A 141921-nucleotide genomic window follows, 5' to 3' on the forward strand; every position below is an offset into this window, starting at 1 on the left:
AAATAAAAAATAAAATAAAATATTAAAAAAATCTTAAAAAAACACAAATCAGAAATCAAACAAACAAAAAAACAACAAAGTGGTTATAACATTTTACACTTTCATTAGTACCATATGGAAAAACATCTAAAGAACACTTAGATGTGGGCATGTTCCTATGCCATGAATTCTGTAAATATCCTTAGGACCCTTCTTTCACTGAGACACTTCTGAAAAAAAAAAAAAAGTATCCACAATGACTCTTTACCACACTTTAACTCTCATTCTCTCTGTCCAATTTATCAGATTTTTATTTTATTGAAGCTATGTTCATAAATTCAGTAATATTCTCAGAATGTCTAGCTATGATGGACATTTCTAAATCCTTCTGTACTAAGCTCTGGGCGGGTTGTTGTCCATTAGATGAAATTTTTCTCTATCCCTCCCTTTATACCTTCCTCTTCTTTGCCTCCCCCCTTCTCTCAAAATGCAGGTGTTTAATTCCTCAAAGACGTAGAGGAATCATGTCATCTACTCTTGAGGCAAGTAAAGAGGAAGATAAACATGCTTTCAAATTTTTAGAAATATAGGGGAAAAAATTCATAGATCTTTTATCATTAGAATAAATGATTAATTCTAAGATATACTTATGCACATGACATTCTCCTTGACATCATGCACCTGGTTTCTAGACTTTCTCGTATGCTTTTAACTTAAGAGGTACTTGAGGTAACAGAGATGCTGGTAAATTTAGGAGGAATCCTTTCAGTAGGATGGAGGAGGCATTCAAAATGGATTTTGGGGAGAAGAGCTAAAGATAAAAAGAGGACCTTAGATGCTCTTTCTCGAATTTCATCTATGAAGGAGACAGATACAATGATACTGATTCATGTTGAATAGAATTGATTCAGAGGTCAGACTAGCACATGTTAGCTAATCATTAGCTCAGTGTTTTCTGGGAGGAGGGGAATGATTTTTTTACATTAACATATAATGTATTATTTGTTTCAGGGGTACGGGTCTGTGATTCATCAGTCTTACACAATTCACAACACTCACCATAGCACAGACCCTCCCCAATGTCCATCCCCCAGCCACCCCATCCCTCCCACCCCCTTCCTCTCCAGCAACCCTCAGTTTGTTTCCTGAAATTAAGAATCTTATGGTTCATCTCCCTCTCTAGTTTCATATTGTTTCATTTTTTCTTCCCTTCCCTTATGATCTTCTGTCTTGTTTCTCAAATTCCTCCTATCAGTGAAATCATGTAATAATTGTCTTTCTCTGATTGACTTATTTCACTTAGCATAATACCCTCTAGTTCCATCCACATTGTTGCGAATGCAAGGTGTCAGTTTTTTAATGTCTGCATAGTATTCCACTGTATTTATATACCACATCTTCTTTATCCATTCATCTGCTGATGGACATCTAGGCTTCTTCCATAGTTTAGCTTTTGTGGACATTTCATTTGTTCATTCTTGAGAATGAGCACTGAAGAACTATTTAGACTAGCTTGTCTTTTGTTTCTCTCCTCTTCTTCTATTCTACTGATTTTATTTAAATTTTGGTGCTGCTTCCCCAATATCCCATCTTGGTTCCTTTTCACTCTCAAACTATACAATATTGCTGGTAATTGAATCTCTCAAAATAACTGGGGTATCAATTTTATTATGCCAACTCTTATAACAATATTTTCAGCACATATCCTGATTCTGTTCCTGAGTTGGCATGTCATATCCAAATTTCAGTTCATGTTAAACATACTTTGAAAGACTATCTTGACCTTTTCTTTTGTCTGTAGAAAGGAAAACTTTTTCCCACTTTATTGTAATATCAGGAAATAGTTTCACAAATAGATCAATATCTATTAATTTTCACTTTTCTCTCAATTTTGTGGGTTTTTTCAGAGGGTAGGCAAATGAATCATCTTTAAAAGATCATCATTCAAAATTTTTTCTCAAAAATATTGTTATGTGTTCATTATGAAGCATATATTGATATTGCAATCAGGTTGTTTAGCAGAGAAAAATCAATTACATTTATTTCCTGTCCATCTTTTTTTTGAGTAATCTAGTCATTAAGTGATTCATATTATCAAAATCACTGATAAATCATATGGAATTGAGTCAAGAAATTAATGTCTATGTATGGGGTCAATTGATTCTCAAAAACAATATCAAGGTTGTCCAATAGAGAAAATCTAGTCTTCTCTACAAATAATGCTGAAACAACTTGATATTCATAACCAAAAATATCAACCATTTTCTATATAACAATTAACTTAAAGTGTATTATAAGCCTAAACAAAATATCTAAAATTATAAAATTGCTAGAAGATACCAGAACATTTTTGTGACCTCATAATTAGGCAAACATTTCTTAGAAAGGATAAAAAAGCATAAAATAAGAGAAATAACTGATAAATTGGACTTTATTACCATTTAAAAATACATTATTCTTTCAAAGATGCTATTAAGAAGATTAAAACAAGCCACGAACTGAAGAAAATACTTGTAAAACACATATCTAATCAATTATTTGTACCTAAGACAGGTAAAAACATTTTCAATAAAAAAGACAATTTTTTTTCTCTAAATTCTCTCTTTAGTAACTCTTTAAAGCTATTTTCTCATTATCCCATGATATTGGTAGCACAGCTGAGAGCATATTGCTAAGACAGGCTTATCATCTCAAAATGAAACATGTAGAGACAAACTAACTTAAATTTTATTTATGAAGCCAGAAATATTCAGTCTATTTAAATATATTTAGGTGGGGCCCCTGGGTGGCTCAGTGGGTTAAAGCCTCTGCCTTCAGCTCAGGTCATGGTCTCAGGGTCCTGGGATGGAGTCCCGGCATCAGGCCCTCTGCTCAGCAGGGAGCCTGCTTCATTCCTATCTCTCTGCCTGCCTCTCTGCCTACTTGTGATCTCTGTCTGTCAAATAAATAAATAAAATCTTCATATATATATATATATATATATATTTATATATATATATTTATATATATATATATTTAGGAATATTAAGCTATGTCCAAAAGATTCGAAGTCACTGCACATACCCACACAGAAAGATAACGAATGGGCAATAAGCTCATGAAAATGGTCTCAGCATGTTCAGTCATTAGAGGATGCTTACGAAAATCACAAGGAGGTGGGGCACCTGGGTGGCTCAGTCAGTTAAGGGTCTGCCTTTTGTTCAGGTCATGATCTTGGGGTCCTGGGATTGAGCCCCACATCTTTAGGGCTCCCTGCTCAACAGGGTGTCTACTTCTCCCTCTGCCCCTTCTCACTGCTTGTGCTCTCTCTCTGAAATAGGTAATAAAATCTTTTTAAAAATCACAGTGAGGGACGCCCGGGTGGCTCAGTTGGTTAAGCGGCTGCCTTCGGCTCAGGTCGTGATCCCAGCGTCCTGGGATCGAGTCCCACATCGGGCTCCTTGCTCGGCAGGGAGCCTGCTTCTCCCTCTGCCTCTAGCCTGCCACTCTGTCTGCCTGTGCTTGCGCTCTGTATCTCTCTCTCTCTCTATAACAAATAAATAAAAAAATTTAAAAAAAAATCACAGTGAGATATATCTACACACCAGCTACAACAGACGAAATTAAAGACTGATTTTGCTGAATACTGTGGAGCATCTGGAATTCTCACATACTGCTGATGGTAATGTAAAATTGTGGAGCTACTTAGAAAGTGGTTTGGAATTTGTTTTAAAAGTTATCCTTACATATAGCCTAAGACCCAGCATTCCCACTCCTGGTACTTACCCAAGAGCCATAAAAATATTAGCTTGTACAGGATTTCCACCCTAATCATCATAACAATATTGTTCACAGCAGCATAAAATAAAAAAAAAATAAAATAAACTTTTAAAAAATGAGTTAACATTGGACTTTTATTCCTAAAAGATAAAAGTTGTCTGGAACTGAATGGTATCTGCCTTCTTCATAAGGGGAAATATCTCTTCATTCTACTTCTGTCCTCACTAGTCTCTATTGTTTTATATCTCATCTGTTTCATTTTTGTGATGTTTCTGGGCCTGTTAGTATTTTAGGTGTTTTTGTTTTGTTTTGTTTTGTTTGTTTTTATCCTGGCTTTTCAGATTGGGGTGATAACATAATTTTGGCATCCTGTTTTCTCTGTGCCACTGAGAGTATCTTATGCTCAAACAAGTTCAGTAAATTTGTGATATAATTATTTCCTTTTTCCTGTCAGACCTTGATGGTATATTCACAATCACACACTCATGCTGTTTACCAATATTTCTTGGTTTCCTTCTCTTCTCCTCTTTACATCTGTAATTTTGTGGCTTTTCAACATCCTCTGCATAAGTGAATATGAGCACAATTGATGTGTCACTTATAGATGAAAGCATTAACATTCTGGTGCTTAATTACCTTCTTTTTGTTTACATGCAACATCTATTCTAAGAGCTTCATATTGAAATGTTAAGAGGCTCTACCAAATTCTCTTACTGATACTTAAATGGTGCATAAATTCACCCTCCACCCTCTATCTACACTGTAAATGTAGCTGAGAGAGGAAAATTTTATGTTTAGTCCCTTGAGATTTGGGTGCTATTTTTTACTGTAGCATGAATTAGCCTAAACTGATTTGTACAACAATGAGATGAGGCAGATTCTTGGTGTGATCCTCAGAGTGAATTAAGTCTGTCACCTGCAAGGACTAAAGTCACAAGGAATGACATGTAATAAAACATTACAAATAAAATTGAGTTGCTGTTTTCAACAATTCTTTATCATCAGTGTAAGAATGAAAGTTTGACCCATAGTATCATGGGTGATGTTTCTGGTGGTTGTGGGGAATAAAGAAGAAGAGAATTCCTTGGAAGCCAGACTGTTTTAAGTGGAGCCCCATTGTATAAATATTCCCTTGAAGAAATATTTAGGTGTCATCATTACAGACTATAATTAGTTAATTATAATTAATTATATTTGAATTTTAAGATATGGAAACACTCATAATACTATTCGTTGAAAATTTAGTTTTTTGTGTTGTCTAGTTTAGAATCCAGATTCTGCCACAGGGAACTGTGATTTGGAGAATTACACTTGACTTCTCTATGTTTTCATTTCCATATCTGCATGATGTAGAAAATACTGAAAATAGCTTCATATACCTGTTCTATGAATTAAATGATCTTCATCTATGTAAATCACTTAGTATGGTACACCATATATAGCTTCTGTCAAATAAATGTGGAACTCCATAATCTGGCACTCTGGTTGTAGTGTCCATCTGTATAACCTGCTGCTCTAGATATAACACTGCTTCACAACATACATTCAATGAATACTTAATCTTAAGATTCATTTCTACACAGTACATTTTTAAATTTTTATTACAAAAGCTTTTACTTATTACAAAATGAGCATAATAAAGAAACTCCATCCACCCATCATCCAGCTTCTATAATTGTTTTTCTATGTTGTTTTTCTATCTCCCACACTCTATATACTCCCATACTATACACACTCTTTTGTGTCCTCACAAAATGTATGACAAATATGTATCACTAAATTGTATGTACTTGGAAATACATACCTCCCTAGGACCATTCTACCTATTTCCAAGGGGCAAAAACAAATGAATCATGTATTTAAGGACTGAATAGTTGAGCAAGGTCTTTACCAGGTTAAAGCCTGGGGACTGTGCCTCCTTCTAGAAGCTTACATCAAAGTAATCACATTCTGTATTTTCAGAGAGAAAGGGTGAGACTATTTTTCATTTCTCCATCTGCTAAAGCCCACAGCTTTCTCCTAAGCAATAATAAATTATGGAATTTTTCCTATTTGCTGAAGTAACATCCAGGCAATAAGGTCTGATCCAAATTTCTACATTCTTAAGATATTACCTGTCTGGATTAGACCCCATGCCTCTTTCTAGTCAGTGTGCGAACAATGCTATTGCGAATTTTCTTAGTTTTTATACTATAGACGATGGGGTTGACCATGGGTGGGAAGAAGAGGTAGGCATTGGCCATGACAGTCTGGAGGAGTGGAGGTAAGTGTCGCCCAAAGCGATTCAGCAAGGAGAGGCTGATCATGGGCACATAGTACATAAGAACAGCACAGATGTGTGACACACATGTGTTAAGTGCCCTCCACCTCCCAGTTCCAGAAGCTATTCCTAGTACAGTGTGAAGAATCAACACATAAGAAACCACAATGAGCAATGAGTCCAGCCCAAATGTGGAGGTAATGACAAACAGACCCAGGATGCTATTGGGGCGGGTGTCTCCACAGGGTAATTTGATGAGATCTGAATGGAGACAGTAAGAGTGTGTGAGGTTATTGTGGCCACAGAAAGGAGGAAGAGCAGTGGAAACATGAGCACCACACTTCGAAAGGCAGTGGTGACACCCATCCCAATGATGCGGGGGATTGTCAGGATGGTTGTATAGTGTAGAGGGCTGTAGATGGCCACAAAACAGTCTACAGACATAGCCAGAAGGACACCTGACTCCATGATGGTAAAAGAGTGCATTGAAAACATCTGGAGCAGACAACCACCAAACTGACATCATTAATTCCACAGAGGAAAATTCCTAACACAGTGGGCATGGTGGAAGCAGAGACCCCAAGTTCAACAAACGCTAGCATGGCCAAAAAGAAGTACATGGGTTGGTGCAAAGCAGGATCAATCCAGATAATATGAAGAATGATGCCATTTCCTAGGAAGATGATGATGTATAAAAGGCAGAAAGGGATGGATACCCAGATGTGCTCTGCCTCTAGTCCTGGAATGCCAACAAGAGTGAATGTCGCAGGTGTCAATGCAAGGGACCCATTGAAAACGTCATGGTGAGACTTCTTTGGAAGACACAGGGAAGCACATGGGGTCTGGAGAATATAAATCTCTGGTAAGTTATTATACATCAAATTTCATTCTCTTGATAGTCTTATTTAAAACATTTTCTTGCCAAAGAGATGGGAAACTTATTTCTGAAACATCCCGTGTGGAAGAGAAATCTGTTTAGACATGTAGAAGAGTGTATCTCCATGGGCTACACGCCAAACACAAAAGGCACGAACAGAAATCTCCACTGGGCCATATATGGCAGTGAAAGCCAGTGATAATAAGTATGGAAATGACAGCTTTCCATGGAAATTGAAGACTGAAGAAAGATCTGGTAATTTTCTGCCGTTTGTAGAGGAGTGAATATAAGTAGCAAAAGGAATATAACACAGTAATAAAGAAAATTCATGATTCTAAAACTTAATAGAATTGTGATCTTGGGATATCTGAGATCCAGATATTTGATACAAACACAATAATAGTTACATAGGATAATGTATGTAAATTGTTTGTCATATTTGGAACAGTAAACACTCAACACAGGAAATAAAAGGAACAGTTAAGTATTAGAAAACAGGGCTAGTTTCTCCCAGTTTTTAGTATTTTCTTTTTTTTTTAATATTTCATTTATTTATTTGACAGAGATCACAAGTAGGCAGACAAGCAGGCATAGAGGGAGGGGGAAGCAGGCTCCCTGCCGAGCAGAGAGCCCGATGTGGGACTCGATCCCAAGACCCTGGGATCATGACCTGAGCCAAAGGGCAGAGGTTTTTACTCACTGAGTCACCCAGAAGCCCCAGTTTTTAGTATTTTCTAATGTCCTTTTTTTAACTTACCAGTTCACTCTTTCTCCATCTACTACCCATGGATGATGGGGAAAGTTGCTCTGTATTTTGTAGAAGGGTAAGTGTCTCCTGCTGGAACCTGGGGTCCACAACCTTCAGGATCTCACAAGCTGAATATGATGGCAAGGATGGAGGTTAGGGCTAGAGTTCATTATTTGGGAATAAGTTCATTAACACTTAACTCTACAACCTGTAGCAGAGCCTTGGGTGTAAACGTGAGGAACCAGATGTGGAATTCAGGATGAAGCTTGAGATAGAGACAGTGCATGAAGGTGAAGTCTTCTTCTCATAGTGGGTTGGTGCTCTTGGTTAGGTATAACCAGTGGAATGCTAATAAATGTTTAAAAAACAACTCTCTGTGTAAAATGGCCTGATCTGTATCAGTTGCCAATTTCTTGAGTTTAAATACTGACACTATGAGCAAATTTCAAGATACAAATGTAATGCCTCTGAAAGCAGAGCTGAGTTGTTAATAAGCAGCTTTTCCAACCTGGTGCAAGGCAGTTACCAGGAGAGCATTAAAAGTAACTCAACTGATCCTATTTATCAGATACTTTCTTACCAGGTGAACTGGAGGCAGACACATCAATCCATGCCTCCCCTTCCTTGCTGTTTCCTTCTAAACAGGCCATAAGCATTGTTAGTACTTTCTTTTATATGATTTTTAACTGATCATCATGGGAGGCAGGGTGAGACAGAATATTTCAGGGAGCAATTAACTAAGAATAATTATCCTTGGAAACTTCATCAGAATTCCAGAGGAAGAGAGAACACAAGTCCTGCTGACAAGCTTGGCCAGAAATATATGTAAGGGTATAAAGATACAAAAGAAGAAAAAGAAGAACAAACAATTTTATTATTAATTATTATTTAAATATAGAAAATTTGTTTACTTTTTTTCATTTTTTTTAAATAAATACATAATGTATTATTTGTTTCAGGGGTACAAGTCTGTGATTCACCAGTCTTACATTTTTTTTAATTTTTTATTTTTTATAAACATATATTTTTATCCCCAGGGGTACAGGTCTGTGAATCACCAGGTTTACACACTTCACAGCACTCACCAAAGCACATACCCTCCCCAATGTCCATAATCCCACCCCCTTCTCCCAAACCCCCTCCCCCCAGTAACCCTCAGTTTGTTTTGTGAGATTAAGAGTCACTTATGGTTTGTCTCCCTCCCAATCCCATCTTGTTTCATTTATTCTTCTCCTACACACTTAAGCCCCCATGTTGCATCACCACTTCCTCATATCAGGGAGATCATATGATAGTTGTCTTTCTCTGCTTGACTTATTTCGCTAAGCATGATACGCTCTAGTTCCATCCATGTTGTCGCAAATGGCAAGATTTCATTTCTTTTGATGGCTGCATAGTATTCCATTGTGTATATATACCACATCTTCGTGATCCATTCATCTGTTGATGGACATCTAGGTTCTTTCCATAGTTTGGCTATTGTGGACATTGCTGCTATAAACATTCGGGTGCACGTGCCCTTTTGGATCACTACGTTTGTATCTTTAGGGTAAATACCCGATAGTACAATTGCTGGGTCATAGGGCAGTTCTATTTTCAACATTTTGAGGAACCTCCATGCTGTTTTCCAGAGTGGTTGCACCAGCTTGCATTCCCACCAACAGTGTAGGAGGGTTCCCCTTTCTCCACATCCTCGCCAGCATCTGTCATTTCCTGACTTGTTGATTTTAGACATTCTGACTGGTGTGAGGTGATATCTCATTGTGGTTTTGATTTGTATTTCCCTGAATGCCGAGTGATATAGACCACTTTTTCATGTGTCTGTTGGCCATCTGGATGTCTTCTTTGCAGAAATGTCTGTTCATGTCCTCTGCCCATTTCTTGATTGGATTATTTGTTCGTTGGGTGTTGAGTTTGCTAAGTTCTTTATAGATTCTGGACACTAGTCCTTTATCTGATATGTCGTTTGCAAATATCTTCTCCCATTCTGTCAGTTGTCTTTTGATTTTGTTAACTGTTTCCTTTGCTGTGCAAAAGCTTTTGATCTTGATGAAATCCCAATAGTTCATTTTTGCCCTTGCTTCCCTTGCCTTTGGCGTTGTTCCTAGGAAGATGTTGCTGCGGCTGAGGTTGAAGAGGTTGCTGCCTGTGTTCTCCTCAAGGATTTTGATGGATTCCTTTCGCACATTGAGGTCCTTCATCCATTTTGAGTCTATTTTTGTGTGTGGTGTAAGGAAATGGTCCAATTTCATTTTTCTGCATGTGGCTGTCCAATTTTCCCAGCACCATTTATTGAAGAGGCTGTCTTTTTTCCATTGGACATTCTTTCCTGCTTTGTCGAAGATTAGTTGACTGTAGAGTTGAGGGCCTATTTCTGGGCTCTCTATTCTGTTCCATTGATCTATGTGTCTGTTTTTGTGCCAGTACCATGCTGTCTTGATGATGACAGCTTTGTAATAGAGCTTGAAGTCCGGAATTGTGATGCCACCAATGTTGGCTTTCTTTTTCAATATCCCTTTGGCTATTCGAGGTCTTTTCTGGTTCCATATAAATTTTAGAATTATTTGTTCCATTTCTTTGAAAAAGATGGATGGTACTTTGATAGGAATTGCATTAAATGTGTAGATTGCTTTAGGTAGCATAGACATTTTCACAATATTTATTCTTCCAATCCAGGAGCATGGAACATTTTTCCATTTCTTTGTGTCTTCCTCAATTTCTTTCATGAGTACTTTATAGTTTTCTGAGTATAGATTCTGTGCCTCTTTGGTTAGGTTTATTCCTAGGTATCTTATGGTTTTGGGTGCAATTGTGAATGGGATTGACTCCTTAATTTCTCTTTCTTCTGTCTTGCTGTTGGTGTAGAGAAATGCAACTGATTTCTGTGCATTGATTTGATATCCTGACTCTTTACTGAATTCCTGTTTAGGTTCTAGCATTTTTGGAGTGGAGTCTTTTGGGTTTTCCACATATAGTATCATATCATCTGCGAAGAGTGATAATTTGACTTCTTCTTTGCCGATTTGGATGCCTTTAATTTCCTTTTGTTGTCTGATTGCTGAGGCTAGGACCTCTAGTACTATGTTGAATAGCAGTGGTGATAATGGACATCCCTGCCGTGTTCCTGACCTTAGTGGAAAAGCTTTCAGTTTTTCTCCATTGAGAATGATATTTGCGGTGGGTTTTTCATAGATGGCTTTGATGATATTGAGGTATGTGCCCTCCATCCCTACACTTAGAAGAGTTTTGATCAGGAAGGGATGCTGTACTTTGTCAAATGCTTTTTCAGCATCTCTTGAGAGTATCATATGGTTCTTGTTCTTTCTTTTATTGATGTGTTGTATCACATTGACTGATTTGCGGATGTTGACCCAACCTTGCAGCCCTGGAATAAATCCCACTTGGTCGTGGTGAATAATCCTTTTAATGTACTGAGGAATCCTATTGGCTAGTATTTTGTTGAGTATTTTCGCATCTGAGTTCATCAAGGATATTGGTCTATAGCTCTCTTTTCTGATGGGATCCTTGTATGGTCTTGGGATCAAGGTGATCCTGGCCTCATAAAATGAGTTTGGAAGTTTTCCTTCCATTCCTATTTTTTGGAACAGTTTCAGGAGAATAGGAATTAGTTCTTCTTTAAATGTTTGGTAGAATTCCCCTGGGAAGCCGTCTGGCCCTGGGCTTTTGTTTGTTTGGAGATTTTTAATGACTGTTTCAATCTCCTTACTGGTTATGGGTCTGTTCAGGCTTTCTATTTCTTCCTGGTTCAGTTGTGGTAGTTTATATGTTTCTAGGAATGCATCCATTTCTTCCAGATTGTCAAATTTATTGGCGTAGAGTTGATCATAGTATGTTCTTATAATAGTTGTATTTCTTTGGTGTTAGTTGTGATCTCTCCTCTTTCATTCATGATTTTATTTATTTGGGTCCTTTCTCTTTTCTTTTTGATAAGTCTGGCCAGGGGTTTATCAATTTTATTAATTCTTTTAAAGAACCAGCTCCTAGTTTGGTTGATTTGCTCTATTGGTTTTTTTTTTTTTTTTTTTTGGTTTCTATTTCATTGATTTCTGCTCTGATCTTTATGATTTCTCTTCTCCTGCTGGGCTTAGGGTTTCTTTCTTGTTCTTTCTCCAGCTCCTTTAGGTGGAGGGTTAGGTTGTGTACCTGAGACCTTTCTTGTTTCTTGAGAGAGGCTTGTACCGCTATATATTTTCCTCTCAGGACTGCCTATGTTGTATCCCACAGATTTAGAACCGTTGTATTTTCATTATCATTTGTTTCCATGATTTTTTCAATTCTTCTTTAATTTCCCGGTTGACCCATTCATTCTTTAGAAGGATGCTGTTTAGGCTCCATGTATTTGGGTTCTTTCCAAACTTCCTTTTGTGGTTTAGTTCTAGCTTTAGAGCATTGTGGTCTGAAAATATGCAGGGAATGATCCCAATCTTTTGATACTAGTTGAGTCCTGATTTAGGACCGAGGATGTGATCTATTCTGGAGAATGTTCCATGTGCACTAGAGAAGAAAGTGTATTCTGTTGCTTTGGGATGAAATGTTCTGAATATATCTGTGATGTCCATCTGGGCCAGTGTGTCGTTTAAGGCCTTTATTTCCTTGCTGATCTTTTGCTTGGATGATCTGTCCATTTCAGTGAGGGGAGTGTTAAAATCCCCTACTATTATTGTATTATTGTTGATGTGTTTCTTTGATTTTGTTATTAATTGGTTTATATAGTTGGCTGCTCCCACATTGGGGGCATAGATATTTAAAATTGTTAAATCTTCTTGTTGGACAGACCCTTTGAGTATGATATAGTGTCCTTCCTCATCTCTTATTATAGTCTTTGGCTTAAAATCTAATTGATCTGATATAAGGATTGCCACTCCTGCTTTCTTCTGAGGTAAATTCTTTTCCACCCCCTCACTTTAAATCTGGAGGTGTCTTCGGGCTTAAAGTGAGTTTCTTGGAGGCAACATATAGATGGGTTTTGTTTTTTTATCCATTCTGATACCCTGTGTCTTTTGACAGGGGCATTTAGCCCATTAACATTCAGAGTAACTATTGAGAGATATGAATTTAGTGCCATTGTATTGCCTGTAAGGTGACTGTTACAGTATATGGTCTCTGTTCCTTTCTGATCTACCACTTGTAGGCTCTCTCTTTGCTTAGAGGACCCCTTTCAATATTTCCTGTAGAGCTGGTTTGGTGTTTGCAAATTCTTTCAGTTTTTGTTTGTCCTGGAAGCTTTTAATCTCTCCTTCTATTTTCAATGATAGCCTAGCTGGATATAGTATTCTTGGCTGCATGTTTTTCTCGTTTAGTGCTCTGAAAATATCATGCCAGGTCTTTCTGGCCCTCCAGGTCTCTGTGGATAAGTCAGCTGCCAATCTAATATTTTTACCATTGTATGTTACAGACTTCTTTTCCCGGGCTGCTTTCAGGATTTTCTCTTTGTCACTGAGACTTGTAAATTTTACTATTAGGTGACGGGGTGTGGGCCTATTCTTATTGATTTTGAGGGGCGTTCTCTGAACCTCCTGAATTTTGATGCTCGTTCCCTTTGCCATATTGGGGAAATTCTCCCCAATAATTCTCTCCAGTATACCTTCTGCTCCCCTCTATCTTTCTTCTTCTTCTGGAATCCCAATTATTCTAATGTTGTGTCATCTTATGGTGTCACTTATCTCTCGAATTCTCCCCTCGTGGTCCAGTAGCTGTTTGTCCCTCTTTTGCTCAGCTTCTTTATTCTCTGTCATTTGGTCTTCTATATCACTAATTCTTTCTTCTGCCTCATTTATCCTAGCAGTGAGAGCCTCCATTTTTTATTGCACCTCATTAATAGCTTTTTTGATTTCAACTTGGTTAGATTTTAGTTCTTTTATTTCTCCAGAAAGGGCTTTTATATCTCTCGAGAGGGTTTCTCTAATATCTTTCATGCCTTTTTCGAGCCTGGCTAGAACCTTGAGAATTGTCATTCTGAACTCTAGATCTGACATATTACCAATGTCTGTATTGATTAGGTCCCTAGCCTTCGGTACTGCCTCTTGTTCTTTTTTTGTGTGTTGAATTTTCCCGTCTTGTCATTTTGTCCAGATAAGAGTATATGAAGGAACAAGGAAAATACTAAACGGGTGGCAACAACCCCAGGAAAATATGCTTTAACCAAATTAGAAGAGATCCCAAATCGTGAGGGGGGAGAAAGGGGATAAAAAGAGGTTCAAAAAGGAAGAAAGAAAAAAAAAAGAAAAAAGAAAACAAATAAGAAAAATATAAAAAAGAAAAAATATATATATTAGATAAACTAGTTAAAAAACGTTAAAAAAGAAAAAGGTAAAAGTTAAAAAAAATTTTTACCAGAAGGAGAGAAAAAAAAAACAAAAAAATGAAAAAGAAAAAAATTAAATTAACTGCAAGACTAAAAAAAATCACAGGGAAAAAGCCATGAGTTCCGTGCTTTGCTTTCTCCTACTCTGGAATTCTGCTGCTCTCCTTGGTATTGAAACCGCACTCCTTGGTAGTTGAACTTGGTCTAGGCTGGATTTCTTGATCTTCTGGGGGAGGGGCCTGGTGTAGTGATTCTCAAGTGTCTTTGCCCCAGGCGGAATTGCACCGCCCTTACCCAGGGCTGGGGTGAGTAATCCGCTCGGGTTTGCTTTCAGGAGCTTTTGTTCCCTGAGCGCTTTCTGTAGAGTTCTGGAGGACGGGAATACAAATGGCGGCCTCCTGGTCTCCGGCCCCGAGGAGCCGAGAGCCCAGGGCCCCACTCCTCAGTGCGCCCTCAGAGAACAGCGCCCAGTTACTCCCATCTGCCTGACCTCTGGCCACGCTCCGAGCTCACCGAACCTGCAACCGGTTCAAGGTAACACCAAGCTGCGAGCTTACTGTCGGCTCTGTCTCTGTATCTGGCTTTCCCGTTCCAACACCCGCAAGCTCTGCGACACTCAGACACCCCCTATCCTTCTGTGACCCTGCGGGACCTGAGGCCACGCTGACCCCGCGTGGGCTTCGCCCCGGTTTAGCCTCTGGAGCGATGTCCCTCAGCGGAACAGACTTTTAAAAGTCCTGATTTTGTGCTCCGTTGCTCCGCCACTTGCCGGGAGCCGGCCCCTCCGCCCGGGGTCTATCTTCCCGTCGCTTTGGATTCACTTCTCCGCCGGTACTATCTTTCAGAAAGTGGTTGTTTTTCTGTTTCCAGAATTGCTGTTCTTCTTCTCTTCGATCTGCCGATGGATTTGCAGGTGTTTTCAATCTTTAGATAAGCTATCTAGCTGATCTCCGGCTAGCTGAAGTAGTCTCAGCCTGCTACTTCTCCGCCATCTTGACTCCTCCTCCACCAGTCTTCTATTTTTAATATGTTTTTTCTTTCCACTATCTTTTGATTTTATTTTTGTCCTATAAAATGTATGTGGCATACATAATTTTTATGTAGTAAACATTTTTTCTTTATGACAAATATTTTTCTTCTTAAACAGCTATTCCATACACAAATTCAAAAATAGATACACTTATAGAGATATAGATATAGAACTGCAGATGGAGATGAGAAGTGATCTAGACAGTGATAGAGAGACAATAATAGTGATGGAGACTTTAAAAGAATTGAGAGAAAGTGAGGAGAGAGGAGAGAACTTTACTCAATCTAGAATTTGTTTTGGGGACATGGGTAACTAAGGGTTTCATCTAATTATTCACAAATGTAGAAACCATTTTTTCCAATACATGTATTGATAGATAATCTGTTGCTTCCTCAACCATTTTGAAGGAATATATGTTTTAGTTTAAATTTGTATATAAATATGGATCTATATCTAGACTCTGTATTCTGCCTTTGGTTCTAAATGTCTATTATGTCATATTCATGGTGCTACAATTACTGTTTTTATAATATGTAAGTTCATATCTATCTGGTCAAGTAATTTTTAAAAATTTTCTTACGAATGTCTGTGTTTCTTCTTTTAAATAAGCAGTACAACCCAGGATGTATAAAAATAGAGAAATGATACATATATAAACATTAAAACCATAAAATAAGCCAGACACAAAACATAAATATATATTATTCCACTTATACAAGTAAGGAAATTTATAAAAAGATAAAGTAGATCAGAGGTTACCAGGGGGAGGAAGAATTATTGGTTAAGAGGTATAGTTTCCCATAGCAATCTGATCTGTCAATCAAAGAAAGACAAATAGCATATATTTTCACCCATATGTGGAATTTAGGAAACAAAGCAAATGAACGTGTGGGTAGGAAAAGAAGAAGGAGGAGGAGGAAGAGGAGAAGAAGAAAGAGGAGAAAGGAGAGAGGAGGAGACAAACTATAAGAGACTCAATGATAGAGAACAAACTAAGGATTGATGGAAGGAGGTATGTGGGGGATGGGCTGGATGGGTGATGGGTATTGAGGAGGGCACTTGTAATGATGAGCGCGGGTATTATATGTAAGTGATGAATTACTGAATTCTACTTCTGAAACCAATTTGCAGTGTATGTTAACTAGCATTTAAGTAAAAATTTGGGGGAAAAATAAAAGAAAAAAAATTTGAGTGTTCCTCTGTTTTAATAAAAATGTATTTCTTCTCTCCAAACCCCCCCAAAAGAAAAAGAAGTATAGAGTTTCTATTTTGGGTGATGAAAAATTTTGGAATTGGTGGTGATAATTATATAACAATTATAAATATTATTAATTTCACTGAATTGTATACTTAAAATTATCATTATAACAAATGTTATGGCACATATATTTCACCACAATAAAAAAAGAAAAAAAAATCAGTATACAAGTAATCAAATAGATTAGCATTTAATTGGGATTATGTTGAATTTGCAGATTATTTTAGGGTCAATATCATTACAATGAACAATATGCAATGAGCATTTCCTACATTTATTTTAGGCACACTTGTTTACCAGATCATTTTATTTAATTTATTTTTTATTTTTTAAAGATTTTATTTATTTATTTGAGAGAGAAAGAGTGGGCAAGAAAGAGAACATGAGCAGGGGGTGGGGCAAAGGGAGAGGGAGAAGCAGGGTCCCCTGACACAGGGCTTCATCCCAGGACCCTGAGTTCATGTACTGACCTGGAGGCAGACACTTAACCAACTGAGCCACCCAGGTACCCCTTGTTTACCATTTTAATTAACATAATTTTCTATTTAATTTTTCCATTCATTATAGTTGCTATACAACAGTATTGACTTTCCTCCAGCTTTATTGAGGTATAACTGACGATCAAAAATCACTTATATTGGATGTGTGTTACTGATGGCCCTATATAGGTGTATATTATGAAATATTCACCAAAACCAAGCCAATTAACCTATCCATCACTTCATACCTGAACCATTTTCCTAATTTTTTCTCTTTTGCCATGAGAATACCCAAGATCTATCCTCTCAGCAAATTTCAAGTACACAATACAGTATAAAAATTTATGTATTTTTTTGCTGCATTTATGGAATTCCATTAACTTTCCTATGCTTTATAAAGCCTAAGAAAATAAGTAAATAAATAAACAAATAAAAATCAATTGATAAAATCTAGAATTTGTCTTTTTTCTTTCACCAATTCTTATACTTCTTTAATTTGTATTAACTAAAACCCCAATTATAATATGATATTTTCTAACAGTCTTTACACTGGGTATACTAGTCTATTTAGCCTCTTCATGCTTTGGGATACATTTTCTTGATGCCATATTCTTCATGTCACAGAGTTTCACCATGGCTGAAACCATTTAGGGCAGAGCAAAAACCATAAGAAGGAAGATTTATTCTTCTGACTCTGTAGTCTCCAAATCTACGTCTAGAGAAAAGTATTGCTCAGCTACCTAAATGACATATTCTTTAGTTCTCTAGGTCTCAGAGTCTGATATTAAATTACCCAGCCTCTTCCTGTTATGAAAGACTGTTCTCAACTAACAACCTTTTAGAGTCCTGTTTGTTTAATTGCATCTGCAAGAGTATGTCCGTTTTCTCTAAGCTCCTCCAGAGCTCTCCATCTCTACCTTGTGTGCTATTCCATCTTTTTTAGTCATTGTTACCCAGCTGATGATTTAGTGGTCAGGAGACAGTAGGATATGGAGCATCACCTTCAAAATTTCCAGGGCAATGGCTCAGGAAGCATGCCTCCAGCAGGTAAGCACAGACAGAGGTCTCCTAGCTCCTTCAATATCTACACATCCCTGAGCCCTCAGCCTGAAAGTTTCTTAAAATTAAGGCTGTCGGGGCACCTGGGTGGCTCAGTGGGTTAAGCCTCTGACTTCAGCTCAGGTCATGATCTCAGAGTCCTGGGATTGAGCCCTGCCTTGGCTCTCTGCTCGGCAGAGAGCCTGCTTCCCCACCTCCCCTCTGCCTGCCTGCTTGTGATCTATCTCTCTGTCAAATAAATAAATAAAATCTTTGAAATTAAAAAAAAAATCAACTCCATCATTATTTATCTTATCGTATTTCATAATTCTGGGAGGGAAATTGGCATATTCTTAGTTTCCTACTGCCGAAATCACACATTAAAAATTCTTCTTCTTTAAAGCTCACTTAAACCACTCATTTAAGAAAATATTTTGTCAGCATATTGTCATCTATTTACTCTCCACCTCCCCATCATTCCTTGGAGAACCTGCACTTGAACCAAAATCCTATTGGCTGCAACTTTTTGTCAACCTTTTCTGTGACTTCCATATCTAGGATAATGACCTGTTCCAACCATTTTCTACAAATTATTATTAGCAGGGTTAGGTTCAGTTTGGTGGATTGGGTTAGTGTCTTTGTTCATAGAAATTACCATCATCATCAAAATAAAATCTATATTTATTAAATGCCAAGTACATCATCTGTCATATTTCATTTAATTATGAATCCAATAAAGAAGGTACTAAAATAATTCCATTTTACCACTCAAAAACCAATAGTTACATATCAGGGCAATTTTATAAAGTTAGTGTGGGGTTGGCAAACAAGGATTTCTAATATAAAAGTATTCTTTTTAATTCCTAAAATAGACTTCCTTGCTGAAATTCAGGAAGTGAATATAACATATATTTCAATCCAATTTAATTATTCAGGATTCCAAAGGTCAAGGAAACAGCCTTTCATTTCTCACATTGACACTATACATACATAAATGTGTGTATATGAACATATACTATATATGCATAATGGAAAAACAAAGAAAAAGACTAACTCAGAGAAGTTTGTAAATGTTCAAGAAAATGTTTCCAAGTTCATTTTTTGTTTTCTTCAATTGTAAATAAGATCAGATTTCACATGTCTGTCCAGATTTTTCCCCCCAGTATATTCTGTGTAGGATCATGATGGGCCTTGAGGAATGAGAGATTGTAAAAATACTTACTTTTTTCAGATAAAAATATCTTCTTGAATGGAGAAATGAAGATAGTCTGGAGACAAATTATAGAATATTATGTTTGGTGGGATAAAAGCCTTTTTATGTAAGATTACCTGTAAACATCCTATTTAATCTTTTACTGCCTTTTAATTTTGGCCTGGGTATGGAATTTTTAATCTTTTATTTCCGCCCTCAGTGAAGTCTTTATTGATACCAAGATGTTTTGTTGATGATTTGGGTCCGAAGCCCCTGAAATACAGGGAAGGAAGTGTTAAGCTTTAAGGTGTCTACATTGTCTCAGATGGGCTCATTTAATTTATTACTTGTTTTAATTCAATATTATCTGTTCATACAATAAAGCTATATTCTGTCTATTCCATCGAGTAGACTCTCTATAAATAAATCATAAAATAACATTAAAGAATTCACATTTTAATTTAAGAAAAAAAGTTGCAGATAATTTATTTTAGTGGCTTTGTGTTACTGGCCCAAGTGTTTCCTGAATGCAGGAGTGTTTCATATTTCAGCAAAATTTCAACAGTCTCCACAAAAGCAAGGCAGCTCACCATTTTCACTCCCCAGCTCTACCCAAGAAAGCTCCATTTAGGTTGAACCCTAAAATATATTCCTCTTTACTCAGAGTTCTTTTATGTTTGCTTAAGAAGAAGCTACAATGCAAGATAATAGCATGTCTAGGAGAATTCAGAATATCTTTTTTTTTTTTTCAAAGTCTTTAAGTGCTTTAGGGAAATGCATTGGTAACTTTGGCATTTACTGTCCTTTTTTTTATGTGTGTTGAGGATTATTTATGGACTTTCTTTATTCCCATTAGTCATTCAAATTGTATGTGTGTATGTGGGTGAGTGTGTGTGTTTTATTGAGAAATATCCAGCATTAGGCATTAATCTTCATTTTAACAACATGTGGTGATGCGGGAGTAAAGGAGAATTACTCGGTCTTGAATCTGTTTGGTCTTGACCCCATAAATGATGGGGTTTAGCATAGGGGGCACCACCACATAGAGGTTGGCTACTAGGATGTGGACATGATGAGGGATGGTTTCCCCCCCAAAACGATGGGCAAAAAATGAAAAGAATGCTGGGGCATAGAACATAAGGATAACACAGATGTGGGAAGCACATGTGTTGAGGGCCTTGAATCTGGCAGCCCAGGAAGGTATCTGAAACACTGTGCAAAGGATCATGGTATAGGACATAATGATGAACACAATGTCCAGTCCTGTAGACAGCAGGGCGACAGTCAGCCCATAGATGATGTTCACCCTGATATTGTCACATGCCAATCTGGCAATGCCCATGTGCTCACAGTAGGAATGGGGAATGATGTTTCTCCCACAGTACCTAAGTCTGTGTACCAGGAAGGTGAATGGAAGGCAGATGATGAAGCTCCTGACCATAGCTGCTATGCCAATCTTCCCAATGACTGAAGAGGTTAAGATTGTGGTATATCTCAGGGGGTGACAGATGGCCACATAGCGGTCAAATGCCATGGCCAGGAGAATAGCAGATTCTATCGCAAAGATGAAATGTATGAAGAACATCTGGGACACACAGCAACCAAAGGATATATCCATGGACTGGAACCAGAAGATAGCCAGCATCTTTGGGGCTGTGGCTGTGGAGAGCAGCACATCTGCTGAGGCCAGCATGGAAAGGAAGATATACATGGGCTCATGGAGACTGCGCTCAGTCACAATCACGAAGATCAAGAGCACGTTGCCTACGACAGCCAAAACGTACATGGAACAGATGGGGATGGAGATCCAGGTGTGAAAATCTTCCAGTCCTGGGATTCCAATCAGGACATACCACATATCCTGGGGACTGCTGTGATTATAAGAGGAGGGAGGCATCTGTGGCAGCATATTCCAGACCTTGTACCTTTAATAAAAGCCACAGGGCTGAGTCATGATTGAGGAACACCTCATTAGGTAGAATGATGGCTGACCAGATTTTTCCCCCAATATATTCTTCTCTGTGGGAGGACAGCAAGATATATTAACTAGCCTACAATTGAAATCTGACTCTTTCCGTGGAAGAATTAAAATATATCTTGAGAAAAATAGTTAGCATTTAATAAGTGCTTACTATGTCTAATGGAACATTCCAAATACAGCTCTTTAAATCTTCACAAAAGACTGTTGAAAAGACCTTTATAATAATCCTTGATATGGATACTATAATTATTCTGATAGACTAAAAAAAGTCCCACAGACTTTCAGCTTCTTGACCTAAGTCCCATGGAATCAAAACCAGGCAACAAATTTTAAAGCTTTGATCTCAGTCACCATCCAATACTGTCTATAGAAATAACACTAGATACAAAAACATGTCATCAAAATTTTCACTGATGATATCTCTGAGTAAAATAGATACATGTGAAGTTGATCTCACTTCTTAAGAGAGAAGGAGGAACTAAGGTTTTACCAAAATAAATTCCCAGCATTATAACCCATAGGCCTTCATCTTCATTGATTGACCACTGAACTGATTCTAATGGCCAGGCATTGAGGATTTACAGGTAATTCACTGATTCTGGTCTTCAAATCAACATGTTTCTTAAAATTAAAGGATGAACAGTAAAATCCTAAACTACATACAAATATTAATGTTTCATATTATGAGATGGGAAGGAGGGTAAATTACTGATTATTCTTTTTTTTTGTCATTCCAAAAGTTGTGGATAAAAGCAGGAGAAATCTTGAGTGAAAAGCAGTCTCAGAGATGTAACATTGGAGTGGGATGTGTCTATGAGGGTTGTACACACATAAGCAGGCACATATAATCAGGGATAGAGACATGGATGCAAACAAGTGGACGACAAGTAGCTTCCATCCTCCCCTAATCCCCATTCTCAAGTAAAAGCTAGATGACAGCATTTGCTGAATAGGGATATGGACTTAAGGGATGTTTGCTTTTGTCCCTTGGTCTCACTGGGGTCAGATCATTGCACACTATCATTTTATCATTTTACCTTTTATTTTTCATTAAGTGGTCAATATTCTGGCACTTCATGTCATAGGATTGAAATGTGTGGAGAACATTTCCTTTTTTTTCTTTGTTTTTATTGAAGTATAATTTATATACAATATTCCATTAGTTTCACTCTACCACATACCATGATTGGACAAGTCTATGTGCTTTGTTTTACTCCCCATAAAGATACTTCTCGTAGGTCACCATGCAATGTCTTTGCAATACCACTACTATATTCCCTATGTTTGCCTTTTATTTCTGTGACTTATTAATTCCACAACTGGAAGCTTCTATCTCCCCCTACTCTTTACCCATTGTACCCATCTCTGCCCCCTGCCCCTCTGGCAGCCACTAGTTTGTTCTCAGTAGTCCATTGGACCTTGTGTTTCGATAGAGTTTAGAATATATAATGCATAAATGGTGAGCCCGTTAGCCCTTTCCTTAAGGTGATATGGGATTCTTTGAAAATGCTGTAAGAAAATGTTGAGATGCTTAAGTGTCTCTATCTCTTTTGATTACATATACCAATTATTTAACCATTTCATATAGAGCTAAAATTAATCCTTGAAAACTTATTTTAAATGGGGTTGTGGGGTTTAGAGGGTGAGAGAAAAGATTAATGTGGGAGTGTGCCTAGCCCAGACCTATGCCAGAGCCATGTATGTGAGTCAAGTGCAGTTATGGGGACCGGATATGCAGTGAGCAGGCTTTCATAATGACATCAGAAATGGGAGAGAGGAGAGTCTAAGTGTTGGAAGAAACACAGAAATAGAGGTCAAAGAGAAACAAAACAAAACAAATTTTGCAGATGTTCTTCTGATCTTTTGGGACACCAGTGATCTGGTTTATCTTATTTGGTTTTGTTTGGGCAAAGCATTATCACCAGTAGCTTCCTAACTTATAGCTTTGGGGCACCCTGAAACATTTCTTCCCATTATTCCTATTGGCCTATTCTAACTGAATCATAAATGCATGCATGGAGGCAGTGTGTGTTGAGTAGGGACAGTGTAACTCTGGGCTCATAGATTAGATTTAATACTGGGTGAGACTAATTCTCACTGCATTATCATTAATGGAGAGGAAAAGGGAGCTGAGGGAAATTGGAAGGGGAGGTGAACCATGAGAGACTATGGGCCCTGAAAAACAATCTGAGGGTTTTTCAGGGGCAGGGGGTGGTAGGTTGGGGGAACCAGGTGGTGGGTATTGGGGAGGGCACGTATTGAATGCAGCACTGGGTGTGGTGCAAAAACAATGAATACTGTTACGCTGAAAAGAAATTTTTAAAAAATTCAATTAAAAAATATCTTAATTCAAAGCTTAGTCTTCATATATAAAATACCCCAAATAAACATCAATTAAAAAGTGAGCAAATTCTGAACATAGTATTTAAAGATGGTTGTGACATAAATCAGACCTATTTTTATCCTAACCACAGATGAAATTAGGGGACTTCCAAAATGGCCATCATTAAGATCAAAATCATTTTTACTATGAACTAAGTTCACGTTTTTGGACAACAGGCTTATGCTCCACTGGACAAGGATGGGACTGGTTTAGAGCAACCACATAGGTCAAGACATACCATCTCACACTAGACACACGACATTCACTGTAATTTTCACCTCTAACCCATCATGTTAGTTTTATAAGATGTAGGCAGTTCAGCACAGGGAATGTAATGGGCTTAGAAACAGAGTTTTAATCTTGCTCCAGTGCTAGTGTAACATCATTGTTATATAAGGAGCCTCAGCTTCTTTCTTTGTGCTAAGCTCAACGCCTGCTATATGGTGAATATCCAGTGAACTCTTTGGAAAAAAGGCATGCATGGGTTTGTGTATAGACACATATACATGGTCTTTAACTATTAGGCTTGTTTATCTCCTCAGCCCAATCCTATTACTGGACATTGCTACAAATTTGGTGCACATATGCCCAACATTCAGGGCCATATATCAAAGATAGACAATCAGTGCATAAACATATTCAAATTATATATATATATATATATATATATATATATATATATATATATACTTGTGCTCTTTGTAGACAATTCATTTAGGAAGATAGCCCAAGAGTCACTACTACAATTGCCCAGGCAGTCCAGTCACAGCCACACAGTACCTCAAAGATCAGGCATGAGAGAAACGCAAGATGATCAAGTTCTAGGAATCCTGAGCAGCTTCTGTGTTTTCCTAAGATTTCTTCCCCTTCCTTTCCCTTCCCTGTCTTTCCCTTCCCTTCCCTTTCCTTTCTTTTTTTTCTGATGTCTTTTTTTAAATGTCCTAGCTAAGCAAAAATCAGCTTCTTACCTGTACTTTCTAGGATCCTAAAGATATTTAACTAGTAGAGTTAAAAAAAAAAAAAAAGAAAGAAAGAAAGAAAGAAAGAAAGAAAGAAAGAAAGAAAGAAAGAAAAGCCAGACAATGTTTACAACATGGTGAGGAAATGGGGAGCTGGGTATTTATACCTCCTCTGGGCATCTCTCGGGCTCAAGATTGTCAAACCCAGAGGACTGAACTCCTCTCACTCCTGGAAGGAGAGGGCCACGCTGGCCTCAGGGAGAACCACCCCAACCCCATCCTTTCCACGTACCCCATGTGCAGGTTGTCCTCTGCACAGCACTCTTGCACACCCAGGTTAACACACACTTGCCATTAAATGTGCACTTCTCATTTGTGTGGCAAAGACTCCTGCTAGTGCCTTCACAGCCTGTTTCCACAGAGCCGTCTGCAAATGGAGATGGTCAAGGCCACATGTGGAAGCATTGTATGCTTTTTAGAAGGCGGCTAATACTGAATTCTGGCCTCTTATCTACCTGAAATTTTAAGGCTCCTTGGCTTTCTGTCTCTTCCATGGGTCACATGGTAGTATTAGCATCAGAGGGTTCAAGAAATGTCTTTAGCTACTATAGATTTTTATTTGGATTTTTTAATTTAAATTCAATTTAGACAATATAGTACATCAGTAGTTTCAAAGCTACTGTTCCTTAATGTCCATCACCAATTTATTCAGATTTTTATGTAGCTTTTTATGTTCTCTGACGGAATTTTTTTCTTTTTTTCTATTTCTTTTTCTTTTTAAACTTTCTCAGTTTTTATGACTCTTCTCTAAATGCATTGGGATTGTTTTATTGTTGGGTTTTGCTCTTATTACTTTTCAGAGAATGCTTTCATACATGTATGCATAAAACCTTTTTGTCTTTTCTCTATCACTGACCTTTACACTATTCTTTTCTGTCTTGGTTATTAGATTTCTGAATTCCTACTCCAATATTTGGACACAACACTTCTGAGAAGCTGACTGTAATCATATCCTTTTCCATGGGTGCAGGCCTCTGCTATCATTTGAAGGCAAGCCCATGTCTTGGGATGACAGTTGTTTTGACCAATTAAGTAGCAAGAATGATGGTGGTGTTTTCAGGTTACTGAGCCAAAGTTAATAAGTCTGGGAACTTCGACCTTATTTTTTGTTCAAAGCCTGTCACCTGTGTTAGGAGTAGGACCACAATGGGGTTAAACCAATAACATGAAGAAGCTATCCCCATGGGGAGAGTATGACTATGTACATGAGCACAAAGGCACCAGGCATGGGAAAGCAATCTGTGGACCTTGCAACTCAGTGGAGTTCCAAGCCAAATGCTGCCCCGCTGAGTGACCACAGCCTTCTCCTTGAGGAAACAACCATACAGTCAAACTCAAACTGGATTGTTGACCCACAAAATTGTGAGAAAGGATAAATCAATGTTATTTGAGGCAATGTGTTTTGAGGTGATTTGTTACACAGCAGAAAATAATAAAAATGTAGTATATTTCTGAAATGATTTTGTATTTTTCTTTCTATCCTGACTTCAAAGAGTTCTTAAATCATATGATCTATTTCTTGTCTATTTCTTTTCTGTCTTTATTTTCTTATTTTATGCCAATATCTACAAATTATTCCTAAAGATAGATTGGAGAGAGATACTTTCTCTATGACACATGTGTGTGTGATTGTGTTTATGTGTTTTCAGGTAAGGGAGTGGAAGGTTTATCAGCAGAAATATTTTTATTTTAATTATATATCTTCTATAAATATTCTTTATTGGAAAAGTCTCACGGTTTCCTGGAATGTTAAACACAGGTCATTATAAAAGAGTCAGGGATTCTAGTAGAGTAAGGTGGTTTACAAGTTTATTGTCTACATTAACTGACATCCATTTCTTTAAAAAAAAAAAGAATTATATGTTTATTTATTTATTTCAGAAACAACGGGGAGAATACATGAGCGGGAGAGGGGCTAAAGAAGGAGGGAGAATCTTCAAGAATACTCCTTGTTTGGGATCGGGAGGGAGACAAACCATAAGTGACTCTTAATCTCACAAAACAAACTGAGGGTTGCTGGGGGGAGGGGAGTTGGGAGAAGGGGGGTGGGGTTATGGACATTGGGGAGGGTATGTGCTATGGTGAGTGAAGTGTGTAAACCTGGCGATTCACAGACCTGTACCCCTGGGGATAAAAATATATGTTTATTTTAAAAAAAAAAAAAAGAATTCTCCTTGTTGAGTACAGAACCTAGCTCAGGGCTCCATCTCATCCCTGAGTTCAGGACCTCAGCCAAAATAAAGATTCACATGCTTAAAGGACCATACCACCCAGGCACTCCTGACACCCACTTCTGTCATCGTTTATCCTGCCACAAAATCAACAATTTCTTAAGACTGTTTTCAAGGCTGTTTCCCTGGACCACAATTCTTCCTTTAATTTCCCCTCTTGAGGAATGTCTGACTCAAAATGAATGTTCTCACTCTTTTACACCATGGGGTAGACTCTCTTTTTTGGCATGTGTGTTGGGGGCCTAGTATTTTCAGTGTTTCACTAACAGTAAGCTACTGCACCCCAACCTTCTTCCCCTAAGCAGTCTTTTTCTAGTGGGGCTTCTAGAGCTGTTTGATTTTGCTTATTTCCTTACACATGAAAACATGGCTAAGTTTGAACAAACGTACAAGAACAAACACATGGTACGTTTGTTCTTCTTGCTCCTCATGAGTTGAGAGAAGGAAAGAAGTCTGTGGCCATATTTACATGAAAATGACTACCATTACCATCAGGAACTCAGTGGTTTCCCTCAATATTGTGAAGGGACTTTATGCTATCTTCCAGATTCCCACATTGCTGTGATAATCAGTGCCATTCTGTTTCTAGACATTCAGGTATTGGCTGTTTGTGACTGCCTTGTTTTTTTTTTTTTTTTAAGATTATTTATTTATTTATTTATTTGAGAGAGAGAGTGAAAACAGAGGGAAAGGGAGAAGCAAATTCCCTGAGCAGAGAACCAGAAGTAGGGCTTGATCCCAGGTCCCCAAGATCACAACCTGAGCCAAAGGTCAATCCTTAAATGACTGAACCACCCAACTGCCCCTGTTTTTTACTGCCTTATTCATTTTCCTTTCAAAGCTACCTAGTGTGTTTTCTTGGCTCACTATAATTTGTTATATTAAAATTCAAAAAAAAATTCAATAAGTGACTGTCAGATTTTGTTAAACAACTGAACCAGTATTGGTGTGTTATTATTAACCAAAGTCCACAGTTTACATTAGGGATCACTCTTGCTGTCTTCAGTTCTATGCTTCTGACAAGTACATATTTCCTCCCCACTATCCAAAAGTAGAGCATTCTTATGAAACCTTTCCTGAGCCATAATGGCACCAAACAAGAAACATGCACCATGAATTCACATGGAAAATTGGTTGAGCATTTCTAGACCCCAAAATAACTGCTTTTAGAGTTTTCTGGTATTTAGGACATATCTTGCTAACAGATGCTCAAAATCAATCAGGATAAATCACAGATGCTCACTGACACTGTGTGAAACAACAGGGTTTTGATACAATGATGTGGAGTGTTCTTCCTGGGAGAGGAGGTTGGTGGGGCTGCTCTCGCTGCCTCTGCAATGGATCAATGCAAAACACACACTGAAAGCTAGTTTTGATTTTCATCTCTTTTATAAAAGTGGAAATACTCTTCAGATTTCTTTCAGGTGCTGAAAACAGGTACTAATGTAGGTCTTTCATGAGAGCTAAATGGCATAACATGAACTTTCAAAAACCAGGAGTTACCCGTATACAATGTCATGTATCCACCATTACAGTATCACACAAAAGAATTTTGTTAGCTTAAAAATTCAGTGTTCTCCCTCCATTCATGTCTCCCTTTCTCTTCTGAACCATTGACCTAATGATATTTATGCTATTTCTGTAGTTTTGTCTTTTCTGGAATGTTATGCTCTTGTAGTCATATAACTATTGAACCTTTTCAGGATGGCTCCTTTCATGTAGAAATATACATTGAAGGTTTTTCCATGTCTTTTCATAGCTTGATAGTTTTCTTTTTTTGTCTTTTTTTTTTAATCAAGGAATAAATAACATTACATTTTACAGCAATACCAGAGTTTCTTTATCCATTCATCTTACATTCTTCCAATTATGGCAATTAGAAAGAAACCTGATATAAAGATTCATGTTTATGTCTTGATGTGGACATATGCCTTCAACTCATTGGGTCAAATATCTGGGAGTGCAAGACCACATGGTAAGAGTACGTTTAGTCCTATGAGAAACTCCGAGACTCTTCCAGAAAGGCTGTAATTTGCATTTTCACCCACAATGACTGTGAGTCCCTGTGACTCTTGTCCTCACCAGCATTTAGTGTTGTCAGTGTTTTTAGGTTTTAGCCATTCTCATTGGTGTTAGTGGTATCTCAATGTTGTTTTACTTAGAAATCTTCATGGCAAATTATATTGAGCACCTTTTCATGTGCGTAATGTTACTTGCATGTCGTTTTGGTGGAAATATCTTTCAGATCTTTTGCCCAAGTTTTAACTGACTTTGTTATTTCTTTGTGGTTAAGTTTTAAAAATTCTTTGTATATTTGGTGAAATATGTCTGTTACAAATATTTTCGGCCTGTCCATGTCTTACTTTTCATTTTCTTAACTTACTATGCAATTATATTTTTTTCTCTCTTCTTTGTGATTATGCTCAATTTGGAAATTTTGTCATTTTTTTCCTTGAAAAAATCTTGAATAATTTTCTAATAAACTCCTAATCTTAATACATCCCACTTATCATTTTAAATTCCCCGATTTTCTAGAACACCTACTGGTGATGTGTTGGTGTTCTTGGATGAACCCTATATTCCTTTTCCTCGAAGTCCCCATATTTAACACTTGTTCTTTTGTTCTGCTTTCTTAAATCTAGTTTCTGAGAGTTCTGTTGGTTTTTCTTTAATGTCTCCTATTGTTCTTTAATTTACAAATAAACTTTTATGTTGTCTATGTATTTCTTATTAAAAGTATTCTGTTATTCTATCAAGGATCTAGTATCATGGATTATTTCACTTAGAGTATTAACTAGGGGTTCATTTTTCTTTTTAAGTCATAGTCACTGAACTGAATAAACTCTGCTCCACCTGATTCTATTTTTTTTTCATTAATTTTGGTATGTGATTTTGTATTGGTGAATTTAATCTCACCTTTGGTATATATTTGGCTGTCCATTCATATGTCATGGTGAGGAACCATGAATTTAGTAGGGATATCCATGCACATGGTGGGATGTGACCTAGTCAGTGACATTGTAAGTCCCGAAGTAGGAGGCTAGCCAAGTCAGTGAGTAAGTACTCAAATAGCAGTACCTCTTAATATTTGCTTTGAGACTTTTTTACAGAGAATCATCCTAAAATCACATAACAATGAAATATCAGCCTGGCTGGTGCTTTAGAAGATGAATGTTGACAAGTTTTCTATGGGCTTCAATATTCAATAGGTATTATTTTAGACAACCCCTCTCTATTATATGACCCCTCATTCCTAGCATCCTTTGTATCCAGTGCTGCTTTCTCTGGATCATTATTGATTCTGTCACCAAGAGACCAGTCATTTGGCTGGAATTGAAAATGGATACTTTCCAGATGCTTCAGTTCAGAAACCTTACACATACCTTCACCTTTTCCTCCATTTTCAGTGCACCCCAGCTCTAATACCTGTATAAATTCCTGTGTTTTTCTGGAATTGCAATGTACAGACCATTTTCTCCTCATGGGTATATTCTTCAGTGGGAACCTAGGTCTCAGAGTTATCTATCCTAGTTGCCTTTTGGGTATAGTTTAGTGTTCCATATTTATTCAATTTGTCTACACATATATTGCCACTATTTCACAATATCTCTGTGTGTGCACCATGGTTTTAGTGAACTTTAGAATGTAGCAGAAATGAAAACATTCTCCATCAAGGAAATTTATCTGTTTTAATACTTTTCCTATGTTTCAGACACTATAAGACACTTAAGGTAAAAGTCAGATATAATTACATGTCAAACACTGAAAGATTAAGACTAAGTAGAAAGGCAGAAATGGGAAGTAAATCTCTCTTTAATGATACTAAAATAAGGAGCTAAAGTCTTGAGGATAAATACTTGAAGTGTTACACATATTTTAAATTGTCCTCTGAAAATTACAGAAGAGGCCAAGACGATCTAATTCAGCAGGATCCTTCTAGGAAATGCAGGACTGGAATACACACTGCTAGGCTCCTGCTGTTCTCCAGGGTATTTGGATGCCTTCAATGTGGCCCCCAGAATCTCCCTCTTCCTTACTGCTCTTGTTCTCTCATCTTCTCCTGTGGAGAAGAACAGCTTGGTCAGCAATAAAAAATATATATACTGCTATATTAAACCAGTAAGGTCTTCAGAAAAAGACCTAGAAAACTGGTGGATATGAAATGGACTTATAGTTACATGTAGAATTAAGATTTATTCATGGAAGTTTATGTCCATGATCATCTTTACATGTTTTTTTTTATTTTATTTAATTAGTTAATTAATTAATTAATTTGACAGAGAAAGAGAGAGACAGCAAGAAAGGGAACACAAGCAGGGGGGGAAGGAGAGGGAGAAGAAGGCTTCCTGCTGAGCAAGGAGCCCCAAGTAGGACTCTAACCCAGGACCCTGGAATCATGACCTGAACCAAAGGTAGCCACTTAATGACTGAGCCACCCAGGTGCCCCCATCTTTACATGTTTAACAGAAGTGTTATTACCAAAGAAAATTTGAATTCATACATGTTAATTTCCAATTCTATCCTCCTCATAGAAAGAGGCTATAAGAAGTCAGTTAGTTCTTCCAATTGCCCGTGCTTCATTCACAACACAGAAAACACTACGGTATAGTTTTTTGATTCTATACCTAATCTCTAACATCATCTACCTGGCATGATATGTCATTACTAGCTAGTGATTTATTTGTTCTTCATTAAGAGTCAGACTCCCTAAAGAGAAAGACATATGGCATATGATTTTACTCATTAAGAAACAAAACAAAAGAACAAAGGGGGAGGGCATTCTGGTGACTCAGTTGGTTAAGTCTTAGACTCTTGGTTTCAGCTCAAGTCACGGTCTCAAATTCCCGAAATGGAGAACCACATTGGGCTCTGTGCTCAGTGTACTCTGCTTGAGATTCTCTCCCTATCATTCCACTGCCCCTCTGCCTGTCATCCTGCTTCTGTACTCTCTCTCAAATAAATAAATAAATAAATAAATAGATAAAATCTTTATTTAAAAAAAAAGATGAAGAAGAACCTGGTGATGAAGAGTAAGGAGTACACGTCTCCTGATGAGTACAGGGTGATGCATGGAGGTGTGGAATCACTACATTGCACACCTGAAACTAACATAAATACAACAGAAGTTATATTAAAAAAATAAAAAAGAATCAGACTCCCTAATTAAAAGGAAAAAACAAAGATAATAAAAATGACTACAGACTGCTGCATTCAGTTGAATTTCACTGCCTCACTCTTTGCTAAACCACATTCCATTGGTACCTCTACTGCTTCTCTGTCCTTCTCTCTCTCTCTCTCTTTCTCTTTCTCCCAGAAATATAAAATATAATTTCTATAAACTCAAAAAATGTAAAGACTCTCTCAAATTTCCCATTATGTCTCTGTTCTCTACTATAGCATTTATAATACTGTAGTTCTTTTTATAATACTTGAATGAATAAGAAATTGGTGAGGGCACAGAAAAAGTAGTGATCATTAACATGGAACATTGGATTTCTCGTGATTTTTTATGTCTTAATGTCTTAAATGGCATAAGAAATGTTGAAAATTAAAGACAATGTCTCATCATATATATAGTCAGGGTTTTTTATTTAATTTGTTTGCATAAAAATAAAAAAAACTTCCTCTCATTTTTAAAGATAATTAGGGTGATCCAGAAACAATAACTTGTTATCAGTGAGTACCTGGACAATCTAACCAATGAATCCTGGGTGCATTTAAATTCATTGAGAGACATATTTGTTAACCTTTCTGGAGAAGGATAATTAAATGAGAAAGTTTAATCAGGCACTAAAAATTAAGAAAAAAGGAAATAACATGTTCACTATTTGGCTCTTTCTACATTTCTCATTCTCATTAACCAGTAGATTCTAAATCCCATGACTAATAGGTGTCATGGGCTATGATGTGACAAACATTTAAAATGAAGGAAAATTTCACAAGAGGATTAAATAGAAAATGCAAGCATCACAATTAGCATCCACTTTTGTTGTTTTATTTAGTTTTGAGAGATCGTTATGATTGCATAAAGGAGAAGGCTGTATATGATACAAGAGTGGATTTTATGAACACAATATCTTTACTACGTGAATGCGTATCTGCTTGGTCTTGGCACCATAGACAAGTGGATTGAGAAAAGGGGGGACCAACAGGTAGAGACTAGAAAAGAGGATATGGATATAAGGGGGAATATGAGCACCGAACCTATGTGTGAAGAAGGAGAAGAAGGCAAGGAGGTAAAATTGGAGGAAGACACAGATGTGGGCGATGCAGGTATTGAATGCTTTCCACCGAGCCTCCTTCTGGGGCAAACGAAAAACTGTGAAAAAGATCTGTATGTAGGACAAAGTGATGAATATCATGTCAAATCCTGCAACAGCAAATGCCACAAACAAGCCATAGATTTTGTTGACCCGCACATTTTCTGCAGCCAGCTTCACAATGGCCATATGCTCACAGTAGGAGTGGGAGATGATGGTTGTGTGGTAAAACTGAAACCGACATTTAATCAGTACTAGAGATGGGGTTGCTAAAATGGCAGCCCTAAGTGTTACCACGGCCCCTATTTGGGTGACCAGCTGGTGGGTAAAGATGGCAGCATATCTTAGTGGATAACAGATGGCCACATAACGGTCCAGAGCCATGGCCAGGAGGATGCCTGACTCGATGCACTGAAATGTGTGGATGAACCCCATTTGAAGCAAGCAGGAATCAAAATAAATCTCTGGTATATGTAGCCAGAAAATGCCAAGCATCTTGGGCACAATGCTTGTGCCAAGTACAATATCTGTGACTCCTAGCATGCCTAGGAAAATATACATGGGTTGATGGAGGCTACGCTCTGAAATGATGATGAGCAGAAGCACAGAATTTCCAATCAAAGCAAAGAGATACATAACACAGAAAGGAATCCCGATCCAGCACTGCACAGACTCTAGGCCTGGGATCCCTATTAGGGTCAACACAGAAGGCATGAAGACTATAATGCTGGAGTTGGACATAATGTCTTTGTGTCTCCAGAACCAAATGAAAGAAGTATTTCAGTCAGTGGTTTTCTTCCTCTCTACTCCATTTTTATCGAAATCATCATAGTGAGCCTCTCTGATTCTGGTTGAAGTCTAAGGTCATATCATCCACTTCATCTGTATTGTTAATAGAAAAAAGACTGACCCGTTGACGCATATCACTGTTATGAGGGAGGACATCCCCAAGTACTAGTCCACAAGAAGAGATTAGGTGTGTGGCTGGTCAAATGCATTAGAATCACCAAATCATCTGAATAAGGAAATCAACTGCTGACCTTTCTACATGTCCTTCCGGACCTGTGGACAAAATAATGATGTTTGTTCATTTTGTATGCAAATTGTACATTAATCAGATTTTCATAAATCTCACCTTATCCAAATTTGCAGGTAATCCTTAAGTAAACCCACTGTCTCTGAGTCAGGAACTGTTAGTCTGTACAAGCAAATAGTCAAACTCTATCTAGTATATTTTTATCAAGGGCTTGTATGAAAGAGAAGAGAGATAGAAACAACTCCACCCAAGAGCATAATATACTTAGGTATCTATATCTATCTATACATTATATATTTATGTATGAATGCATGTCCTTTCAAAAGGATGTGAAGTAGAGCTTGAGAAAAGATTCAAATCCATGTAATTTTTACAATCTGGATCAAAGTTCCATATTATTGTTTTAGAGATAACATTTTTTCAATTTATTTTTTTAATTCCAGGCATAGTGATAACTTTTTTCAATTTTTTAAAACTCCAATATAATAGGCATAGTGTTGTATTAGTTTCAATTGTCCAATATAGTGATTCAAAAATTCCATACATTACTCAATGTTCATCAGAGTAAATGTACCTCTTTTTTCTTTTATGTTATGTTATGGTAGTCACCATACAGTATGTCATTAGTTTTTGATGTAGTGTATAACACCCAGTGCACTGTGCAATATGTGCCCTCCTTAATACCCATCACCAGGCTAACCCTTTGTCCTACACCCTCACCACTAAAAGCCTGCTTGTTTCTTAGAGTCCATGGTCTCCTACGGTTTTTCTCCTCCTCCAGCTCCGCCCCCCCCCTTCATTTTTCCCATCCTTCTCCTAATGTTCCATGCTTTTTTTTTACATTACTAACAAAACTCTATTTTATTTAGTCTCTATTACTAACATGGAATTCACTAAAATGAGTTGTATATGTAAAATAGCAGAAATTCTGTAATACCCATTTTCAGAATAACTAGAGGCAATAAATATGCAGGAGGCAAGGAAATCCCAAGCAACAATGTAGAGGCAAAGGAACTCATTCTTCCTTACTAAAGGACATAGATAAATGGGTGATGTAGCGAGAATAGAGGTTAGTTTCTAGGGTTTCATGATTTTTTGATTTACCGATAGCAAAAGATGGGTACATTTAGGCCTATTTATTCTCAATAATACACACATCACGTGAATACTTTGATCATTTTGGAGCTCAAGCATCAAAAATAAATAGAAAATAAAAGGGTGAAAATATAGGTTCCTTAAAAGGAACTCCAACCTAGAAATAGAAAGAAGACAGAGGGCCGACTTTGGGATACCAGAAATGATTCAGGAGAGGGCTGTGGAGCAACTAATGATAATTTGATCACCACAATTCCCTAATGATTGAATTTTCAAAAGACTTGGGCTTTTAGTCCCTATACGAGAGTTCTTCTCTGATAAAGATCATTGCTTTGAAAAGTTGCATAATCATGATATTCTCAAGTTGTACAATAGAAAAATATTTGCTGTCCTTTAAAAAAAAAACAGGGTTCATTTATGTCATTCTTTCCTAGACTCTCCACAACTGCTGTTTTATGTCAGCAATCTCATAATCCTCTAACCATCTACTGAATAGGAATCCTTTAGGAACAATCCCATTGTCTGACTTATTCAGGAGAAAGGAGCTGCCATGGGAGCATTACCTGATAGGTACAGATGGTGGTAGACAGGTAGAAAAGGTTGGATATTTGCTGCTTGGGCCATATCCAAAATATGAACATCTCTTTGATAACATTTCCTGCTGTTCTCTGTCCCTGCAAAACAAATTTAATCCTATTCTGTAAGGCTTTCTGAGGTCATGTTGGTGGATTCATCCTCCAACAAAATTCACAGCAAGGTCTGTATCATGCTGAGGCAGCAGCATGAATTTATTGACCTTGAATTGTAGAAGAAAGCTGCTGACTACTAACTAAAATATTCCCCAGAGAATGTGGAGAAGGAGGAGGTCTGATTATGACCTGAGAGATTACCTCACCACTAGGCCAGTCCAGGAGGCTCTCAGCAGCTCAGAATAATGCCCTTTTGGGTCCATCCACAGCTGGTGTCTCTGAATTCATTTCTATAACCTGTAGAATCTAACTGCTCTTCTCTCTTCATTTCCCTCACAGGGTAAATGTAGAGAAATTAATACACACAAGTTGTATTTTTATGAGTTCAGTTCTTTTTCTATCATCCTCATTTGGAAGAACTTCTAAAGAACACTTAGACGTGGGCATGTTCCTATGTCATGGATTCTATAAATATCCTTAGGACCCTTTGTTCACTAATGCACTATTGGAACGAAAAGTCTGTATCCACAATAGCTCTTTCTCACATATTTACTCTCATTCTCCTACAGTCTCATCCTCAGATTTTTTATTTTATTGAAGCTATTTTTGTAAATTTAGTAATATTCTCTGAATGACCAGTTATGATGTATATTTCCAAATCCTGCTATACTAATTTTAGAAGTATTTGTTCCAGCACTATTAAAAATGTGGATAGTGGGGCGCCTGTGTGGCTCAGTCAGTTAAGTGACTGCCTTCGGCTCCAGTCATGATCCCAGGGTCCTGGAATCAAGCCCCACATCGGGCTCTCTGCTCAGCAGGGAGCCTGCTTCCTTCCTCTCTGCCTGCCTCTCTGCTACTTGTGCTCTTTCTCTCTGTCAAATAAATAAATAAAATCTTAATTAAAAAAATGTGGATAGTATTTTGATAGGGGTACCATTGATTCTGTAGATTTCTTTAGATAGCATTTTAACAATCTTTATCCTTCTAAATCATGAGCAATAATTATTTTTCCATTTCTTAGTCTTCCTCAATTATTCTGTAGTTTTTTTGTTTTGTTTTGTTTTAAGATTTTATGTATTTATTTGACACAGAGAGATCACAAGTAGATGGAGAGGCAGGCAGAGAGAGAGAGAGGGAAGCAGGCTCCCTGCTGAGCAGAGAGCCCGATGCGGGACTCGATCCCAGGACCCTGAGATCATGACCTGAGCTGAAGGCAGCGGCTCAACCCACTGAGCCACCCAGGCACCCCCAATTATTCTGTAGTTTTTAGAGTATAGATCCTTTACCCCTTTGGTTAGGTTTATTCCTAGGTATCTTATGGTTTGGGTGCAATTGTAAATGGGGTTAATTCCTTCATTTCTCTTTCTTCTGTCTCATTGTTAGTGTATAAAATGAAACTGATTTCTGTGCATTGATTTCATATCCTGCCATGTTGTTGAATTCCTGTAGGAGTTCTAGCAGTTTTGGGTTGGAGTCTTTTGGGTTTTTCACATAACACATCCTGTCATCTGAGAAGAGTGAGTGTTAGACTTCTTTACCATTTTGATTTTTTTTTTAATTTCTTTCCATTGTCTGATTGCTGAGGCAAGGTTTTTAGAACTATGTTGAAGAATAGTGGTGAGAGTTGGCAACCTTGTCCTGATCCTGGCGTTAGGGGAAAAGATCTCAGTTTTTGTCCAATGAGAATGATGTTTGCTGTGGGATTTTCATAGATGGCTTTTATGACATTGGGGTATGTTCCCTCTATCGATGTAGATGGAACTGGAGGGTATTGTGATGAGCAAAATAACTCAATCAAAGAAAGGCAAGTATCATGTGGTTTCACTCTATGTGGAATATTAGAAACAGCAGAGACAATCATAGGGGAAAGGAGGGAAATCTGAATGGGAAGTCATCAGAAAGGGAAAAAGCCAAAAGAGACTCTTAATCATAGGAAATAAACTGAGGGTTGATAGAGGGGAGTAGGGTGGGCGGATGGAGTAGTCCAGTGCTGGGCGTTGAGGAGGACACGTGATGTGATGAGCACTGCGTGTTATACACAACTGATGAATTATTGAATACTACGCCTGACTTATGATGTGTGATAAGTTGGCTAATTGAATCTAAATAAAATAAATACATACATAAATACATAAATTTTACCATGCAGAACCCTGAACTAGTTACTGACAATCTGGTGATATTTCTCTCATTCCTCCCTTTTATACTTTTTTTTTCCTCTTTTCTACCACCCTTCTCTCAGAATGCAGATATTTTATGCCTCATAGATGTGGAGGAATCATGTCATCTGCTCTTGATGAAAGTAAAAAGAAGACATATATGCTTTCAATTTTTTAGAAATAAAGGGAGAAGAATTCTTTTATCATTAGAACAAAGGATGAATTCAAGAACACTTATGCACATGGAACTTTCTCCTTGACATGATTTGCCTGGTTTCTAGACTTTCTCTTATGCTGCTAACTTAAGTGAAATTGAGGTAATCCAGATGCTGACAAATTTAGAAAGGATCCTTTCAGTAGGATGGAGGAGGCATTCACAATGGATTTCAGGGAGAAGAAGAGATAGAGATAAAATGGCAGAGGACCTTAGATGTTCTTTGTAGAATCTTGTCTGTGAAGGAGACATATACAATGGTACTGATTCATGTTAAATAGAATTGATTCAGAGGTCAGATTGGCACAAGTTATCTAATCTTAATTCAGTCTTAAGTCACCAAGGAATAGTTTAAACTAGCTTATCAGTTTTTCCACTCCTCTTCTTCTCTTCTATGGATTTTATTTAAATTTTGTTGTCTTCCAATCTAGTATCCTGCTGAGTCCCTTTCACCCTTAAACTATACATTGTTGCTGGGAATAATATTTTCTCAAAATAACTGGGGTATCAATTTTATTATGCCAACTCCTATAACAATATTTTCAGCACATATCCTGATTTTGTTCCTGATTTGGCATGTCATATTCCAAATTTCAGTCCATTTTGAACATACATTGAAAGACTGTCCTGACCTTTCTTCGGCCTGTAGAATAGATAAGCAAATTTTTTCCACTTTATTGTGAAACAAGGAAATACTTTCACAAATAGATCAATACCTATACGTTTAACTTTTTTTTTTTCCCAGAGTTTTGTAGGGCTTTGAGGGAGAGGTTAATAAATCATCTTTAAAGGATCATCACTCAAATTTTTTCTCAAAAAAAAATCATATGTACTCATTATGAAGCATACATCAATCTGGCAATCCACAATTTTAGTAGTAAATTGATTTAGTACTAATTGATTTAGTAGTAAAATCAATTACCTCAATTTCCTGTCCATTTTTTATTTTAATAAAGCTACAGTCATGAAGTGACTCATATTACCATATCACTGAAAAATCCTATGGAATATAGAATTAAGAAATTAATGTCTACCTATGAGGTGAATTGTTTCTGAAAAACAATATCCATTGGGGAGGGTATCTGCTATGGTGAGTGCTATGAAATGTGTAACCCTGATGATTCACAGACCTGTACCTCTGGGGCAAATAATACATTATATGTTAATAAAAATAATTTTAAAAATAGTAAAAACAAACCAGAAAAAAAAACAGTATCAAGATCGTTCAATAGAGAAAGCATAGTCTTCTCTACAAATAACGCTGAAACAACTGGACATTCTGGCCAGGTTCAGTTTGGTGCGTTGGGTTCCTTATTGTCTCTGTTCATGAAAATTACCATCATCAAAATAAAATTTTTAATTTAATACCAAATACATCTTATAGCATATTTCATTTCAAAAACAAGCCAATACATAAGGTACTAAAGTAATTTCTTTTACTAGTCAAAAACCAATAGTTACACAACAAGACAGTTTTATACAGTTAGTGTGGGACAAACATATAAGGGTTTCTAGTATCACAGGGTTTATTTTTAACTTTTAAAATAGATTAACTTGCTGAAAATCCAAGTGACTATATTATATTTTTAAGCCAAGGTACTTATTCAAGATTCCAGGGATCTAGGAAACAACCTTTCATTTCAATTTCACTATACACACACACACACACACACACACACACACACACAACCACACACACATTACCTTATTTGTGCATTAATATGTATATACACACAAACATGATATATACATAATAGAAAACAAGGAAAAGAGACTAACCCTGGAAAGTTTGCAAATGTTCAAAGTATAGCTTCCAAGTTCATTTTTTGCTTTCTTCAAATGTAAATAAGGTCAGATTTCACATTCTCATAGCATGTGCTAGGCTTTGAGGAAGGAGAGATTGTAAAAGTATTTTCTTGAAATTGAGAAATGAATCTGAAGACAAGCTTATGAAAATTATATTTGGTGTGACTACAGACTTTTTATGTAAGATTATGTGTCAGCATCCTATGTAATCTTTCCTGTCTCTATCTATGGCCTGGGTATGGCATTTTTAATCTTTTAGTCCTTCCCTCAGTGAAATCTCTGTTAAAAGGATGCTTCATTGATGATTTGGGCCAGAGGTCACCAATATGTAAGGAAGAAAGGATTAACTTTGAAGGTGTCTGTGTTGTCTCAGATGGGTCAATAAAATTTATTATTTGTTTCAATTCAGTATTATCTGTTCATACAATAAACCTATACTCTGTGCCTGTTCCATTGAGCAGACGTTATATCAGCAAATATGAAAATATCTCATCTTAGTACTCACATTTTAATTTAAGAAAAAGGTGAGGATAATTAGAGTTTATTAGCTTCATACTACTGGCCCAAGTGTTTCCTGACTGCAATAGGAGAGTTGCATATTTCCTCAAAATTTCAACAGTCTCTACAAAAGCAAGGCAACTCACCATTTTCACTTCCCAGCACTACCCAAGAAAGCTCCATTTAGGCTGAATCCTAAAATGTATTCCTCTTTACACAGGGTTCTCTTATGATTGCTTAAGAAGAAGCTACAATGCAAAATAATAGCATGTCTAGGAGAATTCAGAATATCTTTTTTTTTTTTTTCCAAAGTCTTTAAGTGCTTTAGGGAAATGCATTGGTAACTTTGGCATTTACTGTCCTTTTTTTTAATGTGTGTTGAGGATTATTTATGGACTTTCTTTATTCCCATTAGTCATTCAAATTGTATGTGTGTATGTGGGTGAGTGTGTGTGTTTTATTGAGAAATATCCAGCATTAGGCATTAATCTTCATTTTAACAACATGTGGTGATGCGGGAGTAAAGGAGAATTACTCGGTCTTGAATCTGTTTGGTCTTGACCCCATAAATGATGGGGTTTAGCATAGGGGGCACCACCACATAGAGGTTGGCTACTAGGATGTGGACATGATGAGGGATGGTTTCCCCCCCAAAACGATGGGCAAAAAATGAAAAGAATGCTGGGGCATAAAACATAAGGATGACACAGATGTGGGAAGCACATGTGTTGAGGGCCTTGAATCTGGCAGCCCAGGAAGGTATCTGAAACACTGTGCAAAGGATCATGGTGTAGGACATAATGATGAACACAATGTCCAGTCCTGTGGACAGCAGGGCGACAGTCAGCCCATAGATGATGTTCACCCTGATATTGTCACATGCCAATCTGGCAATGCCCATGTGCTCACAGTAGGAATGGGGAATGATGTTTCTCCCACAGTACCTAAGTCTGTGTACCAAGAAGGTGAATGGAAGGCAGATGATGAAGCTCCTGACCATAGCTGCTATGCCAATCTTCCCAATGACTGAAGAGGTTAAGATTGTGGTATATCTCAAGGGGTGACAGATGGCCACATAGCGGTCAAATGCCATGGCCAGGAGAATAGCAGATTCTGCCACAAAGATGAAATGTATGAAGAACATCTGGGACACACAGCAAGCAAAGGATATATCCATGGACTGGGACCAGAAGATAGCCAGCATCTTTGGGGCTGTGGCTGTGGAGAGCAGCACATCTGCTGAGGCCAGCATGGAAAGGAAGATATACATGGGCTCATGGAGACTGCGCTCAGTCACAATCACGAAGATCAAGAGCACGTTGCCTACGACAGCCAAAACGTACATGGAACAGATAGGGATGGAGATCCAGGTGTGAAAATCTTCCAGTCCTGGGATTCCAATCAGGACATACCACATATCCTGGGGACTGCTGTGATTATAAGAGGAGGGAGGCATCTGTGGCATCATATTCTGACCTAGTACTTTGATCAAGTCACAATTGAGGAATACTCCATTAGGCTGAATGATGTCTGATTAGATTTTTTTTCCCAAATATATTCTTCTCTGTGGAAGGACAGTGAGATGTATTACCTAGCCTAAAATTGTACTCTGACTCTTTCCATGGAAGAATTAAAATATACCTTTTTAAAAAGAGATATTAATTTTTTATTTGATGGAAGACACAGTGAATGAGGGAACACAAGCAAGGGGAGTGGGAGAGGGAGAACTAGGCTTCCCGCTGAGCAGAGAGCCCCATGCAGAGCTTGATCCCAGCACCCTGGGATCATGACCTGAGCTGAAGGCAGACGCTTAACGAGTGAGCCACCCAGGCGCCCCTGAAATAGATCTTGGAAAAAAAAAATAGTTAGCATTTAATAAGTGCTTACTATATCTAATGGTACATTTCAAATACAGCTCATTAAAAACTTTGCAATAGACTATTGGAAAGACCTTTACAATAATTTTTGACATGGATACTACTATTATTCCTATAGATGAAAAAATACCGAAGACATTTAGCTTCTTGACCTATGTTTCAGTGGATTCAGAATCAGACAGGCATAAATTTGAAAGCTCTGATCTCAGCCACCATCTATTACTGCCTATATAAATAACACTAGGTATAACAACACGTCATCAAAATTTTCACTGATGTTATCCCTGAGTAAAATAGATACATGCGAAAATGATCTCATTACTTATGAGAGAAGGAATGAATGAGGTTTTCCCAAAATAGATTTCAGGCACTATAACACATTAGCCCTCTTCTTCATGATTGACCACTGAACTGATGCTGAGGCCTATGCCAGACATTTAGGATCTACAGGTGAATTCACTGATTCTGGTCTGCAAATCAACATGTTTCTTAAAATTAAAGGATGAACAGTAAAAACCTAGACTACATAGAGTGTCAAATTCAGTTAAATTCTTAAATGGATATGTCCTGCATGTGATGAGGAAAATATTCTCTCCCTTTTGGGTCACTGATTAAAAATAAAACAACATAGAGGCTCCTGGGTGGCTCAGTGGGTTAAAGCGTCTGCCTTCTGCTCAGGTCATGATCTCAGGGTCCTGGGATTAAGCCCTGAATCAGGCTCTCTGCTCAGCAGGGAGCCTGCTTCCTCCTCTCTCTCTGCCTGCCTCTCTGCCTACTTGTGATCTCTGTCTGTCAAACAAATAAATAAAATCTTTATAAAAAAATTAAACAACATATTTATTATTTCAAAATACCTCCACAGCAGCAAATATTAAAGTTTCACATTTTGAGATAGAGGTTCCCAGTCCTTCAATAAATGGGAGGGAAGATAATTTACTGGTTACCATTTTTCTGTCGTCCCAAAAGAATATAGATAAAAGCAGGAGAGATCTTGTGTGAAAAGCAGGCTCGGAGATGTAACATTGGAGTGGGATGTGTGTATGAGGGTTGTACACACATAAGCAGGTACATATGAACAGGGATAGAGACATGGATGCAAACAAGTGGAGGACAAGTGGCTTCCAAACTCCCCTAATCCCCATTCTCGAGTAAAAGCTAGCTGACTGCATTTCTGAAGAGGAACAAGGACTCGGGATGTTTGCCTTTTATCCCTTGGTCTCACTGGAGTCAGATCATTGCACACTATTATTTTACCATGTCTACTTTTATTTTTCATTAAGTGGTCAATATTCTGGCACTTCATGTCATAGGATTGAAATGTGTTGATACCATTTCTTTTTCTCCTTTTTTTTAAAAAATTGAAGTATAATTTACATGCAATATTCCATTAGTTTCACTTTACCACATACCATGATTGGACAAGTCTATGTGCTTTGTTTTACTGGCCATAAGGATACTTCTCGTAGGTCACCATGCAATGTCTTTGCAATACCTGTGACTTATTAATTCCACAACTGGAAGCTTCTATCTCCCCCTACTCTTCACCCATTGTACCCATCTCTGCCCCCTGCCCCTCTGGCAGCCACTAGTTTGTTCTTAGTAGTCCATTGGACCTTGTGTTTCAATAGAGATTAGAATATATAATACATAAGTGGTGACCCCATTAGGCCTTTCCTTAAGGTGATATGGGATTCTTTGAAAATGCTGTAAGAAAATGTTGAGATGCTTAAGTGTCTCTATCTCTTTTGATTACATATACCAATTATTTAACCATTTTATATAGAGCTAAAATTAATCCTTGAAAATTTATTTTAAATGGGGTTGTGGGGTTTAGAGGGTGAGAGAAAAGATTAATGTGGGAGTGTGCCTTGCCCAGACCTGCCAGAGACATGTATGTGAGTCAGGTGCAGTTATGGGGAGGGGATGTGTAGTGTGTGGGGCTTCATAAGGACATCAGAGATGGGGGAGAGGAGAGTCTAAGTGTTGAAAGAAACTCAGAAATAGAGGTCAAAGAGAAACAAAACAAATTTTGTAGATGTTCTTCTGATCTTTGGGGACACCAGTGATCTGGTTTATCTTATTTGGTTTCGTTTGGGCAAAGCATTATCGCCTGCAGCTACCTAACTTACAGCTCTGGGGCTCCCTGAAGCACAATACTCCTATTGGCCCATTCTGACTGAATCATGAATGCATGCATGGAGGCAGTGTGTGGCAACAGGGACAGTGTAACTCGGGCACATAGATTGGATTTAAATACTGGTTGAGTCAAATTCTCAAAACATTACCACTAAAAATGTCCTAATTCAAAGGTTAGCCTTCCAATTTAAAATACGTGAAATAAATATTTTATTTTAAAAGGACTGGTTTAGAGTAACCACAAAGGCCAAGACTTACCATCTCACACCAGACACATAATTCCCACTGTAATTTTCACCTCTAATCTGTTATGTTAGTTTTATAAGCTATAGGCAGTTCAGCACAGGGAATGTAATAGGCTTAGAAAAGGAGTTTTATTCTTGCCCGAACACTAGTGTAACATCATTATTGTATAGGGAGCCTCAACTTCTTACTCTGTGCTAAGCTCAGCACCTACTATATGGTGAATATCCAGTGAACTCTTTGGAAAAAAGGCATGCATGGGTTTGTGTATAGACAAATATACATGGTCTTTAACTATTAGGTTTGTTTATCTCCTGAGTCCTATCCTATTACTGGACCTTACTACAAATTTGATGCATGTCTGCCCAACATTCAGAGCCACATATCAAAGATAAACAACCAGTGCATAAACATATTCAGAAAGAAAAATACATACTTGTGCACTTTGCAGACAATCCGTTTAGGAAGAGACTCTGAAGAGTCATTACAATTGCCCAGGCAGTCCAGTCACAGCCACACAGTACCTCAGGGGTCAGGGTTGAGAGAAACACAAGATGATCAAGATCAAGGAAGACTGAGCAGCTTCTGTGGTTCCTATGATTTTCTTCCTTTCCGTTGCTTTCCTTTCCTTTTTGTTTTTCTGATGTCTTTTTTCAACATGTCCTTGCTGAGCAAAAATCAAATTCTTACCTACATTTTCTAGGATCCTGAAGATATTTAACTAGTTGAGAGGAAAAAAAAAAAAAAAAGACATATGATGTTCACGATGTGGTGAGGAAATGGGGAGCTGGGTATTTATAGCTCCTCTGGGCATCTCTCGGGCTCAAGAGTGTCAGCCCCCAGAGGACTGAACTCCACTCCTGGAAGGAGAAGGCCCAGGTTGGCTTCAGGGAGAAGCGCCCCCACCCCATCCTTCCCATATACTGCGTGTGCAGGTTGTCCTCTGCACAGCACTCTCGCATGACCCAAGTTAACACACACTTTCCATTAAATATGCAGTTCTCCTTTGTGTGGCAGAGGCTCCTGCTAGTGCCGTCACAGCCTGTTCCCATGGAGACATCTGCAAATGAAGATGGTCAAGGCCACATGTAGAAGCATTGTATGCTTTTTAGAAGGCGGCTAATACTGAATTCTGGCCTCTTATTTACCTGAAGTCTTAAGGCTCCTTGGCTTTCTGTCTCTTCCATGGGTCACCTGGTAGAATTAGCATCAGAAGGGTCAAGAAATGTCCTTAGCTACTATAGACACTTATTTGGATTTCTTAATTTAAATTCAATTTGGGCAAAATATAGTGCATCAATAGTTTCAGAGCTAGTGTTCCTTAATATCTATAACCCAGCTTATTTGGATTTTTATGTAGATTTTTATGTTCTCTGTTGGACTTTTTTTTCTTTTTCTTTTTTTTTTTTTGTTTAACTTTTTCAGTCTTTATAACTCTTCTCTAAGTGCATTGGGATTATCTGTTTTGTTTGTTTGTTTTACAAAGGTTATAATTATAACCTTAGTTTCAGTTTTATTGTTTGGTTTTGCTCTTATTACTTTTCAGAGAATGCTTTCCTACATGTATGTATAAATATTTTTCGTTTTTCTCTATCAATAGACCTTTACACTACTTTCTTCTCTCTTGCTTATTATTCTTTGTGAATTCCTATTACAATATTTGGACACTGTGGAAGGTAATCTGAGAAGCTGACTGTAATCACACCCTTTTCTATGGGTGCATGCATCTGCTATCATTTGAAGGCAAGCCCACGTCTCCTCCCATTGAACCTGGGATGACAGGTGTTTTGACCAATTAAGTAGCAAGAATAATGGTGATGTTTTCAGGTTACTGAGCCAAAGTTAGTAAGTAAATCTTGGAACTTCGACCTTGTTTCTTTCTTTTTTTTTTTTTTTAAGATTTTATTTATTTAACAGACAGAGATCACAAGTAGGCAGAGAGGAAGGCAGAGAGAGAGAGGAGGAAGCAGGCTCCCTGCAGAGCAGAGAACCCGATGTGGGGCTTGATCCCAGGACCCTGGGATCATGACCTGAACCGAAGGCAGAGGCTTTAACCCACTGAGCCACCCAGGTGTCCTTCGACCTTGTTTCTTATTCAAAGCCTGTCACCTGTGTTAGGAGTAGGACCACACTGGAGTTAAACCAATAACATGAAGAAGCTATCCCCATGGGGAGAGTATGACTATGAGCACAAAGGCACCAGGCATGGGAAAGCAATTTGTGGACCTTGCAATTCAGTGGAGTTCCAAGCCAAATGCTGCCCTGCTGAGTGACCACAGCCTTCTCCTTGGGGAAACAACCATACAGTCAAACTCAAACTGGATTGTTGACCCACAAAATTGTGCAAAAGGATAAATCATTGTTATTTGAGGCAATGTGTTTTGCGGTGGTTTGTTACACAACAGAAAAGAATGAAAATGTAGTAGATATTTCTGAAATGATTTTGTGTTTTTCTTTCTATCCTGACTTTAAGCAGTTCTTAAAACATAGGATTTATTTCTTGTCTATTTCTGTTCTGTCTTTATTTTCTTATTTTATGCCCATATCTACATATTATTCCTAAGGATAAATTAGAGAGCGATAATCTACTTTCTCTATGACACATGTGTGTGTGTGATTGTGTGTATGTGTTTTCAGGTAGGGGAGATGAAAGGTTTATCAGCAGAAACATTTTTATTTTAATTATATATCTTCTAAAGAAACTCTTTATTGGAAATGTCTCATGGTCTCCAGGAATGTCAAACACAGTTCTTTATAAAAGGGCCAGAGATTCTAGTAGAGTAAAGTGGTTTACAAACTTCACATACATTTCTTTAAAAAAAAAAAAAGAATTATATGTTTATTTATTTATTTTAGAAACAGCAGGGGGATTACATGAGCAGGAGAGGGGCTAAGGAAGAAGGAGGGAGAATCTTCAAGCATACTCCCTGCTGAGTACAGAGCCTAGCTCAGGGCTCCATCTCAATGCTGAGATCAGGACCTTAGCCAATATCAACATTTATATGCTTAATGGACCACACCACCCACACACTTCTGACACCCATTTCTGTCATTGTTTGCCCTACCACAAAATCAACAATTTTTAAAAATTTTTTTTTATTTTTTATTTATTTATTTGACAAAGAGAGAGATCGAGATCACAAGTAGGCAGAGAGGCAGGGGGAGAGAGAGCGGGGAAGCAGGCTCCCTGCTGAGCAGAGAGCCCGATGTGAGGCTCGATCCCAGGACCCTGAGATCATGACCTGAGCCGAAGGCAGAGGCTTTAACCACTGAGCCACCCAGGCGCCCCAAAATCAACAATTTCTTAAGACTGTTTTCAAGCCTGTTTCCCTGGGCCACAATTCTTCCTTTAATTTCCCTTCTTCAGGAATGTCTGACTCAACATGTATGTTCTCACTATTTTATACCATGGGGTGGACTCTCTTTTTTGCATGTGTATTGAGGGGCTGGTGTTTCCACTGTCTCACTAACAGTAAGCTACTGCTCCCCAACCATCTTTCCCTAGACAGTCTTTTTCTGGTGGGCTTCTGTTTGATTTTGCTTATTTCCCTACACATGAAAACATGGCTTGTTACGTTTGCTCTTCTTCTTTCCTCAGAAGTTGAGGAAGGAAAGAAGTCTGTGGCCATATTAACCTGAAAGTGACTACTATTATCATCAGGAGCCCAGTAGTTTCCCTCAACATATGCTATCTTCCAGATTCCCACATTGCTGTGGTAATTAGCAGTGCCATTCTGTTTCTAGACATTCAGTTATTTGCTGTTTGTGACTGCCTTTTTTTTTTTAGATTATTTATTTATTTATTTATTTGAGAGAGAGGGAGTGCAAACAGTGGGAGAGGGAGAAGTAGATTCCCCACTGAGCAGAAATCCAGAAGTAGGGCTTGATCCCAGGTTCCCAAGATCACAACCTGAGCCAAAGGTCAGCACTTAACTGACTGAGCCCCCCAGCTGCCCCTGTTTTTTACTGCCTTATTCATTTTTCTTTCAAAGCTACTAGTATGTCCTCTTGGCTCCCATGTTATATTAAAATTCAATGAGTGCTTGTTAGATTTTGTTAAACAACTGAACCTGTATTGATGCGCTATTAACCAAAGTCCGCAGATTACATTAAGGATCACTCTTGCTGTCTTCAGTTCTATGCTTCTGACAAGTACATGTTTCCTCTCCACTATGTAAAAGTAGAGCATTCTTATTAAACCTTTCCTGAGTCATTATGGCACCAAAGAAGCAATCAACATGAATTCACATGGAAAATTTGTTGAGCATTCCCAAACCCCCAAAATAACTGCTCTTAGAGTTTGCTGATACTTTGGGACATATCTTATGAACAGATGTTCAAAATCAATCAGGATAAAGCACAGATGCTCACTGACACTGTGTGAAACTATGAGGTTTTGATACAGTGATGTGGAGTGTTCTTCCTGGGAGAGGAGCTTGGTGGGGCTGCTCTCGCTGCCTCTGCAATGGATCAATGCAAAACACACACTGAAAGCTAATTTTGATTTTCACCTCTTTTATAAAAGTGGAAATACTCTTCAGATTTCTTTCAGGTGCTAAAAACAGGTACTAATGTAGGTCTTTCATGAGAGCTAAATGGCATAACATGAACTTTCGAAAACCAGGGGTTACCCGTACATAATGTCATGTACCCACCATTAGAGTATCACACAGAACACCTTTGTTATCTTATAAACTCCCCGTGTTTCCCCTATTCATGTCTCCCTCCCTCTTCCTGAACCCCTCATTACACTGATCTTTATACTATTTTTGTAGTCTTGCCTTTTCTGGAATGTCATGTCCTTGTAATGTTATAACTAATTAACCTTTCAGGATGGCTTCTTTCATGTAGAAATATACATTGAAGGTTCTTCCATGTCTTTTCATAGATTGATAGTGGTGGTGTTTTTGTTTTGTTTTGTTTAAATCAAGGACATTTTGGATGCCTTCAGTGTGGCCACCAGAATCACTCTCTTCCTTAATGCTCATGTTCTCTCATCTCGCTTGTGGAGAAGAACAGCTTGGTCAGCAATAAAAAAATACATACTGCCATATTAAATCAGTAAGGTCTTCATAAAGAGACCTAGAAAACTGGTGGATATGACATGGACTTATAGTTATTTGTAGAATTAAGATTTATTCGTGGAAGTTCATATCCATGATCATCTTTAGGTGTTGACAGAAATGTTATTACTAATTAAATTTTGATTTCATACACTGTATGTGTTAATTTCCAGTTCTGACCTCCTCTACAGGAAGAGGCTAAGGAGATGTCAGTTAGTTCTTCTAACTGTACCTGCTCCCTCTGCAACAGACACAGCCGTACTGTGAAGTTTTTGATTTTATATTTAATCTTTAATATCATCTACCTGGCATGATATATTGCTACTTCCTAGCCATTCATTTGTCCTTCATTAAGAGTCTGACTCCCTACAGAGAAAGACAAATGACATATGATTCTACTCTTAAGAAATAAAACAAAAGAACTATGAGGATGGGCACCTGGGTGATTCAGCTGGTTAAAATTCAGTCTCTTGGTTTTGGCTCAAGTCATGATCTCAAAGTCTTGAGACGGAGAACCACATTGGACTTTGTGCTCAGTGGAGTCTGCTTGAGATTCTCTTCCTGTCCCTCCCCTGCCCCTCTGCCAATCACCCTGCTTTTGTGCTCTCTCTCTCTCCTTCTCTCTCATATAAGTAAGTAAGTAAATAAATAAATAAATAAATAAAATCTTTATTAAAAATAATAATAAGAAGAAGAATAAACTGGTGATGGGGAGTAAGAAGTTCAGGTCCCCTAATGAGTACAGGGTGATCCATAGAAGTGCTGAATTACTACATTGCACACCTTAAACTAACATACATATGATTGAAATTAAAATTTAAAAAATTTAAAAAGGATCAGAATCCCTAAATTAAGGCCTTTATTTCCTGGTTGATCTTTTGCTTGGATGATCTGTCCATTTCAGTGAGGGTAGTGTTAAAGTTTCCTACTAATTATCATATTATTGTCAATAAGTTTCTTTGATTTTGTTATTAATTGGTTTATATAGTTGGCTTTCCCATGTTAGGAGCATAGATATTTAAAATTATTAGATCTTCTTGTTGGACAGACCCTTTGAGTATGATATAGTGTCCTTCCTCATCTCTTATTATAGTCTTTGGCTTAAAATCTAATTGATCTGATAGAAGGATTGCCACCCCAGCTTTCCTTTGATGTCCATTAGGGGTGGAAAACAACCCCCTCATTTTAAATCTGGAGGTGTCTTCGGGTCTAAAATGAGTTTCTTGTAGGCAGCATATTGATGGGTTTTTGTTTTTTTTATCCATTCTGACACCCTGTGTCTTTTGATTGGGGCATTTAGCCCATTTACATTCAGGGTAACTACTGAGAGATATGAATTTAGTGCCATTGTACCTATAAGGTGACTGTTACTGTATATTGTCTCTGTTCCTTTCTGATCTACTACTTTTCAGATCTCTCTTTGCTTAGAGGACCCCTTTCAATATTTCCTGTAGAGCTGGTTTGGTGTCTTCAAATTCTGTAGGTTTTTGTTTGTCCTGGAAGCTTTTTATTTTATCATTTTCAATGATAGCCTAGCTGGATATAGTATTCTTGGCTGCATGTTTTTCTCATTTAGTGCTCGAAATATATCATGCCAGTTCTTTCTGGCCTGCTAGTTCTCTGTGGTTAAGTCCACTGCCAATCTAATATTTTTACCATTGTATGTTACAGACTTCTTTTCCCTGGCTGCTTTCAGGATTTTCTCTTTGTCACTAAGACTTGTAAATTTTACTATTAGGTGATGGAGTGTGGACCTATTCTTATTGATTTTGAGGGGGTTCTCTGCACCTCCTGGATTTTGATGCTTGTTCCCTTTGCCATATTAGGGAAATTCTCTCCAATAATCCTCTCCAATATACCTTCTGTTCCCCTTTCTCTTTTTTCTTCTTCTGGAATCTCAATTATTCTAATGTTGTATCGTCTTATGGTGTTGCTTATCTCTCAAATTCTCCCCTCATGGTCCAGTATTTGTTTGTCTCTCTTTTGCTCAGCTTCTTTATTCTCTGTCATTTGGTCTTCTATGTCACTAATTCTTTCTTCTGCCTCATTTATCCTAGCAGTAAGAGCCTCTATTTTTTATTACACCTCATTAATAGCTTTTTTAATTTCAACTTGGTTAGATTTTAGTTCTTTTATTTCTCCAGAAAGGGCTTTTACCTCTCCAGAGATGGTTTCTCTAATATCTTCCATGCCTTTTTGAGCCTGGCTAGAACCTTGAGAATCGTCATTCTGAACTCTAGATCTGACATATTACCAATGTCTGTATTGATTAAGTCCCTAGCCTTTGGTACTGCCTCTTGTTCTTTTTTTGTGGTTAATTTTTCTGCCTTGTCATTTTGTCCAGATAAGAAAATATGAGGGAGCAAGTAAAATACTAAAAGGGTGGCAAAGACCCCAGGAAAATGTGCTTTAACCAAATCAGAAGAGACCCCAAATCATGCTGGGGAGAAAGGGGATAAAAAGTTCAGAGAAAAAAAAAATTGAAAAAGAAAACAAATAAAGAAAAAATATAGAAAAGAAAAATATATGTGTGTATATTAGAATGGTGACTAGAACAGGGTCACCCCCTTAATTTTGGGAGTATTTTGGTCTCTTAGAAGAAACTATCTCCCCAAATTTTAAAGAATGAAAACCATATATGAGGGTAAACACAATGAAGGGATGGAATATGCCTATAAAAATGAAAAAATTTTTTTTTTATTTTTAGAAAAGGATTTGATAAAGTAAGTTGGGTGGGAGAATAAAGAAAAAGAAAGTGGAGAGAATTTGCTTGGGCTGGAGACTAGAACAAGCCCAGAGCTAGATTTAGGGTATATTTTGATCTATTAGAAGAAGTTGTACCCCAAATTTTTTAGAAGAAAAACTCCTATGTGTATATAGAAAATAATGGTAGATACAATGAAGGATAAAATATGACTATAAGAATGAAGGTTCAAAAAAAGATTATTGTTTGTTTGTTTGTTTTTTTATGAAAGGTATTGTTAAGATAAACGAGCTGAAAAACATTAAAAGAGGAAAGGGTAAAAGTTTAAAAAAAATTAAGCAGTAGAAAGAAAATACAATTAAAAGAAAAATTAACTGCAAGACAAAAGAATCATGGGAAGAAAGCCATGAATTCCATGCTTTGCTTTCTCCTCCTCTGGAATTCTGCTATTCTCCTTGGTAAGTGGACTTGGTCTTGGCTGGATTTCTTGTTGATCTTCTGGGGGAGAAACCTGTTGTACTGATTCTCAAGTGTCTTTGTCTGAGGCAGAATTGCACAGCCCTTATCAGGGGCCAGGCTAAGTAATCCGCTCAGGTTCGCTTTCGGGAGTTTTGTTCCCTGAACGCTTTCCACAGAGTTCCGGCGGATGGGAATGAAAATGGCGGCCTCCCAATCTCCAGGCCAGAGGAGCCCAGAGCTCCTCTATCCTCAATCTAAACAATGAGTCCTGGGTGCATTTAAACTCATTGAAAGACACATATTTGTAATCCTTCTGAAGAAGGATACTTAAAGGAGCAAGTTTAATTGGGAACTAAAAATAAAGAAAAGGGGAAATGGTGCATATTCACTATTTTGCTCCTTCTACATTTCTCAATCTCATTACTCAGTAGAATCGAAATTCCATGACTGATAGGTGTCATGGGCTATGATGTGACAACCATTTAAAAAGCAGGAAAAGGGGCACCTGGGTGACTCAGTGGGTTAAGCCTCTGCCTTCAGCTCAGGTCATGATCTCGGGTTCCTGGGATTGAGACCCCATCCAGCTCTCTCCTCAGCAGGGAGCCTGATTTCCCCTCTCTCTGCCTGCTGCTCTGACTACTTGTGATCTCTCTCTCTGTGTCAAATAAATAAATAAAATCTTTTTAAAAATATAAAAGGCAGAAAAATTCACAAAAGAATTAAATAGAAAACTCAAGCATTACAATTAACATGCATTTTTGTTATTTTATTTAGTTTTGAGAAATTGTTACTATTGCATAAAGGAGAAGGCTGCAGGTGATAAACTCATTGGATTTTATGAACACAACATCTTTACTACGTGAATGCGGATCTGCTTGGTCTTGGCACCATAGACAAGTGGATTGAGAAAAGGGGGGACCAGCAAGTAAAGACTAGAAAAGAGAATGTAGATATAAGGGGGAACGTGAGCACCAAACCTATGTGTGAAGAAGGAGAAGAAGGCAAGGAAGTAGAGCTGGAGGAAGACACAGATATGGGCAATGCAGGTATTGAATGCTTTCCACCGAGCCTCCTTCTGGGGCAAACGAAAAACTGTAATAAATATTTGTATGTAAGACAAAGTGATGAATATCAGGTCAAATCCTGCAACAGAAAATGCCACAAACAAGCCATAGATTTTGTTGACCCGTACATTTTCAGCAGCCAGCTTCACAATGGCCATGTGTTCACAGTAGGAGTGGGAGATGATGGTTGTATGGTAAAACTGAAACCGACATTTAATCAGTACTAAAGATGGGGCTACCAGAATGGCAGCTCTAAGTGTTACAACAGCCCCTATTTGGGTGACCAGCTGGTGGGTGAAGATGGCAGTATATCTTAGTGGATAACAGATGGCCACATAACGGTCCAGAGCCATGGCCAGGAGGATGCCTGACTCGATGCACTCAAAAATGTGGATGAACCCCATTTGAAGCAAGCAAGAATCAAAATAAATCTCTGGCACATGAAACCAGAAAATGCCAAGCATCTTGGGCACAATGCTTGTGCCAAGTACAATATCTGTAACTCCTAGCATGCCTAGGAAAATATACATGGGTTGATGGAGGCTACGTTCTGAAATGATGATGATCAGAAGCACGGAATTTCCAATCAAAGCGAAGAGATACATGGCACAGAATGGAATCCCGATCCAGCACTGCACAGACTCTAGGCCTGGGATCCCTATTAGGGTCAACACAGAAGGCAGGAAGACTGTAATGTTGGATATGGACATAATGTTTTTGGGTCTTCAGAACCAAATGAAAGAGTATCTCTGTCAATGGTATTCTTCTTCTCTACTCCTTTTTTTATCCAAAGTTGTCATAGTGAGTCTCTCTGATTCTGGCAAAAGTCTAAGGTCATATCATCCATTTCACCTGTATTATTGATGGAAAAAAGACTTGATCATTGATGCACCTCACTGTTTTGAGGGAGGACGTCCCCAAGCACTAGTCCACAAGAAGAGATTAGGTGTATGGCAGGTCAAATGCATTAGAACCACCAGATCATCTGAGTAAGGGAATCAACTGCTGGGCCTGTGGACACAATATGTCCTTCTGAACCTGTGGACAAAATAATAATGTTTGCTTATTCCGTTTGCAAATTGACCATTAATCAGATTTTCATAAATCTCTCCCTATCCCAAATTGCAGGTAATCCTTAGGACTATTTTTTCCCCCACTGTCTGAGTCAGGAACTGTTAGTCTGTACAAGCAAATAGTCAAACTCTATGCAGTATGATGTTATCAAGGGCTCATATGAAAGAGAAGAGAGTTAGAAACAACTCCACCCAAGTGCATAATATACTTAGATATCTATATCTGTCTATATATTATATATCTACATATGAATGGATATTCTTTCAAAAGAATGTGAGGTAGAGCTTGAGAAAAGATTCAAATCCATGTAATTTTTACAATCTGGATCAAAGTTACATATTATTTTTTTAGAGATAGCATCTTGCAATTTATTTATTTTTTAAAATAAATAAATTTTATTTATTTTAAAAAATAAATTTAATAAAATAAATTTATTTTTTAAAAGATTTTATTTATTTATTTGACAGACAGAGATCATAAGTAGGCAGAGAGGCAGGCAGAGAGAGAGGGGAAGCAGGCTCTCTGCTGAAGCAGAGAGCCTGATACAGGCTCAATCACGGTGTCCTGAGATCATGACCTGAGATGAAGGCAGAGGCTTAACCCACCGAGGTACCCAGGCACCCCTTCAATTTATTTTTAATTCCAATGTAATAGTCATAGTATTATATTAATTTCAATTGTCCAATATAGTGATTCAACAATTCCATACATTACTCAGTGTTCATCAAAGTAAGTATGCTCATTTTTTTATTATTATGTTATGTTATGTTGGTCACCATACAGTACATCATTAGTTTTTGATGTAGTGTTCCATGATTCATTGTTTGTATATAACACCCAGTGCTCCATGCAATACATGCCCTCTTTAAAACCCATCACCGGGCTAACCCATCCCCCACCTCCTCCCCTCTAAAACCCTCATTTTGTTTCTTGGAGTCCATAGTCATAGCTTCCTATGGTTTGTTTCCCCTTCCAACTGCCTCCCCTTCATTTTCCCCATCCTTCTCCTAATGTTTTCCATGCCATGTTTTACATTACTAGTAAAACTGTATTTTATTTTGTCTTTATTACTAACATGGAATTCACTAAAATGAGTTGTATACTTAAAATAGCAGAAATTCTGTAATACCCATTTCAGAATAACTAGAAGCAAGAAATATCTAGGAGACAAGGAAATCCTGAGCAAAAATGTAGAGGCAAGAGGACTCATTCTTGCTTACTAAAGAACATAAGCAAATGGGTAACTTAGCCAGAATAGAGGTTAGTTTCTAGGGTTTAAAGTGTTTTCATTTACCAATATCAAAAGATGGGTACATTTAGGCTTACTGATTCTCAATAATATTCATATCACTTAATGCTTTGATCATTATGGAGCTTAAGCATAAAAAATGAATAGAAAATAAAGGGGTGAAAGATAGGTTCCTTAGAAGGGAGTCCAATCTAGAAGAAGAAAAGGAACACAGAGGGCAGACTTTGGGACACCAGAAATGATTCAGGAAAAGGCTGTAGAACCATTTAATCATAATTTGATCAGCACAGTTCACTGATGACTGAATTTTCAAAAGACTTGGGCTCTTAGTCCCCATATCAGAATTCTTCTAGAATAAAGATCGTTGTTTAAAAAATTGCATATCTAGAATCACGACATTCTCAAGTCATATAATAGAAAAATATTTGTTGTCCTTCAAAAAAAAAAAAAAAACAGGGTTCAGTTATGTCATTCTTTCCGAGACTCTCCAACACAGTTGCTATATGTCAGCAAGTTCATGATCACTTAACCATATGCTGAATAGAGATCCTTCAGTAGCAGTCCCATTGTTTGACTTATTCAAGAGACAGGAGCTGCCATGGGAGCATTACATGACAGATATGGATGGTGGGAAGGCAAGGGAGAGGATGTAAGTGAATACAGGGCAGGTGGGAAGGAGTGGTAATCACTGGAGAAGCTGGTTGGTAATCACTGGAGAAGCTGGTTGGTAATCACTGGAGAAGCTGGTAGTGAAGCATTATGAGGTAAATCTAGGGATAGTGAGACTTCCTCACCCTTTGTTGTTGGGAACCTGTTCTGCTCTTACCCGACACCTGAAGACCACCATCAGTCTTCATAGCCCTATTCCTCATTGCTTACCTCTCATCCGTCTTTCTTCCTCCCAAGATCCTGGTCTCATTCCCTGGTTATCATGTGCTGGGCAGTGCCTCTTCTTCTGTCTCCACCCTAAGTAATAGCCCATGTAAAAGTCATGAACTCTGATCCATTTGCTGCTCGGGCCATATCCAATATATGGACAACTCTGCAATAGCCTTTCCTTCTTTTCTTCTGTCCCTACAAAACAAATTTGACCTTATCCTATTAGTCTTTCCAAGATCATGTTGGTGGATTCATCCTCCAACAAAACTCACAGCAAGGTCTGTATCATGCTGAGGCAGCCACATAAATTTATTGAGCTTGAATTGTAGAAGAAAACTATTGAATACCAATTAAAATATTCCCCAGTGAATGTGGAGGAGACAGTCTGAATATGATCTGAGGGATTTCCTCACCACTAGGCCAGTCCAGAAGGCTCCCAGCAGCTCAGAATGATACCCTTTTGGATCTATTCACAGCTAATGTCTCAAATCATTTCTATAACTTGCAGAATTGCACTAATCTTCTCTTTTCTTTTCCCCCACAGGGTAAATGTAGAGAAACTAATATACACAGGTTGTATTTTTATGAGTTCAGTTCCTTTTCTGCCATCCTCATTTGGAATAACTTCTAAAGAACACTTAGATGTGGGCATGTTCCTATGCCATGAATTCTATAAATGTCCTTAGGACCCTTTGTTCACTAAGGCACGTCTGGAAAGAAAAGTCTTATCCACAATAGCTCTTTATCACACATTTACTCTCCTTCTCTTGCAGTCTTAATCCTGAGATTTTTATTCTATTGAAGCTATTTTTGTAAATTTAATGTTATTCTCACAATGACCAATTATGATGTACATTTCCAAATCCTACCATACTAATTTTAGAATTATTTGTCCAGCTTTGTGGGAAAAAAAAGTGGATTGTATTTTGTTAGGGATAACATTGATTGTGTAGATTGCTTTGGGTAGTATAGACATTTTAACAATATTTATACTTCCAATCCATGAACATGTAATGTTTTTCCATTTCTTTGTCTTCCTCAATTCTTTCATAATTGTTCTGTAGTTTTTAGAGTATAGATCCTTTACCCTTTTGGTTAGGTTTATTCCTAGGTATCTTATGGTTTGGGGTGCAGTTGTAAATGGGGTTGGTTCTTTCATTTCTCTTTTTTCTGTCTCATTGTTAATGTATGAAATGAAACTGATTTCTGCGTATTGATTTCATATCCTGCCATGTTGTTGAATTCCTGTATGAGTTTTAGCAATTTTGGGGTGGAGTCTTTTGGCTTTTTCACATAAAGTATCCTGTCATCTGAGAAGAATGAGCATTTGACTTTTTTTTTAATTTATTTTTTATTTATTTTTAGCATAACAGTATTCATTGTTTTTGTACCACACCCAGTGCTCCATGCAATCCGTGCCCTCTCTAATACCTACCACCTGGTTCCCCCAGTCTCCCACCCCCCACCACTTCAAACCCCTCAGATTGTTTTTCAGAGTCCATTGTCTCTCATGGTTCACCTCCCCTTCCAATTTCCCTCAGCTCCCTTCTTCTAACTCCCCATGTCCTCCATCCTATTTGTTATGCTCCACAAATAAGTGAAACCATATGATAATTGATTCTCTCTGCTTGACTTATTTCATTCAGCATAATCTCTTCCAGTCCCATCCATGCTGATACAAAAGTTGGGTATTCATCCTTTCTGATAGAGGCATAATACTCCATAGTGTATGTGGACCACATCTTCCTTATCCATTTGTCCGTTGAAGGGCATCTTGGTTCTTTCTACAGTTTGGCAACCGTGGCCATTGCTGCTATAAACATTGGGGTACAGATGGCCCTTCTTTATAATTTGAATTTTTTTAAATCTTTTTTTGTGGTCTGATTGCTGAGGCAAGGTTTCTAGAACACAACGGTGGTGAGAGTTGGCACTCCATCCAGTTCCTGGCTTTAGGGGAAAGGTCTTAGTTTTTGCCCACTCAGAATGATGTTTGCTGTGGGACTTCCATAGATGGTTTTTATGATATTGGAGTGTGTTCCTTCTATAGAGGTAGGTGGAACTGGAGGGCATATGATGAGCAAAATAACTCAATCAATGAAAGACAAGTATCATATGTTTTCCCTCTATGTAGAATATAAGAAACAACAGAGATGATCATAGGGAAAAGGAGGGAAAATGAAATGGGAAGTCATCAGAAAGGGAAAAAAACAGGGGAGACTCTTAATCATAGGAAATAAACTGTGGGTTGATAGAGGGGAGTAGGGTTAGAGGATGGGGTAACTTGGTGATGGGCATTGAGGAGGGCATGTGATATGATGAGCACTTCTTGTTATATACAACTGATTAATTATTGAATGCCACACCTGATCAATGATGTTCTATAAGTGGGCTAATTGAATTTAATAAAATTAATTAATTAGTTAATTAGTTAGTTAGTTAATTCTACCATGCAGAATCCTGAGCTAGTTGTTGACCATCTGGTGAAATTTCTCTCCATTCCTCCTTTTTATACCTTTCTTCCTCTTTTTTTCCACTCTTCCCTCAGAATGCAGGTATTTTATGCCTCATAGATGTGGAGAAATCATGTCATCTGCAAGGAAAAAGAAGATAAATATGCTTTCAAATGTTTAGGAATATAGGAAGAATTCATATGTCTTTTATCATTAGAACAAATGAATTCTAAGAAATACTTATGCACATGGTACCTTTCTCCTTGACATGATTCACCTGGTTTCTAGACTTTCTCTGCTAACTTAAGAGGGACTCGAGGTAATAGAGATGCTGGCAAATTTAGGATGAATCCTTTCAGTAGGATGGAGGAGGCATTCACAATAGATATTGGGGAGAAGAGATAGAGATAAAAAGAGGACCTTAGATGCTCTTTCTAGAATTTTGTCTGTGAAGGAGACAGATACAATGGTACAGATTCATGTTGAATAGAATTAATTCAGAGGTCAGATTGGCACATATTAGCCAATCATTAGCAAAGTTTTGAGTCACTAAGGAATAGTTTAAACTAGCTTATCATTTTGTTTCCCTCCTCTTCTTCTATTGATTTTATTTAAATTTTGTTGTCCTCCAATCTTCTATCCTGAGTCCCTTAAACTATACATTATTGCTGGGAATAGTATCTTCTCAAAATAACTGGGGTATCAATTTTATTATGCCAACTCTTATAACAATATTTTCAGCACATATCCTAACTCTGTTCCTGATTTGGCATGTCATACTCTAAATTTCTGTTCATGTTGAACTTACTTTGAATGTTGGTTCTGACCTTTATTTTGCTTTAGAATGGATAAACAACTGTTTTCCACTTTGTTGTAATATCATGAAATACTTTCACAAATAGATCAATAACTATATGTTTTCCTTTTTTTCTGAGTTTTTGGGTTTTGGGGGGTAAGTTAACGAATCATCTTTAAAGGATCATTCAAATTTTTTCTCAGAAAAATTGATACGTATTCACTATGAAGCATATGCCAATCTGGCAATGTTTTTAATAGAAAATTGACTTAGTAGTAATTGATCTAGTAGTAAAACCAATTACCTCAATTTCCTGTCCATCTTTTTTTTTTTATTTTTTATTTTTTATAAACATATATTTTTATCCCCAGGGGTACAGGTCTGTGAATCACCAGGTTTACACACTTCACAGCACTCACCAAAGCATATACCCTCCCCAATGTCCATAATGCCACCCCCTTCTCCCAACCCCCCTCCCCCCAGCAACCCTCAGTTTGTTTTGTGACATTAAGAGTCACTTATGGTTTGTCTCCCTCCCAATTTCATCTTGTTTCATTGATTCTTCTTTTACCCACTTAAGCCCCCATGTTGCATCACCACTTCCTCATAACAGGGAGATCATATGATAGTTGTCTTTCTCTGCTTGACTTATTTCGCTAAGCATGATACGCTCTAGTTCCATCCATGTTGTCACAAATGGCAAGATTTCATTTCTTTTGATGGCTGCATAGTATTCCATTGTGTATATATACCACATCTTCGTGATCCATTCATCTGTTGATGGACATCTAGGTTCTTTCCATAGTTTGGCTATTGTGGACATTGCTGCTATAAACATTCGGGTGCACGTGCCCCTTTGGATCACTACGTTTGTATCTTTAGGGTAAATACCCAGTAGTGCAATTGCTGGGTCATAGGGCAGTTCTATTTTCAACATTTTGAGGAACCTCCATGCTGTTTTCCAGAGTGGCTGCACCAGCTTGCATTCCCACCAACAGTGTAGGAGGGTTCCCCTTTCTCCGCATCCTTGCCAGCATCTGTCATTTCCTGACTTGTTGATTTTAGCCATTCTGACTGGTGTGAGGTGATATCTCATTGTGGTTTTGATTTGTATTTCCCTGAATGCCGAGTGATATGGAGCACTTTTTCATGTGTCTCTTGGCCATCTGGATGTCTTCTTTGCAGAAATGTCTGTTCATGTCCTCTGCCCATTTCTTGATTGGATTATTTCTTCTTTGGGTGTTGAGTTTCCTAAGTTCTTTTTAGATTCTGGACACTAGTCCTTTATCTGATATGTCGTTTACAAATATCTTCTCCCATTCTGTCAGTTGTCTTTTGATTTTGTTAACTGTTTCCTTTGCTGTGCAAAAGCTTTTGATCTTGATGAAATCCCAATAGTTCATTTTTGCCCTTGCTTCCCTTGCCTTTGGCGTTGTTCCTAGGAAGATGTTGCTGCGGCTGAGGTCGAAGAGGTTGCTGCCTGTGTTCTCCTCAAGGATTTTGATGGATTCCTTTCGAACATTGAGGTCCTTCATCAATTTTGAGTCTATTTTCATGTGTGGTGTAAGGAAATGGTCCAATTTCATTTTTCTGCATGTGGCTGACCAATTTTCCCAGCACCATTTATTGAAGAGGCTGTCTTTTTTCCATTGGACATTCTTTCCTGCTTTGTCGAAGATTAGTTGACCATAGAGTTGAGGGTCTATTTCTGGGCTCTCTATTCTGTTCCATTGATCTATGTGTCTGTTTTTGTGCCAGTACCATGCTGTCTTGATGATGACAGCTTTGTGATAGAGCTTGAAATCCGGAATTGTGATGCCACCAACTTTGGCTTTCTTTTTCAATATCCCTTTGGCTATTCGAGGTCTTTTCTGGTTCCATATAAATTTTAGAATTATTTGTTCCATTTCTTTGAAAAATATGGATGGTACTTTGATAGGAATTGCATTAAATGTGTAGATTGCTTTAGGTAGCATAGACATTTTCACAGTATTTATTCTTCCAATCCAGGAGCATGGAACATTTTTCCATTTCTCTGTGTCTTCCTCAATTTCTTTCATGAGTACTTTATAGTTTTCTGAGTATAGATTCTGTGCCTCTTTGGTTAGGTTTATTCCTAGGTATCTTATGGTTTGGGGTGCAATTGTAAATGGGATGGACTCCGTAATTTCTCTTTCTTCTGTCTTGTTGTTGGTGTAGAGAAATGCAACTGATTTCTGTGCATTTATTTTATATCCTGACACTTTACTGAATTCCTGTATAAGTTCTAGCAGATGTGGGGTGGAGTCTTTTGGGTTTTCCACATATAGTATCATATCATCTGCGAAGAGTGATAATTTGACTTCTTCTTTGCCGATTTGGATGCCTTTAATTTCCTTTTGTTGTCTGATTGCTGAGGCTAGGACCTCTAGTACTATGTTGAATAGCAGTGGTGATAATGGACATCCCTGCCGTGTTCCTGACCTTAGCGGAAAAGCTTTCAGTTTTTCTCCATTGAGAATGATATTTGCGGTGGGTTTTTCATAGATGTCTTTGATGATATTGAGGTATGTGCCCTCTATCCCTACACTTAGAAGAGTTTTGATCAGGAAGGGATGCTGTACTTTGTCAAATGCTTTTTCAGCATCTATTGAGAGTATCATATGGTTCTTGTTCTTTCTTTTATTGATGTGTTGTATCACATTGACTGATTTGCGGATGTTGAACCAACCTTGCAGCCCTGGAATAAATCCCACTTGGTCGTGGTGAATAATCCTTTTAATGTACTGTTGAATCCTATTGGCTAGTATTTTGGTGAGAATTTTCGCATCTGTGTTCATCAAGGATATTGGTCTGTAGTTCTCTTTTTTGATGGGATCCTTGTCTGGTTTTGGGATCAAGGTGATGCTGGCCTCATAAAATGAGTTTGGAAGTTTTCCTTCCATTTCTATTTTTTGGAACAGTTTCAGGAGAATAGGAATTAGTTCTTCTTTAAATGTTTGGTAGAATTTCCCTGGGAAGCTCTCTGGCCCTGGGCTTTTGTTTGTTTGGAGATTTTTTTCATGACTGCTTCAATATCCTTTCTGGTTATGGGTCTGTTCAGGCTTTCTATTTCTTCCTGGTTCAGTTGTGGTAGTTTATAATGTTTCTAGGAATGCATCCATTTCTTCCAGATTGTCAGATTTGTTGGCGTAGAGTTGCTCATAGTATGTTCTTATAATTGTATTTCTTTGGTGTTAGTTGTGACTTCTCTTTCATTCATGATTTTACTTATTTGGGTCCTTTCTCTTTTCTTTTTGATAAGTCTGGCCAGGGGTTTATCAATCTTATTAATTCTTTCAAAGAACAGCTCCTAGTTTCATTGATTTGTTCTACTGGTTTTTTTTTTTTTTTTTTTCGTTTCTATTTCATTGATTTCTGCTCTGATCATTATGATTTCTCTTCTCCTGCTGTGTTTAGGGTTTCTTTCTTGTTCTTTCTCCAGCTCCTTTAGGTGTAGGGTTAGGTTGTATAGCTGAGACCTTTTTTGTTTCTTGAGAAAGGCTTGTACCACTATATATTTTCCTCTCAGAACTGCCTTTGCTGTGTCCCACAGATTTTGAACCATTGTGTTTTCATTATCATTTGTTTCCATGAATTTTTTCAATTCTTCTTTAATTTCCTGGTTGACCCATTCATTCTTTAGAAGGATGCTGTTTAGTCTCCATGTATTTGGATTCTTTCCAAATTTCTTCTTCTGATTGAGTTCTAGCTTCAGAGCATTTTGCTTTGAAAATATGCAGGGAATGATCCCAATCTTTTGATACCAGTTGAGACCTGATTTAGGACCGAGGATATGATCTATTCTGGAGAATGTTCCATGTGCACTAGAGAAGAATGTGTATTCTGTTGCTTTAAGATGAAATGTTCTGAATATATTTGTGATGTCCATCTGGTCCAGTGTGTCATTTAAGGCCTTTATTTCCTTGTTGATCTTTTGCTTGGATGATCTGGCCATCTCAGTGAGGGGAGTGTTAACGTCCTCTACTATTATTGTATTATTGTTGATGTGTTTCTTTGATTTTGTTATTAATTGTTTTATGTAGTTGGCTGCTCCCATGTTAGAGGCATAGGTATTTAAAATTGTTAGATCTTCTTCTTGAACAGATCCTTTCAGTATGATATAGTGTCCTTCTTCATCTCTTGTTATAGTCTTTGGCTTAAAATCTAATTGATTTGATAGAAGGTTTGCCACCCCAGCTTTCCTCTGTTGTCCATTAGCATGGCAAATTGTTTTCCACTTTTCACTTTAAGTCTGGAGGTGTCTTCGGGTCTAATATGAGTTTCTTGTAGATAGCATATTGATGTTGTGTGTGGTTTTTTTTGTTGTTATTTTGTTTTGTTTTTATCCATTCTGATATCCTGTGTCTTTTGATTGGGCATTTAGCCCATTAACATTCAGGATAACTATTGAGACATATGAATTTAGTGCCATTATATTGCCTGTAAGGTGACTGTTACTGTATATTGTCTCTGTTCCTTTCTGATCTACTACTTTTCAGGTCTCTCTTTGCTTAGAGGACCACTTTCAATATTTCCTGTATAGCTGGTTTGGTGTTTGCAAATTCTTTCAGTTTTTGTTTGCCCTGGAAGCTTTTTATCTCCCTTTCTATTTTCAATGATAGCCTAGCTCGATATAGTATTCTTGGCTGCATGTTTTTCTTGTTTAGTGCTCTGAATATATCATGCCAGTTCTTTCAGGCCTGCCAGATCTCTGTGGATAAGTCCGTTGCCAATCTAATATTTTTACCATTGTATGTTACAGACTTCTTTTACCAGACTGCTTTCAGGATTTTCTCTTTGTCACTAAGACTTGTAAATTTTATTATTAGGTGACAGGGTGGACCTATTATTGTTGATTTTGATGGGGGCTCTCTGTACCTCCTGGATTTTGATGCTTGTTCCCTTTGCCATAATAGGGAAATTCTCTACAATAATTCTCTCCAATATACCTCCTGCTCCCCTCTCTCTTTCTTCTTCTTCTGGAATCCCAATTATTCTAATGTTGTTTTCTCTCATGGTGTCACTTATCTCTCAAATTCTCCCCTCATGGCCCAGTATTTGTTTGTCTCTCTTTTGCTCAGCTTCTTTATTCTCTGTCATTTGGTCTTCTATATCACTAATTCTTTCTTCTGCCTCATTTACCCTAGCAGTCAGAGCCTCCATTTTTTATTACACCTCATTAATAGCTTTTTTGGTTTCAACTTGGTTAGATTTTAGTTCTTTTATTTCTCCAGAAAGGGCTTTTATCTCTCCAGAGACGGTTTCTTTAATATCTTCCATGCCTTTTTCGAGCCCAGCTAGAACCTTGAGAGTCATCATTCTGAACTCTAGATCTGACATATTACCAATGTCCATATTGATTAGGTTCCCTAGCCTTTGGTATTCCCTCTTGTTCTTTTTTGTGTTTGTGTGTGGTTAATTTTTCTGCCTTGTCATTTTGTCCAGATAAGAAAATATGAGGGAGCAAATAAAATACTAAAAGGGTGGCAAAGACCCCAGGAAAATGCACTTTAGCCAAATCAGAAGAGACCCCAAATCATGAGGGGGAGAAAGAGGATAAAAATAAGTTAAGACAAAAAAAATTAAAAAAAAAAGAAAACAAATTTTAAAAAATATAAAAAAGAAAATATATATATTAGACTGGTGACTAGAACAGGGTCACCCACTTAATTTTGGGAGTATTTTGGTCTCTTAGAAGAAACTACCTCTCAAATTTTTTAAAGAATGAAAACCATATATGAGGGTAAACACAATGAAGGGTTGGAATATGCCTATAAAGATGAAAAAAATTTTAATTTCTAAAAAAAGGAATTGATAAAGTAAGTTGGTTGAGAGAATAAAGAAAAAAAAAAGTGGAGGATTTTGCTCAGGCTGGAGACTAGAATAAGCCTGGAGCTAGATTTATGGCATATTTTGATCTATTAGAAGAAAAAATTTTTTAGAAGAAAAAACCCTATGTGTATACAAAACATAAAGTTAGATAGAGTGAAGGATAAAATATGACTATAATAATGAAGGTTCAAAAATGATTATTATTATTTTTAAGAAAGGTATTATTAAGATAAACTAGTTAGGGACGCCTGGGTGGCTCAGTTGGTTACGCAGCTGCCTTCGGCTCAGGTCATGATCCCAGCGTCCTGGGATCGAGTCCCACATCGGGCTCCTTGCTCAGCAGGGAGCCTGCTTCTCCCTCTGCCTCTGCCTGCCATTCTGTCTGCCTGTGCTCGCTCTCCCCCTCTCTCTGATAAATAAAAAAAAAAAAGATAAACTAGTTAAAAAATGTTAAAAGAGGAAAGGATAAAAGTTTAAAAAATTAGAAGAAGAAAAAATAAAAAAATAAAAAGAAAATAAAATAAAAAAGAAAAAGAAAATTAAAAAAAAATTAAATTAATGCAAGACTAAGGAGTCATGGGGAGAACGCCATGAATTCCATGCTTTGCTTTCTCATCCTCTGAAATTCTACTGTTCTCCTTGGTACGTGAACTTGGTTTTGGCTGAATTTCTTGTTGATCTTCTGGGGGAGGGGCCTGTTGTAGTGATTCTCAAGTGTCTTTGCCCCAGGCGGAATTGCACCGCCCTTACGAGGACCAGGCTAAGTAATCCGTTCAGGTTCACTTTCAGGAGCTTTTGTTCCCTGAATGCTTTCCGTAGAGTTCTGGAGGATGAGAATGAAAATGGTGGCCTCCCGGTCTCCAGCCAGGAGGAGGCAAGACCTTGGGGCCCACTCCTCAGTGAGCCCTCAGAGACAAGCGCTCAATCACTCCTGTGTCCCTGGCCTCTGGCTGCGCTCCGAGCTCACCCAGCCTGCCACCGGTTCAAGATAACCCCGAGCTGAGAGCTCACTCTTTGGCCCTGTGTCTGTAGCCGGCTTCCCCGTTCTAATATCTGCAAGCTCTATGACACTCAGACACCCCCAATCCTTCTGTGACCCTGCGGGATCTGAGGCCACGCTGACCCTTGTGAGGGCTTTACCCCAGTTTAGCCTCTGGAGTGATGTCCCTTTATGGAACGGAACGGACTTTTAAAAGTCCTGATTTTGTGCTCTGTTGCTCTCCTGCTTGCTGGGAGCCAGCCCCCCCCCCACCCCCCGCCATGGTCTATCTTCCCATTGCTTTGGATTCACTTCTCCTCCGGTCCTACCTTTCAGAAAGTGGTCAATTTTCTGTTTCTAGAATTGTTGCTCTTCTTCTCTTCGGTCTCCTGTTGGATTTGTAGATGTTCGCAATGGATTGATGAGCTATCTAGCTGATCTCGGGCTACCTAATGTAATCTCAGCGTGCTACTTCTCTGCCATCTTGACTCCTTCCCCCTCCTGATGTCTTTTTCTACATGTCCTTGCTGAGCAAAAATCAACTTCTTACCTGTATTTTCTAGGATCCTGAGGATATTTAACTAGTTGAGAGAAAAAAAAAGACATAGGATGTTCATAACATGGTGAGGAAATGGGGAGCTGGGTATTTATAGCCCCTCTGGACATCTCTTGGACTCAAGAGTGTCAGCCCCCAGAGGAGTGAACTCCACTCACTCCTGGAAGGAGAGGGCCCAGGCTGGCTTCAGGGAGAAGTGCCCTCACCCCATCCTTCCTAGTACCGCGTGTGCAGGTTGTCATATGCACAGCACTCTCACACACCCAGCTTAACACACATTTTCCATTAAACATGCAGTTCTCCTTTGTGTGGCAGAGACTCCTGCTAGTGCCATCACAGCCTGTTCCATGGAGTCATCTGCAAATGGAGATGGTCAAGGCCACATGTAGAAGCATTGTATGCCTTTTAGAAGGCTGATAATACTGAATTCTGGCATCTTATTTACTTGACATTTTAAGGCTCCTTGGCTGTCTCTCTCTTCCATTGGTCACCTCGTAGAATTAGTATCAGAAAGGTCAAGAAATGTCATTAGCTACTATAGAGATTTTTATTTGAATTCTTTAATTTAAATTCAATTTAGGCAAATATAGTACATCAGTAGTTTCAGAGCTAGTGTTCCTTAATGTCCATCACCCAATTTCTTTGGCTTTTTATTTGGATTTTATGTTCTCTGCTTGACCTTTTATTTTTCTATTTCTTTTTCTTTTTAAACTTTCTTAGTCTTTATAACTATTCTCTAAATGCATTGGGATTACCTCGATTTTTGGCAAAGGTTATAATTACAATTTTAGTTTCAGTTTTCTTTTATTGTTGATTTTGCTTTTTTTACTTTTCTGCATGTATAAAACATTTTTTTGTTTTTCATCTATCACTGATCCTTATTTTGTTTTATCTCTTGGTTTTCTTTTTCAATTCTTATTACAGTATTTTCATCATTCTCTTTTGGGCACTGTGGAAGGTAATCTGAGAAGATAATTGTAATCACACCCTTTTCTGTGGGTGGATACCTCTGTATAATTCAAAGGGGATCCTAAGTCTCCTCCCGTTGAACCTGGGATGATAGTTGTTTTGACCAAATAAAGTGGCTGGAATGATGGTGGTGTTTGCAATTTACTGAGCCAAAAGTAGTAAGTCTGGGAACTTCGACATTGTTTCTTGTCACCTGTGTTAGGAGTAGGACCACAATGGGGTTAAACCAATAACATGAAGGAGCTATCCCCATGGGGAGAGTATGTACATGAGCACAAAGGCACCAGGCATGGGAAAGCAATCTGTGGACCTTGCAACTCAGTGGAGTTCCAAGCCAGATGCTGTCCCCTGAGTGACCATAGCCTTCTCCTTGAGGAAACAACCATATAGTCAAACTCAAACTGGATTGTTGACCCACAGAATTGTGAGAAAGGATAAATCATTGTTATTTGAGACAATGAGCTTTGGGGTGATTTGTTACACAGCAGAAAAGAATGAAAATGTAGTAAATATTTCTGAAATGATTTTGTCTTTTTCTTCCTAACCTGACTTCAAACAGTTCTTAAATCACAGGATTTATTTCTTGTCTATTTCTGTTCTGTCTTTATTTTCTTATTTTATGCCCATATCTACAAATGATTCCCAATGATAGATTGGAGAGAGATAATCTACTTTCTCTGTGACACATGTGTGCGTGATTGTGTGTATGTGTTTTCATGTAGGTGAGATGGAAGGCTTATTAGCAGAAACATTTTTATTTTAATTATATATCTTCTATATAAACTCTTCATTGAAATATCTCATGGTTTCCTGGAATGTCAAGCATAGTTCTTTATAAAAGGGCCAGGGGATTCTAGTAGGGTAAGGTGGTTTACAAGTTTATCGTCTACTTTAGCTGACATCCATTTCTTTAAAAAAAAAAAAAGAAGAAGAATTTTTTTATTTGTTTGTTTATTTGAGAGAGAAGGAGAATATGAGCAGGAGAGTGGCTAATGGAAAAAGGAGGGAGAATCTTCAAACATTCTCCCTGTTGAGTACAGAGCCTAGCTCAGGGCTCCATCTCAACCCTGAGATCAGGACCTCAGCCAAAATCAAGATTCAGTGCTTAAAGGACCATACCACACAGGCCCTCTGACACCCACTTCTGTCATTGTTTGTCCTGCCACAAAATCAATAATTTCTTAAGACTGTTTTCAATACTTTTTTCCCTGGACTTTCAACACTTCCTTTAATTTCCCCTCTTGAAGAATATCTGACTCAAAAATGTATGTTCTCACTATTTTACGTGGGGGAGGGGACTCTCTTTTTTGGCATGTGTGTTGGGAGCTGGTATTTTCAGTGCTTCACTAATAGTAGCTACTGCTCCCCAACCTTCTTTCCCTAGATAATCCTTTTCTCATAGGACTTCTGGAGCTGTTTGATTTTGTTTATTTCCCTACACATGAAAATATGGGTAGTTATGTTTGCTCTTCTTGTTGCTCCTTATATGTTGAGGGAAGGAAAGAAGTCCATGGCCGTATTTTCAAGGAAGTGACTACCATTAGCATCAGGAGGTTACAACTTCCTTCAACATTCTGAAGATATTTTATGCTATCTTCCAGATTCCTGCATTACTGTGGTAATTAGCAGTGCCATTCTATTTCCAGGCCTTCAGGTATTGGCTGTTTATCACAGCCTTTTTTTTTTTTTTAAGATTATTTATTTATTTATTTATGTGAGACAGAGTGATGGAGAGAGTGCAAACTGAAGGAGAAGGAGAGGGAGAAGCAGATTCCCCACTGAACAGAGAGCCAGAAGCAGGGCTTGATCCCAGGACACCCAAGATCACAACCTGAGCCAAAGACCAGCACTTAACTGACTGAGCCACTCAGGTGCCCCTGTTCTTAACTGCATTATTCATTTTCCTTTCAAAGCTGCTAGTGTGTTCTCTTCCTCCCATTTTATATTAAATTCAATGAGTTAATTAAAATTAATAAAATTCAATGAGTGAGTGTTGGATTTTGTTAAACAACTGAACCAGTGTTGGTGTGTTATTATTAACCAAAGTCCACAGTTTATATTAGGGATCATTCTATCTTCAGTTCTATGCTTCTGACAAGTACATGTTTTCTCCCCACTATCCAAAAGTAGAGCATTCTTATAAAACCTTTCCTGAGCCATAATGGCACCAAGCAAGAAACATTCACCATGAGTTCACATGGAAAATTTGCTGAGCATTCCTGGACCCCAAAATAACTGCTCTTAGAGTTTTCTGGTACCTTAGGACATATCTTGCTAACAGAGGCTCAAAATCAATCGGGATAAAGCACAGATGCTCACTGACACTGTGTGAAACTACGAGGTTTTGATACAATGATGTGGATGGAGTGTTCTTCCTGGGAGAGGAGCTTGGTGGAGCTGCTCTCGCTGCCTCTGTAACGGCTCAATGCAAAACACACACTGAAAACTAGTTTTGATTTTCACCTCTTTTATAAAAGTGGAAATACTCTTCAGATTTCTTTCAGGTGCTGAAATCAGGTGCTAATGTAGGTCTTTCATAAGAGCTAAATGGAATAACATGAACTATCTAAAATTATGGGTTCTCAGTACATAATGTCATGTACCCACCATTACAGTATCACACAAAACACTTTTGTTAGCCTACAAATTCACTGTGCCCCCCCCATTCATGTCTTTCTCCCTCTTTCTGAACTCCTGGTTACTCTGAACTTTATATTATTTCTGTAGTTTTGTCTTTTCTGGAATGTCATGTCCTTGCAGTCATATAACTAACCTTTTCAGGATGGCTTCTTTCATGTAAAAATATGCATCGAAGGTTCTTTCTTATATTTTCATATCTTGAAAGCTCTCTCTTATTTTTTCAAATCAAGGAATAACATTGTATTTTATGGAGATACCAGAGTTTGTTTATCCATTCATCTCACGTGCTTCCTATTCCAGGCAATTAAAAAGAAACCTGATATAAAGATTCATGTTTATGTCTTGGTTTGGGCATATGTCTTCAGCTCTTTGGATCAAATATCTGGGGTGGTAAGAATATGTTTAGTCTTCTCCTTTTTTTTTTTTTTTAAGATTTTATTTTATTATTTATTTGACAGACAGAGATCACAGGTAAGCAGAGAGGCAGGCAGAGAGGAGAGGAGGAAGCAGACTCCCTGCTGAGTAGAGAGCCCGATGCGGGGCTCGATCCCAGGACCCTAAGATCATGACCTGAGCCGAAGGCAGAGGCTTCAACCCACTGAGCCACCCAGGCACCCCAAGAGTATGTTTAATCCCATAAGAAACTCTGAGACTCTTCCAGAAAGGCTGTAATTTGTATTTTCACCAGCAATGAATGCGAATTCCCTGTGACTCTTCATCTTTGCCAGCATTTGGTGTTGTCAGTATTTTTAGGTTTTAGCCATTCTAATAGGTGTTAGTTGTATCTCTTTGTTTTATTTAGTAATTTCTTCATGACAAAGGATATTGAGCATTTTTTTCATGCACTTATTTTTATTTGCATGTCTTTTTGGTGGGAAATATCTTTTCAGATCTTTTGCCCAACTTTTATCTGACTTCTTTCTTTCCTTTTTGTTGAGTTTTGAAACTTCTTTGTGTATTTGATCAAATGTTATGTTGCAAATATTTTCTGCCCATCTGTGGCTTCCTTTTATTTTTCTTAACTTACTATGAAATTATATATATATTTTTCTCTTTTAGGTACTTCGTTGATACTTTCAAGTTGGACTTCTGTCCTTTTGTTCTGGGAATATCCTGTACAATTTTCTAATAAATTCCTAATCCTCATACATCCCACTATATATTTTTAAATATTTTATTTTAATTTTATTTGAAAGAGAAAGAGAGCTCTTTTCTCTCTTTCAGCACCTGAAAGAAATCTGAAGAGTATTTCCACTTTTATAAAAGACGTGAAAATCAAAACTAGTTTTCAGTGTGTGTTTTGCACTGAGCCGTTACAGAGGCAGCGAGAGAGGGAGCCCAAGGCATGATTTGCAAAATCCCAGGACCGTGGGATCATGACTCAAGCTGAAGGCAGATGCTTAACCAACTGAGCCATCCAGGTGCCCCCTACCTATATATTTTTTTTAATTGTTTTTTTTTTAATTTTTTATTTTTTATAAACATATGTTTTTATCCCCAGGGGTACAGGTCTGTGAATCACCAGGTTTACACACTTCACAGCACTCACCAAAGCACATACCCTCCCCAATGTCCATAATCCCACCCCCTTCTCCCAAACCCCCTCCCCCCAGCAACCCTCAGTTTGTTTTGTGAGATTAAGAGTCACTTATGGTTTGTCTCCTTCCCAATCCCATCTTGCTTCATTTATTCTTCTCCTACCATCTTCTGAAAGTCCTGTTGGTTTTTTTTTTTTAATCTCTCATATTGCTGTTTACTTACATATAATCTTTTGTGTGTCTATATATTTCTTAATAATAGTATTCTGTTCTTCTCTCAAAGATCTAGTATGATGGAGTATTTCATTAGGAGTATAATTAGGGGATTATTTTCTTTTTAACTTTTATTCAGTACACTGAATAAGCTCTACTCTACCCCCACTGATTTTCTTTTTAAAAATTAATTTTGGGTGTGTGATTTTTGCATCAGTGGATTTAATCTCACCCTTGGTATATATTTGGTGTCATATTCTAATGTCATGGTGAGGGACCACGTATCTAGGAAGGATTTCCATGCATATAGTGAGATGTGTAACCTGGTCAGTGACATTGTACTCTCCTGAGGAAGGAGGTTACCAATTCAGTGAGCAAATACTCAGATGTCAGTACATTTTAGTTGTCTCTTTGGAGGCAGATTTATGAAAACTCATCCTAAAATTGCCTGACAATGGAATATCAGTCTGGCTGGTGTTTTAGAAGATGAGCATCAACAATTTTTCTATGGGCTTCAATATTCGATAGGTATTATTCTACCAATCCCTCTCTGTTATATGACCCCTCATTCCTAGCATCCTTTGTACCCAGTGCCTCTGTCTCTGGATCATTGTTAACTCTGCCACTACAGAGACCAATCATTTTGCTAGAACTCAAATGGGTTCTGGATACTCCAGTTCACAAACCTTACACACACCTTCACCTTTTCCACCATTTTCAGTGCTACCCTGTCTATAATACCTGATACGAAATTCCTGTGTTTGTCCGGGATTGTCATGAACAGACCATTTTCTCCTCATGGGTATCATCTGTTGTGGGCACCTAGGTCTCAAAGTTACCTATCCCAGTTACCTTTAGGTATATCTTAATGATCCATATTTATATGATTTGTTTATACATACTCTGCCATTATTTCACAATATCTCTGTGTTGCACCATGATTTTAGTGAACTTTAGAGAGTTACAGAAATGAAAATATACATTCAATCTGCTGGGCTTGCTTGTAAATTGACACTTTCATATTCCTTAACTGTATTCCTTAAATTTGTATTTTATTATTAAATGAAACACAGAAAGGTACATACGTAGATACAGCTTGGCTACTTACTTACCACAAACTTGACAAAAGTCTATAACCATCATTCCGACCAGAAAAGAGAGCACACCAGCATCCCCAAAGCCAATATAGATTCTGATTCTATAGGGCTGGACTAGCGCCCTAGAATATGTGTTGTCTACAAGCTCCCAGATGGTGCTGAGGCTACAGAACCAGAATCTACACTTTCAATAGAAAAGCTTTAGGACATCAATTTCCACTGCAAAGGGATTCTCAACTGGGTTGGTATTATATTTAAATTTCTAAGAGAGTATTCTTAGAACATGGGACAATTTCCATTACTCATCAGGAGATATCTGTTCATTCCTCTACCAGATTCTTTCTTTTTGAAGTCACGATTGCAAATATCCTAGGAAACAGACATAGAATCAAGTAGAAAATTGTCTAAGTCTATTCAACAGTAAAGTTCTGAGAGATCTATGAAAGTTAGCAGGTACAGTATATAGTAAATATTCAGCCCGTGGATTTATTACCAGGAGGTTATTTTCACTAAAAACATGTTTCCTCACTTCTAAGAATCACTAATCTCCCCCTTTCTGGACCTTAGCTTTTTGATGTGAGAACAAAATGAATACCAACGGAGGCTTGACTTTCTTACTTCCCACATCTCGCTTTGGTCACCTCACCCGACCTTTAGCTCTAAATATCCCTTTAGTTAAAGGAGCAGTGGACCATGACATGACAGGCTTCCTGTAAGAAAATCAACACAAAGAAAACATGTGCTTCCCTAAACTCACTGTGGCTGTTTCAATCGTGTTTCCCATCCACGCTGGGTGGTTTAGCATGACGTCTGATCAACTCCTACGAACTTGCTATTTCTCACTGGCTCTTTAGGCCACCACATTGACAAAGACCCCCAGAGACTGTCTAATTCTTGGATAACAAGTTTCTTACTCCTTACAGTTGGCTTTCTGGAAGCTATGGGAGAACCTCTCTCTTGTTTCTAAAAAGGCTACAAAGTGCCAGATGGTGCTTTTAATATCTGTGATAGGTCCATCAATTCTCAATGCCAGAACCTGGGCTGATGACTCTAAAATTGCCTTTCCTCCTAAGAAGGGCTTTGCTTGACTTGTGTTACTGCTCCAAGATAGAGTCCTATGTAAATCAAATGTTCCTAACCTGTTCCTCTTTGTATAAGAGCCAGTAATCAGATGTATTTTCTTCAGCTTCCTTCACTCATTTTCCTTCTTGTTTCCCCTCTTCCACTGGGTTATGAATTTTAAACACTTTGAAGGTTTTCACATGTCTCATCCTTATTGTACAAAGAGTTCTAAAGCTAGCTGTTATTTCTGAATGTGTACCAGATATTTTCACATCCACTGTTCATAGCTGTTCTTTCCAAATATTTTGGCCCATATTCTACAAGTTGCCATAATCCGAGGTACAGATATTCAGAACATCTGTATGAGTACTAAATCCTAAAGTGAACCTTCCCATTCACCAAATGAAACATGATTCTCCAGCCAATGACTCAATGTGTTACATATGTCACTATTCTCTGAACTCAATGTTAGTTCATATCGGTACTCCTGGCATGCCTGGCTGGCGCAGGACAGATCTCACTGCCACAGAGGCTCCATTGCTTCCCCAAGATTGAGTTAGTGCTGAGGAGAGGTGATGATGCACATTCAAGACCTTGAAGGGAAACTTGTCTAACCACTGAGAGGCAGACATGTGCTCTGACATGGTCTGCGAGGCACAACATGACCTCCAAAGTTTCAGCAGCTAGCTACTGTTTTCCTGCTATAACTGGACCATATGACTCTTGTCAAACTAGCATGTTCCTAGATGCTTTGTTTTCTGCAGGAACAATCTGCCCACTTTTAAGCTGTTGGAAAAAAAATCCTAGTCTTTTGCTTTTATACTGACGGCTTAATTGAGTGGAGCACTAAAAAGGAGGGAAAGAGAGAAACACAGGTTTTTTAATGCAAATCTAAAATACATAAGCTGAGGTCTGTATTGAAAGAATATTAAACAATACTTACTTCTTTGATGGAAAATTGCTCTGATGCATTCATTTGTTGAATGCTATTTAGCATTTCCTCCTCCAGTACCTAAGAGATTATAGGAATATTAAACCACCATTCCCCTACATCTCTGTGCAGATAACTGATTTCTTTCTTGCTTTCCTTCTTTTGGAAATTGAACTAAATTTTCTAAATTACTAAGAAGGAAAACTTTATTTTTTTAACTCAGAATCAATCATAAGAATAAAGTTTTATCACTCATAATATTCCACACTTTAGATTTAAAAGCAAAGAGTTTGGAGCAAATTCTTCTTCCAGCTCAATGGCAATGGAGTCTACATATAAAACATAACAAGGGAAGATTCTGATTTTAAGGAAACAGGGTGAAAATTGAATTCAAAGTCAAATTCCATTATATGTCCTCTTTATAACTGCACTGTTCAATATAGTAGCCACTGCTTTGTCCAAGACAATGTCCTTTTAACATTTAAATATAAATTAACTATAGTTAACAAGAATTGAAAATGCACTTCCCCAGTCATATTATCTACATTTCATGTGCTCAATAGCCATATGTAGCTATTCTTATATGTTGGTCTTCATTATTCTGTACTAGAGAACATCCTCATCATGTTAGAAAAATTCAGCTGGACAATTCTGGTCCATATAGTTATCACAACATGTCTGCGAGGTGGGTACTTTCCCCATTTTGAAGATTAATTAACTGAATCTCAGAATTAAAGAAGTTCCAAGTTATCCACCTTTGTAACTGAAACCTAGGATTTGAATTCAACTTTGGTTCAGTGCCTGATTTCCACATTGGGCACATTGTCTGTTTTATCTTTTCTTGAATATACTTATAGCAGGAACATATTTTGTCTTGTTTGACACAAATCCACAGTTGGTAGAAAATTTATGAAATGTTTTAGATGAAGTCTCACACCTCCAGCCCTATGAACAATTCACTTGCCAAGCACAAGTTAAAATGGAACTCGTTTGTAGGTGATTCTCTGGAATTGTGTTTAAATGTGTTTCAAAATCAAGAATCATAGACTCTGAGCTAGAGCTCTAATCCCAATAAAATTCATTTTTTGGTATTATATAGTGCGTGTTAATTGTTGTTGCTGTTTTGTTCTTTAAAAGACCTGAGCATCTCAACATATTTTCAGAGAAAAGAGTCTGAGCATTCTGCTTCGAATCTGCTGGGTCTTGACACTGTAGATGATGGGATTCATCAAAGGTGGGAAAAGGATGTAGATGTTGCCCATAAGGACATGGATCACAGGGGATAGATGCTTGCCAAAACGGTGCACCATTGTTAGGCTAATGATAGGGATGTAGAACACCAGAACAGCACAAATGTGGGAGATGCAGGTCTGCAATGATTTATGCCGCTCCTCCTGAGAGGCAATTGCCAGAACTGCCCTAAGAATCAGCACATAGGAGTAGAGGATCAGAGCAGCATCCAACAACAGTGTGAAAATGACCAGCATCAGGGCATAATAGCTGTTAAATCTGATGTCTGAGCAAGCTAGGCGGAGAAGGTCCTGGTGCAGGCAGAATGAGTGAGACAGGATGTGGGAACGGCAATAATGGAAAAATTTCAGATTGATGATGGGGGGTGTAATAAAGAAGAAACTCCTAGCTACTATGGTGAGCCCAATTTTGAAAATCCTGGAATTAGTCAGAATGGAGGAATAACGCAGTGGATGGCAAATAGCAATATACCTATCAAAGGCCATAGTAAGGAGGACAGAGGACTCCATGAAGGATAGACCATGGATGAAGTAGGACTGGGCAATGCAGGAATCCAGGCTGATTTCTTGAATGAACCCCCACAGGATGCCCAGTACCGTGTGCACTGTGGACAGCCCTATGGATAGGTCAGTGAGGGCCAGCATGGCCAGAAAGTAGAACATGGGCTGGTGCAGGCTGGGCTCAGTCCGGATCACATGCAACACCATGCAATTGCCCCAAAACACCAAGGTGTAGGTGGTGAAGAAGGGAATGGAGATCCAGAGATATTGTTGCTCCAGGCCCGAAAATGCAGTGAGAACGAAGGTGGAAGAATTCACGCTAGGGCTTCTCAAAGTGATCATTCTGGCACTGGGATGCTTCTTCCAGGCAGTAAGAAAGTGTTGTGGTGGTGGTTATTAAGGAGGGCACATATTGCATGCAGCACTGGGTGTGGTGCATAAACAATGAATCTTGGAGCACTGAAAAAATTAAATTAAAAAAAAAAGGCAAAAAAAAAAGGAAATGCTCCAATTTCAAATGAGCTAGGTCAAGTTTCTAAGCAAATAAAATTATGCTTAAAGTTAACTAAGTGTAGGAAATATTAGCCAAGCAACTATGTTCTTTAGAGATATACTATCTGCTGCCTAGAGAGAATAGTGTCCTCCCAATATCATTTCAGAGCTGTTATTCATCCTCTGGCAGGTGCACAGATGTCCTTAGAAGCCACAAGTGAAAATGAATAGACTAAAAGAGGAAGCTCTTTTCTAGAGAGGATATATTGCCTGGGATGCTTTCTTGGAGATTCTGGTCAAAAGCACAGCTGTAAAACTGAGAGCTGAGGTTCTCAAAGTAATTATTAGTTTCCTCCCCTCTGATTCATTAAATGAAGAGTGAGATTTAGCATTTAAGTATCCAAAATTATTTAAATAGTCACTGTGTACCCATAATTTTCTATTTTCTGCTGTCTCCAAGTGAATTTTTCCTCCAAACAGTCCTTAGACATTCCTGTGTTGTTCCATCCCAGATGACACAGCCAACAAGTGCTTTTTTTCTCTGCAGTGAAAAGCAGAGAGGAATATTTATGCATGAGATCTTTAGTGAGTGATCTCCCATGAGAGCTCTCATGCTGAGATGTTCAGCTTACCTGTGTCCTTGTGACAGGGAGACTTGGGCTGAAGACTCTTGGGTTCTGACATCAGCCTAGTGTTCTCCCCCAACTTATTCACTCACTGAATCAGTACATTTAGTATTTATCTAATATACATTTATTGAAGGGGTGAGCGAGTTTTTTTCTCTTCCTTAGAACGTAGCATACTAAAGATCAAAAGGAAGGCCATGTGGTGCATAAACAATGAATTCTGGAACACTAAAAAGAAATTAAATTAAATTTAATAATAATAATAATAATAACAATAATTTTTTTTAAGGGAAGGAAAATGTGGCATAGTTAAGTCCAGAATTTTAAATAGCCTCCTTGCAATAGCATTAATTGTCTTCTTCCACACATTGTTTCCTGCTTGGGGTTCTGGCCCTGGGAGTCATCATAAAAGGGTTAAAGAGTCTAGAGTGTAGGCAGATGTTTTAAAGTCTACACTGGCTTTTATGTTTCATTTCATCCTTCCAATATGTTCAATTAGCTTCAGATTCTGGCTTCCTCTTGTGACCCATTCCTCATCTTTGCTATCTTAGCACACCAGGCAGCCCTCAGGCTACCCTTCTTCTGAACGCACCCTCTATCAGACACTGTCACACCCCTTCTAGAATCCTCTCCTCTGTTGTTTCTTGCCCTGAGCCCCTCTCCATGTGAAATAATTTACCCACTATTTTTATTTGCCTCCTTCCTTGAATGATTGGAGTCTTTACCTTTTGAAGAAAAATACGTATGCCTTGATCACTTCTTTTCTATCTCAATTGAGTTTTCCTCGGATTCTTTGTTCTTGGTCTTCTCTCTGCCTAGAATTATCTACTCCAAGTACTTTGCACAAAACCTCCTTTCATCATTCATGGTTTTACCACTCAGAATTGCTTTTTCTTCCTTGGTGAAGAAGTTCAAGGTAGCTTCCTCAGAGGAATTCTTGTAACCCCACCATGAGTGCCCCCATCCTTTCCAATAAATTACTCCCCTAAAAATACCCTGCTTTGTGTTTATACCACTTCTTGTATGCTGGTTTCCCATGAGATCTACTGGAAGCTCTAGAAAACCAGGTGCCATGTCTGGTTTTTGCTCATGGAAATGCAAAGTGAGGTTTACCATGGAGTGGGCATTTATCAAATAATTATTGAATTACTGGAATACTCTATGAATTCAAGTTGTACAATTACAGTGGTATAAAACAAGTTAAAGCAAATGCATTATTAAAAAAAAAAAAAATACCGTGATGGGGCACCTGGGTGACTCAGTGGGTTAAACCTCTGCCTTCTGCTCAGGTCATGATCTCAGGGTCCTGGAATCAAGCCGCACATCAGGCTCTCTGCTCTGTGGGGAGCCTGCTTCCCTCTCTCTCTCTGCCTGCCTCTCTGTCTACTTGTGATCTCTTTCTCTGTTGAATAAGTAAATAAAATCTTAAAAAAAAAATACCATGAAATCTCAGCACTCGTATCTTAAAGTAACACATCTGATCTTTGTTGGCCACATGATACCAAACATTGTCCACCTATAAAAAGTTTACATAATACACAGAACAGATGCTGCCTTAGGCATTCCTGCTGACCTTGGACAAAACACTCGGACTCCAGATATGATTCCTATCATTGCAGTCTGACCCAGACATGGAGTTTTGGCCCTAAAATGATGACAAAAGATTCAAACATTTTGTGAATATAAGCATGCTCTCTTACAAGCTTTTTCTCATACAAGCTTTTTCAGCCTACCCACAAAGGTTACAGGTGCTGCCTCAGAGAATAACAGCCTTTTAGCAATAAAAGAGCAACAAATATTGGAGATTGCTTCTAAATTCTGTTTTGAGATAGGATGGGAATCAGGAGAGAATAGTGTCAATGAGAAGAATAAATGACCATTTCAAGAGGGAAGTAGTCACATATGTCAGATGCACAATATGGTCCATTTGTATTGAAAAGGAAAAAACATAAAACGTCATTTTCCAAAACATCATGCTGTGATGCCCCCTCTCTGTCAGTGTGCATAGCATTTCTTTCTGAATTTCTAGCAACCAGAGGAATGCCTGGCATGACATAGATAAGTAGTGAGGACACACAGCAGTCAGTTGGAGTCCGGGGCCGTGATGGGATTCTGGCATTCACTCTCTGTGCTTTGTCTGGAATGTGGATTTGGAAAGCATATCTATGATCAGATTAAACAGATCATTCTTTCAGAGGAATCTTTCCTTACATCCTCCAGTTCAAACTGGCCTCCATGTTCAGGTATCTCTGTCTTTTTCTTCTATTCTTTGGACATGATCCTCTGACTACTTCCTACCTTTTTCAGGTTAGGTAGGGTAATGACCAAGAGTCCTTATTTACTCTAAAAGCCTAAAGGAGGAGTGTTGGAAGCTAAAGTTAGATTTTTTTATCATTATATTGAATAAAAAATATTTCTGTTGGCCAGAATAGTCCAGGTTTTTGCTTGTCTACTGGTATCATTATTTAATGACACCTAGACGCAACCTGCTTTGGACAATAAATTGGAGGATCTCACTCTTGACCTGGTAGTTCTGCTAATGGTCCCAACTGGACACCAGCAGGGGGCAGAAGAAGCCCATTGAATTTTCACCTCCTTAAGGGTGCATAAGCGGCTTTTCTTTACAGCTGGTGAGGCCAAGCAGTTCAGAGTCTTGGTACAGCTGGAGAGATAAGAACCTTCTATAACACTAGCACAAAAATTTGGTGTTCAGGTGTTCTCAGAATGTAAGCATTGGTGTCAACTTTTCCACCACAAACCCAGCATGGGCTTAAAACCCCAGATTATAGGAATGGTGACTATTATTAATTTTGTAAATGCTCTCATTATTAAGTATTACTTGTGCATCTATTCTTACTATGTATTTTGCTTATTAGTTTACATAAGATGACTATAAATAATAATCCCACCATGACTGAAATATTGAAAAATGATTGTGCATAATTTAGAACCATGATAAAAAGTTCTATTACATGGTACGTCTGTTTAACTGTAGTCATGTGGGTGTCTGAGAAGGTTCCATTAGGATTTGTATTGTTGTATTGTTCTATGGCCTAGAGGATCTCCATCAAGGAAATGTATCTCTTTTAATACTTTTTCTACATTTCAGACAACGTCAGACAACGGATAAAATCCAGACAGAATAAGATGTTAAACCCTGAGTAAAAGATTTAAACTAAGCAGGAAAGTGAAAATGGGAAGTAAATCTAACTTAAATGATATAAAAGTAAGGAGCTAAAGTTTCGAGGATAAATACTTGAAGTGTTACACATATTTTAAACTGTGCCCTGGAAGTTACAGGATAGACTAAGAGGATCTAATTCAGTCCCCTCCTTTTCAAGATGAAGACACTTGCAGGGTCCTTCTAGGAAGTGCAGGACAGGAATACACACTGCTAGGCTCCTGCTGTTCTCCAGGGTATTTGGATGCCTTCAGTGTGGCCACCAGAATCTCCCTCTTCCTTACTGCTCTTGTTCTCTCATCTTCACTTATGGAGAAGAACAGCTTGGTCAGCAATAAATAAATAAATAAATATATATATACACATATATATATGTATATATATATATATATATATATATATATACATACTGCCATATTAAATCAGCAAGACCTACAAAACCAGTATTATACAAATTTTATATATAGGTATTATACAGATTTATACTTAGATCTAAAATTAAGATTTATTAATGGTAATATGTATTACCACGATCATCATAACCTGCCCACTAATTTACCTTCATGTAACCACCAGTTTGTTCTCTATAATTAACAATCTGGTTTCTTTTTCATTTTTGTTTATATTTTCTTCTTTTTTTGTTTTGTATCTTAAATTTCACATGTGAGTGAAACCATATAGTATTTTTCTTTCACTGACTGACTTATTTCTTTTAATATTATACCCTCTGGATCCATCATAGTTTTTGCAAATAGTAAGAGTTCATTCTTTTTTTTTTTTTAAAGGTTTTATTTATTTATTTATTTGAGAGAAAGAACTGGAGAGAGTGAGCAAGCACTATTGGGGAGACAGAGGGAGAGAGAGAAACAGGCTCCTGCTTAGCAGGGAACATAATGTGGAGCTTGATCCCAGGACCTTAAGATCATGATCTGAGCTAGAAGGAGATGTATACCCAACTGAGCCACCCAGGTGCTCCAAGATTTTATTCTTCTTTATGGCTTAGTAATATTCCATTATATGTATGTATATGTGTATACATGATATATATATAAGAATATGTGAGATATATACCATATATATATATATATATAAGAATATGTGAGATATTATGAGATATATCTATTTATTTATTTATATCTATTTATCTATTTACGGATACTTGGGTTGCTTCCATAGCTTGACTATTGTAAATATGCTGTGTTAAACATAGAGGTACCTGTATCTTTTTGAATTAGTGTTTTCAAATTCACTGGGTAAATAACAAGTTGTGGAATTATTGGATCATATGGCATTCCCATTTTTAATTTTTTGAGGAATCTCCAACTGTTTTCCACAGTGGCTGTGCCAGTCTGCATTTCCACCAACAGTGCATGATGGTTCCTATTTCTCCACAGCCTCTTTAATATTTGTTTCTTGTGCTTTCAGTGTTAGCCATTCTGACTGGTGAGGTGATAATCTCACTCTGGATTTGATTTGTATTTCCCTGATGGTAAGTGATGATGAACATCTTTTCATGTGTCTGTTGGCCATTTGTATGTCTTCCTTGGAGAAATGTCTTTTTAGCCTTCTGTCCATTTTATTATTATTATTATTATTTGGGGTTTTTGGTGTTGAGTTGTGTTAGTTTTTTCTATATTTTCGATATAAACCCTTTATCAGATATGTCATTTGCAAATATCTTCTCCCATTCCATAGGTTGTTTTTAGTTTTGTTGATTGTTTCCTTTGCTCTGCAGAAGCTTTTTATTTTGATGTAGTCACTAGTTTCTTTTTGTTTCTATTTCCCTTGCTTGAGGAGACATGTCTAGAAAACTTTTGCTATGGTTGATGTTAGAGAAATTACTGCCTGTGATCTTCTTTCTTTATGGCTTCAGGTCTCACGTTTAAGTCCTTAATCCACTTTAAGATTATTTTTGTGTATGGTGAAGAAAGTGATCCTTTTTCATCCTTTTGCATACGGATGTCCAGTTTCTCCCATGCCTTTTATTGGAGAGACTGTCTTTTTCCCATTGCATATTCTAATCTCCTTTGTTGACGATTAATTGAACATATAATCATGGGTTTATGTCTGAGCTTTCTATTCTGTACCATTGATCTATGTGTTTATTTTTGTGCCAGTAACATACTGATTCAATTACTATGGCTTTGTAGTATATCTTGAAATCTGAGGTTGTTAGACATCTAGTGTTGTTCTTCTTTTTCAAGATTGCTTTAGCTATTTGGGATCTTCTGTAGTTCTATACAAATTTTATGATTATTTGTTCTAGTTCCGTGAAAAAATGCTGGGTGTTTTTTGTTTGTTGGTTTGTTTGTTTTAACAGGGATTTCAATATATGAGTAGATTGCTTTGGGTAGTTTGGCGATTTTAACAATATTTTTTTTTAATCCGTAAGCATGAAATGTCTTTCCACTTGTGATCTCTTCTTACTTCTACTTTTTTTTTTTTTTTTGAGGGCAAAGATCTCTTATTTTTTACCTCTAAGACCTAAGACAGAGGTTTATATTTAACAGATAGGAAGTCTATAACTGCTTGCTGAAAAAAAAAAAAACAAATAAAAAAATAAGTCAAACAGAGAAAGACAATTGTCATATGGTTTCACTCATATGTGGAATATAAGGAATAACACAGAGGAGCACAGGAGAAGGGAGGGCAAACTGAACGGGAAGAAATCAGAGAAGGAGACAAATCTTGAGTGACTCTGGACTCAGGGAAATAAACCGAGGATTGGAGAAGGGAGGGAGGGTGGGGGAATGGGGTAACCGGGTGATGAGTGTTAAGGAGGGCATGTGTTGTGATGAGCACTGGGTGTTATATGCAGCTAATGAGTCTTTGAACACTACATCAAAAACTTAAAAAAAAAAAAAAAACTAATGATGTACTTGTGTTGGCTAATTGAACATAATAATAATAATAAAAACTAAATCGAAAAAAGAATTGTGAGTCACCAAATTACTTCTGTGATGCACATACAGGAACAATTAAAGACTCACAGTTTGGTGTGTAATTGTGTGTTTTCCAAGGTTGATCTGATATGAGAAAAACAGAAGAAAGAAAAGATAGAGAAGAGATGGGGCAATATCATACCAACATACCAGCAGGCCAGATGAAGCTTCTAGCAATTCTTTTAATTATCTTTAGCAAAGAAAGAAGTAGTCATTCTTTATCTGAGAACACTTAGGAAAGAATCCTATCAAACCCTGCTTTTCACCAACCTCAGTTGACTGATTGTTTGTTTCTTTGTTGTTTCCAGAATAGTCCTTGGCTTCCAAAGCCCCTTTCGTGGATGTCTCTTTTGCCTCCTTACACACTGAGTTATAGCTGGATACATGATTCTGTGTAGTCTTCAAGAGAATAGGTAGTTCATCCGATGTCCAAAGTCTTAAGAAGATAAACAAGATCTTTAGGTGTGTGTCATTTCAAAATTTGAGAAGTTATGAAAGGCCCAAGAATCCACAGGAAAATGTTTCTGGACACTCAGGAGGGTGTAGACATCTTTTTGATTATTTCAGTAGCATTGCTTCTATGTTCTTACTTCTATTACTATGGCAATACTCAGCAACAGTAAAATATAAAGGAGACCATCAGATGAACTATCCATCTGCCAATTGACTTGCATTTTTATATTGATTAATGATGTCTCTATTTGTTTCTGTTTTGCTTTATTTCAATGGTATTTTTTTTTCAAATCCCTTCATATTCAATTATTTTTCACTTCTGATTTGATTTACCAGTTCTCAAAACTTTCACATACAAATGACAAATGTTACCCTACCTTGTTGATTCCAGATGCATGTAACAATCCAACTTTCATCTGGACCTGACTCTTGTTAATATTGCTACCTTGATACTATTCAGATCCCTAAAAATAAGGCTCAAAAACTCTCTAGTGCTCAATATTTCTCTCTCAGCCTAAGACCTTTGGTATTTAGGAAGAGACATTAAATGAGTCAACTCACTCTTTGTGAGTTATCACATGGCATGAATTTTTGTGAAAAATAAAAATAGGTAAGTCATATTTTATAACTCTTCTGTGTCAGGTGGTGCCTGATCATGTCCGGTCTTTCATATTCCATGGTAGATCTCCCATGTTCCCAGTGACAAGATATCCAGAATTGAAAGGGCCCACTACTGAGTCTCCATCCCTGTTTGCTAGGTATACCTAGAAGCAGTCCTGGGCAAAGCCGCTGTCATTTGCATTGTCCACACAGACTCATCTTTGAGCCAGCCCATGCGCTACTTTTTGGTTAAGCTGTCAGGAACTGACTGGGGTCTTTGTTGATCACAGTATTACCCAACAACTGAGACAGCTATGGCTTAATTTTGTAAGTATAATTGATGTGCCCGTGTTTTCCACCTCCATGTTGTCCATATTCTGCTTTCATGTAGTCAGTCATGCCTTTTTCTATGGCATCTGATTGCTTTGTGGCCATCCCTAACCTTCTGAGATATCTCTCAGTGCTCCTCAACAACCAGGTAGTGAAAATTGGAGTGTTTGGTGGATTCCTAGGGCATTCTTCACATTCCTCATGGCTTGCATCTCTTCGGTTTTTCCTACTGCCCTGACAATATCCTTTCTCACTCTTACTGTCAAACCAGGATATGATCCAACTTCCCTGCTGTGTCTCACGGATCAACAGCCTCTAGGCTTTGTTGGTCATCTTCCTTTACATGGGCCCAGAATTCCTTTTAATAGTGCTTTCTTATATTCTGATTCTCAGGTCTGCAATGGCCGTTGCCTCCTACAGGGAGCCACTCAAAGCTCTCCCACCAGTGTGTGTCTCACATTCTGACAGCCCTGTTACTTTATATCCCTGTGCTAGGCCCTTCCATTATTCACAAGTTTGCAAAGCATTCCTTCTCCTTCATCCATATCATCACAGGAAGGTGTCCATCTTCTTCCTACCACTGATGAACCCCATCATTTATGGCATCAAGACTGACTGGATCCACTGAACCACTATCAAAGTGTTCTATCTGAAATAGATAGAAATCTGTGTGTTCTCAGCCAGTTAATTCCCCATCAGCTGGATTAGTTGTGACAAAAATCTCAGTTCTTGTTCATTTCTAATGTCTAACCCCTCACATGTATCTGAATAACCCCTTTCTCTTTTAGTTGTAAGAACATAGTAAATGTATTCATTTAATAGCACCCAGAGACAAACAACCAGAAAATAAAAATCAGTCCTAGAAAAGAAATCAGGAACTTTGTAAAGCAAGTTGCAGATGGAAGAATAATTTGGGAACAACTCTGGCTCTTACCCATTTTATGAATGTGAATACCTGAGATTGTTCTGTACTGTTTGAAGACTGTTAAAGTGAGAGACTGCTTTCCATGAGGCTACATGACTTTCAAACAAGAATAATAATCTCTAAGAATGACATACACAGGCTGTGTAGTCTGTCCCTCTCTTTCATCCTTCTCTACCTCATGCTAATGTTAGTAGTGAAATAGAACAACAGCCAGATAGTACTGAATTTTGCCAGCGGTGGGCATTTACCTCTTGGAGACACTATTCATCTGACCAAATAGCTCTAAAGTGGTGCTTATTGATTTGTTAATTAATAATGTCTACTGACCCTTTCCCAATATTGATGTTACATATTTTATATTGTGGATAATTAAAAGAAGCAAAAGCAGGAAGGGAACACTTGAGAATTTGGATGGTAAGAGGCAAAATCTAGCAATAAAAGTGAAAACTAGAGTTACATATCTGATGGAATTAGTTTCTATAATAAATCCATCTTTAGCTTAAATAATTTTGCACAATTCTGCTTAAAAAGAGTCCTTTTCTAATAGAATCCTCACCAAATTATAGAATCCGGGCCTTTTAATATTATTAGGGTTTCCCATCCATCTTCAGGTCCTTCAGTGACCTACTGGACCATCCTTATTCCTGCCTGCCCACTCCCCCACATCATTCTGATTCCCAGAAGCCATGTGTAGCCTGTTTTCTCTTAGATGCTTACACGACCCTTCTTTCCACTTTACTTTTATGTCTTCATTTATCAATACCAATCCTACTGTGTCCAGATCTGCAAGACCTTTGCTCTTCTATGGTTTCTCTGCATATAAAATCCTAACACTCAGGTCAATATCAAATGTGAAGGCCCCTTCAGCAGATAACCAAAGCTGTCACCAAGGCACACTTCTGGCTCCCCTCTGATCCTGAAGGCTTAGAAAATGCTCATTTATGTATTTATAAGGACACCTTGTGTGCATCTCCATTCTGAGTTTAAATGAAGATTCTATATTAATTTAATTAATCAATTAATTTATTTACTAGTGGCAGTATTTTCATGGTCTTTCTAACTATATTCAGAACTAGAATGTTTGAGGGGACAAAGACCACTTCAAGGTCATTTTATCTCCAGCATCTAGCATCCACATAAGTGGCCTTTGACTGAAGTAATGAAATCAGGGTATGTTGCTGTTGGCAACACTGTACTAGTAACAAGAAAGACAGAGTAGACATCAGAGGCATCAAAAAGAGGTGGAGGTGGGAGCAGGCCTCCAATCACTTCCTGGCTATACGTGCTAAAGCATTTTCAGAAGAAGAGGATGCCATTTGGTGTAAACTCATGATGAGATTGCAAGACAGCAGTGAATATCAAGCTGCCAAAAGTTCCTTTTCACATTTGCCTTAGTCATATATTGAACAAAATATTACCAGTTACTTCAATGCAGACCATGAAAGGCACTAAGGAAGAGCCTCTGAAACTCCCTCTCCTGCTATGTGAGAACTTCATGTTGGTCTCCACTGTAAGAGGATGGAGGGAACCAAGATAAGAGTGATGGGGAGGATGAGTAAGGCGACAGCAAAACTTGTAGGAAAATCAGAGAGCAACAGTGGTGTCTTCAGGCAGAAGAGCTTAGTGGATTGAGGGTTATGAGGTTCTGGACAACTGGGGAGAAGAAGGACATATAAAAGCAAAGCTAAATAAAGATTTGATTTAAATAAATGATAGGAAAAATCTAGACCCTAAATCAAGCGTCGTCCTGAATCCTTTTCTAAGGGAAAGTCAAAATTGTCTGCAGGGTCTGTTTCCCACATGTTTGACTATTTACAACCTCTCCTTTCATGGAGTCCAAAATATAGATATATTTTCCCAAGATCTGAGCTAGCCCCTCATTTCTTTATGTCTTAAACTCCTTGCCCTCCCATGTCCTGAACAATTCCAGTGAGAGACACAGGGATAATTTAAATAAACCATTGCAGTGAAAAGAAATGTTCTTTATTAGGCAAGAGCCAGGTGCTCAAAGCACTTTACAATTTCCCCAAGTTCAGGTGTTGGGTTCTGGGGACCAAGGGACTATTCCTGAAAAACAGGAAAGGGAGCTTAGTGATATTTGTGGGCCAGGGCATTGGCCACACCAGCCAGCACCTTCTGAAAGACAGCCTGCACCTGTGGGGTGAATTCCTTGCCAAAGTGGCGGGCCAGCACACACACCAGTACGTTGCCCAGGAGCTGTGGGGAGGAGACAAGAGACATGAGCCTGGTTAGCCAATAAACTCAGCTGAGATTCAGCATTTTCCAGCCCCATCCATAACCCCAAGCTGTGCCCCTAGAATATAAGCAGAAAGAGCTGGATCTCGGATGTTATTCTCTATGTGACTTCAACCATATTAGCCTGATTTTACATTTAGAAATGTTTCTCGCCTTCTGCCTTAATGCCAAGCTTAAATTATTACGGTTATTCTTTCCACCTAGGCAAAGGAGCAATCAGATTTTATCCTCCTTATTTTCAAAGGAAGAGACAATGGAAAAGGTATTAGAAAAAATGATTTGGAATGGATTGAAAGCACTTTGTAAATGAACACTCGAAAGTTTAATCAGAACAAAACCAAAAAACCACAGTCCTGAAGACTCCATACTAATGCTATTAGAATACCTCCTTCCACTCTAAACAGCACCTAATGCCCATACTCTTTCTGAATACCATCAGCTTGACCTTAAAAAGGAAGAAGGAGAATATTGAGATCCGCAGACTCACCTTGAAGTTCTCAGGATCCACATGCAGCTTGTCACAGTGCAGCTCACTAAGCTTAGCAAAGGCACCCTTGAGGTTGTCCAGGTTCTTCAGGCCATTAATAAGGGAGTTCACTACCTTCTTGCCATGGGCCTTCACCTTGCGGTTGCTCATAATAGCATCAGGAGAGGACAGGTCCCCAAAGGAGTCAAAGAACCTCTGAGTCCAAGGGTAGACAACCAGCAGCCTGAGGGGTGACAACAGCACAGAGGGCAGAGGAGTCAGAGCCTATCAGAAACCCAGGGGACTGAGCCATTTCTGCCAGCCCAGCTTCAATTCATCAGCCTGCTTTGCCACCTGGAGACCAACCTTCCCAGGGCCTCACCACCAACAACATCCACCTTCACCTTGCCCTGAAGGCTGGAAACAGCAGCCTTCTCCTCAGCACTCAGATGCACCATGGTGTCTGTTTGTGATTACTAGGGAACATGGCTGTGTCAAAAACAAGTGGAAGCAGCAGCTGGCCCTGCTCTTCCATTTGTGCCCAGCCCTGATCTTGCCCTCCCTGTGACTGTGAGATTGGCCCATGACTGGGTGTGGTTCTGCGACTGCCATTCCTCTTCTTGGCAGTTCTGACACTGGCTTATGAGTCTGAATTCAGACCTGCTGTCGTCTCTCTAAGTCCTTAAGTCCCATCAGCAATACAAATTGCTAAAAAAAAAAAAAAAAAAAAAAAAAAAAAATCATTCTCCTTGGCAACAATATTCTTAGAATTTTGAAAATCACAACCTAGTAATCTAACAGAGGGTGTCTCTTCAATTTTCTCATGAATGGCAAAGAGACATTTTTCTCAAGTTAAATTTGAAACTGTATATCCTAGAATCAGAGTGTAGGCTTCAGTCTGGGAGCCTTTACAAATATACAAGGCATTAGTTCATAAGACCAAATGTCCAACGGGCTCCAAACAGAAAGCAAATGTCTGGTCAGTGTTTCCTTTCCTCTTTGTGTACTGGAGCGTCAATACAAAAGGACTTCTCTCCAAAGGTCCCTGGCTCAGATTGTCCTCTAGTTCCAGTAGTTCCAAGAGAGAATAATCACTCATTCATCTATTCATTCACTCACCAACCACTTCAGTTAGTAAATATTCATCTCCTGCTTATGAAGGAAAGTCACAAGGCATGGTAGTCCCGTTGGACAGTATGAAATAGGCAGCAGAGTTTTTACAGCATAGGGTATGAGTGTGAGGGTTAAGAAGAAATGTGAAAAATGGGAAGAGGGGAAGGGTTTGGAAAGATTTTCTTGGACAATGTTGGAAAGTGCATTCAGGCCAGGGTGCAAGGGGTCACAGGTGACAGGTAAGCGTGTAGTTTGTCTGGAATGGGAAGGTGGGGGCAGGCATTATTTATGGACGAGTCTGGGGCAAGTAAAAGAGGGAGGATACTCCTCAGAGCAGGCACACTTGATGGAGCAGGCTATTGCTGGCAACACTGCAGGCAAGGGAAGCAGGGGAAAAGGAAACACAACAATGCCTTGACCACTCCTTATGTCTCTATTTGAGCACCAGCTTTTTCACTAATTGTAGGAAACAGGTCAAAGCATTAGCCTGAGGGCTGTGCCTGAGGTTGCAAGTCTTCCACAGAGGCCCTTTAATGCCAGTGTTCTCTATATATTTAAAACCTTCTTGACCATGTCTATGCTCTGGAAGGAGAAGTGTCAACAACCGGTGATGTGTATGGTGTATGGTCCCCTTCCATTCTAATTTCCCTGGACCTTTTGGAACAAGACAGGAAAACATCCTATCTGCAGACCCTCAGGGATGTGCAATATGCCCAGACAAATAATAAAATAAAATAAAATAAAATAAAATAAAATGAAATAAAATAAAAAAGTGAAATGCATCAGAAAGATGAGCTGAAGGTTCTTTATTAGGCAGAAACCCAACCCTTGATGGTGGACTTTATTTCCCCCAGTTCAGAAGACAGAATTTAGGGAAACAGGGTCTTCCAGTGGTCACCAGGAAATAGGCCAGGGTCTCAGTGGTACTTGTGAGCCAGGGCAGTGGCCACACCGGCCACCACCTTCTGATAGGCAGCCTGCACCTGAGGGGTGAATTCCTTGCCGAAGTGGTGAGCCAGCACGCACACCAGCACGTTGCCCAGGAGCTGTGGGGAAGGCAGATATAGACACAGATACATAATTAAGAGAGAAATCAAGCTGGGCTTCTGAGAAACTGAGCCAACCATCATTTTTTTTCTGCCCACACTCCACACTCCAGCCCAAACTGATCTTCAGGTTATCTTCATCAGCATAAACGAGTATCTCATATGTATATGAGATATACATATGCTGGGATGTCTTTTATTTTTTATTTTATTTTTTTTTAATTTTATTTATTTATTTGTCAGAAAGAGAGGAGCAAGAGCGAGCACAGGAAGACAGAGTGGCAGGCAGAGGCAGAGGGAGAAGCAGGCTCCCTGCCAAGCAAGGAGCCTGATATGGGACTCGATCCCAGGATCCTGGGATCATGACCTGAGCTGAAGGCAGCTGCTTAACTAACTGAGCCACCCAGGTGTCCCGGGATGTCTTTTAGAAACTACTCATGCCCTACTTCTCTACTTCTGGTCCATCATCCTCAGACATTTCCTTTCCTTCCCTTTCCATTGAATCTTGACTCTCTAAAAATGCACTTTTTCTTTTTTGTTTTTTAAATTCAATTAGCCAACATATAATACATCATTCATTTTTTATATAATTTTCAGTGACGCATTATTTGCTTATAACACCCTATGCTCATCACATCACATGCCCAATTACTCTTTAATTTTGAGATGATTTGTGGCCTCTACTTGGAGGAGCCCTGCCAATCCCCATATGGAGAGACAGACAGCATTTTCCAAGCATAGAAGGAGAAGATGAGAGCTAGTGTGCGTAATGTGGGTATTGAGTAGGAGAAACAAGTTAAGGGGAATAGAGAAGGGCAACAGATGAGTAATTAAGTGAAGAGCTTGATGCAATGAAAGTTTGGGAGAAAGGAAACAATATGGAATACTGAAAGAAAACATATGACATGTAAATTTTGACAAGCATTCCATGATGATACCTACTCCAGGAAGGTGGGGGGAGAAGAGGTAGGCAAAAGAAGCAGAATGAAAGACTAGAAAGCGCCAAGGAAGGAAACGGAGCATATCCTGGACTCACCTTGAAGTTCTCGGGATCCACGTGCAGTTTGTCGCAGTGCAGCTCACTGAGCTTAGCGAAGGTGCCCTTGAGGTTGTCCAGATTCTTCAGGCCCTCGCTAAAGGAGTTCAGCACCTTCTTGCCATGGGCCTTGACCTTGGGGTTGCTCATAACAGCATCAGGAGAGGACAGGTCCCCAAAGGAGTCAAAGAACCTCTGAGTCCAGGGGTAGACGACCAGCAGCCTGAAGGGTGACAACAGCACAGAGGGCAGAGGAGTCAGAGCCTGTCAGAAACCCAGGGGACTGAGCCCTTTCCGCCAGCCCAGCTTCCATTCACTCTCTGTCAGCCTGCTTTGCCACCTGGATACCAACCTGCCCAGGGCCTCACCACCAACTTCGTCCACGTTCACCTTGCCCCACAGGGCGGTGACGGCAGCCTTCTCCTCACCAGTCAGATGCACCATGGTGTCTCCTTGTGGTTGCTAGTGAACACGGTTGTGTCAGAAGCAAGTGTAAGGTTCAGCTGGCCCTGTTCCTCCTTTTATATCCAGCCCTGATCTTGCCCTCCCTGAAGCAGTGAGATTGGCCCAGGCCTGGGTGTGGTTCTGCAGGGTGAGGCATGAATGGTGAGTGCCATCCCTCTCCTTGGCAATTCCGACACCTGCTTGTGAGTCTGAATTCAGACCCTCTGTCTTCTCTCTAGGGTTCTCTAGGTCCCATCTTAATAATAAATTTTCTGCTAAAATCATTCTCTTTGGCAAACATAATCTTACAATTTTGAGAATCAAACCTGGTAATCTCTTAGAGAGTGCTCTTCAGTTTTATTATTTTAAACGTTTTTTTAAGATTTTATTTATTTATTTGACAGACAGAGATCACAAATAGGCAGAGAGGCAGGTAGAGAGAGGAGGAAGCTGGCTCCCTGCCGAGCAGACAGCCCGATTCTGGGCTTGATCCCAGGACCCTGAGATCATGATTAGCTCAAGGCAGAGACATAACCCACTGAGCCACCCAGGCACCACCCCAGTTCTAAGTATGTCTTCCTTCTCTTAGTTTGGATTAAATCATCCTAGGAAGAAAAAAAAACCACATTCATTCATTCATTCATTCATTCATTCATTTCTTTATTTAGTCATATAGTCAAACAAATGATGATTTGAAAATTGAATTACATATGAATCAAGAGTGTCCTGTGAAATAACAATTCTATCAGCTTTTTGGATCCACAGATGAAAACATAGAGATCTCTTGACATACTAAGAAATAAAATAACACAAAAATCAATTACAAACCAAAATTATTGGTAACACTGAGGGAAGCAATGCTTTTAATTAACTCGAGACATTTAAAAAAAAAAAATGGTTTCTTCCTGGAGTGATAGAGAAACTTCTCTGTAACTTGAAATGAGGGGAAGGAAAGTAGAAAGGTACTCTGGCCTTGGCTCAGATTTTTTTTTCCCCCTAGACCACTAAGAATGCTATGTATGTAAGAATTTCTTTTATTCAAATTCAACACCTATAATCTCATTTTCTCTACATATTTTTGTTTGCTTCAATCTTTTTTTACTAGCTTATATCCTTCTATCCCTACAGTTTTTCTAATATCCCCCGCCTATCTTTCTTTCCTGCATGTCATGTGTTTTGAAGACTAACTTCTTAGGCAAAGAAAAACCAGAGAGTTCTGCTCCTTACCAATAAAAGATACCATAAGAAAAGCAAAATAAGTCAAGCAGAGAGAGTCAATTATCATATGGTTTCACTTACTTGTGGAGCATAAGGAATAACATGGAAGACACTGAGAGATGGAGAGGAGAAGTGAGTTGGGGGAAATCGGAGGGGGAGACAAACCATGAGAGACTGTGGCCTCTGAGAAAAAACTGAGGGTTTTGGAGGGGAGAGAGGTGGGGGGTTAGGTGAACCTGGTGGTGGGTACTAAGGAGGGCACGTATTGCATGGAACTCTGGGTGTGGTGCATAAAGAATGAATTTTGGATCACTGAAAAAAAATAAATTTAATTTAAGAAAGAAAGACGAAAGAAAGAAAGAAAGAAAGAAAGAAAGAAAGAAAGAAAGAAAGAAAGGAAGGAAGGAAGGAAGGAAGGAAGGAAGGAAGAAAGAAAGAAAGAAAGGAAAAAAAAAGCCAAAACAGCAAGCCTTTCTGAGTTCAGCATAGGATCTCGGAGTTCCTGGAGGGCCCTGCTGGTTCTTCTTCCAACTTCCCATCACCTGTACCTCTTGCAGCTTAGCCTACTCCTGAATTCCCATTTTCTTTCAGCAAGGAAAGGGCCATGCATTTTTTAACTTACAATGTTCCTCCCACCTTAGAATCTTATTTTGATCCAGGCACCCCGATCTAAAATCACCTTGCTTGTCTTTGTTGGCAACAAACATTTAACAGAAATTTTTCATCCTTTTACCTCTAACACTCAGAAACCCCAACTACAAAAACATTTCTAGGTGAACCAGAAGGGAAGGACTTCTCTATTTCTGGTTGTTTGAAATGAACTCCCTGTGTTCCCACTTCCATTGCTGCATTCCCTAAACTACTTTCTCCATCATTGCTAAGTATGTAAGGATTCCTCTCCCTTTTCACTTGTCCCAAACCCCAGCCAGTATTTGTGAACAACCTCTCCTTGATCATTCTCAGATATGTAGGAAAGACTTGGTTCTTGCCTGGCAATCTGAGGGTTAGGTAAGAATTACATGCCCAGTTCTAGCGTTTTCTCTTTGTATTCATTCTTCTCTAAAACCCTTAACTTAAGCAAAGATGTTCTTACTACTGGTCTATTCCTGGGGCAAGATTCCACATGCTGACTTCCAGGAAAAGGGGAACTTCCAGTGTGTTAAATGTTTAAAACTACAGACAGACACACACACACACACACACACACACACACACACACACATTGAGCTTTGGACTTTGAGTTACATTTTACTAAATTTAAAACTTCATTACCTTTACCATTGTTTTACATCCAGACTGTTGTTCTCAGGACTCTATTTCACAACTCTGATGTCAGAGTTCAGGTATAAGTGTGCAAAGGGAGGTCTTCTAGGGAAGTTTGGGCATGTGTTTTGCAGGAAACTTTGTCATGAGAAATTCTCAGAGCTTTCTAAATAACAGTATTATATAGGCTTATACTTTCCTGTAAAGGCCCCAGCTTTTCCATCTTGACTGAAAGAAACTGGCATCTACTTGGACTTCCCCTACTATTCTCTGTACTCAGAAAGAGATCCCCTATGTTTTCTTGTCTCTTCCTCTTTCAGCCTTCTTTGCCATGAATGACCTGGGGACCAAGCTTTTGCACTGACCACTACTGCATCCACCTTGCTCCTGGCGTGAGGACAGGAGTTGCTGTTCTCTCTCCCATCATCATTGCTACTTAGCATGACTGTAGAGGGAGACAGACTTCTCCTTTTCTTAACCCATTACCTGGCAGGGACAGTCTTCAAGTTATAATAACACATCAAAGGTCAGACATATCAGATGAAAATAAGAATAAACTGATAAATATTATTATGTTCTGGGCCTCAGTCTCACATCCAGTTCAACATTCAAATATTCTAGAAAGCTTCTTGACCCACTGCCATCTTTACTACTTTAACCTTACTTCTACCCTGTGAAGGGCCTCACAGGATGTGTGCTTTATGTTGCTCCCAGCCCCAGTGAACACTAAACAGCACACATACATGCATGTGAACATGCCCCCGCGTGTGAACATGCACACAGATGTGCATGCACACACATACACACACACCCTAAGTTCCCAAGAAAGTTACATAAGGACCTTTTTCCCCTTTTTATCCAGTTTGCCAAATTTTTATACTTTGATGTTTTGAACCAGGACGGACCTGGTGAGTACAATCTAGCCAGGAGATTGATAAAATATGTGCTAATAATTACAGAATGATTAATGTCTCAATCTATAATCACCACACAAATATTTCCTCTATTGGGCTCAGATCACCATTCAGAATTAGATTTTGTTGATACCACTATGTGGGCCAAGGTGTTGATTTATGGTGAGCAAAGGGGCAATTTTTCTCAAGTTAAATTTGAAACTGTACATCCTAGAATCAGAGTGTAGGCTTCAGTCTGGGAGCCTTTACAAATATACAAGGCATTAGTTCATAAGACCAAATGTCCAACGGGCTCCAAACAGAAAGCAAATGTCTGGTCAGTGTTTCCTTTCCTCTTTGTGTACTGGAGCGTCAATACAAAAGGACTTCTCTCCAAAGGTCCCTGGCTCAGATTGTCCTCTAGTTCCAGTAGTTCCAAGAGAGAATAATCACTCATTCATCTATTCATTCACTCACCAACCACTTCAGTTAGTAAATATTCATCTCCTGCTTATGAAGGAAAGTCACAAGGCATGGTAGTCCCGTTGGACAGTATGAAATAGGCAGCAGAGTTTTTACAGCATAGGGTATGAGTGTGAGGGTTAAGAAGAAATGTGAAAAATGGGAAGAGGGGAAGGGTTTGGAAAGATTTTCTTGGACAATGTTGGAAAGTGCATTCAGGCCAGGGTGCAAGGGGTCACAGGTGACAGGTAAGCGTGTAGTTTGTCTGGAATGGGAAGGTGGGGGCAGGCATTATTTATGGACGAGTCTGGGGCAAGTAAAAGAGGGAGGATACTCCTCAGAGCAGGCGCACTTGATGGAGCAGGCTATTGCTGGCAACACTGCAGGCAAGGGAAGCAGGGGAAAAGGAAACACAACAATGCCTTGACCACTCCTTATGTCTCTATTTGAACACCAGCTTTTTCACTAATTGTAGGAAACAGGTCAAAGCATTAGCCTGAGGGCTGTGCCTGAGGTTGCAAGTCTTCCACAGAGGCCCTTTAATGCCAGTATTCTCTATATATTTAAAACCTTCTTGACCATGTCTATGCTCTGGAAGGAGAAGTGTCAACAACCGGTGATGTGTATGGTGTATGGTCCCCTTCCATTCTAATTTCCCTGGACCTTTTGGAACAAGACAGGAAAACATCCTATCTGCAGACCCTCAGGGATGTGCAATATACCCAGACAAATAATAAAATTAAATAAAATAAGTGAAATGCATCAGAAAGATGAGCTGAAGGTTCTTTATTAGGCAGAAACCCAACCCTTGATGGTGGACTTTATTTCCCCCAGTTCAGAAGACAGAATTTAGGGAAACAGGGTCTTCCAGTGGTCACCAGGAAATAGGCCAGGGTCTCAGTGGTACTTGTGAGCCAGGGCAGTGGCCACACCGGCCACCACCTTCTGATAGGCAGCCTGCACCTGAGGGGTGAATTCCTTGCCGAAATGGTGAGCCAGCACACACACCAGCACGTTGCCCAGGAGCTGTGGGGAAGGCAGACATAGACACAGATACATGATTAAGAGAGAAATCAAGCTGGGCTTCTGAGAAACTGAGCCAACCATCATTTTTTTTCTGCCCACACTCCACACTCCAGCCCAAACTGATCTTCAGGTTATCGCCATCAGCATAAATATGTGTGTGTGTGTGTGTGTGTGTGTATAGTATATTTTTATTTTTATTATACATATACTTAACTATTAATTGATTAATTAGTATGGTGCTTGGATGTCTTTTAGAAACTACTCATGCCCTACTTCTCTACTTCTGGTCCATCATCCTCAGACATTTCCTTTCCTTCCCTCTCCATTGAATCTTGACTCTCTAAAAATGCACTTTTTCTTTTTTGTTTTTTAAATGCAATTAGCCAACATATAATACATCATTCATTTTTTATATAATTTTCAGTGATGCATTCGTTGCTTATAACACCCTATGCTCATCACATCACATGCCCAATTACTCTTTAATTTTGAGATGATTTGTGGCCTCTACTTGGAGGAGCCCTGCCAATCCCCATATGGAGAGACAGACAGCATTTTCCAAGCATAGAAGGAGAAGATGAGAGCTAGTGTGCGTAATGTGGGTATTGAGTAGGAGAAACAAGTTAAGGGGAATAGAGAAGGGCAACAGATGAGTAATTAAGTGAAGAGCTTGATGCAATGAAAGTTTGGGAGAAAGGAAACAATATGGAATACTGAAAGAAAACATACGACATTATGTAAATTTTGACAAGCATTCCATGATGATACCTACTCCAGGAAGGTGGGGGGAGAAGAGGTAGGCAAAAGAAGCAGAATGAAAGACTAGAAAGCGCCAAGGAAGGAAACGGAGCATATCCTGGACTCACCTTGAAGTTCTCGGGATCCACGTGCAGTTTGTCGCAGTGCAGCTCACTGAGCTTAGCGAAGGTGCCCTTGAGGTTGTCCAGATTCTTCAGGCCCTCGCTAAAGGAGTTCAGCACCTTCTTGCCATGGGCCTTGACCTTGGGGTTGCTCATAACAGCATCAGGAGAGGACAGGTCCCCAAAGGAGTCAAAGAACCTCTGAGTCCAGGGGTAGACGACCAGCAGCCTGAAGGGTGACAACAGCACAGAGGGCAGAGGAGTCAGAGCCTGTCAGAAACCCAGGGGACTGAGCCCTTTCCGCCAGCCCAGCTTCCATTCACTCTCTGTCAGCCTGCTTTGCCACCTGGATACCAACCTGCCCAGGGCCTCACCACCAACTTCGTCCACGTTCACCTTGCCCCACAGGGCGGTGACGGCAGCCTTCTCCTCACCAGTCAGATGCACCATGGTGTCTCCTTGTGGTTGCTAGTGAACACGGTTGTGTCAGAAGCAAGTGTAAGGTTCAGCTGGCCCTGTTCCTCCTTTTATATCCAGCCCTGATCTTGCCCTCCCTGAAGCAGTGAGATTGGCCCAGGCCTGGGTGTGGTTCTGCAGGGTGAGGCATGAATGGTGAGTGCCATCCCTCTCCTTGGCAATTCCGACACCTGCTTGTGAGTCTGAATTCAGACCCTCTGTCTTCTCTCTAGGGTTCTCTAGGTCCCATCTTAATAATAAATTTTCTGCTAAAATCATTCTCTTTGGCAAACATAATCTTACAATTTTGAGAATCAAACCTGGTAATCTCTTAGAGAGTGCTCTTCAGTTTTATTATTTTAAACGTTTTTTTAAGATTTTATTTATTTATTTGACAGACAGAGATCACAAATAGGCAGAGAGGCAGGTAGAGAGAGGAGGAAGCTGGCTCCCTGCCGAGCAGACAGCCCGATTCTGGGCTTGATCCCAGGACCCTGAGATCATGATTAGCTCAAGGCAGAGACATAACCCACTGAGCCACCCAGGCACCACCCCAGTTCTAAGTATGTCTTCCTTCTCTTAGTTTGGATTAAATCATCCTAGGAAGAAAAAAAAACCACATTCATTCATTCATTCATTCATTCATTCATTTCTTTATTTAGTCATATAGTCAAACAAATGATGATTTGAAAATTGAATTACATATGAATCAAGAGTGTCCTGTGAAATAACAATTCTATCAGCTTTTTGGATCCACAGATGAAAACATAGAGATCTCTTGACATACTAAGAAATAAAATAACACAAAAATCAATTACAAACCAAAATTATTGGTAACACTGAGGGAAGCAATGCTTTTAATTAACTCGAGACATTTAAAAAAAAAAAAATGGTTTCTTCCTGGAGTGATAGAGAAACTTCTCTGTAACTTGAAATGAGGGGAAGGAAAGTAGAAAGGTACTCTGGCCTTGGCTCAGATTTTTTTTTCCCCCTAGACCACTAAGAATGCTATGTATGTAAGAATTTCTTTTATTCAAATTCAACACCTATAATCTCATTTTCTCTACATATTTTTGTTTGCTTCAATCTTTTTTTACTAGCTTATATCCTTCTATCCCTACAGTTTTTCTAATATCCCCCGCCTATCTTTCTTTCCTGCATGTCATGTGTTTTGAAGACTAACTTCTTAGGCAAAGAAAAACCAGAGAGTTCTGCTCCTTACCAATAAAAGATACCATAAGAAAAGCAAAATAAGTCAAGCAGAGAGAGTCAATTATCATATGGTTTCACTTACTTGTGGAGCATAAGGAATAACATGGAAGACACTGAGAGATGGAGAGGAGAAGTGAGTTGGGGGAAATCGGAGGGGGAGACAAACCATGAGAGACTGTGGCCTCTGAGAAAAAACTGAGGGTTTTGGAGGGGAGAGAGGTGGGGGGTTAGGTGAACCTGGTGGTGGGTACTAAGGAGGGCACGTATTGCATGGAACTCTGGGTGTGGTGCATAAAGAATGAATTTTGGATCACTGAAAAAAAATAAATTTAATTTAAGAAAGAAAGACGAAAGAAAGAAAGAAAGAAAGAAAGAAAGAAAGAAAGAAAGAAAGAAAGAAAGGAAGGAAGGAAGGAAGGAAGGAAGGAAGGAAGGAAGAAAGAAAGAAAGAAAGGAAAAAAAAAGCCAAAACAGCAAGCCTTTCTGAGTTCAGCATAGGATCTCGGAGTTCCTGGAGGGCCCTGCTGGTTCTTCTTCCAACTTCCCATCACCTGTACCTCTTGCAGCTTAGCCTACTCCTGAATTCCCATTTTCTTTCAGCAAGGAAAGGGCCATGCATTTTTTAACTTACAATGTTCCTCCCACCTTAGAATCTTATTTTGATCCAGGCACCCCGATCTAAAATCACCTTGCTTGTCTTTGTTGGCAACAAACATTTAACAGAAATTTTTCATCCTTTTACCTCTAACACTCAGAAACCCCAACTACAAAAACATTTCTAGGTGAACCAGAAGGGAAGGACTTCTCTATTTCTGGTTGTTTGAAATGAACTCCCTGTGTTCCCACTTCCATTGCTGCATTCCCTAAACTACTTTCTCCATCATTGCTAAGTATGTAAGGATTCCTCTCCCTTTTCACTTGTCCCAAACCCCAGCCAGTATTTGTGAACAACCTCTCCTTGATCATTCTCAGATATGTAGGAAAGACTTGGTTCTTGCCTGGCAATCTGAGGGTTAGGTAAGAATTACATGCCCAGTTCTAGCGTTTTCTCTTTGTATTCATTCTTCTCTAAAACCCTTAACTTAAGCAAAGATGTTCTTACTACTGGTCTATTCCTGGGGCAAGATTCCACATGCTGACTTCCAGGAAAAGGGGAACTTCCAGTGTGTTAAATGTTTAAAACTACAGACAGACACACACACACACACACACACACACACACACACACACATTGAGCTTTGGACTTTGAGTTACATTTTACTAAATTTAAAACTTCATTACCTTTACCATTGTTTTACATCCAGACTGTTGTTCTCAGGACTCTATTTCACAACTCTGATGTCAGAGTTCAGGTATAAGTGTGCAAAGGGAGGTCTTCTAGGGAAGTTTGGGCATGTGTTTTGCAGGAAACTTTGTCATGAGAAATTCTCAGAGCTTTCTAAATAACAGTATTATATAGGCTTATACTTTCCTGTAAAGGCCCCAGCTTTTCCATCTTGACTGAAAGAAACTGGCATCTACTTGGACTTCCCCTACTATTCTCTGTACTCAGAAAGAGATCCCCTATGTTTTCTTGTCTCTTCCTCTTTCAGCCTTCTTTGCCATGAATGACCTGGGGACCAAGCTTTTGCACTGACCACTACTGCATCCACCTTGCTCCTGGCGTGAGGACAGGAGTTGCTGTTCTCTCTCCCATCATCATTGCTACTTAGCATGACTGTAGAGGGAGACAGACTTCTCCTTTTCTTAACCCATTACCTGGCAGGGACAGTCTTCAAGTTATAATAACACATCAAAGGTCAGACATATCAGATGAAAATAAGAATAAACTGATAAATATTATTATGTTCTGGGCCTCAGTCTCACATCCAGTTCAACATTCAAATATTCTAGAAAGCTTCTTGACCCACTGCCATCTTTACTACTTTAACCTTACTTCTACCCTGTGAAGGGCCTCACAGGATGTGTGCTTTATGTTGCTCCCAGCCCCAGTGAACACTAAACAGCACACATACATGCATGTGAACATGCCCCCGCGTGTGAACATGCACACAGATGTGCATGCACACACATACACACACACCCTAAGTTCCCAAGAAAGTTACATAAGGACCTTTTTCCCCTTTTTATCCAGTTTGCCAAATTTTTATACTTTGATGTTTTGAACCAGGACGGACCTGGTGAGTACAATCTAGCCAGGAGATTGATAAAATATGTGCTAATAATTACAGAATGATTAATGTCTCAATCTATAATCACCACACAAATATTTCCTCTATTGGGCTCAGATCACCATTCAGAATTAGATTTTGTTGATACCACTATGTGGGCCAAGGTGTTGATTTATGGTGAGCAAAGGGGCAATTTTTCTCAAGTTAAATTTGAAACTGTACATCCTAGAATCAGAGTGTAGGCTTCAGTCTGGGAGCCTTTACAAATATACAAGGCATTAGTTCATAAGACCAAATGTCCAACGGGCTCCAAACAGAAAGCAAATGTCTGGTCAGTGTTTCCTTTCCTCTTTGTGTACTGGAGCGTCAATACAAAAGGACTTCTCTCCAAAGGTCCCTGGCTCAGATTGTCCTCTAGTTCCAGTAGTTCCAAGAGAGAATAATCACTCATTCATCTATTCATTCACTCACCAACCACTTCAGTTAGTAAATATTCATCTCCTGCTTATGAAGGAAAGTCACAAGGCATGGTAGTCCCGTTGGACAGTATGAAATAGGCAGCAGAGTTTTTACAGCATAGGGTATGAGTGTGAGGGTTAAGAAGAAATGTGAAAAATGGGAAGAGGGGAAGGGTTTGGAAAGATTTTCTTGGACAATGTTGGAAAGTGCATTCAGGCCAGGGTGCAAGGGGTCACAGGTGACAGGTAAGCGTGTAGTTTGTCTGGAATGGGAAGGTGGGGGCAGGCATTATTTATGGACGAGTCTGGGGCAAGTAAAAGAGGGAGGATACTCCTCAGAGCAGGCGCACTTGATGGAGCAGGCTATTGCTGGCAACACTGCAGGCAAGGGAAGCAGGGGAAAAGGAAACACAACAATGCCTTGACCACTCCTTATGTCTCTATTTGAACACCAGCTTTTTCACTAATTGTAGGAAACAGGTCAAAGCATTAGCCTGAGGGCTGTGCCTGAGGTTGCAAGTCTTCCACAGAGGCCCTTTAATGCCAGTATTCTCTATATATTTAAAACCTTCTTGACCATGTCTATGCTCTGGAAGGAGAAGTGTCAACAACCGGTGATGTGTATGGTGTATGGTCCCCTTCCATTCTAATTTCCCTGGACCTTTTGGAACAAGACAGGAAAACATCCTATCTGCAGACCCTCAGGGATGTGCAATATACCCAGACAAATAATAAAATTAAATAAAATAAGTGAAATGCATCAGAAAGATGAGCTGAAGGTTCTTTATTAGGCAGAAACCCAACCCTTGATGGTGGACTTTATTTCCCCCAGTTCAGAAGACAGAATTTAGGGAAACAGGGTCTTCCAGTGGTCACCAGGAAATAGGCCAGGGTCTCAGTGGTACTTGTGAGCCAGGGCAGTGGCCACACCGGCCACCACCTTCTGATAGGCAGCCTGCACCTGAGGGGTGAATTCCTTGCCGAAATGGTGAGCCAGCACACACACCAGCACGTTGCCCAGGAGCTGTGGGGAAGGCAGACATAGACACAGATACATGATTAAGAGAGAAATCAAGCTGGGCTTCTGAGAAACTGAGCCAACCATCATTTTTTTTCTGCCCACACTCCACACTCCAGCCCAAACTGATCTTCAGGTTATCGCCATCAGCATAAATATGTGTGTGTGTGTGTGTGTGTGTGTATAGTATATTTTTATTTTTATTATACATATACTTAACTATTAATTGATTAATTAGTATGGTGCTTGGATGTCTTTTAGAAACTACTCATGCCCTACTTCTCTACTTCTGGTCCATCATCCTCAGACATTTCCTTTCCTTCCCTCTCCATTGAATCTTGACTCTCTAAAAATGCACTTTTTCTTTTTTGTTTTTTAAATGCAATTAGCCAACATATAATACATCATTCATTTTTTATATAATTTTCAGTGATGCATTCGTTGCTTATAACACCCTATGCTCATCACATCACATGCCCAATTACTCTTTAATTTTGAGATGATTTGTGGCCTCTACTTGGAGGAGCCCTGCCAATCCCCATATGGAGAGACAGACAGCATTTTCCAAGCATAGAAGGAGAAGATGAGAGCTAGTGTGCGTAATGTGGGTATTGAGTAGGAGAAACAAGTTAAGGGGAATAGAGAAGGGCAACAGATGAGTAATTAAGTGAAGAGCTTGATGCAATGAAAGTTTGGGAGAAAGGAAACAATATGGAATACTGAAAGAAAACATACGACATTATGTAAATTTTGACAAGCATTCCATGATGATACCTACTCCAGGAAGGTGGGGGGAGAAGAGGTAGGCAAAAGAAGCAGAATGAAAGACTAGAAAGCGCCAAGGAAGGAAACGGAGCATATCCTGGACTCACCTTGAAGTTCTCGGGATCCACGTGCAGTTTGTCGCAGTGCAGCTCACTGAGCTTAGCGAAGGTGCCCTTGAGGTTGTCCAGATTCTTCAGGCCCTCGCTAAAGGAGTTCAGCACCTTCTTGCCATGGGCCTTGACCTTGGGGTTGCTCATAACAGCATCAGGAGAGGACAGGTCCCCAAAGGAGTCAAAGAACCTCTGAGTCCAGGGGTAGACGACCAGCAGCCTGAAGGGTGACAACAGCACAGAGGGCAGAGGAGTCAGAGCCTGTCAGAAACCCAGGGGACTGAGCCCTTTCCGCCAGCCCAGCTTCCATTCACTCTCTGTCAGCCTGCTTTGCCACCTGGATACCAACCTGCCCAGGGCCTCACCACCAACTTCGTCCACGTTCACCTTGCCCCACAGGGCGGTGACGGCAGCCTTCTCCTCACCAGTCAGATGCACCATGGTGTCTCCTTGTGGTTGCTAGTGAACACGGTTGTGTCAGAAGCAAGTGTAAGGTTCAGCTGGCCCTGTTCCTCCTTTTATATCCAGCCCTGATCTTGCCCTCCCTGAAGCAGTGAGATTGGCCCAGGCCTGGGTGTGGTTCTGCAGGGTGAGGCATGAATGGTGAGTGCCATCCCTCTCCTTGGCAATTCCGACACCTGCTTGTGAGTCTGAATTCAGACCCTCTGTCTTCTCTCTAGGGTTCTCTAGGTCCCATCTTAATAATAAATTTTCTGCTAAAATCATTCTCTTTGGCAAACATAATCTTACAATTTTGAGAATCAAACCTGGTAATCTCTTAGAGAGTGCTCTTCAGTTTTATTATTTTAAACGTTTTTTTAAGATTTTATTTATTTATTTGACAGACAGAGATCACAAATAGGCAGAGAGGCAGGTAGAGAGAGGAGGAAGCTGGCTCCCTGCCGAGCAGACAGCCCGATTCTGGGCTTGATCCCAGGACCCTGAGATCATGATTAGCTCAAGGCAGAGACATAACCCACTGAGCCACCCAGGCACCACCCCAGTTCTAAGTATGTCTTCCTTCTCTTAGTTTGGATTAAATCATCCTAGGAAGAAAAAAAAAAACACATTCATTCATTCATTCATTCATTCATTCATTTCTTTATTTAGTCATATAGTCAAACAAATGATGATTTGAAAATTGAATTACATATGAATCAAGAGTGTCCTGTGAAATAACAATTCTATCAGCTTTTTGGATCCACAGATGAAAACATAGAGATCTCTTGACATACTAAGAAATAAAATAACACAAAAATCAATTACAAACCAAAATTATTGGTAACACTGAGGGAAGCAATGCTTTTAATTAACTCGAGACATTTAAAAAAAAAAAATGGTTTCTTCCTGGAGTGATAGAGAAACTTCTCTGTAACTTGAAATGAGGGGAAGGAAAGTAGAAAGGTACTCTGGCCTTGGCTCAGATTTTTTTTTCCCCCTAGACCACTAAGAATGCTATGTATGTAAGAATTTCTTTTATTCAAATTCAACACCTATAATCTCATTTTCTCTACATATTTTTGTTTGCTTCAATCTTTTTTTACTAGCTTATATCCTTCTATCCCTACAGTTTTTCTAATATCCCCCGCCTATCTTTCTTTCCTGCATGTCATGTGTTTTGAAGACTAACTTCTTAGGCAAAGAAAAACCAGAGAGTTCTGCTCCTTACCAATAAAAGATACCATAAGAAAAGCAAAATAAGTCAAGCAGAGAGAGTCAATTATCATATGGTTTCACTTACTTGTGGAGCATAAGGAATAACATGGAAGACACTGAGAGATGGAGAGGAGAAGTGAGTTGGGGGAAATCGGAGGGGGAGACAAACCATGAGAGACTGTGGCCTCTGAGAAAAAACTGAGGGTTTTGGAGGGGAGAGAGGTGGGGGGTTAGGTGAACCTGGTGGTGGGTACTTAGGAGGGCACGTATTGCATGGAACTCTGGGTGTGGTGCATAAAGAATGAATTTTGGATCACTGAAAAAAAATAAATTTAATTTAAGAAAGAAAGACGAAAGAAAGAAAGAAAGAAAGAAAGAAAGAAAGAAAGAAAGAAAGAAAGAAAGAAGAAGAAAGGAAGGAAGGAAGGAAGGAAGGAAGGAAGGAAGAAAGAAAGAAAGAAAGGAAAAAAAAAGCCAAAACAGCAAGCCTTTCTGAGTTCAGCATAGGATCTCGGAGTTCCTGGAGGGCCCTGCTGGTTCTTCTTCCAACTTCCCATCACCTGTACCTCTTGCAGCTTAGCCTACTCCTGAATTCCCATTTTCTTTCAGCAAGGAAAGGGCCATGCATTTTTTAACTTACAATGTTCCTCCCACCTTAGAATCTTATTTTGATCCAGGCACCCCGATCTAAAATCACCTTGCTTGTCTTTGTTGGCAACAAACATTTAACAGAAATTTTTCATCCTTTTACCTCTAACACTCAGAAACCCCAACTACAAAAACATTTCTAGGTGAACCAGAAGGGAAGGACTTCTCTATTTCTGGTTGTTTGAAATGAACTCCCTGTGTTCCCACTTCCATTGCTGCATTCCCTAAACTACTTTCTCCATCATTGCTAAGTATGTAAGGATTCCTCTCCCTTTTCACTTGTCCCAAACCCCAGCCAGTATTTGTGAACAACCTCTCCTTGATCATTCTCAGATATGTAGGAAAGACTTGGTTCTTGCCTGGCAATCTGAGGGTTAGGTAAGAATTACATGCCCAGTTCTAGCGTTTTCTCTTTGTATTCATTCTTCTCTAAAACCCTTAACTTAAGCAAAGATGTTCTTACTACTGGTCTATTCCTGGGGCAAGATTCCACATGCTGACTTCCAGGAAAAGGGGAACTTCCAGTGTGTTAAATGTTTAAAACTACAGACAGACACACACACACACACACACACACACACACACACACACACACACATTGAGCTTTGGACTTTGAGTTACATTTTACTAAATTTAAAACTTCATTACCTTTACCATTGTTTTACATCCAGACTGTTGTTCTCAGGACTCTATTTCACAACTCTGATGTCAGAGTTCAGGTATAAGTGTGCAAAGGGAGGTCTTCTAGGGAAGTTTGGGCATGTGTTTTGCAGGAAACTTTGTCATGAGAAATTCTCAGAGCTTTCTAAATAACAGTATTATATAGGCTTATACTTTCCTGTAAAGGCCCCAGCTTTTCCATCTTGACTGAAAGAAACTGGCATCTACTTGGACTTCCCCTACTATTCTCTGTACTCAGAAAGAGATCCCCTATGTTTTCTTGTCTCTTCCTCTTTCAGCCTTCTTTGCCATGAATGACCTGGGGACCAAGCTTTTGCACTGACCACTACTGCATCCACCTTGCTCCTGGCGTGAGGACAGGAGTTGCTGTTCTCTCTCCCATCATCATTGCTACTTAGCATGACTGTAGAGGGAGACAGACTTCTCCTTTTCTTAACCCATTACCTGGCAGGGACAGTCTTCAAGTTATAATAACACATCAAAGGTCAGACATATCAGATGAAAATAAGAATAAACTGATAAATATTATTATGTTCTGGGCCTCAGTCTCACATCCAGTTCAACATTCAAATATTCTAGAAAGCTTCTTGACCCACTGCCATCTTTACTACTTTAACCTTACTTCTACCCTGTGAAGGGCCTCACAGGATGTGTGCTTTATGTTGCTCCCAGCCCCAGTGAACACTAAACAGCACACATACATGCATGTGAACATGCCCCCGCGTGTGAACATGCACACAGATGTGCATGCACACACATACACACACACCCTAAGTTCCCAAGAAAGTTACATAAGGACCTTTTTCCCCTTTTTATCCAGTTTGCCAAATTTTTATACTTTGATGTTTTGAACCAGGACGGACCTGGTGAGTACAATCTAGCCAGGAGATTGATAAAATATGTGCTAATAATTACAGAATGATTAATGTCTCAATCTATAATCACCACACAAATATTTCCTCTATTGGGCTCAGATCACCATTCAGAATTAGATTTTGTTGATACCACTATGTGGGCCAAGGTGTTGATTTATGGTGAGCAAAGGGGCAATTTTTCTCAAGTTAAATTTGAAACTGTACATCCTAGAATCAGAGTGTAGGCTTCAGTCTGGGAGCCTTTACAAATATACAAGGCATTAGTTCATAAGACCAAATGTCCAACGGGCTCCAAACAGAAAGCAAATGTCTGGTCAGTGTTTCCTTTCCTCTTTGTGTACTGGAGCGTCAATACAAAAGGACTTCTCTCCAAAGGTCCCTGGCTCAGATTGTCCTCTAGTTCCAGTAGTTCCAAGAGAGAATAATCACTCATTCATCTATTCATTCACTCACCAACCACTTCAGTTAGTAAATATTCATCTCCTGCTTATGAAGGAAAGTCACAAGGCATGGTAGTCCCGTTGGACAGTATGAAATAGGCAGCAGAGTTTTTACAGCATAGGGTATGAGTGTGAGGGTTAAGAAGAAATGTGAAAAATGGGAAGAGGGGAAGGGTTTGGAAAGATTTTCTTGGACAATGTTGGAAAGTGCATTCAGGCCAGGGTGCAAGGGGTCACAGGTGACAGGTAAGCGTGTAGTTTGTCTGGAATGGGAAGGTGGGGGCAGGCATTATTTATGGACGAGTCTGGGGCAAGTAAAAGAGGGAGGATACTCCTCAGAGCAGGCGCACTTGATGGAGCAGGCTATTGCTGGCAACACTGCAGGCAAGGGAAGCAGGGGAAAAGGAAACACAACAATGCCTTGACCACTCCTTATGTCTCTATTTGAACACCAGCTTTTTCACTAATTGTAGGAAACAGGTCAAAGCATTAGCCTGAGGGCTGTGCCTGAGGTTGCAAGTCTTCCACAGAGGCCCTTTAATGCCAGTATTCTCTATATATTTAAAACCTTCTTGACCATGTCTATGCTCTGGAAGGAGAAGTGTCAACAACCGGTGATGTGTATGGTGTATGGTCCCCTTCCATTCTAATTTCCCTGGACCTTTTGGAACAAGACAGGAAAACATCCTATCTGCAGACCCTCAGGGATGTGCAATATACCCAGACAAATAATAAAATTAAATAAAATAAGTGAAATGCATCAGAAAGATGAGCTGAAGGTTCTTTATTAGGCAGAAACCCAACCCTTGATGGTGGACTTTATTTCCCCCAGTTCAGAAGACAGAATTTAGGGAAACAGGGTCTTCCAGTGGTCACCAGGAAATAGGCCAGGGTCTCAGTGGTACTTGTGAGCCAGGGCAGTGGCCACACCGGCCACCACCTTCTGATAGGCAGCCTGCACCTGAGGGGTGAATTCCTTGCCGAAATGGTGAGCCAGCACACACACCAGCACGTTGCCCAGGAGCTGTGGGGAAGGCAGACATAGACACAGATACATGATTAAGAGAGAAATCAAGCTGGGCTTCTGAGAAACTGAGCCAACCATCATTTTTTTTCTGCCCACACTCCACACTCCAGCCCAAACTGATCTTCAGGTTATCGCCATCAGCATAAATATGTGTGTGTGTGTGTGTGTGTGTGTATAGTATATTTTTATTTTTATTATACATATACTTAACTATTAATTGATTAATTAGTATGGTGCTTGGATGTCTTTTAGAAACTACTCATGCCCTACTTCTCTACTTCTGGTCCATCATCCTCAGACATTTCCTTTCCTTCCCTCTCCATTGAATCTTGACTCTCTAAAAATGCACTTTTTCTTTTTTGTTTTTTAAATGCAATTAGCCAACATATAATACATCATTCATTTTTTATATAATTTTCAGTGATGCATTCGTTGCTTATAACACCCTATGCTCATCACATCACATGCCCAATTACTCTTTAATTTTGAGATGATTTGTGGCCTCTACTTGGAGGAGCCCTGCCAATCCCCATATGGAGAGACAGACAGCATTTTCCAAGCATAGAAGGAGAAGATGAGAGCTAGTGTGCGTAATGTGGGTATTGAGTAGGAGAAACAAGTTAAGGGGAATAGAGAAGGGCAACAGATGAGTAATTAAGTGAAGAGCTTGATGCAATGAAAGTTTGGGAGAAAGGAAACAATATGGAATACTGAAAGAAAACATACGACATTATGTAAATTTTGACAAGCATTCCATGATGATACCTACTCCAGGAAGGTGGGGGGAGAAGAGGTAGGCAAAAGAAGCAGAATGAAAGACTAGAAAGCGCCAAGGAAGGAAACGGAGCATATCCTGGACTCACCTTGAAGTTCTCGGGATCCACGTGCAGTTTGTCGCAGTGCAGCTCACTGAGCTTAGCGAAGGTGCCCTTGAGGTTGTCCAGATTCTTCAGGCCCTCGCTAAAGGAGTTCAGCACCTTCTTGCCATGGGCCTTGACCTTGGGGTTGCTCATAACAGCATCAGGAGAGGACAGGTCCCCAAAGGAGTCAAAGAACCTCTGAGTCCAGGGGTAGACGACCAGCAGCCTGAAGGGTGACAACAGCACAGAGGGCAGAGGAGTCAGAGCCTGTCAGAAACCCAGGGGACTGAGCCCTTTCCGCCAGCCCAGCTTCCATTCACTCTCTGTCAGCCTGCTTTGCCACCTGGATACCAACCTGCCCAGGGCCTCACCACCAACTTCGTCCACGTTCACCTTGCCCCACAGGGCGGTGACGGCAGCCTTCTCCTCACCAGTCAGATGCACCATGGTGTCTCCTTGTGGTTGCTAGTGAACACGGTTGTGTCAGAAGCAAGTGTAAGGAGCAACCGGCCCTGTTCATCCTTTTATATCTAGCCTTGATCTGCCCTCCCTGCTGCTGTGAGCAGATTGGCCCAGGACGGAGCAGAATCTTATTGGTTTGTGAGAATGTAGGTTACATCCTCATTCCTCAGTTCCCTTTAGTTGCCCTGAGGGTGGCGTTCTAGGTATCCTGTCTTGACTCAGAATCCCTGCTTTCTCTCCCCAGTTCATCCCCCTTCAGCAGTGACTTCCATAAGTATACTACCACTCTCACTCATGTGCAAATGCTATAGTCTGATATAGTGGAATGTGTCTCAGCATTTAACTCATCTAGTTCTTCCACTTCATAGATAAGAAAACTAAGGCCTAGAGAACAGAAATGTTATCAATTTTACTCTATGTGGGTCTTCACTTTGTCTCTAGAGATATTTGTAAGTGGTTGGAATGAATAAATGTTTTGCCATACTTTAACTTGGTTTTTTTTTTTTTTTTTTCCTTCTTTGGATAAATGCTTCTAGTAACAAAACTTTTTCTTTTCATTCCTTCACTAAAATAAATGTCCATTCAAAGAATGAAAAATTAATGAATGTTTTTCTCTACCATCCACTGAAATAGATTGGGGAAGCGTGGATTTAATGGAAAAAATGTAATGAGGGAGAAAGAAAAAAGTATCAGAAACCTATTACATGATTATTTAAAACTGTGATATGACCAAAGAAAGAATGCAGAGGGTTTGCAGTGAAGCTTTATCATTTTCAACCAGGTTAAGTCGGACAGGGTTTCTGGGAAAATGCAGGTGCAGAAATTTCCAACTGTGTCATCAGGAAAAAAGTAGAGTTAGACCTAGAAGTGAAGATTCAAAGGGAATTTTTGTCTTTTCTGAATTCAAAACAGTATTAATTGACCTACAGATACATGCTCTCTAGCACAGCTAGATGGAAGGAGGGAGGTAGAAAGGGAGGGACTCGCCAACAGAAAGTAAGAGAATGAAATGGGATAGAAGTCAGAAGGCAAAAAAATATAAAGAAGAGGAGGGGAAAGATAAGCAATTTCAAAATTTATGAGGATATAGACCAAGAAAACTCTCAGGCTTTGCTGGTGACAGTGTAAAATGGTGTAACTGCTTTAGAAAATATTTGGTAGTAGCTACTAAAGCAGAATATATGCAAAACCAATAAACTAGCGATTATTCTTCTAGAAATTCAGAAATGCATGCTTGTGTGAGTCCAAAGACTGTAACAACAGTATGCACGAGGATCCCAAGCTTCTAGAAACTTAAATGGTCTTCATTCAGTGGAACAGATAAATTATGATATAGAGAAAGAATGAAATATTACACAATGAAAAGAATCAACTACTGCTTCACTTACAGAAATACAGATGAATTGTACAACATAACATCAGTTAAATTAATTACAGGGTTCCTGGATGGCTCAGTCAGTTAAGTGTTCAACACTTGGTTTTCGCTCAGCTCATGATGGTTGTAAGATCAAGCCCCATGGTGGGCTCTGTGCTGAGCATGGAGCCTGCTTGGGATTCTCTCTCTACCTCCCACCAGACCCCCTCCTGCTGCTCACCAATCTGCAGGCACAGGCACTCTCTCTCACTCTCTCTTTAAACAACAACAATAACAACAACAAAAAGTAACCAGAGTCAATGATTCAGTGTATATGATTTATATGCAAAAATCAGAAATTGTAACTGTAATTCAGCTCACAAGGAGGAGTGTTATATGATAGAAAGGTGCAGAGAAGCCATGAATGATCTTAAAACTGTTATACGTTATCTGTCTTTAACCTGAAAGCCAAGAAAAACTATAGAAAACTGCAAGGATGTGGGTGACATGATTTGATTTGTATTTTTTTTAATTATTATGGCTTCCATATATTAATAGATTTAAGGGGTAAGATAAATGGGAGACAGATAAGATGATATTATAATCAGGGTGGGATGGTAAAAAACCATTTCTATTTTCAGGCTCAAGCAATAGATGATGCGTTATTCGCTAGCTGGGAAATTGATTAGCAGGGATAGATTAGGAAACAGCTGGAGGTTTCTTGGACATACTGTATTTGATGCACTCTTGAGCAATCAGATATGGCCATCACATAGTTAGAAATATGGGTCTGGAACTCATAAAGAATACAGTCAGGTCTAGAATACACAGTGGAACAGAGCACAGAGGAACAGATCAGAGTATATTGTATAAACTGCTACCACTACCTCTCAATAATGACAGACAAAGCACTTTACAGTGATCTCCTTAAAGCCTTGGAACATACTTGTGAGGTAGGGATTTTTATTCCATTTTACAAACAGGAAGTTCATTCTGGAAAATGTTAGCCAAACTTCTCAAGGTGATGGGGGCTGGTTTCATCTTTCACTGCTAATCCCAAGGCCCTGACTTTTCACTTCTATGCCAGGGACTCAGGTGCAGACTTTGAAGTGATGGCCACAAGAGTGGATGTGCATAGTTGCCAGCTCCACACAAGAGACCTCTAGGTGTTTTCTGTTCTGAGAATAGACTTTTCCTCTTCTCATTCACGAGACAGGGATCCCGGCTTTCATCAGTGACCTCACCACTCTCTACTGCACTGAGTTCCAAGTCCAGTGGTATCTTGGTCACAATGGCCCCTTACTTGAGTTGTTCTTAGTATCAGTGCTTCTGTGAAGTTTAGTCCTTTGACCTCATTATAATATCAGTACATTCCTGTGGCTAGATGCAAGCTAGATCCTGCCTTGTCAGTTCTACATCCACATGTGGATCAGTTCCCCTAAAATTCGCTATGTTACTCTTGTGTGCAAGAAATTTCATTGGTACTTTGCTTATAATAGCTTCTTTTCCTGCTTTTCTAGGCAGTGGTGTCCCTAATTCTATACCACTGTACTGCTTTTTTTTGTTTTTTAAGGTTTTATTTATATGTCAGAGAGAGAGAGCACAATCAGTGGAGGGGCAGGTTTCCTGATGAGCAAGGAGCTAATGCAGGACTGGATGCCAGGACCCTGATATCCTGACCTGAGCTGAAGGCAGATACTTGACAGACTGATCCGCCCAGGCATCGCCACTGCATGGCTTTTAAGGGCGTAATTTCTCTTCTGTCACTTTGACCCAGCATACTAATTCCTAAATTTGTCATTTTCCCACATAAATGACCTTTTATCTCCACCAAAGGTTTAATGGAATTGGAAATATGTTCCAGGTCACAGGGCTAGCAGATAAGGTACAGATTCAAAGCAAGGCAGTTAGTTCCTATGCTTTAGGGTTTGTTCCTCCATTAATACCACTGAAGACACTAGGGAAAGTTTAGAGCATAGTTCTTACCTGGGTCTCTGGAAAGCTCCCTCACCACTCTCTTACAGCTAATAAAAATGTGTTTCTTATATTATTTAATATAAGATAAATACAGCATCAAAAACTCTGAGATTATAAAAGTAGAAGCATAGACAGGTCCCCTACTTGAAGTTCTAATGTGCCCCTACTCACTATATCAACCATCTTCTTGCATTTCCCAAGAGTACCTCCACGCACTCCCTTGTTCTGAAGACACTACTCAGCTCAAGTCAACTTTCCCTTCCTAGAAGTAACCGCCCCTTGAAACCACTCAAATCTGCAGAATCTTCTATTCCCCCAAATAACCCCCTCCCTAAAGAAGTGCTTTCCTTTGTTGAATCAACATAAAAGGTAAAGACAGAGAGAGAAGACAAAGAAATTCATTACAGAGCACAATTTTTATTTTAGTTTTATCATATAGCAGGTAAGTCTGGAGGCAGGGCACTGTGCCTGTCTTCGAGAGACAGACTCTTGAAACTCAGGCCCTCCAGTAGGATTGGCGCTTCAGTGGTACTTGTGGGCAAGAGCATTAGCCACAGCTGTTGTCAGTTTCTGCCAAGCAGCCTGCATCTGGGGGGTAAACTCCTTGCTGAAGTGGGTTGCCAAGACAATCAGTATCATGTTGCCTAGAAGCTGGGGAAAGAGTAGGATAAAAATAAAATAGTGCCTAGTGAACAGAAAGCTTCAAGCTGGCCACATTGATTTCCTTCCTGATAAAAGACTGAGCAGCTTTCAAGACCCTGATCCCACAAATGTATACCATGATATGCCGGACATTGGCATCAATATGACTCCCAGCCCTGTACCACCCATCGTGATCTATCTTTCTCTCATTTGCGCTCAACTTCTGAGCCCAAAACATTGCCATGGATGGCTTCTCTTTTCTAGAAACTCTGTCTTTTTTAAAAGTAGGATTAGAGGACTGCAAGGAGCCTTACTATAGATAGTCTTAGTCCCCAGATAATATATTCATTCAAATTGTTTGGACCCTCCCGTGACAAAGAATCTTAAACCATGTATACAAGAGCATTTCATCACTGCTAAAAGGGGCAGGGGACAGAATTGTCCATTGAAAAGATTAATCTTATTTTGTCTTGCTTAGTCCTGGTTCTAAACTCAAGAATCATTTAGAAATGTATTCATCATTTTTAGAGAAAACTTCAGTTACCAAAAGTAAGATATTCTTGCTGGAATTGTATTCTCCCGGCCAAAAACATTTAACTCAATTTTGGCCAGTGTTCTTCACACATGTATTTTTTTCAGAAATGTAAGATGACCAGTGGCCTCCACTGGTCACAGTAATTACCCTGCTTGGCCTTACCTATGATCTTTGGAACAACCTAACTACCCAAATCAAGCCTTTCCTTGAAATATAATGTCCCAAAGAAATGCTTTTATGGATCAGACTTATCTACCTGTGTTTTATAACATATCTACACTGTAAATATCTAGGATGAAAGAACAAAGCACAGGCATGCCCAGACCTTACCTTGAAGTTCTCAGGATCCACATGCAGCTTGTCACAGTGCAGCTCACTCAGCTCAGCAAAGGTGTCCTTGAGGTCATCCATATGTTTAACAGCATTTCCAAAGGAGGTCAGCACCTTCTTGCCATGGGCCTTGACCTTGGGGTTGCCCATTATTGCAGACTCAGAGGATAAGTTGCCAAAACTGTCGAAGAACCTCTGGGTCCATGGATAAACAACCAGGAGCCTATGGGATGTTCATAGTCACAAACAAGATGCGAAGTCAGAGTAGGTAAGAAAACTGACCAATACCCCTCCAGGAATACTTTCTGCCTTTCTTTCCCCCTCCAGTGCCTACCTTCCCAGCACCTCGCCTCCAACCAACTCCACATTCACCCTGGCCCACAGGCTAACAACAGCAGCCTTCTCCTCAGCAGTAAAGAGCACCATGGTGTCTGGGAGCTTACTGGTGACCAGTAATGTGCCAGAAGTGAGTCTGTGGTGCTACTTCTCTGTGTGCCTTTTATTCCTCATTTCTTGTTTCCAAGCCCTTGCTTCTCCCAATGAAATGAGACCATTGGTCAACAGTGGGTTGTCACCACCAGGGGTGGGGTTTGGACAAGGGAGGGTCAGCAGAATGGACATCTGGGTCTCTGATAACGTTGGAAGGCTCTATCAGGGGGATTCTGCTGTCCTTTCCCCACCGTCTACTAGGCATCTCCTATCTCAAGCTCCCAACCCCATTATCCCTGAGGTGACCTTGTGGGCTGACCATGAGGCATGACTAGAATTAAGAGGGGTAAGAATTATAAATCTGTTGGGCATTATGTCAGATGTTTGCAAGATATCATTCAGTCATTCATCTTGGATATAAAAGAAGCCACAGCTTTTCCTGGTCACCATTTTTTCTAAAACTTAGATGGGGCTCATGCTTTTATAGTTTTTGTAAGAAGAAAAGACTCCAATGTAGCATCAGTTCAGAAACAGGGCAGGTAAAAACTGGTAATTTAGAGAACTAGTATTACACGATTATGGCTGAGTTCTATTAAAATGCATGTACTTGTTTGAGTACCTTTTTTTCCACTCTGACTATATAGCACTGTGTCTGGCCAATACTGTGTATTCACTTCTTGTGTCAGAAAATGCACAGTTGAGTATTGGGAAGAAATGTGTTTTCAATGGAGAGAATATTAGGCTCTGTGGCAATAGCGATTGATTAAGGCAGCTGTCTTTGGCATATGCTGGATCCACTGCCTTGTTGTGCTTAACTATTCCTCATATGTAATGAGGCAGAGGTGATCTTCACTGATAGAATTCCACACACTACTGCCCCTGTCACTTAAGGTACTTTGGCATAGTGCATCTCAAACAAGCATTCATTGGTCTAAACAAGGCACACTTCTGAGGAGAGAGGGACTGACTTATTTATCTTTTTTTTTCTTTCAGAGTTTATTACTCTCACATTTTGAGCTCCAGGAAGCTGGTTGATTTGTTTCTCACCAATCTCACACACACACACACACACACACACACACATACACACACACACACACACACAAAGAAAGAAAAGGAAAGGGAAAAAAAAACAGTTTAAGAAATAATCTCCCTGCATATTTACAAAGGTACACTAAAATTTAAAGAGTTCAACTCAATAAATTAATGTTGCATTTCTGCTATTAGAAAAGAAATCCTTTGAGATAGTGAAAACTTTTATCAATTCATCTTGGAAAAAAACTTACATTTAAAATGTGGATTGTTCTGCCACTATGCTTGGTAGTTTACTGTGGAGCCTCTAAGATGCAGAATTTTTATTATCACAACCTCTGTCATTCATAAAGAGCTAATTGAATTACAGCATTTGGAGAAATGTCTTTGAAAAATATCTTTTTAAAGTAGCAGAATGATCAAAAGAATAAAATGGAGAAAAACAGAATAAAACAACAACAACAAAATATGGATAAGAATTGCTAAGGTGCCAGAATCTAGTTTACCATGACAGACTTGATGATCAATGAGCTCTCAGACCCAAGCTGTGATGATGCGAACACTTGGTACAGAAATATTAAAAAAGAAAAAAAAACGTGGGGGGAGTGCCTGGGTGGCTCAGTGGGTTAAAGCCTCTGCCTTCGGCTCAGGTCATGGTCTCAGGGTCCTGGGATTGAGCCCCGCATCAGGCTCTCTTCTCAGTAGGGAGCCTGCTTCCTCCTCTCTCTCTGCCTGCCTCTCTGCCTACTTGTGATTTCTCTCTGTCAAATAAATAAATAAAATCTTAAAAAAAAAAAAAAGTGTGATTCAATCCCCAAAAGATTTATTCAAGAGAGTAAGTAAATGAAAGGAAAGAAAAGCGAGGAAACTTTGACCACAGCCAGCAATCCCACTTCCTTTCAGCTGTGGGCATGGTCTGAGGGAACGGCTCAGGGTCCATACTCTGACGGCATTGGTGCTCGTCTCCCTTGTGTGTTCACACTGCAACCTCTCAGAGTCAGGGACATTTGCAATTTGAATGTTAGCAAACAGCCTTCCATCTTCCCAGCAAACCAGATAGTGATTGCAACAATTGCCTCCACTCCTGCCTTTCTCTCATCTTCTCTAGACAATTACTTTCCAAGACTTTTTGATTCCTCTCCTTCATGGCTGTTCCACACTTTCACTTGACCTCCATGCTCACTGTTCCAACTGTTGTCTGGAGACTTATCACATCAGTGCAAGCTCATCATCATGGTCATCTAACAGTTTAACAGTCATTCATCACATATTTAAAAAACACATATCGGGGCACCTGGGTGGCTCAGTTGGTTAAGTGTCTGTCTGCCTTTGGCTCAGGTCATGATCCCAGGGTCCTGGGACTGAGCCATACATCAGGATTCCTGCTCAGCTGGGAGCCTGCTTCTCCCTCTTCTGCTGCCGCTCTTCCCAGGCTCATGCGCTCTCTCTCCCGCTCAAAAAGAAAAATGGAGAAAAAAAAGGTAAAAAAATAAGAAAATGAATATCTACTGAGGCCAATCATGCCATGCATTGTTTTAAAAACTGGGAATCTTGGAAAAGCAAACAGCATATATAGTGTTGTCATGCTCACATTCTAGGGGCAGGGGTGACCAACACTAATAATTAAATCGATGAAGAAGAGAATCTCAGACGGGTGTAACATGACAAGAAAAAAAATGCATCTGATGATATGGTAGCAAGGGACTAGAGGGAAAAAAAATATATAAGGATAGAAGTCCTAAAGGAAGTTACACTTGAAGAGAGACCTCAAAGACAAGATGGAGCCAGGCATAAGTCATTTGATGAAATAAGTTCCCAGAAGCAGGGAAGGGCAGGTGCAAAACTAGAGACTAGAGAGAAAAGGAAAAAGAAAGAAATAAAAAACAAATCTGACATTTTCTTTAGAGAAAGTCATGACATGGTCCAAGAGAGATGTTTAGGAGAAGAGTAGGAGGGAACAGAGTTGGAGAGATTGGCCTGGGGCCTCACTGTTTGGGCACATGAGGGTAGAGTGGGTATCTTACACTAAGGCATGGGTAACCAGTAGAGATTTGTAAATGTGGCATCAGCATGATCCCTAATCTACTCAACACCCACAGCCAGGCTAATCTCCTAACTGCCCTGTTCAACACATTACAGCCTTGCTTATAATCCCGAGTTAACCTCCAGCCCTACCAATATTCCTGTGATCTATCTTCCCCAACTGCTCTATGCAATTTCTTTCATTTTCCTTTTGATCTTGTGGAGTTCATCTGCTGCACTGGGCTGCCTTCTCAGCCTCTCCTCGTCCATCTTCCCCACCCAAATCCCCTCCTCTCTGAGCACTTTATAAGGATGCCCCTTCTCTAAATACTGCAGCAAATCTGCCCTCTGGGACATGGTCTCTCTTGATGGCATGTAAACATTCCTCAGCAGCTCTGACCACTTAAACCATAAAATTCTTCCATAGAGCCCAAGGCTAGTTCTTTGGAGTTGATTTCAAAAAGAGTCATCCCTTGCTTGGACCTCCAACCCCTCCCACCCCTAATCTATCCTCACAAGGTCTTGTGACAAACAAGCAGCTTTTAGAAAATTCTTCCCTCTTATCAGGAGAATAGAATTACAGTCCTTGCCTAGACCTTGCCATTTTAAGACTTGGGTTAATTTTCCTTCGAAGAAGCCCCACACTGGTACTCGACCTCCATCCAGATCCTATATCTTCGCTGGATTCTTCACCAAGGCCCATATAATCATCTGGTTTGGAGGATTCTTGTCCCACGACACCATCCTCTCTCTTGACACCACCCCCCCATGTCTTCAGCTTTAACCTGAAGAGCCCACAAGTGTATGTTCTCTCCAGGTATATGTCCCAGGCACACATGCCTTTCATTGTCCTGTTGTTTTTTATTTTCTTGCCAAAATCTTTACTTCATACAAAAATTGAATGGGGAAATGGTGTAAACACACACACATACACAAACAGTTCAACATATAATTCCTGGGGTTCTCACAAGTATAGAAGCAATGGAAAAGTAGAACTGAAGGCAATTACTGAAGAATTCTTTAGCAGAATACTATTATTACCCTTATTATTGTTGCTACTGCTATTAGTACCACCACTGCCATTGCTATTATTTGAAAATCAAAGCTGTTCCTGGTGACTTGACGCTACCAGATCTCGGTGGGCCAGGGCCTTAGCTGCTCCAGTCACCATCTCCTGCCAGGGAGCCTGCACCTAAGGGGGTGAATTCCTCTCCAAAATGGTCTGGCAAAACATTCAAGAGAATGTTTCCCAGGAGCTGTGGAGGCGGCAAGAGGTAATAGATACCTACAATGAATAGAGTTCCGGGTGGGCCTCCAGGTTCCTGGCTACCCAACTCCCATTCAGAACAACCATGGCCAATGTCAGGTTCCTTCATGTCTGGCATCTTGCTTGGTCACTAAACACAAGTGTGTTCTTCCAAGACTAGTATGTGGTCATGATTTCACTTTTTCTTTCTTCTCACCACCAATAACTTTCCACAGATTTTGTGAGCTCAAAAACAAAAATTCACAGCTTTCTTTCCATGTACACTCTAAGCCCCATGTTCTTGTCATTTCCCTCTCTCAGAGACACTCTGCCCCACTTCAGGATTTATAAGGTGTAAGGTTGAAATGGGTCTCTGGGAACAATTTTGTACAAATATCCAGCCAGTATATGAACAATCTTAGCAATATATTCATGATCCCTAGGTTCCTTCTTTATATAGAGCCAACATACCCCTACATAGATATTTCTCCTTGGCCTTGTATGTGCTGTCCCCTGTTCAACTCAGTTATGCCAAATTTCTTTATTCACCTTTTCTTTTAGCTACTCTTTGTCCACTCCACAAAGGAAAGTTTCAGTGCTCTTTGCCAGTCTTCCCTGAAATTCTTGTCACTCTCCCAGACATGTCCTTCAATGAAAGCTGAAGCATGGGTAAGAATCCGGAAAGTTCAGAGATTTAGGATTTCTTTGGCTACCAGTACAGGAGCTGTGATGGTTTCAGTGTAAGTCTCCCTCAGTTAGCAGTGACTGCCACAGGCATAGTGAGCTATTGAACTTGAGTAGATCTTCTGTGGGTCAGATCTGGCTCATGGTCATATTGCCCACATTGTCAGAGAGAAATGGTTCCCATAAAGCACCAGTTTGATTGCAAGAATAGAATAGTGTTAGGTAATAAAATATAGAACTATGCATCTTATTATCTATGTGCCCATTTAAAGTAAAACATGTCTGCTTGTCTGGGAAAAATGGTTTACCATTTTATTTTATTTGTGTCTACATCTGACTATGTATATTTTCCACAGCACAAGAGTGTGTTCTGGCTGGGGGCCCAGGGTTTTGGTTTGGTGTAGCTCTTCCATCTAAGTGAAAACAGTGGTAGAAGATTCACTGGCAGGTCATGTTGATTTTTAAAGAGCCAATTCTCATAAATGCTGGGTCCACTTTTCTGTTGGTTTTAGTCTGAGAATTACATCAGGAAACACTTCCTTGCTTTCACTCATGCATTCACTGAGAATTACATCAGGAAGCACTTCCTTTGCTTCCACTCAGGTCTAGGGGCACCTGGGTGGCTCAGTCATTTAAGCATCTGTCTTTGGCTTGGGTCATGATCTGGGGGTCCTGGGATCAAACTCTGCATTGAGCTCCCTGCTCAGCAAGGAGTCTGCATCTCTCTCTCCCTCTGCAGGTCACCCTGCTTATGTTCTCTTGCTCTCTCTCTGTGTCAAACAAACAAACAAACTCTGAAGGGGAAAAGATTCTTTTTCACTGACTAATGGTCTCTATAGTCATAGCGGTTCCATCACTATACTTTAGATCATTTTATCTCCAATTCACTACAGTTTTTGACAGGGCACACTTCCAGTGTGACAGAATCAGAGTTCATACTCTGATGTGATACATATACACAGTGGAATATTACTCAGCCATCAGAAAGGATGAATACCCAGTTTTTGCATCAGCATGGAAGGGACTAGAGATTATGCTGAGTGAAATAATTCAAGCAGAGAAAGTCAACTATCATAAGGTTTCACTTACTTGTGGAACATAAGGAATAACATGGAAGATATTAGGAGAAGGAAAGGAAAAGTGAATTGGGAGAAACTGGATGGGGAGAAAATCATGAGAGACTATGGACTCCAAGAAAGAAACTGACGGTTTTAGAGGGGAGGGGGGGTGGAGAGATGGGTTAGCCCAGTGATGTGTATTAAGGAGAGTATGTATTGCATGAAGCACTGGGTGTTATACACAATGAATCCTGGAACACTACATCAAAAACTAATTATGTATTGTACAGTGACTAACATAACATAATAATAATAAAAAAGGACGAATTGTAAATGTCTTAGGCATTGAGTGAGGAGTTTGTGACAATGTATCATTCTGTTATTCAGCTAGTTTTATAGGGAGGAAGCCACAGCCCTTCTTTGTTCTCCAATCATTTAAGATTGTACTGTACATTGACTAATAGAATTTAAATTTAAAAATAAATTTTAAAATTTAAAAAAGGATTACATAGGACACACAATTTAATATTTCTCAAAATAGTAATAATGCCTCTATCCAACATCACAAGGAAGCAAAATAAGTAAATTAGGGCAGGGTTGGGTGTGCCTCCACTGTTTTTTAATCCATTTAATAGTCAGCACACTTACTGAAGCAAAAGTTACTCCCTCAGAGTCAACAGACAACTGTCTGGCAGATTTCATATATCTACCAATTTGTCTCAAGAAATACAGGTGTTTGAGAGGTTATGGGGGAAGGGTGCTAGCATGTGTTCCGTGCACCGAGTAGCAGAAGATTCCATGGCATGGGCTTCAGATTCAGGGAGTTGTCTCTGGCATGAATTAGATCTATCCTCCCTTGCTGTTTCACTTCTTTTCATTTCTAATCAGACTGAAGCCATCTTCTTTGAGAATTCCACGTGGATAGGACAGGAAGGAAATGGTGCTACAGGAAGCAGAAACCTAATAACGTGGGATTTGTCTTCAATGGTAGAGAGTGAGAAGACACTATAAGGATTTCATCCTGGTAATGACATCACCTCTAAATCTCCAAGAATGTCCTGGTCATCATGATATTATTTTGCTCACATGGTTTGTATTGTCTATCAATAATAAGTAAGTCTTTTTTTTCATCTATTTAAAGTCTGAGGAGCTCCTGGATGCCTCAGCTAGTTAAGATCTGACTCTTGGTTTCAGCTCAGGTCATGATCTCAGGACATTGAGACTGAGCCCTGTGTAGAGCTCTGCACTCAGTGAGGAGTCCGCTTGGAATTCTCTTTCCCTCTCCTTCCACCCCTCCCTCCTGTGCTCACTCTCTCTCTGAAATAAACATATAAATCTTTAAAAAAAAAAAATTAAGCTGAGTCACCCAGACCTGTATCTGGGTGTGCATAAGCACATGTGTGTGTCAATTATGAAGTTGTTACCATTTAAATGGTCTTAAACTGGTAACATAGAAATTGAAATCTATACCCCTAAGGGATAAAGAACATATATCTTCTGCCCACAACCCCATCATCACCATCCTTGACAGGTGTGAAAGACATAGTAAGAGTTAAAGGCGAGAAAGAGGAAATGAGACTGATCAATTAAAAATGCATGTTTGTTATTGACTGAGACACAGACTGACTCACAGACTGGGTAAAAGGTGTAGCACCAGGAACAGCTTCTGTTTCCTTTGCTGAGGGGCATAAAGAGAGGCTACAGGGCTCAGGGACCAGTGCTGTTGACAACCTGCAACTAAGTAATCATTTGCCTATCATAACTGTTGTGGAAACATAAACCCAAATCAGAAAATAGTTCACAGGACAAATTCTGATCAATGCATGGGGGCAATGAAGTGCCTGAGAGCTAAATTTGCCACGATATGGCACACTAACTTGTAAAATATGAAGGTCTCGAGCCTTGATGTGAAAATTTGACTCAAGGCCTAGAGGTCAGGATTCCCTAAGCAACCTAGCAATGACTCCCTCAAAAGTAATTCCGTTCATGCATTTCCTCACAAGTGTCCCCAAGTCAGTGCAGTGCCTCTTGTTAGATTTTGCCCCTCCCCTTCCCACCCTCAGGCTGGGAGATTTCAGTTATCGACTACCAGCTCCTTTTTTGTCATCCACAGTCAGATGTCATCTTTTTCTCACTCTATTTCTGGTCACCCTTCACATTTTTTGCAGCTGTCACTACTTTTCTTGTGTTTAGGCCATTATGTCTGTTGCTCTGATTTAGTCTCTGCAATTTTAAATTCATTTTGTGTGAATTAAGTTGATTACTTCCCCCCGACCACCACCTACCATTCCTTGAGTTACTATAGTTCTAAGGATATTTATTGTTTACTCTTGCCAAAAGCATAATAATAGTTTTTATTTTGGCCTATACATTATCTTGTCTTTCCTAATGCTCTACCGATGTCTCACTCTTGCCTTTTTTTCCAGAAAGCAATTCTCCTGCAAGTCACCAAGCCCTAACTTACTGATTTTAAACTAGGAGCCTTTATCAGAATCTCACCTGCTATGTGAAGTCTTGGTCATTCTCCCCTATCACAAATTCATACAATATCCTAACTCTGACTTTATTTTCAGCATGTTACATTTTATTATAAAATAACATGCAATGATTTCATGTGTCTTAGCCTTGGCTCCTCCTTGACACCACAGAATCCTTTGGGAAATAAGAGGTTGTTGTTGGTTCATGGAAATTTTCTGGAAAGCTCCCAGCCATCCCTCAACTCATCCTCTTATGCCCAATTCAGCCTCACAAAATATATGGTAAGTTAGCTCATTCAGTATGTACATTAAAGCAAATTGAAAAAGTAACTCTAGCCTAGATCTTAGGTCCCTGCAACGGTTTTAAAGCTGAGACATGTACCACAAATCTGAGGTAATGCTTAGCACCTCCTTCCTTCCCCATCTACAGTAACTTTTTGCCACACTGTTCTGTAAGTTCCTGACATTTGACTAACCCTCCCCCCAACCCAGAAAACTTCTTCTGAATTCTAGCATCCACCCAGATCCTCTAGAATTCTCCCATAATGTCTGTCTTCCCAAAGGAGCTCTTATTTCTTCTGTCTCCTCCCACCCCTCAGCCAATGAAATTTCTCTCCTTTAACACAAGAGTGAAAGATGGAGAAGACATAACATTAATTTCTGATTATGGAATAGAATGAGCTTTATTAAATGGAAGCTGTGCTTTCAAGGCCAAACCCGAATCCCCATATGCAGGAGAACACTGGGGGCACAGAAGGGTACTGCTGAACTGGAAAGAGGACTCAATGGTACTTGTGGGCCAGAGCAGTGGCAACACCAGCCACCAGCTTCTGCCAAGCAGCCTGCACCTCAGGGGTGAACTCCTTGCCAAAATGAGAAGCCAGAATGATCACCAGTACGTTGCCCAGGAGCTGTTAAGTGAAAGACAAATGACAAATAGGCATGTTGAGTAGAAGTTCTTGAAAACAATTACATAAAAAATGGCTTAATACCTACATTCCTTGCCAACCCCACACCGTAAACTGCTCCAAGGGGTGTGCCTACAAAAAGTCCAGATGAGCTAGTTCCTAAATTCAATGTAATGAATGTGAGCTTTCCATTCAACTCCTTGCCTCCCTAGATTCCCATCCTCTCTCCCACGCCACCATTTTTATTTATATCTCTCTCTCCCTCCCTCTCTTATCTACCAATTGGATAATTCCTATAATAATGGGATTTTAGGGATGCATGGGTTCCCAGACTGAGTTTATTTAAAGCCTCCAATCATTGCAGGAACAAGCCTCCATTTGGTAACAATATTGACAGGTAATTTAATATATTTTAGAGAACCTGTTGTATATTTACTTGAGACAGTCTGTCTAAAACTTTCCCCCAAAAATCTTTCCCTAAACTTTTGTCATCAGCACCCACATAAAGTAAGACATGTCTCCTTTCTTGAGATGGGGCCTTTATCTACCAAACACCAAATTCCATTGCTCCTTGAACAAGTCTGCTATTCTCTGATGTTATTCTCTAGGATGAACACTACCAATTCAGACAAAAGTTCTTGAAAAGTTTTAAGCAAACTCTGGCTGCTAATAGCCCTTTATTGCACTAGTCTTGAATCAAGGTGGTTCTGGTTATGCCCATTGAAGGTCTGTCCTTCTAACACTTAGACCCATAATTTCTGAATTTTTTGTTAGTCATTCCAATCAAAGACTTGACTTGCTTTACTATATCAAAGTGAAAAATAATACGAGAGCACATGAACACTTCCTGACTCACCCTAAAGTTCTCAGGATCCACGTGTAGCTTGTCACAGTGCAGCTCACTCAGCTTAGCAAGGGAGCCCTTGAGATTGTCCATGTTCTTAATAGCTTCTCCAAAAGAAGTCAGCACCTTCTTGCCATGGGCCTTGACCTTGGGGTTACCCATGATGGCAGAGGCAGAGGACAGGTTGCCAAAGTTGTCAAAGAACCTCTGGGTCCAGGGGTAAACAACCAGGAGCCTATGTGATGGGAAATTAGAGACTTTCAAAAATCTTGAGGAATTTCACAATCAATCGGCCAGGCTCATATTCATCACCCTTTCCCATGCCTTGAAACCCAGTGCCTACCTGCCCAGGGCCTCGCCTCCAGCCTCTTCCACATGCACTTTGCCCCACAGGCCAGTGATAGCAGCCTTCTCCTCAGCACTAAAATGCACCATGATGTCAGGTCTGGGAGTGTACAGGTGGTCAGAGAGAGAAGCAGGTATGTGCTGTTGCTGGAAGCTGCCACCTTTTATTCTTTACGGCTGACCTTCTGGCCCCTTGTTCCTCCTAGTTCTTTGAAGTCATTGGTCAAGGCTGAGCTGTGTCCCTCAGGGGTGGAGTCATGTCAGGAAAGGGTCATCAATGAGGAATGTACACTGAACTTGTGATAACGTGTCTTGGTTCCTGAGACAGCCTTCCATTGTTGGCTCCTTCTCTGCCCTCAACACAATTTTGCTTCCATTCTCCTTTTCACCCTTTTTTCCCCTGATTTGATCCTCCAAGATAACATCCGTCTCTCTCTTTCTTTTTCTCCAAGAAAGACCTGTAGAGAGGAGCTAAGCCCAAGGCAGGGAAAGAGTTTGAGTCAAAACAGTTTTAATACTTGAGTTAAAGATGGTGACAGGGACAAAAACAGAGTCAAGAAGGAAAAAATGCAGTTGCTGACACAGCATCTCAGCCAGTTTTAACTCATTTGAGTGGATTAAAACCAAGCCTCTGGTTCTTAGTTTTCCAAAGGAGACAAAACACATGTGTGGTTATTTCAGGAAGCTGAACAGGGTAACAAAGGATTTCCAATAGAACTAAGACCTCAATCCCAAAGTACAATTCCTGAGGGCAATTTCACAGAGAGAACAGAAAGAATAAACTTACGTCCTGTGCTTCCCCAGAACCTTCTCTCTGTCCATTTCTGTCTGACTTCAGGGGAAACTGGCTACTTTGGGGAGATTTCCCTAAGCTCTTGTCTTGATTTTCTGCCCCACTAATACTTCTTTAATCAGTGAGACAGCTCAGGACTCTGCAGTTATTTAAAACCAGAACTTGTGATCAAGCTGAAAAATAAATGAACTGGCAGGTTAATTAGGCTAGAGGTTGGAGTATGTTTAATGTTTGTTGCAGCCATAGGTGCCAGAGACTTCAAATGCCTCTAGTGTCCTTTTGTTGTTTGTTTGTTGATGCCGCTCTTGTCTTTGGGCTTCCCTAAAAGCTAAGCATGAAATAGAGTCTGCATCTTTCAACTTTTTGAACTGTAATCCCCTGTTATTAGTCTGGAGTCCTGTTGATATGGTGGTAAGGAATGTTGGAGGAGAAGCATTCTGTAATTCTGTAATTGCATAATTAAGTTCCATAATTAATTAATTAAATAACTAATTCCATAAGTTCCATAATTAATGCGCTGTGACTTTCACAGCGTATGTTAGCTTTTCTCCTCGTAAGAAAGTCAGGAAAACCTCCCTGGGCTAGACTGTATATGTTACAGATTAAAAGGTAGCACATCTGTAGCTCAGTGTGAGGCTTATGAATTCTGATTCTGAGGTCATTCAGGTTGGTTGAATGTAGTCTCATACTGCTTAGGTGCTTGTTTAGTCAAGCTAAATTATCTTAGCTGCTCATTTTGAAGTATTTTACTTATTTCTCCTATGAAATATCATTATTATCTCCCTTTCCTGGATGAAAAACCCGAAGTTTAGGGATAAGTGTAATGGTTATCCAGATAGGTCAGAAAGATTAAATCATCGGAAAAAGCAAACAGTACGAGTATTTATTACATATAGCCAAACTGTGGAAAAAGCTGAGATGCCCTTCAACAGACGAATGGATAAAGAAGATGTAGTTCATATACACAATGGAATATTACTCAGCCATCAGAAAGGATGAATACTGGGTGTGGTCCATAAACAATGAATTCTGGAACACTGAAAAGAAATTAAAAAAAAAAAAAAGATGAGTACTCAACTTTTGGATCAACATGGACAGGACTGGAGGAGATTATGCTGAGTGAAGTAAGTCAAGCAGAGAATATCAATTATCATATGGTTTCACTTGTGGAACATAAGAAATAATGTGTAGGACATTAGAAGAAAAAAAGGAAAAGCGAAGGGGTGGAAATTGGAAGGGGAGATGAACCATGAGAGACTATGGACTCTGAGAAACAAATTGAGGGTTTTAGAGGGGAAAGAGGTGGGGGGATGGGTGAGCATGGTTGTGGGTATTAAGAAAGGCATGGATTGCATGGAGCACTGGGTGTGATACATAAACAATGAATCTTGGAACTAAAACTAATGATGTATCGAGACTAACATAACACAATAAAAAAAATTAAAAATTAAAAAAAAAAAAACACTAAACTAAAAGACAGGTTGGGAGCACTTCCAAGTTGGTGAATGGATCAAATTGCTAGGAAGGTGGGGCACCTGGAGGATGCTTAGAACCTCTGTGGCATTCCCATCCCTATATCTTGCCCTATGTACCCCTTCCCTTTGGCTGTTTCTGAGTTGCATTCTTTACAGTAGAGCAGTAAGCATTAAAAAAAGAATAATAATAAAATTAAAAATTAACATGTTAAAAAACACGTTATGTCTTAAGGTATTTAAATTAAAAGGATTTTTACAAAGAAATTCTAAATTTTGATAAACATTAATACCTGCCTCTCAGGTGTTCTGTAGTCTTTCACCTTTGTAAGCTCTCTGAAGGATTTTATGAAATTTAAGATGCCTCTTTTCAGCAGGGAAAAATAAAATGTTAAATCTTGCTACTTAACTTATGACAAGTATAAATCCTGTGAGTCAAATATTACATCTTTAGGTGGTCTTCTTATGTATTATATAAGTCACACTGTTGGAAGGTAAACTACATCTTTGGCCCCACTACATGGTTTTCATAGCATTATCTAAGAAAAATTGCTCCAAAAATTATTCTTTACCACAAATGAGTTTTTTCTTTTAATTTTTTAATTTTAAAAGTGGAAAACCTTAGACAGGGTTTATAAACCACTGAAGCTATAAAAAGCTGTGTAGGACACTATATTAGGGAGGCTATCAGTCTGTTTCCATTACACATCTGAATTTAAAGTCTCATTACAGAAAAAGATGGTATCTATCAAGGTTCCACGAGGTGTTGCATCCACCTAGAATAAGTTGGTTACCATGAGGAGAAGGAGATTCTTGTGGCTGACATGCAGGAAGCCAGATGAACATCTGTTCACCGAAGGAATGAGAAAACAGACCACACTGGTGTCAGGCGATAGGGCTGCTTTCTGAGTCCTATGCCGCCTCCTCGACACCATCTCTCACAAACTGTAGGTTAGTCAACCAGAGCTGGGTTTTGTTCTCAGAGTGATTTCTCCCAGTTGGCAGCTCATGACATGGGCATCAATGTTTGACTGGCCTCTGAGATCACTGTGGCTAAAGCATAGCCAGAGTTGTATGTGAATGTTAACTAAGCAAGAGGGAGAGGAATTGAAGAGCCAGAACCAGCCAGTTACTGGACACTGCTCTATGTGATGGACCTGGAGGGTTACAACTTGACTCTGGCAGCTTAGACAGTCATAAATTTCACATTCCCTCAGAAATGTAGCTCTATTTTCTTGCTTTCCTTGATGCTTTCTCACCTTAAGTTTTCTTCATCTATTTTTGTGATTTGTTTTCAAAAACAGGGAATTCCTGGTTTTTTTCCCCTGTTTATTACAAGTAATATTGCCCAATATACTCTATGAACTAAGAAAAACAGAAAAAAAATACTGTGAAGAAGTGACTCTATTATTAGAGGCAGTGTTTTCTAATCTTCCTTCCCTTCAGTTTACTGCACTACCATGGGTTAGCCATTGGTCCTTATCCCATGGCTCTGACCTGAGATTTAATAGACTATGTTCAAGTAGAGTACCTCTGAGGCATTCATAAACCCAATATTCAGATTTCTTCCTAGGCTTGATTCAAATGGGACTCTTCTAGTTATATACAGGGCTTAGAATCTTGTATACAGAAGTAATGGGAAAAGATCCAGTTTTAGACTAAGCTTCCATGTCTACCTCTAGAAGATTGGGAAGTCTTCAACTTGGTGACTTCTGAAATTCTACAAAACATTTAACAATTTTTTTTTTTTAACTTGGGCATGCTATCTTCAGCACTTTGGGTATTCAGTATTAAGCTATGGCATAGTATGTTTCTGGAATAGAAAATGCCCATCTCTCTGGAAAAGGCTAAATTTGAGGTTTGGTAAATAAGCAGGGCTTAACTGGAAGCAGTAATGGTTATGGTTGGACCCCATCCATTAACAAGATCATCCACCACGAGGAATTATGAGCAACTAGCACCCTTTGTTTTGTAGTCCTGGTTGGGGTAACCCATGATTGCTCCTCCCCTAAAGACTTTGTAGCCTTTGCTAATTCTAGCTCAGGAGGGTTCTTTCTGAAACCAAGTTCCCAGGACCCTGAGGCATCCGTGAGGGGAAGGAATTTCTCCTAGATTCCTAAGACCAATGAGTTAATGTAGCACTTCTCTGTACTCTAGCAGATTCAGGCCCTAAAGTCACCAATCTTTTCCTGTCCCTGCTTGACTGATTGATTGGTTTTGTTTAGTTTTGTTTTTGTTTCTCTTCATCCCCTTCTCCCCTCCTCCCCTTCCACTTTCTTCTTCTTCCAACTCTTCTTCCTGATCCTCCTTTTCTTCTCCTCCTCCTCCTCCTCCTTCTTCTTCTCCTTCTTCTTCTTCTTCCTATTCTTCTTCTTCTTCTTCTTCTTCTTCTTCTTCTTCTTCTTATTCTTATTCTTAAAGTCTGTTAATTCATTTGCCTTCTGGAATTTGAGGGGCTTTTATTTCATTTTGTTTTCTTTTTAATCAACAGAGGCAGGCAGATCCCCTGTTTTTCTCCTTCTAGTGACTTGAGCTGGTGATACCTGGGTGGAGTCAGAACCTGTGGGCATAGATAAGGGCTTAAGACTACACAGAGCTGTGGCAAGGGAGGGAACTAAGACACTGAAGACAGTGGAAGCCAGAGTACTTCTCTTACTGTCTTCAAAGACCCCATCCTTGGTTCCTACACAAGTCAATACATGCAAGAGCTTACGGGCTAGTGTTTGAAGGTCCTGCAAGGTTAACTGCTCAGAAGTACCTGATAAATATGTTCTGGGTAAAATGTGTGTGTGTGTGTGTGTGTGTGTGTGTGTGTGTGTGGTCACAAATATCTGAGTATTGTCAGAATATAAAGGCCACAGTAACTAAATAATGTGCAAGACCTAGGAAGCCAGGAGAATAGATCACATTCTCTAAATTCAACTGAGATTAGAAAGATAAATTTAGTGACAAAAAGAGACACTCAACATCATTTGAAAGAGACAGAATGGCTTTCAGGCCAGAAGATCTTATTTATAATCTTATGAAATATTCTTTTTTTTTTTTTTAAAGATTTTATTTATTTATTTATTTATTTTTATTTCCAGCATAACAGTATTCATTATTTTTGCACCACACCCCGTGCTCCATGCAATCCATGCCCTCTATAATACCCACCACCTGGTACCCCAACCTCCCACCCCCCGTCCCTTCAAAACCCTCAGATTGTTTTTCAGAGTCCATAGTCTCTCATGGTTCACCTCCCCTTCCAATTTCCCCCAACTCCCTTCTCCACTCTAAGTCCCCATGTCCTCCATGCTATTTGTTATGCTCCACAAATAAGTGAAATATTCTGATGTAGAAAGAAAAGATGCCAATCATTACAGAGTTGACCAATAAGGAAAGAGTAGGAAAAGGAAGATCTCTTTTGTTAAGTCTAGAGTCTAGAGATGTTCTGAACCTCACATAACATTCATGTCCACACCATGACTAGACATGCTATGGCAATGGATGAATAAGCCACTTCTGATCCCATTGACAAGAGAGCTACTTGGCATCATTGCATCCAGCTACCTGCCTTTGCACAATTTGTTTCCTTTCCTTTTATCTGATTATTGTAAGGAAGGGACTTATTATTCAATAGATATGAGTATTCTAGTTGTAAATCTCAATGCAGAAAAATAAACAAGCGCCTTGGTTTCTCTTTTGGTCTGTGTGCTTTTATTTTGGCCAGAATAAGCATTCAAGAGCCTATCTCAACCTACAACTGGGCCATATCTTGGAACTCAAGAATCAGATCAAGGTCTTGGCTGCTGGGGTCTGACTAGCTCTAGTTGTCCTTCCTACTTCCAGCACTGTTCCACCAGTTGCTTTGTACATACAGCAGTGGGTATGTGTCTATACTCTTTGTACTTCTAGTTGTGTGTGTGTTTGGCCATTCATTCAACACTGCAAAAGTGTTAAGAACACAGAGATGAGAAAAGCAGAGTCCCTGTTTTCATGGAGGGCATAGTGGGAGAAGTTAGACAAAAGCAATTGAACAAGTAGAACACAGGGAATATGCCAGTGATGCTCAGCGAACAGAGGAAGAGAAGACTGGATTGAAGGGCAGAGTGTAATGGGGACAAGGGTGGAATGCGATTGCTATTTTAACTAGTATGGCAGGAATGTTCTTATATAAAAGGACACATGAGAAGATAACAATAGATGATGAGGGAGCAATTCATATAAAACCATCATGAAATGTTTAAGGCATAGATAATTGCAAATATAAAGATTCTGAAGTGGGAGGATGCTTAGGATTTTCAAGGAATGAAACTAAGTCCAATGTAGGCACAGATGAAGTGAGGGAGAGGTCATAAGCTAATCTATAGAATTTGCAACAATAATAATTCCTGTATCAGAGTCGTAAGAAAATAAGTGAAGTGTGTGTGTGTGTGTGTGTGTGTATATATATATATATATACATACATATATGGGGGGCAACTGTATAAATACACACACACACGCACACACACATGCATATGATCAATGTACTCATTATAATTATATCTGCATATATGCGTACATATGTGTGTGTATGTGTGCGCCCCTACCCCTTATTGACCGGGGATGTGTTCCAAGACCCTCAGTGGATGTCTGAAACTGCAGGTAGTCATGACCCCATATGTACTCTGTTTTTCCCTATATGTAGATATTTAATGATAAAGTTTATAAATTAGATATTTTAAGAGATTTGGTCCATATACACTATGGAGTATTATGCCTCCATCAGAAGGATGAATACCCAACTTTTGTAGCAACATGGACGGGACTGGAAGAGATTATGCTGAGTGAAATAAGTCAAGCAGAGAGAGTCAATTATCATATGGTTTCACTTATTTGTGGAGCATAACAAATAGCATGGAGGACATGGGGAGATGGAGAGGAGAAGGGAGTTGAGGGCAATTGGAAGGGGAGATGAACCATGAGAGACTATGGACTCTGAAAGAGAACCCAAGGGTTTTGAAGGGGCAGGGGGTGGAAGGTTGGGGAACCAGGTGGTGGGTATTAGGGAGGGCACGTATTGCATGGAGCACTGGATGTGGTGCAAAAACAATGAATACTGTTACTCTGAAAAGAAATAATTAAAAAAAAGAGTTTAAAAACAATAACTCTATTTAATAATAAAATAGGACAATTATAACAATACACTATAATAAAAATTATGTGACCTCAAAGGGATATGAAGTTTCTTTTGGGGATGAATAAAAGTTCTAAAACTGATTGTATTGATGGCAATACAACTGTGAGTATACTAAAATCACAAAACTGTATATTTCAAATAAATCAGTATGTGAATTATATCCTAGTAAAGCTGATATACTCACAAGGTTTCAGACTGATAGTTCAGATTGATAAGCTTAGACATTTCCTTGAAGGCAGTAGGAAAATTTTGATTCCCCTTGATGCTCCAGAGAGATATTTCAGGACCATGTCAGCAAGTTAATTCTGGTGTTGGTAGGGACAGACCAATGTAGGCAGGAATAATATTCAGGAGACTGTTGCTGCAGTTCAGTGAGGAAATCGTAGAGTATGAAGGAGCTCAGAGGCCTGGGGTTGGACAGGTAGCCTGCGGAAGGAGGAACACTTTTCAGAGGCACAAAGGGAGATCTCTATTGGAAGTTTGGGCTGGATCCAGAACCAAAAACATTCCCTAAGACAGGAAAGAATCAGGAACAATTATACTTATTTCCCCATCACTTTATCATTGAGAATCTTCCCTTTTTCAGGCCCCTAAAAAGCATGTGATCTCTTCTTCTGGTTTACTATACTTCCATGTTTATGTCCGAAATAAATGTCAACTCTGCAGACACTGCTGTAAACCACATTCCTCTGATGATTCTAAAGAACTGTATAATAAGGTCTCCTACGGAATTGTATAGAACTTTGATCTGAGCCCTTCATTAAAAATCCAGCTGTTCTGGGGCTACCCTGAGAAAGATGGTCAAGATGGTAGAAGGGTCAAGACTGACCAGAACTTTGACCCAGTGATTCAGCCACAGACAGTGATCTATATACCAAAAGAAGAGGGCAAGTCAAAACCTGCGGTGAGCACAGAACAAAGGTGGTGGGGTTGAGTTCTCAGAAAGTCCTCCCATCTCTATCTTTTTCTAAGAGAATAAACGAGGGCTGTATTTCCTCAGACTGTGGTGTAGTTTCTGCCACAACTGGCCAAAGCCATATCCTTAGAGTCCTTCTCTGATAGTATGTCCTCTGTACCAGTCATCTGACAAATATTTGTTGACCACCTACTCTGAACCACTCTTCAAGGATGTGGAGATCCACAGGCAGATAAACACATAAAACATAAACAAATACAAAAACGCTGTGAGTTATTTTCTACTGAATGGAACCCAAAGGTAAAACATGTGTGGTTGGGGGGTTGGGGGTGGGGGTGGGATACCACTGGTTCCTTGGGAAATATAAAATTAATTTATTCTAAGATGGATAAATTTTAGGATCTAAGTTATGTACAGGTTGAGTAACTTCTTTATAAATTTTAGAGCCTGAAGTCCACACAATTTCTGTGAGAAAGACTAACTTTGCCTGACTTAGAATCCTTAGTCTTGAGGACTTCCTTGTTTCTAAGTCTTGAATTTCCAAGAGCTCTGAACTTTCCTCCCAAGACTGAATTCTAGCTGGTGCCCCCAGTTCCTATATTCTCATCCAATTTTCCACTAGACTATACTAGACCCTCCTTGGGCCTTGATGAAATAGGGCCTCATTCTTTCTCCTGGTTCTGGATCAGAACCCCATCGTTTCTAATAGCAGCTATTACAATCACCTACTAATCTCCTCTCTTAACCTCAATAAATATTGGAAGAATGACTTGCTTCTGTGTCTACTTCTCCATCGCAGCATCTGCTATTTTGCGGTAAAAACCATCTGTTTATCTGAATGATTATTGGTCCACACCAGAAAAGATGAATTCCTTGAGCCCAGGGACATTGCTTCATCTACATTTAATCACATTTGTAAACTAGAGTCTAACACAGAGCCTGTTGTAGAGAAACACTCTGGAAATGTTTGCTGAATGAATAAACAAATGACTCTTGTCCAACTCTCATTTTGTGACCCAAATTATCTTCCATTTCCACAGATGTGACCCAATTCTTTGGCTCAAATCTCTAATCCTCATGTCCTCACTCTTCACCTGTAGGGTGATACTGAAACACCTTGGTGTGGAATGAAAATGTCTTCTCATATTAGCTCCTGATCCATCTGCAGACTCTTTCCTACTGAGTCTACTCACATAACTTACCTGATTACCATAAGGGTTTATGCACAGTTTCTGGTCCTGTGCTGTTTCTCTCTGCATCACTATATCCTACTGTATTGTCTGGCATGGACCAGCAATGATAGCAATAATGATAGCAATAATACTGGTCATTTCTTCAGTATGTGATCTGTTTCTGGCATTTTTAAAAGAGATTTACCTATTTATTTTAGAGGGAGAGAGGGCACATACATGAGCAGGAGGGAGGGGCAGAAGGAGAAGGGGCTTGAGAATCTCAAGCAGAATCTGATTCTGGCTGAGCACAGAGCCCAATGTGGGGCTCAATCTCACAACTCTGAGATAATGACCTGCATCAAAACCAAGAGTTTAAGTCTTAACCAACTGAGCCACCTAGGTGCCCCTGTTTCAGATATTTTTCAGTAGTTTATTATATGTATTATTCCATAGCCATCAAAAGAAACAAATGACCTAAGTATAATTACTACTCCCATGTTATGTATGATAAATGAAGTTAAGTGATGCTTTAATATTCCCAAAAACATAAACCAAGAATGCCTGACTCCTAAACTCTTTGTCCCCAACCACCAAGCAGCATCTTCTTATTCATATTGTGAATAATGAATGAATCTCTGATGCTTTAGTTAACTTTCAAGTTTAGTCTAATACCACTCTTTTGAACATGTCTCTCCATCCAAACTATACTATTCTCTTTAATCCCATGCCCCAATTTTTTTTGTCACTTTTTTAATGAGTTTTGACTCAAGTGGTTCATATTTCAGCCCCTTTCTCAGTTACTATACACATAAATCCCTGTGTTCTACTGCCTCCATACATATTCTTTAGGTATATTTCCTTTCTTAATGACTGCCCTTACATTAGATATGTGTCATGTTGCCTGTCTCTACTTCTGTACTTGAATCAAGAAGAAAATTTTAAAAAAGCATCACTAAATCTTTCCGGGTGCTCGTATCAGAGCCAAGTGGACTGACAAAGGGTCACTCATTTACCAACAAAGACCAAAAACTATGCCAAGTACGTACCAGGGCTGGTAATGCACCCTGGTGTCTAGAACCAACACAGCTTGGGACCTCAAGAAGCTCAATGTCATAAATGAATCAAATGTTCATCTGAAAATTCTTGATGGGTCAGTGGAATTAACTGATCTGTCTCTTATTTTAAAAATTTTTTCCCAGTGTAATCCCTCAAGTCTGACACATTCAGTCCACATTTCTGAAACACCATTCTTCATCAATCTACTTGACCATGCTGCTAACAAAGGTCCAGTGCTTCAAATCACTCTGATAGACTTAGATTAATGGCTATGTTTTTTATGAACTAAAAAATCCATATGCATACACTAATAAGGGATTTTTTTTCTACTTCTAGGTTTGAAGGACAATATGAAAGATTAATATTTGCTGGCCAATGACTGCTTATTCTATGGCATTTATTGAGACAACCAGAAATAATATTTTAAATCAGAAGGGAACATATTTTAGGAGGTGTCACACTGTGCCTCAGGGTTCCCTTCTTCTTCATGATGCTGGTTGGGGTGGAGTTGCAGTCACTCAGCAACTTCTCCTTTTCTTACCATCTGTCCTGTAAGCCTCCTGCTGGGGGTCCAGATAGCGGTCATCACTCAAGGCTGAAAACATCTGTCTACACACCCTAAGAATCGATATGACTCAGCATGACTCAGCATGGCTGTCCTAGGGCTAGATCCTACCCTAGAAGGCTATGCAGACCAAGAAGATAGGGACCAAGGCACTGACTCAGACTGGGGCCCTGGCAGAAATGTGTATGTTTGCACTATGGGAAGGCAGCATTGGAGGCTAAGACAAAAATGGAATATGAATTAATGAAAAATTGGTTTATTTAATGAAAGACAAGGAAGAAAGGGTTGGAGGAGGCTGGGCTTATAGAAAGTACAGCCATCCAGTAAATGTTTCTGGAGTACCTGCTATGTGCTAGACATTAATTTCAGTCCTTTAATTATAAACAAGACATGCATCTTGCCTTTTAAGAGTCCTAGTTGGACACAATAGTTAAACATACTACAATACTACACTGCTTTCTATGCTTAATAGAGTATATATGTGGGGGTTTTGATTCTCTTGGTGTGGTATAAGGGAATAAGTAATGGACTAAAAGATTTTATAAAATTAAGGAGATGTAAAATGGGCCTTGAGAGATGAACATGGATTTTTTTTTTTTTTTTTTTTTTGATGATGAATACCTGCCCCCATCTCACTTTAGGCAAAGTGCCTGGAACTAGCTAAAATATAATGAGACAGAGTAATTTCATCTTAGAGAGGAGTCCCAGTAATACATGGTCAGGAAAGAAGACTTCATCACTCATTATAAGGTCTCTCCCTTCCTCCTCTGTTCTATATCATAAGCTTAAGTTTACTTGGGTCAGGAAACCACATAAAGGAACCAGGTGTCATCCGTAATAAAAACAGGACTGTTAATGTTTTAGCTAGATGTTGCCATGAAGAATTGAGAAGAACTCAGTGACATCAATACCTCCTACTTCTTAGATAGCCTTGGGCAATTTGCTTGATATCTCCATGTCTCTGAACTATAAGATAATAATACAACTAGCTCATAAGGCTGTTATGAGAATTAATTTAGTTCATGGTGTAGAGATAGAAACATACTAGATGCTCAGTTACTATTTTCTATTATTATAATGTTATAAAAAGTATATACATACATTAAACCATTAAGGTCACATCTTACTTTCAAAGGATGGTTGGAAATACAGATATTATGAAGCTATTTTCTTTCTTTCTTATTCCTTTCTTCCTTTCTTTTACTTTTTAATTTTTAAATAAAATTGTATATATTTATTATAAAATTATGTATATATAAGATGATTTGATATGTACATATGTTCATATTTGATATGTACATATTAAAATGAATGATTACTACAGTGAAGCTAATTAACATCTTTTCCTCAGTTACCTTTTTTTGGGGGTGGGTGATAAGAACACCTGAAATCTACTCTGAGCAAATTGCCAGTATTCAATATTGTATCACTAACTGTATACAGCAAGATGAATATTAGATCTCCAGCCGTCCTCATCTTATGTAACTGCAACTTTGTACCCTTTATCCAACATTTCCCCATCTCCCTCCCCTCCCCCAGCCCAGTAACCACTATTCTACCCCCTACTTCTATATATTCAACTGTTTTTCGATTCTACATATAAGTGAGATGATGTAATTTCTTCCTTTACCTCTGGAATTTCTTGATTTTCGATGTTGGCAACAGATTTGGTTTATTTTGAAACACTCTTCAGACTTCCCCCAAACAATTTTGTTGGGATATTTAGACAATAGGTCATCATGTTGCAACTTCTGGTCTACCTTCTCCCTCTCTGATCATCCCATTCACCCATTCCCTTTACTTTCTGTCCCCATCACACTCCTTCTTGGATCAGTGAGTGTCTCCCCAGGTAATGGAAGACCTTAAGTGACAAAACACTGACGGCTGATTTTTGAGAGAGAGAGAAAAAGCAGGATGGCTTATCCCAACACAAATGCTATAGGGACTTCTAAAGAACTAATGCTGACTAAAGAACTAAAGTTCTTCTCTCCTGCTTGCAGATGAGAAAAACAATGTGAAACCCAAACTTATTTTGGAGAGGTTAACATAGAGAACAGGGTCTTATTCTGGTAACATTTGGGAAGATGCTTATCAGACTCTGCAGAAGGTCTCATTGTATTCTTAACTCATCAACACAGCACTACCCCTAGCATGGTTTAGTGTCCTGTGCCTGGCTCTAGTTAGAATGTCACAGAATTGTTTGGGGCAGTAAGGTTCCAGGTTACTGCAGGGCATAGAGAGAAGCGGTGGGTTAGACCTGAGGAGAAATGGAAGAATATAATACATGAATGCTGTCTTCCTTAACAAACTTGCAGCTCAGCCAAGGGGTCAAGGAGTCATTTGGGCAGATATGGTCCAGCTTTCTCGGGATCTACCTGTAACCTATAATCTGACAATCTCTAATCCAAACTAGGTTCTCTTTTTATTCTCAACTTGTTTCTAAATTTTTCTTTACTTTTCTCTTTCAAACTTTCCAAAGGAGATGCAACCATGTTGAGGACGTATGGTATGAAGCCTTGGCTTAAACCCT

At 39.2% G+C, this 141921-nt stretch overlaps 13 protein-coding genes across 13 annotated transcripts; all 13 read right to left on the reverse strand.

The window, feature by feature from the left end:
- Nucleotides 1-5861: 5861 nt before the first annotated feature.
- Nucleotides 5862-6876, reverse strand: LOC116599796 (olfactory receptor 51G2-like). Its single transcript, XM_032359770.1, is given in 3 exon segments — nt 5862-6310; nt 6313-6516; nt 6519-6876. Coding segments are annotated over 3 exon segments (1011 nt in total).
- A 13006-nt stretch (nt 6877-19882) lies between these two features.
- Nucleotides 19883-20842, reverse strand: LOC116600192 (olfactory receptor 52Z1-like). The gene has a single exon (XM_032360312.1). It carries the CDS (start codon nt 20840-20842, stop codon nt 19883-19885), a length of 960 nt encoding a protein of 319 aa, XP_032216203.1.
- An 11779-nt stretch (nt 20843-32621) lies between these two features.
- Nucleotides 32622-33560, reverse strand: LOC116600331 (olfactory receptor 52A1-like). The gene has a single exon (XM_032360497.1). The coding sequence runs from the start codon at nt 33558-33560 to the stop codon at nt 32622-32624; it is 939 nt and encodes a 312-aa protein (XP_032216388.1).
- A 7252-nt stretch (nt 33561-40812) lies between these two features.
- On the reverse strand, nt 40813-41772 carry LOC116600101 (olfactory receptor 52Z1-like). Its single transcript, XM_032360178.1, has one exon. The coding sequence runs from the start codon at nt 41770-41772 to the stop codon at nt 40813-40815; it is 960 nt and encodes a 319-aa protein (XP_032216069.1).
- Nucleotides 41773-53633: 11861 nt separating this feature from the next.
- On the reverse strand, nt 53634-54572 carry LOC116599595 (olfactory receptor 52A1-like). The gene has a single exon (XM_032359502.1). The coding sequence runs from the start codon at nt 54570-54572 to the stop codon at nt 53634-53636; it is 939 nt and encodes a 312-aa protein (XP_032215393.1).
- Nucleotides 54573-77296: 22724 nt separating this feature from the next.
- LOC116599797 (olfactory receptor 51V1-like) lies at nt 77297-86628 on the reverse strand. Its single transcript, XM_032359771.1, has 3 exons — nt 86540-86628; nt 85411-85576; nt 77297-78259 (listed from the first exon to the last, which is right to left on the reverse strand). Exons 1-3 carry the CDS (start codon nt 86626-86628, stop codon nt 77297-77299), a joined length of 1218 nt encoding a protein of 405 aa, XP_032215662.1.
- Nucleotides 86629-89409: 2781 nt separating this feature from the next.
- Nucleotides 89410-90709, reverse strand: LOC116599556 (hemoglobin subunit beta-like). The gene is made up of 3 exons (XM_032359451.1): nt 90537-90709; nt 90192-90414; nt 89410-89665 (listed from the first exon to the last, which is right to left on the reverse strand). The coding sequence occupies exons 1-3, from the start codon at nt 90626-90628 to the stop codon at nt 89537-89539; spliced, it is 444 nt and encodes a 147-aa protein (XP_032215342.1). The 5' UTR covers nt 90629-90709; the 3' UTR covers nt 89410-89536.
- Nucleotides 90710-92072: 1363 nt separating this feature from the next.
- Nucleotides 92073-93877, reverse strand: LOC116598514 (hemoglobin subunit beta). The gene is made up of 3 exons (XM_032357422.1): nt 93718-93877; nt 93366-93588; nt 92073-92329 (listed from the first exon to the last, which is right to left on the reverse strand). The coding sequence occupies exons 1-3, from the start codon at nt 93807-93809 to the stop codon at nt 92201-92203; spliced, it is 444 nt and encodes a 147-aa protein (XP_032213313.1). The 5' UTR covers nt 93810-93877; the 3' UTR covers nt 92073-92200.
- Nucleotides 93878-98414: 4537 nt separating this feature from the next.
- On the reverse strand, nt 98415-100050 carry LOC116598516 (hemoglobin subunit beta). The gene is made up of 3 exons (XM_032357424.1): nt 99890-100050; nt 99538-99760; nt 98415-98671 (listed from the first exon to the last, which is right to left on the reverse strand). Exons 1-3 carry the CDS (start codon nt 99979-99981, stop codon nt 98543-98545), a joined length of 444 nt encoding a protein of 147 aa, XP_032213315.1. The 5' UTR covers nt 99982-100050; the 3' UTR covers nt 98415-98542.
- Nucleotides 100051-104595: 4545 nt separating this feature from the next.
- Nucleotides 104596-106231, reverse strand: LOC116598515 (hemoglobin subunit beta). The gene is made up of 3 exons (XM_032357423.1): nt 106071-106231; nt 105719-105941; nt 104596-104852 (listed from the first exon to the last, which is right to left on the reverse strand). Exons 1-3 carry the CDS (start codon nt 106160-106162, stop codon nt 104724-104726), a joined length of 444 nt encoding a protein of 147 aa, XP_032213314.1. The 5' UTR covers nt 106163-106231; the 3' UTR covers nt 104596-104723.
- Nucleotides 106232-110788: 4557 nt separating this feature from the next.
- LOC116598517 (hemoglobin subunit beta) lies at nt 110789-112424 on the reverse strand. The gene is made up of 3 exons (XM_032357425.1): nt 112264-112424; nt 111912-112134; nt 110789-111045 (listed from the first exon to the last, which is right to left on the reverse strand). The coding sequence occupies exons 1-3, from the start codon at nt 112353-112355 to the stop codon at nt 110917-110919; spliced, it is 444 nt and encodes a 147-aa protein (XP_032213316.1). The 5' UTR covers nt 112356-112424; the 3' UTR covers nt 110789-110916.
- Nucleotides 112425-116098: 3674 nt separating this feature from the next.
- LOC116598518 (hemoglobin subunit epsilon-2) lies at nt 116099-117721 on the reverse strand. The gene is made up of 3 exons (XM_032357426.1): nt 117543-117721; nt 117209-117431; nt 116099-116352 (listed from the first exon to the last, which is right to left on the reverse strand). The coding sequence occupies exons 1-3, from the start codon at nt 117632-117634 to the stop codon at nt 116224-116226; spliced, it is 444 nt and encodes a 147-aa protein (XP_032213317.1). The 5' UTR covers nt 117635-117721; the 3' UTR covers nt 116099-116223.
- A 9092-nt stretch (nt 117722-126813) lies between these two features.
- HBE1 (hemoglobin subunit epsilon 1) lies at nt 126814-128466 on the reverse strand. Its single transcript, XM_032359497.1, has 3 exons — nt 128252-128466; nt 127921-128143; nt 126814-127067 (listed from the first exon to the last, which is right to left on the reverse strand). The coding sequence occupies exons 1-3, from the start codon at nt 128341-128343 to the stop codon at nt 126939-126941; spliced, it is 444 nt and encodes a 147-aa protein (XP_032215388.1). The 5' UTR covers nt 128344-128466; the 3' UTR covers nt 126814-126938.
- Nucleotides 128467-141921: the final 13455 nt, after the last annotated feature.

This window comes from Mustela erminea, chromosome 9 (assembly GCF_009829155.1).
Source record: "Mustela erminea isolate mMusErm1 chromosome 9, mMusErm1.Pri, whole genome shotgun sequence".
Taxonomy (NCBI): domain Eukaryota; kingdom Metazoa; phylum Chordata; class Mammalia; order Carnivora; family Mustelidae; genus Mustela; species Mustela erminea.

Excerpts from the sequence above, each read along its gene's own strand:
- LOC116599595 (XM_032359502.1), bottom strand. The coding sequence starts at position 54,572 with ATGTCCATATCCAACATTACAGTCTTCCTGCCTTCTGTGTTGACCCTA.
- LOC116598515 (XM_032357423.1), bottom strand. The coding sequence starts at position 106,162 with ATGGTGCATCTGACTGGTGAGGAGAAGGCTGCCGTCACCGCCCTGTGG. Across the intron at positions 105,942-106,070 it reads GGTGGTGAGGCCCTGGGCAG|GCTGCTGGTCGTCTACCCCT; the intron begins GTTGGTATCCAG and ends GTCACCCTTCAG. Across the intron at positions 104,853-105,718 it reads TGGATCCCGAGAACTTCAAG|CTCCTGGGCAACGTGCTGGT; the intron begins GTGAGTCCAGGA and ends CCTTCCCCACAG.
- HBE1 (XM_032359497.1), bottom strand. The coding sequence starts at position 128,343 with ATGGTGCATTTTAGTGCTGAGGAGAAGGCTGCTATCACTGGCCTGTGG. Across the intron at positions 128,144-128,251 it reads GGAGGCGAGGCCCTGGGCAG|GCTCCTGGTTGTTTACCCCT; the intron begins GTAGGCACTGGG and ends CCCATCACATAG. Across the intron at positions 127,068-127,920 it reads TGGATCCTGAGAACTTTAGG|CTCCTGGGCAACGTACTGGT; the intron begins GTGAGTCAGGAA and ends TTCACTTAACAG.
- LOC116600192 (XM_032360312.1), bottom strand. The coding sequence starts at position 20,842 with ATGCCTCCCTCCTCTTATAATCACAGCAGTCCCCAGGATATGTGGTAT.
- LOC116598514 (XM_032357422.1), bottom strand. The coding sequence starts at position 93,809 with ATGGTGCATCTGACTGGTGAGGAGAAGGCTGCCGTCACCGCCCTGTGG. Across the intron at positions 93,589-93,717 it reads GGTGGTGAGGCCCTGGGCAG|GCTGCTGGTCGTCTACCCCT; the intron begins GTTGGTATCCAG and ends GTCACCCTTCAG. Across the intron at positions 92,330-93,365 it reads TGGATCCCGAGAACTTCAAG|CTCCTGGGCAACGTGCTGGT; the intron begins GTGAGTCCAGGA and ends CCTTCCCCACAG.
- LOC116599556 (XM_032359451.1), bottom strand. The coding sequence starts at position 90,628 with ATGGTGCATCTGAGTGCTGAGGAGAAGGCTGCTGTTTCCAGCCTTCAG. Across the intron at positions 90,415-90,536 it reads GGTGGTGAGGCCCTGGGAAG|GCTGCTGGTTGTCTACCCTT; the intron begins GTTGGTCTCCAG and ends GTCACCCCTCAG. Across the intron at positions 89,666-90,191 it reads TGGATCCTGAGAACTTCAAG|CTCCTGGGCAACGTACTGGT; the intron begins GTGAGTCTGCGG and ends TCCTCCCCACAG.
- LOC116600331 (XM_032360497.1), bottom strand. The coding sequence starts at position 33,560 with ATGTCCAACTCCAGCATTATAGTCTTCATGCCTTCTGTGTTGACCCTA.
- LOC116598518 (XM_032357426.1), bottom strand. The coding sequence starts at position 117,634 with ATGGTGCTCTTTACTGCTGAGGAGAAGGCTGCTGTTGTTAGCCTGTGG. Across the intron at positions 117,432-117,542 it reads GGAGGCGAGGTGCTGGGAAG|GCTCCTGGTTGTTTATCCAT; the intron begins GTAGGCACTGGA and ends AACATCCCATAG. Across the intron at positions 116,353-117,208 it reads TGGATCCTGAGAACTTCAAG|CTTCTAGGCAACATGATACT; the intron begins GTAAGGTCTGGG and ends CTCTTTCCCCAG.
- LOC116599797 (XM_032359771.1), bottom strand. The coding sequence starts at position 86,628 with ATGGCCACAAAGCAATCAGATGCCATAGAAAAAGGCATGACTGACTAC. Across the intron at positions 85,577-86,539 it reads CATGGAGGTGGAAAACACGG|ACTTTGGACATCGGATGAAC; the intron begins GCACATCAATTA and ends TATCTTCTTAAG. Across the intron at positions 78,260-85,410 it reads CAAACAATCAGTCAACTGAG|AAGCATCCCAGTGCCAGAAT; the intron begins GTTGGTGAAAAG and ends ACTGCCTGGAAG.
- LOC116598516 (XM_032357424.1), bottom strand. The coding sequence starts at position 99,981 with ATGGTGCATCTGACTGGTGAGGAGAAGGCTGCCGTCACCGCCCTGTGG. Across the intron at positions 99,761-99,889 it reads GGTGGTGAGGCCCTGGGCAG|GCTGCTGGTCGTCTACCCCT; the intron begins GTTGGTATCCAG and ends GTCACCCTTCAG. Across the intron at positions 98,672-99,537 it reads TGGATCCCGAGAACTTCAAG|CTCCTGGGCAACGTGCTGGT; the intron begins GTGAGTCCAGGA and ends CCTTCCCCACAG.
- LOC116598517 (XM_032357425.1), bottom strand. The coding sequence starts at position 112,355 with ATGGTGCATCTGACTGGTGAGGAGAAGGCTGCCGTCACCGCCCTGTGG. Across the intron at positions 112,135-112,263 it reads GGTGGTGAGGCCCTGGGCAG|GCTGCTGGTCGTCTACCCCT; the intron begins GTTGGTATCCAG and ends GTCACCCTTCAG. Across the intron at positions 111,046-111,911 it reads TGGATCCCGAGAACTTCAAG|CTCCTGGGCAACGTGCTGGT; the intron begins GTGAGTCCAGGA and ends CCTTCCCCACAG.
- LOC116600101 (XM_032360178.1), bottom strand. The coding sequence starts at position 41,772 with ATGCCTCCCTCCTCTTATAATCACAGCAGTCCCCAGGATATGTGGTAT.